The following is a 144,179-nucleotide window of genomic DNA, read 5'->3' as shown; positions in this document are numbered from 1 at the left end:
TGATCCCTAGATTCGGAATTATTTGAAACGTGTTAGCAAAAAAAAAATATAGGGTATTGTTTGTCCAAAACTTAGTTTGTATTATTTTCTGACAAGTAAGTCTCATGTGAGGCGGTCTCACGAATTTTTATCTGTGAGACGGGTCAATCCTATCGATATTCACAATAAAAAATAATACTTTTAGTATAAAAAGTAATACTTTTTCATGGATGACTCAAATAAGATATTAGACTCACGAAAATGATCCGTTATAACTAGGGCTGGGAAAATATACCGAAATATCGAAATACCGAAATACCGTACCGAAAAAATATCGAAATTACCGAAAAAATCGATATACCGAAAATTTCGGTATCGGTACGTAATTATTTTTTTTCGGTATTTCGGTATATGAAAATAATTTTTTTATTATTTTTTTTTAAAATTTAAGTTCGGTATACCGAAAAAATGTTGGTATACCGATAATATTTTCGGTATACCGACAAAATTTTCGGTGTCGGTACGGTATCCAGTATGAACTTTTTCATATCGAAAATTCGGTATACCGAAAATGCGGTATACCGAATTTCCGGTATCGGTATGGAAAAATTCTATACCGATATTTACGGTACGATATACGGTATCGTAGTTCGGTATAGTATACCGTACCGTACCACCCCTAGTTATAACTTGTAGTTTTTTATATTAAGATGTGATACTTTATATTATAGTTGGGTTTCGAATTCGAACCAAGATTTCGTCTCAAAACTGGTATCATTACGTATGATTTGTATTTTATTTTCATTATAGAAAAAGTGATACGGTTGCGGTGTAACGACAACATCCATTTAGGGGAGAACAACTTCAAAATTCTACAACTTTCAGGTAGGTAGCTTTTGAATGGCTTCCATCAAAGGATGTGGGAATTTATTTATTTATCTTGTTGGGAGTATAATAAAATAATATGATCGTGTAAATTATATATCCTCATAAAATATTGTTTTAAGAACCGAGTTTAGAAATTTGTAGACAAATAAAGTTCTCCCAACCAAAAATAAAATATGATTATTAAATTTATTTTTATTTTTAAGCTTTTATGAAATTTAATTTCAAAATTGAAACAGTTCGAACAGAAAAATTGTGATATGTATAAGACACAAAACCGTGCCAAAATTATGAAATAATCTGACTTCTACAATAAGGCGTCGTTAATCCCGATTTAGTTTTTATTTCTAACTCTTTCGGGGCCAATTCTATGCCACATCAGGTGAGTTACACCTCTTTATTTTTTCTTACACGTGTCTTTTTTTATTGTTATTATTATTGCATTTGACACTACTTTAACCGTAATCAACCAAACTAATCATTAAACTAATTTCGTTTCATGTATATAACATGTGTTATATTATTATATTATTATTATTCTCGAATTTTAAAACTTAATATTTTATATTTAAAAATTACGTAAAATTTTTATTCGATAGTAAAACTTTTACGTTTGAGATTTAAAATTTTCATTTCTATTATTCTTATTTTTGTAGTAGAATCATATAAAATGTCAAAAATCAATATTTTAAAATTTAATTATTATAACAAATTCTATGTTCTACCCATTTATAAACGCTAATAAAATTACTGTAGCTATTGTAACTGCTATATAATATAAGAGATACAATTACTTAAATCTCAAAACTACATAGCTTGTTTATATATTTATTCAATTTCTATTTTAGACATTAAAGCTTATCCTTAAATATAAAAAAAAATCTCTCTTGCTTCTTCCACTTTAACACTATAAAAATTTTAGGCATATCTAAAAAATAAATCATGTTTCTTCAATAAAGTATAAAGTATGTGTATCAAAATCACATAAAAATATGATATCATAAATGAAATACCAAAGACATTATATCTCTCTCAACAAATAATTGAAAATTGCAAAACTTTTTCGTCCCGAATTAACAAAAGACATGTTCTAGCATTGTGGTCCAAAATCTCCAAACGATGTCCCCACAACATTGAGGTTTCCAAACATCCTATAAGAAATAAATCGGATTTACAACAATTAATTACTACTTCACGTAATAAAAATATTCATGTAATCTAAATATATACAACACAAACCTGGAAAAATTATGACTTGAATTTTGCATCAGATTTTGATTGAATCCATTAAAGTTGTTATGCAATCCATGTTCCTTAATAATCAAGTTTGTGAGTATAATATCAATGAATTTATTCATGTAGAAGTTTTGGTGAAAGTTGTAATGTAAGTGATAAAAATAAGAATATTAGTGGTAGAATAACTTTTTTTTATACTTTTTAATTTATGTTAATTAGTGATATATTTTAAGAAAAAATGATCTAGTGACAAGAATAATTACTAGCGACAGGAATAAAAGACGAGAATTAGCTAATAACCAAACTAAAATTGATAATAAAATTAAAAAAATTGACACGTATGTATTATTTAATAACAAGGAGTAAATCTCCCGGATTAGGATATAATTGTCCCTCTTTCGGTAAGCCATAAACCTAAGAATTTAGACAAAGAATATGATTAAATATGCATAATAAATTCATGAACATCTAATGTAATTATGTTATTATGAATCGGAATAAAGTTTTTAAAACTAAAATTCTTGTTTGAGTTAGAGCTCAAAGCAAGGATAAAAAGACCCGGGTAAATGTATCCAGTGTAGACCCGACCGTAGATGGATTATATATATATATATATATATATAATGAACATTGGGGAAACTAAAGTGAATTCCCTAACAAGATATATATATTGTTAGGGAATTCACTTTAGTTTCCCCAATGTTCATTACCCTAAACAGATTACTCTAAGTCACCCCAAGACGAGATCTCGCCTCTCATGAATTAGGAATGAACAACCACCTCCGTCTCGTCGCAAGTAATAGTCACTAATCTATTACTTGAGGTACTCTGGATCGTCATTATACTATAATATAAAAAATAAGACGAAGTTAGGAAATGAGGTAGTAGAGAAAACGAGTTCCTAGATCAGAACTATCTTATGCATGATATTAGCTTAAGTGATAGTCGAAATCATCTACTGGATAATGTGAATGTAGGCTACACGAAGGCGGCTATTGTTAAGAGGATTAACGTCGGATCCTCAAGGACAAATTCTTTTTTTTCAAAGAAAGAAGGAGGTCGATTTAGGCTCCTTCCCTTCTACTACATAGCCACCTCTCTTTAGTAGCCTTTGGGCGCTAAATCTACTAAATTAAATAACAAAAAGATTGAGGGAAAAGCTAGAGGATGAAACAGAAATAAAATACCGAAAACATGCGACATAATTATACAACGTAATTATGCTAAAATTCATGAAATTTGCGAAAAAGCTTTTTTGTTGTGATTTTGCATTTCTCTAATGGTTTTGTTTTCTTTTTGTTCATTCATCCAAGCAGTTTAATCAACCTTTCACGTGCGCTGGTCATATATCATGGATCAACTTCATACCTCACACGCCATACATATACTCACATACTAATACAGTAATTTACAAGCGACGAACAATTCCTAAACTCAACCAGTATGTCAACATATCTTCGGTCCCGCCTAAGAAATCAGTTGCGCTTCTGAAAATAGTTTTGCTCCTCAAGTTTCTCGACTAGAGCCGCCTTCTCGGGTTCAGTCAACGCGTTGAAAATGAAAACAGATTTATCTCCAATGTCGTCCTGCGAAAGAACACTTCTTTATTTACATATCCGATGAAGCTAGTAGCTCTATAGGGAAAACAGTCCACTCTATGTACCTTGATCGGCTGAGTGAACTTTCTGCCAGCAAACACCACAAAGAGCGCCATCCAAAAGCCCAAAATGGTCAATTTTGTGCCATCGTCCATCAAACCACTCTGAAATTAAATGTCAGTTCGCCATTGAAAGTGGAATAAAAACATTGTTGGGAAACCAAAAGTATACAAATATCAAGACTCAGGTAATCTCATTTGATCATACAACTATTTATGTGTGTTGCTTATATTGCACAATGATCGCAATGTGATGCATGACGCATTGAATAGTTTAAAAGATATGAGATTTACGGTTACTGCCAGCTATAACTAATAACATAGTGGCAACCGTTTGATCTTACATATTGGCCAAAAAAAGAAAGAAAAATGTAGCAGTATGCAGTACCAAGTGCCCCAGCAGAAGCGCTGGAATAACGAAAGTGAGCACACCTGCTTCCAGCTTTCCATAGCAGAGTCCTACATAGGTTATTGATTTGTTGATAAGATAAGAAACACAACACAAAATGATTGAGATCTTAAAAAAACTGAGGAAAACAACCTTCTTTGAACACAAGACCAGTTAGCGCAGCAAAGAGTGGGCCAACAAACCATACAGCAGCTGGATTCTCCACAACATACTGTACTAAAGCCGTACCCGACGGCTGTGCCAAAAAAACATATGTTGCCACAGATCCCAAAGCACCAATCAACCACAAGGCTTGCAGTGCCTGCTTAATCTCTTTGACATATATGTGAATCAAGTACAAAGATATCCCCAATCCACAGCCTCCCAAACAATAAAACAAATCCAAATTTCTTGAAATCAAATCATGCACGGTTCCTGGATCGTGGAAAAAAGCTGTTGAAGATGCAATTACAAAAGAAGTGGCAGCTGTCACGAGTCCCGTCCTATACAAAATCACTTCTTGGATATCAGAAGACTCGACTGTCCATGGACCATAGGCACCTTGATACAAAATGTCACTCGGTGTCTCTGATGATTCGGATGAGCTCCCACCCTCTCCCACTGCTCCAAGTTCTGTCTTTGATCTGCTGCCTGAATTTTGGCAGAGGACTGCTGAAATTTTTAAGAGGGAAACCGTGAGATTTGGGAAAGAAATCGAAACTATGTTTATCATGATTATAATCACCAATCACCTAGCTACGACTAATTGTTTATCAGCAGTTGATTATATTTTCATAATCAAATTTCCATTGTTCAACTCATGGGCATTGTGCAATGCAAGATTCAGTAACAGATCCGGTGAAAGTCATTACTGCATAAATTGCTTATTTAACTTCACAAAATAGGGCAATCCGTCTGGCAATGGAAACCTCTGTCTTTTAAAGAGTTATAGCCTATTGTGCTTTCATGACTTGCTTTTCCAAAACAACAGCACATACTTTAACAAGTACCAATCTTTTAGCTTAAATAATAACACACGTTCTAAACAAAATGATCGATTTAGGCACCGCTTGGTTCAAATGATGAGACTATCAAAAATATGGATAACATAATAATTCATAAATCTAATTCTTTCGAAGAATTTGTGTCGAAGATCGGATGTCTTCGCAGCAAACAGTGGCCAAGTTTAAAAGAGCGGAAAGTACTTCCATTCATTCTGAACAAGAAAGCGAGAAAATACACATTCCACATGAAAACCTTAGGGGTAGTACGAGGAAGGAAATAACCATTACCGTCGGGATATTCAACCCTTCGGTAGCGACGAATAATCACCGGCGAGAACCCATTTGATGATATCACTTGTCTCCGTCCATTAAGCGAACTCGGCACCGGGATTCCAAATCCCAGCTTCTTCAATTAAGTAAACAAAACATTAAACTCCCAAGAAAAATCTAATAAGTAACAAGCAATCAGAACTACGATGAAGAAGATTGAAGAAATACTCTCACCAGGAAGCTTAATGGGCAGCTTCGGCAGACAGCCCGCACGCATGAAGACGTAGAAATCGGTGGCCACGGAGGTTTCCGCCCACTGGAGTTGGTCCGGAAATGTTGGCAGGGTAATCCAACAGCTGAAGTTGAAGCCATTATTCCTCGACCTGTAATGATGATAATTCAGAGGTGTATCTATGAAGGGAGATAAGACTACCGTTCACATCAAAATATCTACTTTTCGACCGAGGAAAAAGATAAAATAATTATAAAAACACTCGGATTATCAAGAACCGGATCGGTTCGGTTTATCATAAAACTTATGACTAACCTCGTATAATCCAATTGAGACATTGTCGAATAGATTAAACCTCTCTTAATGAGCAAGAAAAATTACTGTTATTATGTCTATCAACGAGATAAAATTCATTATATAAAGTATTATTATGAGAAGAAGACGAGCTACAAGAAAAATACTCGCCATTTCTACTATAGTAGCAATATGAATGAGAACCGACCATACATGAAGAGAAAATTGTGCGAATTTGACAACTACACCGATAAATAATAGAGCAGCGCGTAACTTAACAAATGAATAATTGAACCAAATTAATACTTTCAAATTAAATCAAACTATTAATAATTAAAAATCTAACCAAACAATGACATCGATTCGACTTGATTTGAATGATAAATTTTAATTTTTATCCAAATAAATTGTTTATTATTTTTTAACATAATTTAAATGTTCTATACCAGTTATTATAAATAGATAAATATCAATATACATGTAAGTAATAAAAACTTTAACCTTGTAATGTATGGCAATAACGTCACTAATTTCCTCTGAAACAATGTAATTTCTCAAAATGAAAAAGTTCAGCTTTGAAATACTTCATCTGTTATCATAATTTAAAAAAAGAAAAAGAAAAGAGAGAGAGATATTTTCATCTTCTATTTACATTCAACTTTACTTTAAATTATTAGAACTTTTAAAATTTTTAGAAGTAGCATCTATTAATAATTTTTCATGACACTTATGACATGATATAAACTAAAAATCAAACAATATATATAATTTTTTAAGTTATATAATTATAAAATTGGTTAGGATTGGATAATTTTATTCAAAATTTTGAACCAAATCAATTTTTTTGGTTTGGTTAATTTTGAAATCGATAAAAATCTTGATCGACTAAAAACATATTTAAACCAGTAGTCTGATTTAGTTATCTGGTCTGATTTGATTCAGTTTGGTCTGGTCTGGTTTTTATTCACTTCTGCTTTGATCTAGACATGATAACTGTTAGTAATTGCTGGTTAGAAGGTTCGGAAAAGCTCGACCTTTGGCTGTTAACTTACTTGACACTTTCGGTTAAGAAAAATAAAAGCATTGTTAAAAAATCGAGGAAGAAATTATACAAAGTGCTTGAATATATTTTTATCCATAGCTTAATAATAATAATAATAATAATAATAATAATAATAATAATAAACTAAATTGAATATCAAGTAATGAAATATATTTATTTGTATAGAGAGAGAAGCAGCAGAAAGTCTGCTCAATTTTACAGTCAGAATCGCACATTGAATCCGCGATTCATGTTAAATCGTCCAATGACTGTGAACTTCCGAAGTCGCAATTTTGAAGTCTAAGTTGTGAATTTTTTCTCTTTTACATTTATTACACCCAAATTATTCGATCAATCTCTTATGTTTTTTTATTTCTAAAATTTGAACACACAGTTATACATTTCTTCTTCGAAATAGATAATGTCAGAGTGCTCTTATATTTTGGTGCTCATGTTATTATCGAGAATGGTTCGATCGAATATAGTATCCTTGTATTAGACAGATACAAATATTATAATCTTATACTTTGTTGGAGTTGGTTCAAATTATGAATAAAATGTTAAACATCAATCAAATAAATATTACTAACAAATTGTAGACCAATTATTTAGTCATGGATAAATCATCTTAGAATGAAATACGAATCAACATTGTTGATGACGATGCTTTAGACTTTATAATGCATGCCTCAATATGCATATGTTACATTTATATGTGGAAACGGATCTAGTTAACTATTATATTGGTTTTGATGAACCTGAATTATACGTTTTACATGTCTCCGATCCAAGGTTCGTACGATGAAAATAGTCACTTATTATTCTTACCACATACGTTTGTGAATGAGTGTAACTAAACACATTTTTTAATGTCTATATTTGTCAATAATAATAAATAGTAAAAAAAACACATTATGTATTAAATAATCAAAATATGTTATATATATATGCATGATATATAAATGTCCAAATATTATACAATTTCCTATTCGCGTTGGATTTCATAAATCGTGATACAGTAACACTAAAACTGCATTCCCCCAACACTAAGATTTCGCTCGACTGATATCCCATATGAGTTGCAAAAATATTAGTTTAGCTGTCATTCCTTGATAATCAGGAAACATTATTACTCCATTGATCATCAATGCTACACAATGACTATATTTTACTACTTTACGTACTAACTATCATCATCAACATGTGAAGACTTGCAACGATCGTGTAAATCAGTCATAGATAAATGATCACCTTTAAAATGCGATTTGATGACATAAATCCCAAAAACTCAAGACATGCATAGTGTTGACATTGTTCAACTGTGTGTGAATCATTTACTCTGGTCACTAACTTACTATCAACTGTCACCCCAAATAATTGAAACATCTTGTAATGTGAACATTGATTCACAACATCTAAAATGAAATGTATGTGTCACATGTCTTCATTGCTCAACAAAAATATTAATCAAATGATTATCAAAAACTCAAAAGCTACGTTGTACAAATACCATATAACCTTATATAATTTAAGTTTGTTAGACCATGGTTGTGTAAATGCTTCCCAACATACAATATTTAAATAAGATTGTCTTCCGAAACTCCGAAACTATATATATATAAACGCTACTAGGTTTTGCGTACCCTGAAATTTTTTTCTTCAATTTCTATATTTCACGTCTACGCGTTTTTTTAAAATTTTAAAATTTTAAAAAAAAACCGTGAACTAAATGAAGAACCACAACCGACCGACCTAATAAATGGGTTTGTTACGATTCAGGTCCATCAAACTGGGTCATCGGGTAGTCGGCTCATTGTCTCGGTTACGGTATCGAGGCATGCTCCAATTAAAATATATCTATTTGTTNTGTAAAAAAATTACATCTCCAACCTGAATTTTAACAAGTAATAAAATAGTATAATACATGTTTTGTGTAACGTGCTCCAATGAACATGGGTGTTCAGTTATCAGTTACTATCGAAATATAGAGTCCCGTAAAAATTGTATTCAGTTCTTTATATAAAAAATAAATAAATTATGTCCATTTATTTTGGTGATATTTATATTCCAAATCATGATTTTGAACAAACTATCACATGTGCTTCTAGCAGAACACATGGACATTAATAAAAGAGTCTATATTGTCTCAGGCTTCTTAATCCACCACATCAAGAACGTCGATGTAGAACAAGTCTCGAGTTCGATACCTAATCAGAATCTCCTAAAAATAATATATAAGTAAGAAAAAGAGAAGGGTTTTTATGATTATTTCTTACATTTCAAATTATCTGATCATATAAATCTTTTTAAAAACTAAATATTTAATCTTTGGGTGATTTTTTAAAAAAATATTGAAGGAATTTTCAGATCTTTTCTTCCAATTCCATAGTAAACTAGAGATGAATTTGATGAATAATCTATTTTTTGGTATGATAACGCACTGTTAATTTCTTCAATGTTAGAGAGGTGTTTTTTTGTCTTTTATATATTTATTTCTTCGTGATTTTGGTATTTTAGATTATTAAATTTCAATCTTAGTAATATATATTTCGTTTTTGAAAATTTTAATCATTTTTTTCGAGTGTTGATGTAGCACTTCATACGTAAACATCATGTTTTCATCATATGAGCTACATGTTGGAAAAAAATTTTAAATTTGACAAAGTAGTAAACGAAAACTGAAATTTGACAACATGGAGAATCAAAATCACTAAAAACTGACCCGACCAAAAAAGATTTAATTTTTTTTTGCGATTACCTAGATCATATTTTGAAGAGAATTTAAATTATATTGATCAAATGTCTTTTTTATTTTATTTTAGTGATATATTTATTAAATTCCAAAGGTTGAAACTTGTCCTGATACAGTGCCTAATTTGGATTATATTTTCTTGTAAATCTGGTTGTTAATAAATGCCTGTTCTTTTCATATACCTTACTATTGTGGAAGAGTTGGTCTCATGTGAAACCGTCTCATGGATCTTAATATGTGAGATGGGTCAACCCTACCCATATTCACAATAAAAAATAATACTTTTAGCATAAAAAGTAATACTTTTTCATGGATGATCCAAATTAGAGATCCGTCTCACAAATACGACACGTGATACCGTCTCACACAAGTTTTTGCCATTGTTGGAATTATAGAATCTTCGAATATTGAATTTTTTTTAATAATGTCATTTTAGATTTTTACCCTTTGTTTTTTGAAATCATTTACACTTTGATGACTTTTAAAAAAAATTATTAGCTTGAGTATAATATTTTCTCTTTATACATAAAAAATGACTCATATAATTTTTTATTTATTGAGGGGGTTTGCAATTCGCCTCAATTTTCGAACATATTGGTACAAGTTGATTTCATTTACTACGCATTTCAGTTCAGATAATATGGTTTTTTTTTAAATAAAAGTTTTGGGAAAATGATTAATAAGATATAGATATTTATGTGTTAGGTTTGATATAGATATGTATGTGTTAGGTTTGTGTTTTGTAAGAACGTACGTTTGTTATTTTACCAAAAAACTATTTCTAGTTGTAACGATGCAACTCAAATATTTTAAACTGTACAACAGCTAGAGCGACATTTTTCGATCGCTCTTCCAACATAAACAATTATTGCATCCAACAACATATTTCCCAATAATAATTGTACTCCTTGCAATCAATAGGAATTGAACCCGTGACCTTAGCTATGGTACCAATTTTAGGACCAAACGTTTGACGTTTTACCAAAAGTTATAGCTGATGGTAATAGTGAAACTCAAATTTTTTAAATCGTACAACAGCTCAAACAATTACATTTCGATAGTTCTATTCAGGAGAGATAATTATTTCACCTAACGAGTTTTGTTTTGGTTAATGACAAAATATTTAAGTTGCAAATTGTACAAATTTTTCTTGTAAATAAATATTTTTTAACAAAACCTTTGGGAAGTTAACTTTCCAATGTCGGAAAAAAAATTTTAGTGTTTAATGGGAAAAAAAATTTTCTACACGATGATATTTTCGGAATTCAAATTACATATACGATCCGTAAGAAAAGTTGTCATCCCTACTCATGATGGATTATTTGTAGGGTCGATTAGGATCCAGTCAATGAACCCAAACATTAATTGAGATTCAACGTTCATATCAGAAATATATAGTTTCAGTTCCCTCGACCTTCGTCCTATGTTTTTTCCATTTAAGCTAAGTGATCTTAGAAACCCGAAATTGTTAATATTGAATAAATTTAAATAGATTTTCAAAACAAAAATTGAAAAAGTCATTATGTAAGCAGATTAACGGAGGATTCCAAAATAAATTAGAACTATATATTATTTAGGATGTACCAAGTACCCTTGTTAATTATAGGATATATAATAATATTAGTTTCAAAATAGAGTAACTCTCATGTGAGACGGTCTCACGAATTTTTATATGCGAGACGAGTCAGCCCTACCGATATTCACAATAAAAAGTAATACTCTTAGCATAAAAAGTAATACTTTTTTCATGGATGACCCAAATAAGAGATTCGACCTACGAAATTGATCCGTGAGACCGTCTCACAAGAGTTTTTGTGTTAAAAAAAATATAGGATAATTAATATTAAACAATACAGCCATTTAAGAATAAAAATGTACATTAATTATATTTCTGAAAATTGGATCCAGTATAGTTTTTATTCAAATCGGATCCAGATATATATCCTTATATTCCTACTTAATTATCATAAATTTCCAGCTCCACTTTTAATTCTTCATTCTACTATCAAATCTATGTATATTCTCTAATTCAACTTTCAAATCTTCATACGTATTAATATTGTTCTTATTTAAGAAATCATAATCTTCAATATATATTATATATTTTTCTCCAAAATCCATTGGCAAAAACTTGTGTGAGACGGTCTCACGGGTCGTATTTTGTGAGACGGATCTCTTATTTGGATCATCTATGAAAAAGTATTACTTTTTATGCCAAGAGTATTACTTTTTATTGTGAATATCGATAAGGTTGATCCGTCTCACAGATAAAGATTCATGAGACCGTCTCATTAAAGACATACTCAAATCCATTTTCTTAACATCTCTAATTACCTATAAATTCAAAAGAATTTTGAGTAACGTAATGATACTAATTCACTTATACTTTTAAACTTAATTAATAAATGGTACATAATTTCATTTAAATTCAAAAGAATTTTGAGTAACTTATCATTTAATAATTGCCTCTTATTCTTTTAAACGATTTATGAAATACGATTTAATTTTAAATAGTTTGTTTAAATAAAAAAAAACATAAAGGTTGAAATTAAGACAAATTTGACATAATGCCTACGTACTCCTTATATAAATATTTATTCAAATAAAATTCCCATTATTTGACATTCAATGTTTTCAAACAAATAAATCCATATTTCCATTTTATTTTATTTTTTTAAAAAAAAATTATATTTCCATTTTATTTTTTAAAAGAAATCATATTTCCAATTTTTAATCCCACGCGACAAATTCTATTCACCAAACAGAAGTAAATCCTTTTTTTTTTTTTTGTATTAAAAAAAACAAGAGGAAGCGAATCCAATATTGAATCAGATTATATGGGAACTGTTCTAAATTATGAGTAAATCTCTGCATTAATCTCTCTACCGTCTTGCTGGTCTTGCCACTGACACTTAATCAATCCTATTCAATTCCGAAACCACCTTTTTTTTCTCGATCTTGAACAATTCTCCACGAACTTAACCCTCTTCCCGATATAAATAACCCCAAACCCTCCGCCATTTTCACTTCTTGTATCGCCCATTTCCAATTTTCTGCTCTCAAGCCACGAAAGATTCAAGAAACCCTCGTAAGTAATGGCAGGAGCTGTTAGCCCACCTCTGAAAACCCACAAATTCTTCTTTTTGACGCAGATTTCCCTCAGAATTCTGGCTTTTGCTGCGTCCTTGGCCGCTGCATGGATGATGCTCACAAACAAGCAAAATGCTCTGGTTTACGGCATCTGGGTTACTGCCAGTTACAGCTACTCTTCCGCTTTCAAGTGAGATCTTGTTTAAGGGATTTTTTATTTACAGGAGTTTCGGTTGATTAACTTCTGTACTTTTATGGGTAATTTGATTTGATTACGTACACCACTGTTTTGTTTTCAGGTTCTTTGCGTACGCGAATCTCATAGCTTGTGCATTCTCCGTCGTGTCTCTCTTTCTCGCTTCCATCTTTCGCTACACAGCGATAAATCCGACGAGTTACTTCGCCATGTTCATTCACGATCTGGTGAATATATAATCAACTATTAACCATTTTGCGAATACTAATGATAACCCAACATTAAATTTGGTGGAACTTTTTTTTACAGATTATCACTGTTTTATTGATGGCCGGCTGCGCGGCGGCCACGGCGATCGGTTTCGTGGGGAAATACGGAGTCAGCCAGGCGGGTTGGTTGCCATTGTGTGATCATTTCCCTCCGTTCTGCAACAGAGGCTCGGCCGCAACCATGCTTTCTTATGCTAGCGTCTTTTTCTACATGGTTCTTACCATAATTTCTGCGAACAAATCGCGTCAGATACAAGTTTGATCGCAGAGGAAGACGAAGAAGAAGATGAAAACACAGAACGTGGGAATATTTTTTTTCCTTTTTTTCCTTTTATTTTTTTTGTGATGTGGAACTTGAACTTCTTGTGGTGTGTCTGGTTGTGTTAGTTGTGCACACGAGGTCGTATAATAGAGTTGATGGTTTTATGATACTGTGTGAGAGACTATACATATGGATGGGCGCCTATATGTATATGTTGTTATAAGATACTTAAAAAAAATTATGCATATTTTAGAATATATTGATATTGCCTGTGTAAATTAAGTGAGCTTGGGATGAGTGGGATGGGCCTGATGAGCTTGGGTCAGACGATTTGCACACACTCAACAAGAAAATGTTAATAGACGTCAGAAGAGTTTCTGACGTGACAACTTCGGTGCTCAAGTCAGTACATAGTTCACTAAGTAGATAGATAATTTATTGAATGCAATATCTCATGTCTCAAATGAATGTGAAAACTTGTGTATTTATTGGGGGAGAAGATCACCTCGATTATGGTGTCTGGACACTGTTCCTGGTTAGACATATGCACAAGCCATGTCCTCTAACGGCTGCTCATGCCCTGTCTTCTGACAACTGCACATGCCATGTCCTGTGTAAGTAGGCATGACGACCCATACTGTTCTGATCATGTCTTTGGCACTGATTGTTAAACCAATGATTTCGAGGCATGTTGACCCATACTGGCGGGTTCGTAGCCTTGCGATCTGCCCAAGTAGGAAGGAACCCGATCTGAAAAGATCTTTGCTGGTGATTAAGTGAGATGAACCCTTGTCGGGTGACCTGAACCTTGGTTGAGTGAGATGACTTTGGTCGGGCGAGATGAACCATAATCAAGAGAGATGAACTCTGGTCGGGTGTCTAGGGTCGGGCGAGATGAACTCTGGTCGGCTGACGTGAACCTGGTTGAGGAAGATGAACCCTGGTCAGGCGAGATAACCCGGGCGAGCGAGATGACCGTGGTCGGGTGACCTGAACCCTGGATAACTTTTACATGGGCTGTACTCAGTTTATCAAGAGCAACTTGGAATATGGTCCTGCTTTGGTCCTCCTTTCCTGCCTGAATCCAATGACTCGGGCCTTTCCAAGGCATCACCATATATGCATCAGGCTCTGAAAAGTAGTCAATTCGCTTTTTCAACGTGAAATCAACTTAACATATACGACTTTTCTCTTTCAACTAATATACATACGATGTAAGTTTTAAAAGGTGATTTTCTAAAAATCAAAATTTATCAGCACATACATAGTGTATATTGAGAAAAAACTCGATTTGATATCTATTGTTCAACAAAATCACAATTCAATTCATTTTCTTTCAACTATTCCAAATTAGTCTCTTATGTTTCAAAAAATTTGTCCAAAATGGTCCTCAAGCATAAATATTTTCAAAATATACCCAAATTATCCTTGATGATATTTTATTAAGTAATTATTTTACTGGGCCAAAAATAGTATCAGAGCCTAGATAAAAATTATTCTAAACATACAAAATTATTATTACTGTGTAATTAAATGTTTGAGGAGGAGATTTTCTCAAAAATTATAGATCTAAGCCTAGGTTCGAGATTAAATATTCACAAGACTTATTCCAATACTTTGGAATATTACAAGACTTGTTCCAATATTTTAGAGAGATCCAAAAGACGGTACAAAACTATATCAATCAGCTATATTTTGTACCAAAAAAAATTGAAGAAATCCTTGAAAAACTAGAAAAAATTCTTGGAACACTAAAGAATATTCAAATAAGAATCCAAAATTTAGAATAACAACCCAGTTTTAGTAAAAAGATATCGGAAGGAAGATTACCACAATCTTTTAGTACTGAACCTTTATTACATCAAAGAGAGAACGCCAAAGTGATACAAAAACCTTTAACTGACGACGAGAAAATAATCAATCTCATCAAACCTCATAAAAGACAATAATCTAATGACAATTATAGAGATGATTGGTCTGGATGATCTACAAGATCTTGTAGATTATTTTGCAAATCTTAAGCTTGTAGATCTGAAAATGAACACAATTGGAGTAGTGAACAACCTTTAGTTAGTAGAATACAAGAACCACCTAGAGAAAGTGTGAGATCCTATAAAACAAACACGAGAGGACCCCGAAATGATTTCCAGATTGGTGGAGAAGCATACATAGCGGGAATCAGGTCAAGGAGAAGTCAAATTCCCTTGTACCAAACACTATATGAGAAATCGGTTTTGGAATCAACACATCCTTATGGGTTATGCTTAACCTTGATGTACCGAACTTAAAAAACAGAGAAGATCTCGTAGATGATTGGACATCAGTTATGAGAATCGCAGAAAGAACACTTGATCTCAACAGAGAATGATTCATTAAAATTTTAGAAATGAGTCTTATGGGATCATTTAAAATTGGTTGAGACATGACTTCGGTAGAAACCAAAGAGTCAGCCCTAGCCGAAGAATCTTTTGGCGAGATAGCAGAAAAAATGACTACCTTATTTAAAACACAATTTATAGGAGTAGATTTTTTCAACAATCAAGATACATAGAAGAAAAAAATATATATTCAAATTGTGTATAATCTTGAATTACATGATATATGTTTAGTGGATGAATACATTATGTTATTCACTAAATATAGATAGAATTCAGGGGTCAGAAAAACATAGCAATTCAATTTTTCTTCTCTAAAATGCCAAGTTCCTGCCGAGAAATACTAATAAGAGAATACATATCTGACAATCCAAATACTCAGGTTAGTTTAGCCTTTTTTTCTTAAAAGAAAATTGATAGAATGATATCATATAATAGCATTACAAAAGAATTACAAAAGATTAAAGAGTATTAATAAGCGTACTTCTTTATGTTGTAAAGAAAATTATCTTCCAACGATCATTAGAAGTAAGTCACAAAGGCAAAAAAAAGAAAAACTTTAGATATCATCCTTATGTCATAAGTGAAAGAAGTAGAGGTGGTTCTTGGAAACCAAGGACATTATGGTCTATAAAAAAAGTCATATCTTGTAAATTTGGGCAAATAAGTATACCATCAAAAAGTAGGATGTCATCCCAATCATCGAACTCATCTCGAAGCACGAGAGATACACCAGGGAGAATCTGATGGAACATAATCAGAATCTGACTTAAGATGAAGAGTTTTGACGCGAAACATTTGAAGATTTGTCTGGTTTCTTTATCCAGACAATTATGTCTCATAAAATGACCCAAAAGATCATGAGAGAAAATCATAATCTTCAAAGATATCAAAGATTCTATGTAGGATAGGTACAAAAGTTTTTATGAAATCTTGACCTAAAAACAGAAAGCTCATCTAATATATAAGTTTCAGAAGGGAAATGACAATCTAATGGAACTTACAAAAAATCAAATGGAGATGCAATTAATTCTTTCTAAATAAACAAATTAGGAATTATAAAAACTCAATATAGAAGTAGCACAAACTATGTCTCGGATTCATATCGGTGCGATTCAAATTATAATAAAAGCTACTTTTAAAGAAGAGATAGATTCACCTATCGACATTTCTATATGCGATAAAAAGAATGTGTAATCTTCAATAATCAATGCCGGGAACTATCTCAGGAAATCCATGTGTAGGAAAAATTGTAAGAGTAATTTATCCAAGAATTGCCTACAACTTGACAGATTGAGATTTTAGCTGAGCTTTGACGTTGCATTAAAACTTCAAAGAAAATGGCTAATGAAAGAAGAGAATATAGCATATTTTATTACCTATCAATTTTATACGTTCTGTCTAGTACACAACATTCAGAATTGTTTATTAGAAATGAGTTTATTGAAATACTAGATATATTTGGAAAATTTGCTCAGACAATTTATCTGGAGATATTTGAGTTTACTTTAATACATGAAATAAATATCTGTATCCGAGACAAACCAATTCCGCAGAGAAATCAAAGTTTTAGACTAGAACCAAGAAAACTATCTTTTCAAGAAAATATAATCACAAGTCATAGGTGGGTAAAAACACATATCTATGAAGCCCAACATGTACTAAAAAGTTTTTCAACAATAAGAAACCTTAGATGTCTAGAGCGATGGAGAGACAAAGAAATAATATTTGATATTACAGAACAAATAAATCAATTTTCTTGTAATACGATATACTATTTGGAAAAATATATGATAGAGACTTACAAGGACTGATAAACATTGGGGAATTGGAAGTTTATATAAAAAGAATTTCAGGAAAGAACCAGATCAATTGATTTTTGGATTAGAGTTTTTTGAAGAATACAAACCTTGGAAACATCTAGAGAATGAAATGGATTTCATGGTAGATGATAGAATGGGGGAAATCCAATTACCACGAGCTCATTCTCGAAATACATCCCAGTGATAATGTTATATGAACAATACAAGGCAGAATATTTTGTTGCTTACATTGATTCGAGGGCTTAAATTTTTAGAGCAAAAAGATGAATTTTTCCAAAAAAATTGGAAGAAAAATTACCTCAATTTGCTGGACGAGAATTTTCCAGACTAATCTTGATATTCTCTAAAGGGATAAAAAACGAAAATTAACCGGAGGTTCTGGACAGGTACCTTGGTACAAGATGAAAATAACACCGATTTATTTTCATGACACAAGAGCTGACATTTTTTTAGGAAAAAATTTATTACAAATTTTTAAATCTTATACACAAGAAAATGAGATTAGAAGATTAGTATCACAATATCATGTTATCACAAAGTAATAATATAAAGACTAAGATTGGAATTGTACAGAAAATTTTTAGTCTATATTTGCAGCAAGCGTGGTTATAAATGAAAACTTCTAAACCCAAAAATGAAATATTTTAAACGGTTTGGAAAAACAATCCTATAATTAAGAGCATATGAAAACCTCCAACAAGAAGAAGTAGAATTTCTCAAGATAGCTTTATATCAAAAGAATGTAGAGTTTGAATCAAAAGTATCATTTGAAGATGTCAAGAAAATTATCAAAGAAAACTACAATGAAAATCTCTTGGCACGGTAGAACAGAAATCAAATCCAAGTCAGCGTTAAAATAAAAGAAGACAATGAAGATAAGTTAAACCTATCCCAATTGACATAAATGATACAATGATATGAAGATTATCATAAAATAATATTGAAACCTTGGTTTAATCAAAACAGAAATATCATCATACACAGTCCATGATTTCTGATAAGAAATTATGGTGAAATCAAAGGAACAAACCATAGTAGTTATTAATTATCAAGAGTTGATAAAGTTCTGGAGTTTGGTAGGTATTTCATACATTGTATAAATCATTTAATCAATTTATAGGTAATGTAAAAATGTTATCTAAATTTGATTGTAAGTCTGCATTTTATTAGATTTGGATGAATGAAAAAAAAAACTAAAAATTCACAGCTTTATCTACACCGTAAGATCATTATATTTGAGATGCACTACCGACGGGTTTGGCTAATGAACCCAAGATATTTCAAAGAAAAATGAATCATCTATTAAAAGATTTCAGGTATATTAACAAAACTTGTAGAAATTGAAAACGAGAATAGGTCTCAACCCATCCACAATTCGAGTTGATTTAGCGGGAAAGTTTCCAAGGGTATGGATAAAACCAAATTTTTATCCTAAGGAAGTCAATGTATCATATGAATTTGAGGCTCTAGTCTCGGTTTATAATACATTACCCAACTTCTCAGAAATATCATCATTACCAAAGTGGATCCATGAAGTTGTTCATGAAACAAGGCAAACAACGATTATTTGTACATATGAGATATTCTTGAGCTATACCTTTTCAGAAAAACACCAGAACCAGCTGTGAAAGATGCACGCGAAGTTTTCTATTTATCAAGCTAAAGAGAGCATTTATAAATATTCAAAAATTTATCAAAGACCTCCAGCAAAAGAAACACCCCTTGTTTATTCACTAAAGATAACATCTCTGCTAGAAGAGCATGTGGTCTATAGGTCTGTATTATAAAGATGAACAAAGTCAAATTTCTATTTTAGTTTTATCAAAATTCTGTAAATGGATCTTTTCTATTAATTACTATGACAAGAAAAAATACAAATTTTACAGAAGATATATTTGAGAAGAAAATAAATCTTCCGTGGAACAATAAGTTGTTAGGGAACAAAAAAAACTCGCAGAAATTTCTGTAACATGGCTAATGTGGATCTGACCAGAATGCCCAAACAAAAAAAGCCAGAATTCAGTAAAGGCTTTCGACTAAAAACTTATGGAAAGTAGCTTGCAGAGACAGGACCACAAAAAAAATTTCTCAGAGGGCTTCAAAAGCGAAAGACTCCCCGATAGAAATAAAGAAGGCAGGTGGGATGTGATTCACCATCACAAAAGACATATCCACTAATTAATATAATATTGGACCATTAACTAGTGGAAGAATAAACCACCCAACCGCTCACTACAAGACTCTGTCAGCATCAACTGGCGAAGAATAATTCAAAAGTTATACACAAGTTTTGAAATCCAGGTTTTAGATCCAGATAGACTTCTATAAATGCAAGGTATAAGGAATTTTGAAGCCATCGACAATTTCTTTAATTTTATTTCAAATAAATTTGTAATATTTTTCTTTCTAGTGTAAGTGTACGGTATTTATAACTATGATAGGTAGATAAACAAGTTTCTCATCATCTACAGTTGGTTACTATGTAATAATATTATATATATTTGAATAAATGAACCAAGACTATGCCTCTCTCATGTATTATTTTCAAAAGTAAACTTATTTGGTATACACCATGAGGTAGGAAACTATACAAGGTTGTACTAACTGCTGTTGAAGAGATCTACTTTAGGAACCATCAGTTGCGACTATGTGGTTATGCTGTGAGGAGCAGTCTATAAAACCCGGTGGATACGACACGACGACACTCCAGTCAAAGAGATAAAATGTTTAATTTATTATACAGAAGAATGGTGTGTCATAAAAGATCTATGATATATAGGCTAGAAAAACATTGTGTAATATTATGCTTTTGGACAACTCGATAAGTATAACAATTTCACTTACTCAGATCTGAAAAATAGTAAATAAAAATAGAAAACATAGGTAAAATGAGAATAAAGACTGAACATTAAAAAATTTCTAAACAAGAGAGACCGAATAAAGACATTTAAAAAAATGACTAAATTGAGAGTTGCTTAAACATCGCTAGCCAAATCGGGAATTACCTGTGTATGCCTATACTACTCTTTTATATTTGATATTTGGATTCAAATATTTTAATAGTCCTTACCGTGTTACCCATTTCAGTAATAATAAAATAAAATGAATTTATAACAGCTTTTTAATGTCACTGATTCTATAAGATTTGAGGTAAAGTCGATTAAGTATATAATCACAGTAAAAAATAGCACAGTTGATATAAAAATAGTATTTTTTTTATGAATAAATCGAGTTAAAAATCTGTTTCATAAAATTGATTTTTGATATTGTCTCATAATAATGATATTTATTTTTATGTATTTGAAATATACAATAATTATTTTGAAATTTTTTAACTATGGATTTGAAATTCAATTGAATTTAGGAATGACAATTTCATCCGACCCGATGGAGAATCCGATACCAGACCCGAATGAAGAAGAGTATGGATAATGATAGGATAAATTGTTTCCAATATTTTGTTATTTTGTATATAATGTTTAATTTGCTAATTTTCATATTTTTTTCTTATTGTTATCACCAATTTAGTAAATATTCATAACTTACTCAAAATAATTCAAAGTTGAGAAAATGCAATTATGCGTGATAATATGATATTAATATCCAATTCTCAGACGGACATGAGGAAGATGATGAAATTGAATACCCGATGAGGATGATGATGCATATAAATATAATAAATAAGGATTGAGACGAATGATTTGAAATCCTACCCAAACCCGAGCTATTGACATCCTATTGATACGTGGAAAGTAATTATTGATTAAAAATAAATCAAGATGATATTATGTAAAGGCAAAAACTTGTATGAGACGGTCTCACGGGTCGTATTTGTGAGATGGATCTCTTATTTGGGTCATCCATGAAAAAGTATTACTTTTTATGCTAAGAGTATTACTTTTTATTGTGAATATAGGTAGGGTTGACCCGTCTCACGGATTAAGATCCGTGAGACGGTCTCACATGAGACCTACTCTTATGTAAATCAAATTATTTTTGGGTATTGATTATCGTATTTTTATCTTCTCTAAATCTTTTTATTATTTCAAACACTTAAATTAAATTGACGCAAGAAAAAATAAAATAAGAATCTTTCAAGAGTAGGTCTCTTTTGAGACGGTCTCACAAATCTTTATATGTGAGACGGGTCAACCCTACCGATATTCACAATAAAAAGTAATACTATTAGCATAAAAAATAATATTTTTTCATGGAAGACCCAAATAAGAGATCTGTCTCACAAAATACGACTCGTGAGATCGTCTCACACAAGTTTTTGTCATTTTTTAATTTTGATATACAAAAAATGAATTTAATTATATTATAACAAAACATTTTTTTTATAGGATGCATTCAAATAAGTAGTAATAAATGATATTATTATCGTGGGGGCGTTGGTTCGACGATTTCGTCTGTAGTAAGCTCAATGGAGTTGGTAGTTAAAAGGAATAATAGTTGTTTACGCCACCATTTTTGTTATTTTCTACGAGAAAAACTTCGATTGATGCTTTTTAATAAAAACTAATAAAAATTTCACCAAGGAATCAGTTTTATGGGCCAAGAATAATGTTTTATAGCAATGATAAATGCATAAGATCCCCCATTTATAGTAAAAAAAAAATTGCATTTTCTTTGCTATTTATCTTTGCGATTTACTTTTTTCTAATTACATTCTTTGAAATTGCATATGTTAAATCATATAAATTCTTATGAAGCCGCCTCACGTAACAATTTAGAGTGAGATTGTCTCAGAGAACAATTTTGTCAGATGGATATTTGACTCGATCTTACCTTACGCATGAAAAGTTATTACTGTTTATATAGAGAATAGATATTCACGGTTCGTTAACCGTCCTAACTGAAAATTCGGTTTGAACCGAAAACCGAACCATTAATCTGGTTTGTTTTTCAGTTTTTATTTTTTTCAGATTTTCGGTGCGGTTTGATTTTCTTTATCTCAGTTAACCGAACTGAAAATCGATTTTTTTATTTTATAAATTGTTTTTTAGTTTTAAAATCATATTTTATTTGTGGTTATCAATAAATAAATAATTTTTTTAAAAAAATAGAAATTCAGTTAAAACAAAAAATTGAAAATATTTCAGTTTTTAAGCAAATCGAGCCATGAAATTCATTTTGGATTTTTGGTCAAATTCGGTTTGGCTCAGTTCGAATGAACACTTCTGTCAAAAACATTATTTTTTTTTACGATAGGTATGGATCGGATCGTATCGAAACATTTAATTAGTTTTCATATGATTATTTAGGATTTTTTAGGTTGTGAAAACGCTAGGAATCTTGACTATAATGATAACAAAAATTGTTATTGTATTTTTAATATATTTATTCAAGTATAAAGTTGCTACATACAGGTGGAAGTTGAAACTCGAATTTAGGAAATAACTAGACTTTTGCGAGCTGAAGTATTTCAATGATATATCATAGTTCAACGATCGAAATGAACAATGGGCAAAATGGATGGACATAAAACTCGATTTGATACAAGTCATATTTCAAGCCGTTCATGCTAGTTCGGATGTTATTTAAGCGAAATAATGGTTGCAATAACAAGCTGAAAATCACGGATTAGAAAATTACTAGACTTGAGCAGTGATGTTATTTTGGTCATATCTCTTAGTCATAGTATTGTAATTAAATGAGTCAACATGAGTTAGAAAGCTAATACAATTATCTACAAATCATCTATCAATGTCAATGTCTGAATCAGAGCTTAAGAAGCTAATAAATCGCGAGAAATTTGATGGTTCTGCAACACGGATATAGCTGCCAAATAGACATGAGCAGTGCCAGTATTTTGAGCATATCGCTTTCATATGACCTTGAAATTTAGTGATTCTCGATTCTCTGAAAATCTAAGAGAAATAATTACAACTTTCATGTTTACCACTTTGTCAAAATTCAATGAATCAAGATCTATAATCATTAGAAATACAACACAACTTCGTGCTTGATAGCGGGATGTTTTTCGAGCAGTTTTTGTATTTCAAGCATATCTCTATCATACAAACTCAAAGTTGAGTGACTCTTGATTATATTGAAAATTAAGAGAAAAGTTACAACTTTTATGTTCATCACTTTCCAAAAAATCGATGAATCAAAAGTTAATATCAAGAGAAACCAGTTGCTAGACTTTGTCGCTGGACTTTTTCTTGCTACACATGGACCGGCTTGATGAACAGTACAACGGCTTGATGAACAGTAACGACGGATCGATGAACAATAAAAAATGGCTTGATATCAAAAAGTGTCCCGAAAGTAAAAAAAATGATCATTTCAATGTCAAAAACCGTACAAATTTTTTCCAAATAGTCATATCCTTGTTTCAAATGTTCATATAATTCTTGGAGTCTAGAAATACAACATCTTGAAGATCAAATACAAGTTTTGATGGAGTTTCAAAGTGTGGGCAACCTATATGAAGAAAAAATAGCTGAAATTAGAGCAATCCCAAGAAAGGGATTCTAAATAGATATATTAGCTTGGTGAGAGCTTTTCTCCTTGTGTGAGAGGATGAATTTGATATTATATACAATGTAATGGATCACTTTTCTCACACACACAATCACTCATATAAACAAAGAGATATGAGTTTCAAAAGTTAATTGAGTGATAGTCTTCGCACAAAGACGTTAAAGATTATGTTTGTGGTCTTAACATAAGAGACGTTAAACATTAAGCGGATTGTGAGATTGATGCCAACAATCGAGAGTGTGCTAAGAGTTTTAATTAAGAAAAAGATAAGTATTAAGTTGAAATGATTTGTACAAGATGTTGTATGAATCAAATTTTTCTAATGACACCTTCCAAAGAGAATAAGATCGAGCAGTCCTAGACAAAAAATTATTGATACCTTCCGAAGTCTTCTAGTGATATCTTACAAATAAAAATAAAAACCTAGACACAATTAGATGGGGAAGAAATCACTCCAACATAATTGATAGGTTATTATGTATCTTAATTATCTGGAGTTAGGTCTACAATTAAAACTTCATCAAGGTCAAAACAGCCCCCCACAAATTTCAAGCCCACAAAGAACTCTAAGACATTCTCATTTCAGATTTAAAAGTGCTTTTTTTTTTTTACACGCAACCTGAATAATCTCTCGATTTAACGCAATAACATGCGAATCACGTTAGTAAGTTAAACTATACTGGACAAGTATTGTACAACAGACTAGCTCGAGAAGATATTGGTAGTAGAAATCGAATTCCTGATAACTGATTAAACATTCACCTAATTCATTAATGCGAACACTGTCGGAGAGTTTTTGTCCAATAACTCTCGACGTATCATACATTTTATAACCACCCACAAAAATTACTTTGGAATTGGTAGAGTGGCATTTGTCCAATCAAATATTCTCAAATTGGGTGATTTTATATATATAGTCAAAAGTTACATTTTCACGTGCGAAGATTGTCCGAGCATTTTAAAATTTAAGCTTGATCTTAGCATGAGCCATCGGCTGTAGGATGGCGGACCAGGCTGCATCATCCTTCGAACGCGGACAATAGATCCAAGGATCATAATCCACCCGCGTATGGAATTTTCATATCCTACAGTACAGCGCAGATTATTCCATCCTGGTGAGTGCCCAAGTGGAACATTGAGGTGATTGGTCAATCTGAGACCCATTCCCCTTCTCGGACCACTCTCCATACTCCTCTCTCTCCCCGCGGATCTCAGGCTTCGATCCTTTGCTCGTCCGATCGCCGCCATCGATTCGAAGATGATCACCATCCCCTACGTCACCGCTTTGACCACCTATTTCAGCTACGGCCTCCTTTTCGCTTTCGGCCAGTTGCGCGATTTTTTCCGGAAGATTGTCGATCGGTTGTCTCAAAGCAGCCTTCAGGTGACCTTTTCTTATCTAAGCGTTGTATCCACTTTCTTATGAATGGTGTATGCGTGTGTTTGAGTTGTGTTGTGAGATCATTTGTTTCATTGTCGTGGAAGGGTTATGCGCCAATCTGTTTGGGGCTTGAGGATTTCTACATTCGGCGGCTGTATTTACGGANTTCATTATCTGAAGTTGCTTTTCTTTTTAGTTGGAATGTTTCGATTAGTTTTGGCCTGATCTGTGTTTGGGGTTCCTGAATTGTCAGTTATACTTTCTTAAATATGACTAAACACCAAAAGTAATCAAGAAAATAGTTTCATGCATCTTAAATATGACTAAACACCAAGATTAATCATTTTGGGAGTTGGTGAAATTCCTCGTCCTTTTCTTTTTCAATGAAGAAACACGTGGTTCACATGATAATTGATGCAGGATTGCTTTAACAGACCAATATCAAGCCCTCCTGATGCTTGGTTTGATGTGGTGGAGCGTGTCTCCAAGGACAATAATAAAACTCTGCAGTAAGTGGCCGCTAGATATTTTGTGAATTTGCATCTTCCTGATATTTTGACATGATTAGCGTGTGTTAATTGTGGGGAAACATAATATTAATTCCTTTGAATCCCAGAACTTAAGCTTCTGGTTTTGAATGACCATGCATGCTGTTTGCATCATTCTAAAGCATATGCAATTTTTTTTCAGAAACAAAGTTTTCTCATCTTTAGAGCCATTGGAAATAAAATCCTCACTTAATGGCATTTAATGTAGGCGAACTACAAGAGCTACTAGGTGCCTAAACTTGGGGTCATATAACTATCTGGGATTTGCTGCAGCAGATGAATACTGCACACCTCGGGTAATTGAGTCCTTGAATTTTTTTTTCCCGAGCACCTGTAGTACCCGGGCTGATGGAGGTAAATGTGTTTGTTTTTCGTATCTATACCCTATTCTCGGACATGTCCTGCAAATTTTGACTATAGATTTGAGAAACTTTGTAACCAGGTACAACCAGATTGCATACTGAATTGGAGGACTGTGTAGCAAATTTCATAGGAAAGCCAGCTGCCATAGTTTTTGGCATGGGTTATGTGACTAATTCTGCCATTCTTCCTGTACTAATTGGGAAGGTATCAGCAGTTAACAGGACTGATATTGACTTTGATCCTTTTCAGCTGTGCGTTGTTCTAACTTTCAGTTGTTTGCAGGGAGGTTTGATTATCAGCGATTCATTGAACCATAACTCTATAGTTAATGGCGCACGGGGATCTGGGGCAACTGTTCGAGTCTTTCAGCATAACAGTTAGTTAAATTTTTCTTCTTCTGTATAGCTAAATATCATGATAAATGATGAAGCAGTTAATCTTAAACAGTTAAATGTTACTTTTCTGTAGCTCCATCTCATCTGGAGAAGGTTTTGAGGGAACAAATTGCAGATGGACAGCCCAGAACACACAGACCTTGGAAGAAGATAATTGTTGTGGTGGAGGGAATCTATAGCATGGAAGGGGAACTGTGCAAGCTCCCCGAAATTGTCTCCATATGTAAGAAGTACAAGGTAGATTTCATGTTATATATCATCCCTCGTATTCTTTCTTATCTTATTCTTCTGGTATATTTTGTAACTTGCATAGAAGTGATTAATACATTTTGCTTACATTAGTCTTGATGGTTGATAGTTGATAGTTGTTTGGCCTATGGTTTTGAACTAGCCTATTTATGAAAATTCTGACCTTGCATAACTCGTCAGGTGTTCCTATTTTCTTTCCCAAAAAAAAAGCGAAACGAAAAGAAAGAAATATGAGTTATGATGCAAAGTGCCAATTTATGCAATTTAATTTTATGGTTTTCAGTATTTCCTCTCTTGTGCCATCTAATTTCCCTTTCACGACAGGCATATGTTTATCTGGATGAGGCTCACAGCATTGGTGCTGTTGGGAAAACCGGTAGGGGTGTCTGTGAACTATTGGGAGTTGACACGGCAGACGTGGACATTATGATGGGAACTTTCACAAAATCATTTGGGTCATGTGGTGGTTATATAGCGGGATCTAAGGTTTGTATCATGAGTACTGTTTTTGTATGTGATTATAAATATGTCTTTATCTACAAGCAAAAAGAATATTACACCGTGATAAATTGCAGTCTGAATTAGTATTGGGAAACAACTTTTATTCATTTTATTTTGAGTTTCTATTATTATGCATGATTTATATTGAATTTGCTGAAATTATATTTTTTACTTGCGTGATTACCTTGTAAGTGTGTATGGAAGAAAAAAATTGGTCTATGACTCTAATAAGGCAACATGGAATGTGGCTCAGAATTTAGTCGGACTGTATGCTTCACATAGGGTTATTTTTAAGACAAACAACTTTCACCTAAGTTATGTGTGAACACTTTGCTCATATTGATCCATCGTTGCTAGCAATTACTCATAGTTTCTATTTTTTTTTAATCACTATGCTTGCAAGCGAAAGGTCAAAAGGTAGATCTCATTTCCAATTGATCTATTAATTGCCTTGTAGGGTTCACCCTAGAGAAAGAAATTCATGTATTGCTATAATGTGCATGCGAATTTATAAATATTTTAGTAGCTTGATAAGATTTTGTAGGAGTAAAAACCTATCCTTTCTCACATGTTTGGATTAATATTATAGAGAACTATGATTTTGCTTCACCTTTTCTCTATGGTTCACTATAACATATGATAACACTTTTTCAGGAACTTATTGATTACTTGAAATACACATGCCCTGCTCATCTTTATGCAACATCAATATCACCGCCAGCTGCACAGCAAATTATTTCTTCCATTAAAGTTATTCTTGGAGAAGATGGTTCAAGCAGAGGTGAAATTTTTTTACTGCTAAGTTACTTGTAAAACCATGCTGTGTCATTGGCATCTAGCATGTTCTTTCAAGTGTTTTTTTCTTACACCTGGTGCATTTTCTTTTTGCAGGGGCTCAGAAACTGGCAAAAATACGTGAGAACAGCAACTTTTTCAGGTCAGAGTTGCAGAAAATGGGTTTTGAAGTTCTTGGAGATAATGATTCCCCCGTAATGCCCATAATGCTCTATAACCCAGCAAAAATTCCTGCTTTTTCACGAGAGTGCCTCAAACGGAATGTAAGCATTTCTAACCCCCTCCCCTCCTCTCCCACAGTGTTGTTTATTTTCAGTTGACTAACAATCCATCATCGAGCTTAATTTTGTTTTGTTTGGTCGTTTCACACTATTTCACTATTAAGATTGCTTCAACGTGTGATTATGCTATGCAGGTGGCTGTGGTCACGGTTGCTTTTCCTGCTACTCCTTTATTGTTGGCCCGTGCACGCATTTGCATTTCTGCTGCTCATTCAAAGGAAGACCTTGTTAAAGCTTTAGAGGTCAGGGTCTTAATAAATTATCGTCAACATGCAACATATCAGATTGTTGGCCTGCCCGACTCTGCAGAGGACTAAAAACGAGAATAGCGTTGACGAAAGACTAATATATAAATAATTCTTTTTTCCCCATGAAGCACCGTTAAAACTCACTTTTCTTTTTGAATTCGTATCAGGTTATCAGCAGCGTAGGTGACCTTGTTGGCATAAAATACTTTCCTACCGAGCCTACGAAACAGCCATTGGAAGGTGGCAGGATTAAGCTGGAGTGAAATTTATGACTTCTTGGAGATTGTTGTCTCGTCTCCATAAGGAGATTCAGCGCTGTCTTCTGAAATTTTGTTTGTTTTCTGTACAGGGAGTAGAATACTGCATTTCTTGTGTAACTGCAACACATTATTTATATCTGAATCCATAAATATGTGTTTTTGTTTCTAAAATTTAATATCACCCTGCATCTGCACAAGTAACTTTTTGTTTCACAACACGGGGGTTGCATGCCTGGAATATGATCCAACTAGGGATGACAACTTTCCCACGGGTTTGGGGCCCCACGGGAAAACCCGAAACGGGGATGGGATCTCCGATTTTTTCGAGTTTGGATCCGGGTTCGAGGATTTTTTTAAATCCCCGATGTAGTTCGGAGCGGGTATGGGATTACTATCCCCATCCTCGAACTCGTCACGAAAATGGTTTCAATAATAAAATAATAGTATTATTAATATAATAATAATAATAATAATAATATTATTATTATTAATATTATCACTAATAATAATATATAATAATAAGTATTGGTTTGAGAAATCTCCGAGACGTAAACAGGGACGGAGATGAGAAGTTGATCTCCGAAGTTTCAGGTTTGAGGATCCCCCAAACCCGAAAAAGCGAAGATTGAGGTGGGTATGAGGGTGGGGATAGAATTCGGGGTCGGGGACGGGGATGGGGATGGCAAATCCGCCCCCGTCTCGTCCCATTGTCATCCCTAGATCCAACACTCATAGCTATTGACTCTGTTAAATTTTTCTTGAAAAGATAATCAAATAGTAGGTCTAAAATATATTTTGGAATTTCACACTTTTGCAACCCAAGCGTTTGTTTCCTGATGTAGTTCATGAGATCCATATGGTTCGCATGACTTGGTTTCTTCAGGTAATGTTAATTTTGAAATACATTTCAGGTGACTTATGTCCTAATTCTCCAAGTGGATGAGATCAAATTACTGGTTTTTAGTTGTTTTGAAACCAGTGATCGTCATTTGATTGACAAGAAATTAGGATGCTTGTGTAAACAAGTGATGTTAATGAATAATGTGTGTAAATCAGTCCACGCATAAACTATTACTAAACTTAACCATATATCTATCAGAATAAAAATAATAATGTATTAGACTTATACCTTCATTTTTAGCAATGGTCTCTGACCCAAAGTCAAAGAATCCAAGCAAAAGTTACGTCAAAGGAGTATTCCAACTTCCAAGTCCAAGGATTATTTTGTACTTCACGCTAAAATCATTAAATTTATTATTTCATTATTATAATTATAATTATAAACCCATTGAATATTTAGTTCTCAAATCGGATAAATCAATTGAAGAAAACGCATTTTGAATATGCGCGTATTGTACATACACCCAGAGGATTTTAGAGTCGCATAAACCTTAAATAATTTTAATTTCAAATTTTATAAAATCATAAACTCCAAATTGGGATCGGAATGCCACTTTAATGGCCATTTCAGCTGGCTTAGAATTTTCTCGTCTCCCTGTTATCCTCTCCGCTCGCCTCTCCGCCAATGTTTTCTCCAGGTATGCTCATCTAACCAAAATGTTGCCCCAATTTTCAAAGTGATATTTTTTTTTGTTTTTGAAAAAATTCAGTTTTAAGTTCTTGTAAATTAATTTCTACGCTTAAATTTGCTTTCTTTAAGGTAAGGCTGGGATATGCGGCGATAATTGAAGCATTCGATGATATAGAGAGTGAAAAAGGTGGTGATAAATTGACCTTAATTGTTTCTAATATCATTTTATTCATAGTTGTTTATTGAGTTTGGTATTGGATTTATGATTAATTATATGATTCAGTATGGCCATTGTTGCTGTTCTTAATAGTGATATTAACTTTCATGAACTACTGGAACCTTCGGAGGAACTACTAGATGACGTTATGAGCTTGGCGGTTTCTGTTAGACATGAGTATTTTGTCTCCCAGGCTATGGCTAAATATCCCAAAGCTCCATTCTCGGATCTTGTAAGGATTTTATGCCTTTGGCCCCTCATCTCAGCGCATTTTTGTTTGTTTGTTTGAACACATGCGGGAGTCTCTAATTCTTCTTTTCACAACTTTTTTATTGGTTCATGCTATTCAGATCAAATTGAATTGTGGAAGTGATGTGTTGGATATGGAAAAGACTAATTCCAATTTTAGCTATCAAGATAAATATATCAAAATACTAAGTCATTGCATGTTTCCAACTTCTCATTTACATATGATTGAAAAGCTATGCCCTGGAAAACCAACCGCATGATGCTGGACTATATAGTTGGTCACGTAGGTCTGTGCGCCTTTCATTTATTCAACTCGATGAAATTCCTCATTACCATTTTCTTTTATCTGCAGGTATTCTTTTCTCTGGCATTGTATACAAGGGTTTGCAAGATTTTTGAATGCGTCTAAGGTGGGAGGAAAAAAGTATTTGCGTCAAAACTTGGTAGTAAGATCGATTATGAGGAACTAGCATCGGGAAAGAAGTGCGACATTTGTTTGCTAGACTGATCTTTGATACCGTATACCCTATTGAGGATAGACTTCAAAATTGATTTTTTAAAACATGAAAAAGGTAATTTGAGCTTGAAAAAGACCTCACATGGTCGTTCATCCATGAATGGACCTTTAAAGCCTTTCTCGAACCATCTAGAGAACACAACTAAGCCAAATTTGGGCCACCCGCTCAAAGTCGATTATCAGCAGCCACATTGCAGCCTGGGGGGAAGCAGTTTGGGGTACTACACAGCTGAACACAAGTAGCCAATCAGTTTTTGGCGGAACATGGCCTTCTCCTATACAGTGTAAGCATGCTAGGCGGAGCCCTTTAAATGTATTATATATACTAACGACCTCATTCTATTGACGCTATTCAAATTATTTTCTAGTGGCAAACTCCTAGTTTGGTATCGGTTCCAGCAGGTCTGATTGCTTAGTTTTTGTGGTGAATTTATTTTTATCCCCAACTTGGTAATGCTTATACAGCTGCATTAAGGCAAGACAGCCCTTTTTTTTTTTTCGAAAGCAAATACAAACTTTATTCTAGGAGTTATAATTCGTTACATATATCTGTACTTGTCTTAAAATCTATCCTGCAAGCAGACAAAGATTTCTCTGACGAGGTAGGTTTTTATTAACCACCATTAACACTTTCATAATCTCCACAATCTCAAAATGGTGAAGTTCGAATCGAGCTAGCTCGTTACAATTATTGTAATAATCAAAATGAATCAACAATGTCTGCAAAATTTCCTAGAAGATTCGTAAAAATAGTACATAATCAAACCCCATCTGTTGCTCTACAGTTGAGAAAACATTTTTTGCTTTCATCTCACTTGTGTGCAGGAGCCGGACTTACACCACCAGTAGTAGGCCTGCAAGAAGAAAAGATTCCACGGTGAAAACTTTGGCCAAGATATATATCAGAGCTAATCTTCTCTAACACCAGGGGTAACCTCGCCTTTCGACATGATGTCAATCACCAATTAGTACAACAAAAGATGTAACATCGACAGCAGCATAAACTTACAGCCCAACAAAAACTTTGAATGCATCGTAAATGACCCACTGTGCTCCTGTGAGAGTGCCGATCATGACAATACGTAGAGGCAGGCCACGAGTGCATAGACCCCATAAACCGAGCTTATTCACGGCCTGGGAGATAGAGAAAAACACTGATTATGAAATTTAGCTGTCAATAACACACAATTTTTAAGTTGTCGTCGATACTTACATCGCCCACTGTTGCTCCTTTGGCATTGTTGAGGAAAGAGACGAGATTATCAGAAGGGTGTGAAACAACAGCACAGAGTACTCCGGCCAGGTACCCACCAGCGAAACTAATACCTAGTTGCAGGCTTTTGCTGCACTGATCCTTAGGAGTCGGAATGGAATATTTGTAAATAGCTTCCACAATATTCTCAAATGTCGAAAATTTCATCATTGTATCTACAATATGGATCCCAGTATGATCATTATTCAATCAAATCACTCAGCCTAAGAAGTGTTTGTTTTTAAAAAAAACTCTAAAATGGTGGAGATCATTGAACTTAACATGGAATCTGTCGTCCCCAGAGTGGAACAATCCCTTTGTAGAGCCTGCAGAAAAGAGAACCATTCATCATAATTGACTCATAATATCAGCGAGTAGAGTATCTTTGGATGGAGAAACTGTATCAAAAAAATGATTTTTCTTTAAAAACTTATGTTTGGTTGCGGTTAAACATTTAAAATCAGTAAACTTTTAATTGAAATTTTTATGGCTACTTTTCCCTGTATTCAAACACAAAGCTGCTTCTGCTTTTTACTAAAATAATAGTTGAAAATCCCCTGTTTAATATAGCACTTTCTAGCCAAGTGTTTTATGCATTCAAAATCGTCTAACAATGATAAGAGGAAAATTAGTATGAAAAAAGATTGAGTTTCATCCATACCCCAAAGGTCCTTCGGCTTTGATAAATTTTGGGAATCCATCAGATAAACCTCTAGCGAATCCGGGTTGAGTTTGAACTCGAACTTTTACTGCCTCGAAAGGACAGAGAGCAACACCAGCAATTACTTCAGCAGATGCAGATCCTGCAAGGTAGATCAAGGTCTTGTACTTGGCAGCGTATTCAGGACCAGCGATATCTGAGTAATACTTCTTGAAATATTCATAGAAACCGAACTTGCATGCTCCCTGAACGCTGTACCCGAGTAGGGTTGGTGCCCAACCCTTGAAAATACCTCTGATTCCTTGCTCCTTCAGAAGAATTCCAAAACCGGAGGAAATGCTTTTGTACTTGACCGGATCAATCTGAGGAGCAAAAGAAGACATATGAACATATAAGAAAGGATCATCTTTCGAATCACAAGCTAGAAATCTATGTATGAAAGTAGGCTCGAAAAAAAAAATAGTAGTAGCTTATAAGTTCCCATACCAAAGAAAACCATGCACGTCCCACTATAATATATCACAATATTATCTTTTGAATTCTGAATCAGAACACTGTCATTTAGATCATTGTGCTGTCCAAATTTAAAAATAATGGATTATATTTTAATATAGCAAAAATATATAATCTTCAAATTGAAATGGATCATCTATTAGAGTAGGTGTCCGACAAACCAATTTGTGACTCGAGATTTATTGACTCTAATGTAAACAATCTTTATTTTAATAATATTTTACGATTTTATTCGATTATGGCATTATCCTTTATTTGTATACCCATGCAAGCTGCATAGATAACGTCCTTGCATATACAATAGGTACCATGAGGTCTGCGTCACAACGTAAGATCATGAAACTCATTAGGAAGTGTACCGTATATTCTAAACAGGTTCCTAGTCGAATCAGCTGCCTAAAACAAGGATAAAGGTCGCTCGAGCTTGAGACTAGCATTTGTGGTGTAAACGTCATGTTTTATTAGCAAGGACATGGAGATGTCCATTCACACAGACGAGTGATCATATGATGATGCACTGAACAACCCTCCCTCGGACTGTCCAAGTGGTTCTCACTTATCGAGTGGAATAGTCCGCAATTATGGTTGTACATAATTAGTCCTTTGACCCGGGACAATGTAGGGGCTATACATACTAGCATGCACTTTGATCCGTTTACCGACTCCATCGAGGGTCATCAGGTGGCGAGGTTGGGTGTAGTTTCGAAATACGTAGGAGCAAATGCATTGTAGTCGGGGATTCACCATTCGTCTACGGGTGAAGATATCCTATGTGATCTGATAGTTAATAGTACAAGGAGTTTCTGGCCAGAGCAAGAAATGTGCTTTAGGGAAAGGTGTTTTCCTAGTTGCACATACCATGCCACTATTAGTACTCAAAGATAAATCGCATCGTTATCGAATTCATATGCAACTCTTGATATACCAATGGTTGCAGATTCGATCAGGATACATGTGTTGAAGGGATCATATTGTACGCTAACCATGACTAAAGGTTCTTGCAGGCACTATCAGTGATACCTAGGGGATCATGGGGCGATGCTACTAAATGCTCTTACCATGATCCGATGAGTGCAATCAGATATGAGTTCTGACATTCTTGATCAAGGAGTTGATGAAAAGAATGGAGTTAACTAGGGTAAACCCGAATAAGAATAAATGTTATTCTAAATCACATTGAGATGTGAACGCACGGCTAGCTGTATGCCTGAACCATTGAGGGTCACACAAGTATCGGATTCTGTTTTTCCGTTGAGATAGTCAAATTTCAAGGAGTTGGAATTTGGCGACTATAGTTTGATGGAGATCAAACAGGAAGCTTATAAAGGAGTTTATGAGCTGATTCCATAAGATGAAAGAAATGAAAGTTGGCATGATTGCTAAATAAGGAAGGAGAGTTGAACTGCCTGTTTTGTGAAGGAGTTCACTAAAACTGACAGCTACCAAATGTGGTAACTACCATATATGGTAAGTTCTAAATTTGGTATGTGAAAATTTTGATCTTCAAAATTTTCGATTTTCTTCATATGAACAATAATTGTATCATTGATAAATCGGCGCTCTCGGATCGTCGATCGGGGTTATAATGAGTTCGGAATCATTAGTGAATTTGGAATTTACTAATTAAATGGTGGTATTAGTAGTGGTGACTACTAACATGTATAAATTCCCATAAATATTTTAGAAGAGTCTAGAATTAAATTAACCAAGGAGTTAGTTTATAAATTAAATAATGATTATTTAATTTAATATACATATACATGTATATATTTTATATTGTGATATAAAATATGTGTATATGATATTATTATATCATGTATTATTAAAGATTAATAAATACATTATATATTAATTTTATGGAAGTTTAAATATAATGAAATTATTATAGTCTTTGTCGGAGAGAGACTCCTAATTAGGAGTCTCACTCTATAAATACACCATTAGGGCTCATTGTTAGATGATGAATTTTTGCACACAAAAAAAAAAAAAAATCTCCAAATTCCTTCCCAAAACCCACGGTCATGTGTGGTTGTAAGAAAATTAAGTCATGTAATTTATTTTATATTAATGACTTAATAAGCATATATAATAATTGATTAAGAATAAATTATTTCCAACCTTTGAATTGAAATTCTCGTTCAACAAAAGTTTGGTGAAGTTTCGGCCTTTTGTTTCGAAGATTACAGTCTCAACGGACAAATCGTTTGGATTTTCTAGTGCAAACCAAACGATGAAAACAGTTTTCGAATGTGGACCTAATTAGACGATCAAAGTTGAAGAGCCGTTCGTAGGAATTAATAAAAAGGACTATTTCCGTGAAAAATCGGAATAGTTTGGAGTCCAATCGTCGAGAACGCAAATGTATAATTATAAACATCCTATGAATGTTTTTAAATACACGACGACCAAGGACAAAAAATTTTTAAACTTCCGCTGCGTCTTGGGTGTGAGAATACGATGTCCCAACATCATCTTATTTTAAACCCGAAAAACCAGAACCTTAAATCATACAACCCAAATATCACATTTTGAATTAAAATGCATCACAAGCAGTTATAGGATATAGAAAAATCTCATATGCTACATTAAATGTCTAAATAAGTTTTTAAACAAACACCCTCTTAATCTATTTGATGATGATAATGATTTAAAATGAATAGAAAGGAAAAAAAAGAATTAATTCTATCCTGCTCAGATTGCATTTAAACATGAAAAAATCTCTAACTCGAATATATTTAATACAAAAGAACATTTAAATTTTGTAGAAAAATTATAATAATGCGAGGACGCCTGAATCATATACATACACATATCTATATTATATATATGTGTGTGTGTGTGTGTGTAACCTGCATATTGCACTTGACAAGATCAAGAGGGGTGACAGCCGTGTGAGTAAGGCCACAGCTCAAGATTCCTCCTGCTGTGCAAGCCGCGTAAAAAGCCGGCGAGAACATCTCTATCCTGCTCTCCTTCGGCGCCGGGATCACAAAGTTCTGCTTGATCCCAGCCATTGACGGCGGCGATGCCTCCGAATCAGACGGCCCAGATGTATACCTGACAGCGGCCGGAACCAGGGTCTGCTCCAAATTCACATATCTCTTCAATGTAATCGAAGAAGAGTAAAGGAAACCTGGGATCAAAGACTGCGTTGGTGGTTTTTCAGAGAAGCCCATTTTTCGAAACTTTTCTTGAAACGATTTGCTAAAGTTGGATGAAGAAAAGAATAGATTTTTCGCGTGATTAAAATGAATTTGGTAAGAATTGATGAGAGGACATTTAAAGGTCCGAGGAAATTGGAATTGGTCGGAAATGGCAGCGTTTTCAAACAAAATTGTTGGTTGGTCCTTCCCTCGCGTACGCTTGTTATATTTATTTGGGCTGCGCATAAACATTGTATTCGATTTCACACGTCTTTATTCACGATAATGAAAACTCATATATAATTATCGTAAGTATCAATTTTATGAAACAAATATGTACTCATTTCTTGTACTAAAAATATTACATTTCACTTATATTAAAAGTATTACATTTCATTCTAAGTATAAATCGGGTCGATCCGTCTCACGAACATAAATCTTTCATATCGTCTCGCATGAGACCAATTCATCCGTGATATGAATATTTGACACTCCAGCTCGAGCTCAGCTCGAAAAAAATTGAAATATTCGAGTTGATTTGAGTATTAATTTTTGAGCTCGAGATTGACTCGATATTCGTATCCAAATGGATTTTATAAAATCTAGAAGATTGCTTTCAGATTAATTGAATATTGGTTTTGCTGAATTATATGGTCGACAAAGCCATTTTCTTAATCTCTTGTTTAATTTCATGTGCTTTCTTTATCGACACGGATTTGAATTGAATAAATCTACATATTTCATATTTATTCGAGGTAACTTTATTATTATTATTATTATTATTATTATTATTATTATTATTATTATTGATGATTTTTTTTCCGTAGACAAACTCGATAGTTGATAGAAAATTAATAGCATTTGTGACTTCTAATTCCTTAAATTAATTCTATATAATGTGTTTTCATTTTCTATTAGGTATGTTTGGTGTGAGTGATAAATGAATGATAAATTGTTAAACCCATGTTTGTCTAATTTTTATGGGCCTAATTAATCAAGAAGCACGTGTAAAAAAAACTATACTTAGTTGAAAAGACATCATTTTCTTTTAGAATGATTCACTATCTACTTCTTAAAATATAACATAAATTACAAATTTACTCACGAAAGAATCCACAAGCTGGCCGATTGGTTCACATAATGTGCCACTACTTCGTGTAAGCCTAGGGGTGTCAATCGGGTGGGTTGGGTCGGGTTTCGGGTCAACCCGCGAATTTTTTTTTTTTCAACCCGAACCCGAAGCAACCCGAACACGAACCCGTATAACCCGACTCAACCCGTCTAACCCGCGTAACCCGAATTTTATTTATTTATTTTAAATTTTTTTAAAAAAATTAATTAAAAAAAATCAAAATAATAAATAATAATAATAATATTTTAATTTAACACATAATAACAAAATTTTCGATTTAAATTTGAAAGTTTAATCGTAGAAAATTAAAAGTATATTTACTAAATCAAATAAAAAATTGTTAAAAAAATAATAATATGCAAAATAAATATTAAATTATGAAAATTTATCATATAAATATACAATAAATTTTGTTCAAACATACAATATATAAAAATATAGGTAATATTTTGAAAAAAAAAAAGTTCGCGGGTCAACCCGCGACCCAACCCGACCCAACCCGAAACCCGCCTAACATGGCACTAACCCGAATCCACCCAACCCGAACCCGAAAAACCCCAACCCGAACCTGATTTTTTTCGTGTTGGGTCGTGTCGAGTTGACGGGTCGTGTCGCATTTTGACACCCCTATGTAAGCCCACTATATACCCATAACTTTAATTAATTATTATTTAATTTGACAAAAAAATTTATTTGATATGATATTTTTTATTTAATAGCTATTTTATTTATTTTGTATAATTACGTTTTTTTATAGTATTTGTACAAAAAACTTCGAAGTTTGATGCTAACACATATATGTATATCATAATATTAATAATATCGACACTTTTATCATGATATCATGATATTTATACAGATACTATAAAAAAACGTAATTATACAAAATAAATAAAATAGCTATTAAATAAAAAATATCATATTAAATAAATTTTTTTGTCAAATTAAATAATAATTAATTAATAGTGGGTTTAATGGCACGTTATGTGAACCAATCGTCTAGCTATATTTGTTCTATTTCTAGCGACAAATACCTTTCTACAATTAAAAAAAATTATTTTTTTAGCATTAACTTAGTTCAAGAATCTGAATTTTATCAACTAGTTGATATATAAATCGAATTGAAATTTAAGAGTTTTGAAGGTTAGAACCTACGTGATTTGAACTCTATTCTTTGATGGTTTATATTTTTTTTTATTTGCACACACACTACATAAATAATTACACGATGAAACTAAATAAAATTAAAAAATAGAGAAAAAATAACTAGAAATCAATATTAAAAATGAGATAATATGCAAAATCATATTAATTTTTATTAAAAAAATAAATTGTCAGATAAATATATAATCTATAATTTAAAATTTTATAAAATATTTATTTATTAACAGTTGAACACACGGTTTTGAAAACACTGCTACAAATATCATTTTATATACTAAATTGTCATCAATGCTAGTTTAGGGTATTTTTCTCTCAACAACACAAAATGTAAAATTTATCATACTCATTAAAATCTTACCAAACAAAACATGTTATATCACAACACATTATATATCATTACTTTGAGTTTTGTCGTCAATCCAATTAGTTATCCTATCCTACACACCTTATTAGGTGATTGAAAACTTATTTGCTTAATTTTTTAAGAGTTGTCAAACAATAGATGTTCTGTAAAATAAAAAATTGTTTGCTTTGACCTGGAAAGAATGAGAATATATTCATGCTATTTTCTTCCAATTCGCAGGCTTCCCATTGATTTTTCAACATGTTTCTCGAGTGTGGTTTGGTTTCTTGCACACATCACATCATATTGGTCTTTGATTGCTTCCTCTTCGGTCTCTTTGCTGTCCATTCCCAAGAGTTACAACGGCTGAACCCTCAAAATCAATTTTTTGATCTGTTGTTTCCTTAAGAGCACCTCCAATGGGAGGTTGATGGCATGAGGTTTATAAAATAAACCTCACCAAACAAAAAATCTTGCATGGGTACATGGTTTGTTTGTTTTAAACCATGTTTATTGTGTGGGTCCCACCACAATATAAAAATTGTGCTAAACTTTTTTTTTGTTATTTCTTTAGTTTGATATATGGCCCACACAAATTCATGTAATTGTTCATTCCTTTTTACATGCATTTCGATTCTTTTTTTTTTTTTTTTTTTTATTTTTTTTTTTTTTTTTTTTTTTTGCATAATTTTTTTTATTTCATTTAAAAAATAATAATTATTCCATTTTTGGCTATAAATAGACATAGTCTCATTCTCTGCCCAATACTATCATTTTTCTTTCAATTTACACCATTACATTTTCTTTCTTGCTATCCACATATGGATAAAAATTACCATCAATATTGGATGAATTTGTTGGGTTCTTCCAACTCACAAGATAATAAAATTTCGATGATGTTTTTATTTTATTATTTTTTTTATAAATTTTTCAAATTTCGATAATTATAAAAAAATTGTATGATTAATTAAATAATTTTGATGATGTTTTTATTTTATTATTTTTTTATAAATTTTTCAAATTTGCTAAATTATAAAAAAAAATTTATGATTAATTAAATAATTTTGAAAATTATATTGATTAGTATAAATATATATTTAGTCAAATATATAAGTGAAAGTAAAAAATAAAGGTCGTAAATTAAAATGAGTAGATGAATGAGTGATTTGATAGTGAGGTCTACAAAAATTGTGTTTTTGGGTTTATGATTGGGGTGGAAAAGTTTAAAAATAATGAGGTTTTCAACTTTTGATGTGGCACAGAATAAATCTGATGATAAGGTTTATGACTGAAGATGCCCTAAGCATCACCGATCGGCGTGCCTCTTCTCTCATAACTTCAGAAAAAGCTTCACGAATGGATGGGAGCGGCTTGTGCCCCAAAATCTTAAGATATAATATCTTAGATTTTAATTTAGAGAAAAGACAAAAATTAATTAAAAATCTCATTATTGTCTCTCAAATTAGTCTAGAAATACAAAACACTTATTTTTTTAATTTAGATAAAAGACAAAAATTAATTAAAAATAAAATATTGCTTTAAGTAATCACATATTATATGATAATTTTGTGGCAGGAAATAGACTTGTTTGAAGAAAAAACATGGGAAAATCCTAGTGCCAGCATCTGGTACTAGAAGAAGGTGGAAAGAAGTAGAGTTTTGTCTTCTTGGCAGGCCTAAATAAAGAACTCGATGAGGTTAGAGGCCGGATTAAGGCCCAAAAATAGAATAATAATTTATTCTTGCTATTTTTCTTACATGATTTGTTTTCTATATTTATCCTTAAGATATAATATCTTAGATTTGAATAGAGTCTTATTCTAATAAACTCTTATTTTCATGTTTGTAGGATTTGTTTTTTTGGAAAGATAATGAGGTCAATATATGAAGATCTATATATACGAAGTATTGGGAGAAGAACGACGATCACTTTTGCAGATACGAGAGCTGCTGGAGTTTTTCTCTGAACCTACACAAAGTTCAGAGTTGAAGATTTTTATGTTGAAGAATTTGTGTGATTGATTCACATATTCCGTGTTGCTGATTGGTGTTGACGACGCTCAAGAACAACACTGCGTAAAGTGTTCGGTGAAGAGTGACTTCGTCTCGTTTAAGTAATACGATTCTTTTTGTTTCATTCATCTAGTATTTACTTTGAGTTTTTGATGCATTTTAATTTCTTGGAGTGTCAAGGAATTTAGTTTTGTTATTCTCACTAGTATTGTTTTGATGTAAATGATTTACATATTTTTTTAGTTAATTTTTGCCATGAGGCATTGCACAAGTATTCGTACTTGTTCATAAGTTAAATTTGGTCTTTATTTATTAAAATTATACTTGTGTGTCAATAATTAATTTTCGATGCATGTTGGGTGTTGGTATTGACAACACCCAAGCACAACACTAACTTCTGATATACACAGTTTAATTTATTTCCTGTTCGTTTTTTATCAACAAGGTCCTTTCAAGTGGTATCAGAGCAAACTCTTGATATACTAAGTGATTGATTCTGGTTTACTGTTGTTTTTACAAGAAATATAACGATAGCTCGATGGAAGCATTGACTTCAAGTATTGCCTTTAGACCACCGGTCTTGGATGGATCAATTATATGTTTTGGAAAGTCAAGATGAGGATGTACATAAAATCCATCGAGGAAAGAGCTTGGCAACGAGTTCTAGACGGTTGGTCACCACCTAGAATTGTTGATGTTGATGGTGACACTCGAGTTGAAGCTGATAGTGCATGGTCTAATTATGAGGTCAGACATCAAATTTCAACTCAAAGGCACTCAATGCCATCTTTACATCTGTTGATGTCAACATGTTCAACCTTATTACCCACTGCATATCTGCCAAAGACGCTTGAGACATTCTCCAAAGATACTGTGAAGGATCAGAAAGTGTTCGTAGAACTAAACCGATGATGTTGACCTCCAAATTTGAAAGCCTTGTGATGGAAGAAAATGAGACCATTGTTGAATATGATCGAAGACTTCGGGACATAGCTAATGAGTCTTTTAGTCTCGGTGACCATTTGTCTAATGAAAGACTTGTCAGCAAGTTACTGAGATCCCTTCCGAAACTGTTTAACATCAAGATCTGTTTTATTGATGAGTCGAATGACACATTTACATTGAATCTGAAAGATTTGATAAGCTTTCTCAGGACATTTGATATGGATTTGGATCTACAAAGAAGAGATAAGGGGAAAGCCATTGCATTGCAAGCTACTGATGACTCCTTCAACAATCTAATTTAGGAAGCAAATGAATCTGATCTCGGTGAGGAGTCAATCTCCTTGATTACTAAGAAGTTCGGTGATTATTTGAAGAGGATGAGAGACAAGAAGAAAATTATGCAACCACTGAAACCTTCTTTTGGCCCTTCTGACAGAAATAAACTGTATACACCTGCTCAAGGGTATTTTAAACCTAGAAATAAAGTGATGGCTAGACCAGAAACTAAAATATTGGATTCTGTACAGTGCAGAGAATGTTCTAGATATGTGCATTATGCAAATGAGTGTGCAAATCGACTTTGCAGAAATAAAATAATGGCAGTTTCCTTGAGTGATGAAGATTCTAATGAAGAGCTTGAATCCAGTAAAAGAGATGATTTTACATCACTATCTGCCATTTTGAAAAATACATGCAAACTGTAGGTCAATTCACTTCGTGTTGCCACTGTTGCAATACCGGGCCGCGACACCATATCAAAGTCACTGTGCCTTAATGCAAAATCTCTTGGGAACTCGGGCTGTGAAGAAATTCAGGAATATGACCAAAAAGAGCTTACTATAGAGACTGTCCAGATGATGTATGAAGAGCTGTATGATGATTGACTTAAAAGAAATGAGACAAATTCGATGCTTTCAAAAGAGAATACTGAGTTAAAAAGCAATTTGTCTCGACTTGAAATCTTATTGAGTAGAAATGATCTTGAACTTTGCAAAGTCAATGATGATCTTGAGAAGGCCTCAAAAACCCTTGCAAAATTCAACTCAAGTTCATCAAAGCTTGACTCAATGTTAACAATGAGAAAGGATAGCAAAGCTGGTTTTGGATATGTTGAAAGCGTATATGAACATGGTGAATCTTCCAACTACCGATCAAAATTAACTGTATTTGTAAAGGGAAGTTTAGACAATTCGGTCCCTTTAATGGATAACGCTCATGTGAAGACTCCACCAATCTCAAAGCTAGTCTCGGAACAAAGGCCGAAACAAATCAGAGTTTGTTTTAATATTTTGAAAGTTGATCATCTAGTGAAGACGTCACAAACCAAAAGCCAGTGTCAACTTCTAAACCAAAGAAAAGAAAACGACAATTTATCTGCCACTACTGCCATAAGCCTGAGCACATCAAGCTCTTCCGCTACAAACTAAGAGATGACTACCTGAATTGACAATCAAATCGGGTGTTTGCACAAAGTGTTCCTCAACACTAAGCACATCACCACAGTCAAAAGTCGTTCCACAAGGAAAATATGGGTATCTAAGACTGTTATTCGATGTAATGTCATTTATACTTCTTTAAAAACTAACATTGCAATAACTTGGTACTTTGACAGTGTGTGCTCACTCCACATGACCGGATCTAAAGAACACCTCACAGATTATGTTGAAGTAAAAAATGGACATGTAACCTATGGTGGTGGTGCTAAAGGAAGAATTGTAGGTAGAGGAACCCTGAATGTTGATGGGTTTCCTGAACTTCACAATGTTCTACACGTTCTACACGTTGAAGGACTTAATTCTAACTTCATAAGCATAAGTCAACTTTGTGATGATGATTTGCATGTTAGGTTCAGTAAAAATAATTGTGAAGTTTTTAATGACGTCAATGTTTGTGTAATGTCAGGTGCTCGGTCTGCTGACAATTGCTATCAATTGGGAGAAGGTGATGATTTCCAAAGTACTAGGTGAGTGATTTGGACCTATGACATTAAAAATTGGGACATGTGAGCTTCAAGACCTTGAAGAATCCTTGTAAGTTTGATGTTGTGAGAGGTATGCCAAATTTAAGTTCAGGTAATGCATATGTCTGTGGTCCGTGTCAGAAAGTTAAACAAACCCGTGTTGCACACCCGGTGTTGCAACACTTTGGGACAACACGGTGACTTGAACTCTTGCACATGGATCTAATGGGTCCAATGGATGTTGACAGCTTGGGACGTAAGAAATATTCGTTTGTCTGTGTTGATGTTTTGTCGCGTTTTACTTGGGTAAGTTTCTTTAGAGAAAAATCTGATACTTTTGAAGTTTTTAAGAAATTGCATGCTAGAATAACCAATTTACATGAATTGATGGTGGTTAAAATAAGAATTGATAATGGTAAGGAGTTCAAAAAATCTCATTTTACTTCCTTGTGCGATAAGAAAGGTATCACTCATGAATTTTCAGCTCCGAAGACCCCTCAACAAAACGGTATAGCTCAAAAGAATAATCGAACCCTTCAAGAAATGGCTCGGGTCATGCTAAGTTTCAAAAATATGTCGAAACACTTATGAGCCGAAGCCTTAAATACTGCATGCCACATTTTCAACCTTGTATTTTTAAAGATTGGATCTACCATGACATACTATGGAATCATCATGAGAAAGAAACCAAACCTTAAATATTTTTACATCTTTGGTTGTGTTTGTTACGCCTTAAATGATCGAGAACACCTTGCAAAATCCGATTCCAAAAGTGATAAATGCTTATTTCTTGGATACTCAATTAATAGTCGGGCTTATCGTGTGTTTAATTTGAGAACTAGGACAACCATTGAATCGATTAATGTTGTGTTTGATTATTTTGCAGACCTAACAGGAAGAACTAAGGAGGATGATACTGAAAGACTGCTAGATGTAAGTTAACCATTGACCACAAATGGTGTTGAGTCTGGTGTTGAGACCAGTGAGACAACAAACCAAACAGAATCACTAGAGGATGATGACAATGATGATGGGTTAATAATGAAAGAATGGACAAACCAAATAGAATGCACGCCAACCTTTCTGTGCACATAAGATGTTAAAACTAATTATTTTTGGTTATTTGCACTTTGGAAACATGCATTTTGGTTACCTTGCTTATTAAGATGTCTGACTTTGGGTTTTCCCCTCATGTAAAATTGTCACAATAATATGTCCTGAACACGATTCTTCCATTTATAAACTTACATGGTGATGGAGATCATCCACTTGCATCTTTCTTACACCAGTAGAACCTATTTTCCATCTGTGTTGAATACAGAGCAAATTGATGCATCAATTTTCCTGCATTTCCAAAATTTGGCTAAGTGAATCTCCTTTTCTTATAGTTTGTGTTGCAGCAGCTTGACAATCCACCGTCAAAGAAGGTTAAAGCTATATATACTAAATGAAATAAGGCGTCAATGATGTTTGTACCCGCGGTTAGAATAATTCTTTACCGTTGCTTATCAGAAAGAATATTCTTTGGTTTGCTTCTCATTCACAATTTTTCATTCTTGCAGCTTGAAGTTGTGTAGAAAAGGTGATCCATCAGGTCAGTGCTTTTGTCATTTTCCACCGTCGAGTAAGTAAGAAGTCTGATTTCTTGACGGTGGAAAATGACTTCTTACTTGAGTAGCATTTGTTGTACAAGAGTTAAACTTGCAAATTGAGTAATCGAACTTGATCGGTATTTATACACTGTTTTAGTTGCTTGAGATAGTACTTTGAAGGCTTGAAGATATTGAAACAGACCAAAATGGCTATAGTGCTGTCAGGATTTTACAAATTTAGCTGTCAAATATGTAAATAATTAAAGAACTAAGGTCATAATAGTAGTCTAAACAATACCACAAAAATGACTAGAACTCAAACTCTGAATAGCTCGATTAGTGCTCAAGCTTTTTAAATTATATGTACTCGAACTAGACTAGATTAGCTATTCGAGTGGTTCTTACTCGAACCGAAATTGGTCAAAAGATAGAGCTTGAGTGGAAATATGATTGAACCACTGGCTAATTGCATACAAACTGCCTCTCCTTCCCTTTCTCATGGTCTGTATCCCAACTTCCATAAGACAAGTATAAGAACTGATACATGTTGTGGATCTTATAAGAGAAAAAATGTGTATATTTGTTTGATTAGCAGGGATGATGTTTTTCTCATACATGATGGAAAACTTGAATCTGGGTTCATTTTCTTACGTTGAATACCTAGCACACATCCATCAACAAATTCAAGGTAAAATGACAAATATTTGATGTTTATTTCTTATTTCCCATCACTTTTTATCATTTGTCACATTTGATTTGCAATGTATTATTGAGAATCAATCATATGTTGTATTATTTAGATTCAGAGTAGTCGGTCGTCGCGATTTTGAGGTATATATAGTTTACAATCGAAGTAGAAGTTAATAGATGTTCAAGAACTAAATTTGATTTTCGTTATAGGAAGTTCTATCTTTTATTTATTATGTTCATTTGCTATGGACTATTTTATATCTTGACTTTATTGGTTCTTGCTTAAATATTCATCATGCATGCAGAACACACGTGCATTGACGCAAATGCAGTATTTTGGTAACAAAAAGGCAGAAATATTATGATGAATTCATCTAACACGAAAGTTTCAAAATTTTAGCCTTATTTAAACTCTGATAACACCATACATTCTCTATAATTACATTTTGGATTTTATTTTGTAAGAAACAAGTCTTACAAATCCTAAGTGTGGTGACGTGAAATAAAACACAAATCCCTCCACACTTTAGATTTACACTGTCCTCAGTGTCATGTCATTTAAAAATAATATAAAATTTGGATATAGAATAGTAAGAGAACACTTCCTTGACAGTGTTGCTTTAAGTTCCGTGGAGTGGTACATGGGGATGGTAGAATTTCTCACTGCTGGAAATCTTTTATTTCAACAGTTTAGCTTTTCCAGAATCTAAATCATCTTACTTCATTCCAATATTCCCTGCACACACCAAAATCACCGAAGATTATCCTAACAACATGAAAAATAAAAAATAAAAAAATAAAATAAAACGAAATAAAATAAATCACTGGGTTGCCTCCCAGCAAGTGCTAAATTTATTGTCTATAGCTAGACTATGGAGAAGCAGCCATCAAATAGTGGCTTCCGTCCATAGTAAATATCATACAATATTACATATGGGTCTCGATTATATGTGCCCTCAAGCTTGGCATGATATTGACATTGTAAGCTCGTCGCTCTAGCAACACTCGGCATAAACTGATTATTAGGGGAAGAACAATCCAATCAATGATAAAGCTCGAAGAGGATGTAATATTCTTGAGTTTGCGTTGATAGAAATAAAGAATCTGCTGGTGGAATATGTGTTAAAACCATATTTGAGTTCAAATCCTTCGCCTTCTGTTCCTCTACATCTTCCAACTTCACTTCTGCCTCACTTTGCGCAGAGATTCCTCGAAGAATTCTTCTTCCTCCAGCTTCACTTCTGCCTCATCTTTGCATAGGGATTGCTCATAGAATTCTTCTTTCTGATTGGTCATTAATTGATCGACAAAAATCGCTTCATTCTCTTGGTGGATTTCGGACACTGGTTGCAGTAGAATCTCAATCTGTTCATCGATGAAACACAAAGAGTTGACCATCTTCTCCCACTAGGCCATGATTTCAACTAAATGTGCACTACGCTCTTCTTGTTGATCAAATGGTTGGTTTAAAAAATTGGGGCAAAATTTTGGAGGATATTGGTGACTCTAACCCTGCAGTGAAGGATCACAATGCCAGTGGTAGTCGAAATATGCCATATCATCTAACAAGTGCATCGCACTATTGTATTCTCTATTAAATAAGTGACTACCAGTTGCTAAAGCTCCATAATTTACCCAACTTCTTGTTGCCTCATCCAAACCAAAATATAAAATTTGAATAAGAGTGTAGTTTGACAAATCATGAAACCGAAAGTTGTTTACCAGATCATTGAATCTCCCCCAAGCAGCATAGAATGGTTCCGAGTATTGTTGGGCAAAATTCGTGAACACTCCCCGATGATCCATCTTGAAGTACCTCGCAATAAAACAAATAAATTAGAAAAAATAGAAAAAAAAATCGTCTAGTCTAAGCAAACAATATATTCTAATATTAAATAAATTAGTCCCCGGCAAAGGCGCCAAAAACTTGACCGACGATTTCGGTTGGGAATAAATCTAGCAAGCGGGCTAGGTCAAGTTATAGTAAATGGATGATGAGTCCAAGTATCGATCCCACAGAGACTGATATTTAATTACTAGAATTTTTATCATTTAACTTAAGCTAGACAAAATAAATAAAAAGATGATATGTGGATTATTAATCTAAAATATTAAATAAAATAATATCAATTAAAACGACGGATTCAGATATCAAGGAGGGATTCAAATTCAAATAAATAACTAAGACACACAACGGTACCAAACTCTACTATGTTGACACGTGTTAAAATCTAATTAATTATTTAATTATTGACAATCACGGTGAAATCTCCAATTTTATTTATTAAACGATTCCTCGAGTTAATAAACATATTTAAATCTAACAGTCCAACTATTTCTAATTGAATTTAATTAGATCTAAATGCATTAAATATTCATGGAATTTCAGTTTTCACCTAAAACCGCACACTGAAACTGAATATTATTTCTAGTCATTTTAACCATGTGTTGATGACGTCTTTGTTGCTATATTTAATCAATCATCTTCCGATTCATGATTAATCAACAGACTTGTAAATAGTTGATCAGGCTATTAACAAGAAATATTAAACTAACGTCAATCAATAATTAAAATCAAGATAAATAATATATTAAAAATAAACAAAACATCAAACAAAGTATTGTTTGTCCCTATCGTGGTCTTAGTCAAAATGAAATTATTCCATGAATTCAAAACAAAAGTGAAAAGTCATATTTAAGTTCATAGAAGAAAACACAATTAAGAATGAGTGAAAGGAATTCTCAGTGATTTGTGGCGTGTGATGAGGAATTCCTCCAGCTTTTGCCTTTGTTTTCCTCCCTGTTTCTTTTCTCTTCTTCTTCCCTGGTGTTGTCTTCCGTATAGTCTTCTGTTCTGCACTTCCGTCTTCTCTCCTCTGCCTCTCTCCTTTGCTGTTACGGATCTCCTCTCTTCTGTTCACTTCCGTTATCTTTCCTTTCTTCTCTCTCCTCTACCTCTCTCTTCTTTTCTCTCACTGTTCACGTCTCTGTACACTTCTGCCTCTCTCTTCCTTCTTGCTTCTCTGCATCTCTCTTCCGCGCTGATTTTTTCTCTTTTTGCGCCTCTTTTTCACGCTTCTGCCTCTTCTCCTTTTATACCTACTCAATGGGCTTAATCCTCCAATTCCTTGAATCCCATGTCAAGTTCAAAAATTGATATTATTGTAGAGATTTTATTTTTCAAGATATGCAAAGATTTTCGTACAAACTTCAATATTATCAAGGAATAAAATATAAAATATTTTATTTCCTTTCTTTTGGTATTTTGTTTCTTTTGAAATTTTGTAAAATCATTTTATCTCCCAATTTAGGCATTTTTTCCTCTTCTATTCAAATCTACACTCATTATAAAATTAATTAAGATAAGCACAAAACTAGGGATAATAGTAGGCGTGACTTTGCATTACCATTTTTTTTAAAAAAAAATTTATGTCAATTTAGTACACATAATACATCAGTTTCAATTTTATTTTAATTTAAATTTTTCTATTACAAAAATATATAATATAATAAAGCGTTCAAAATTAATAATTTTGTATTTTTGTAATTTTAAATATATATGTGTACGTTGTTTCTTTACACTGACCGAGACGTCAAGTTTTTTTTTAAATATAGAAAAACCCAAAACAAAGGAAGTAGTGGTAACTAACCAGTAAACTAGTAAAAAAAACATAAATACTAACAAGTACATGAGTCAAAGTCAAGTTCTTTATTCTAATTCTAACAAGATAAATAGACACGCTACTACTGTTCGTCTACGAAAAATTACATGTGTACAAGGCCACCCAGTAGGTTGCAGATTCACATGAAAACAAATTTTTTTAATTAATGACTTTTTTTTCCAAATATCAAAGCGTCGCCAGCCTAAAATACACTAAACAGTGAAAAAAACCCTTAATATTAACTTATTCTCATATTTAAATAATATAATTATATTTAAAATACAAACTTTGAATATTTTTTTTTAACAATCAACAATTTATATTTATTATTACTTTCTTATTAGTATTCCTATTAGTAATTTTATACTGTGATTAATATTCAAAATAAAAAATATAACAAAATTATACTTAATAGTATAATACAACCGAACAAAATTATAATTACATTAACATAATATAATTAATACAATTAAAATATAAGAAATTTTTGAAATTACCTTTTCAAATGTAGTTATACGGAATTTATAATTGAAGCAACGAACGATGTTTAATAACTGCAATAAATTACAAACATTATCAAACATATTATAAAAAAAACAATATTGAAAGAAAAAATAAGGATTTGACTGAGACTCGGCACAATTCTGCCAAATTCTGATACTAAGCACAATTCTCCAAAATCAAATTTTGAATTATTGATACTCGACGTAATTCTCTCGCATTCTGAACAAATAAAGCCACGAATCGTTGTGCGCAAATGAATCACAAGAAATGCGGAAGATGGATTTTCGGTAATGAATCAGAAGAAATATCGAAATGTTCGAAAAGAAAGCTCGGTGTATGTGTTCGAAAGGCTCGGGACAGTTTAAATAGGCAGAAGTCACGGATTATAAGAATCCGTAGCCGACTACCACGGATTCAGAATCCGTGCAGCAGTGTCACAGATTCTAAGAATCCGTGACGCACACTTTTTCTTTTTCTTTTTTTTTAAAAAAAAAAGTTGAATCCGTGAAAATTTTCAAACGGATTGTTATACTTTTAAAAAGTTTTCAGATTTGTTATATTTTAATAAATACATTTTTAATGTTTCAAAAAAAAAAAATTAAATAAATACATTTTTAATTAATATTATTTAAAAAAAAACCCCCCAAAACTGAGAGGGGTGAGTCACCACACATAGCCCAATGTTGTCATAACTTCGTGACTCGTATTTTCTGCTGAGATAAGTCAATAATTTTCGATGTCATATCAATATTTTTTTTATGATATGTTAATATTTTTCGGTGTCATATTATATTTTTTAGTGTCACATCAATAATGAAGTCAAAATAGCCAGAAATTTAAAAACTAATGTACTAAAACTAAATTTTAAAATTGATGTGGACCGACACTCAAAATTAAAGAAGTTAATGAAAAAAAAAAACATTTTTCCAATCCTAAATAAAAAAGAGAGAACATGAAAAAGTCGAAACGTATATAATAGAACACTAACCGAAAAATGAACAAACATTTATGTTGATGAACGAAAACAGTTCATTTTTTTCTATGATCAAAACCATAGTTTTTACAGAAAAAAAAAATAAAAATCATTATTTCAAACAACATACATAAAGAATAACGAAAACAGTACCAACACAAGAATTCCAAATTAATATGAAGATATATCACCGGACAAGGTTCGGCATCGCTGCCTCCAACATCAGCCGCACCGATGACTTCTTGAACGGCAGTCGCCGCCACCTGCTGCATCACCCCTTCCACCACTCCACCCATCGCATCCATCAACAAATTGCTTCCAAAACCACCTCCAATCGGCTGCTGATTGTTCTGCATCAAGTATTGATTTGACGGAACTGGTCCATTGAATCCACCCGGATTTACTGGGCCCTGGAACTGGTTAAACCCATGGTGACTGGGGATCCCAGTGGTACTGGCGCTGTGCATCAGTTGACTATGATAATGAGAAGTATTTGAACTTGGTAGCTCGTGATGGTGCTGCAGAATCTGCAGCTGAGATGCCGTACAGTCCATATGAACATCAAACTGGCATGAATCACATCGGTATAGCCACTGCTTCTCCCCGATCATGCGACAAATATCGCACGAGAATCCCTTGGAATTAGTATAAGGAGTTTGAAACGTGAGATTGAGATCGCAGGGATGGGCTCGGTGTCTGATCTTGAGTGGCTTGATAGAACAGTGGACATGGAGATCATAACTGCAGTGGCTGCAGTGGTAGCTCCAGCCGTCTCCAAAGCGGCTACAGGCGTCGCAGCTGAACAAACCTCCGGGATAGGAGGACATTGTGATGAGGGAGAGGTTGCAGCCGCCGTGGGCAGGGTGGGTGATGAGCTTCGGGAGCTGAGCACATGATTGGTGGAGGATGAAGTTGCAGGGTGGGCATGTGTACATCATCACGCTGGATGGAAGTTTGCAGGCTGAACAAAGGCCGGCGAGATTTTGTGGGTTGTTTGATCGGTAAAGAAGGTGGCGCCACCGCCGTGGTTTGGTGGGTCATTCTCCCCATTTCCAGTAAGAGGTAGAGAAAGGGTTCACTTTATACACGAATGTGCAGCTCGCAAGCAATTATGTTTCTAAATAACATCCAGCTATACCAAGTTGTATTTTTTAATTTTTTTAGAAAAACATTTTTATTAAGTCTGCCCGCAAAAAAACGTGTTTTCCATTAAATGCATTAAATGTGTGTGCAGTTAAATTTGAAGGTTAGAAGCAGAATTTGAATACGTAGTTCTATAATATTTGTTAGAAAGAGTATGTGTTCTGTTTGAAAACACGGTGAGTGGATTGTACACCATAAAATATTATACTGAAATTTTTTTCATCTTTCCCATAATTTTTAACTTAATAATTTTTAAGGGTTTTTCATGTAAATCTCTGTATCCAATTTATTTTTTATTTTCATATTTATTATCTCAAGTTGTCACACGTGATACAACAAGAATGTTTTGCAAAAATGAAGCAAGCAAACATGGGCCGGTTTCTTATCCAATAACAAACCCCTTTGACAGATACTTAGTCATGTGTTTTTATCTTTGGGTTTTTATTTTTGGGATTTTCAGTAATTTTTTATCGGAGTATTAATATTATATTACACACATAAGTGTCATGTCGGAACAGGTAGGTGTTATCTATATGCCACATCAATTCAACGTCAGAAAAATGATCATAATGGTAAAAAAAACAAGATAGCGGACCAAGACTTAAATTTGATAATATAAAAGACTAAAATTTAAAAAAGAAATATATGAGACTAATGTTGAAGTTTTTCTTAATCATTTACCATTGTGAAATTCCACAAAGCTGAGAAATAATAAGTGGAGCTACATAACGTTTGACCTCAGTAAATTAAGAAATTTCACAATATTTAGAAGTTATCAATGAAAGATTTATTCAAATATACATATTATTCTAATAACATTATCAAATTAAATATTATTACATTCATTTTATTGTTTAAACAATATAGATACAAGAGATGAAGTTACAAAAAAATAAATACAATAATGCAGTTATCAACAATCTTCCACACAAATTTGAACTAATTAATATAGCAAGAGCATGAGCTCTATATGATATGTGACAAACTTTCAAATTGCCACACTATTGGGAATCCCTTTGCCAGTAATTCCGGTTTCACTACTTGTAGGATAGAGCAAAGTGTATGGCATGTTCACAGGTCCAACCCTATTCTTCCATCTCTCATCTTCATTCATTTCTATGATTTGCTTCTCTATTTGTGTTAACTTGTTGCCGAATTTCGCGAAAGCTTCGAGAGCGCGTGCATCTTCCGTCCATTCGGGGTTGTCTCTCTGTCCAAGATAGATCTCATCCGAGGAATGCCTAGACAAAATTTCGATGATCGCGATACCGAGCAATGTCTCAAGCCGAGCCGTGACCGTTCTCAGGAATACCTTGTCAGGGTTGGAGCACAGCTCAACGTATTCGGGGCTTCCTGGCTCGGGCATGAAACGTCGACTTATGGTAGGCCGGTTAGGGAGGTAACCGGAATAAGGGTACTGACCGAAATTTGTGGCCGCATGAAGGGCGGATGCCAACCATATGATGGTGGTGCAGGAGTCTATAAGCTCCTTTCGAGTCTCCATTTTAGGCCACCAGGGCTCGCTTTTCTTGTCGCCATGTCCCTCTTCCCTCACCTCCTTCCACCATGATTGTAACTCGGTGTCTTTCCGAATAGCCTCGTCTGATTCGTAGTACAAGTTGCAGTATTCCTCAACCCATGATTCTATGGCTGACCAGATTTTGAGTCCATCCACGGCATATGGATAGTCTTCGAGTAATAAACGAATGCCGAGTGGTGAGTCTGTGTCTTCCACTGCCATTCCTCTGCAGGTAAATGCAAATGTTCATGTCATGTAAAGAATCGAAATGAAACGATTTTAAGCGTAAATTTCGTCAAGCTTAGAGATTTATTTTGAGATCGAATTTAATTCTCAAACGGCTCAAAAATGTATTAAAACCATGTTCACGCTCGATTAGAGTAGTATAATAAAATAATATTTGACACTGCGTGTTCTGTCTTAAAAAGCTGTCGATTACTTTACACTCACCTGTTCACTAGGTCAACTGGAAGGGCTTGATCGGGGAAAACCCAATCCTTGTAAAGCACAGAAGACATCTCCATAGCATACTTGGCTGGGAAAACAGTGGTTTCAACGATTCCACCGGCATTGATCAAGATTTGTCTCGCGAAAGCATTGATGTTCATGGTGTCACGGAAGTGAGGATGCAGAAGCTTGTAGATGGGATGAAGCACACTTAGCTGCCTATTTGCAGCAATAACAAATGGCTCGATCACAGCATGTGTATGTAACCTGTATATAAATATATAGGAACAAATTACTTCACATCAAAAAATATTTAAAAAATATATTTTTCATTTGTTAATTTTTCACCAAAGATTGTATATTACCAGTGGCTGATGAGCTCATGGACTCCGGAGTCATTAACTGCGACATAGGCTCTGGCCAATTGCCAAATGGAACTTTGGACACCATCTTTAGCTGGAGTGCATACTTTGCTAATGGCACCAAACTGGTCACCATCAGGATGTGGTAAGCTCAGCTCAATCGCTAACGGCCTTAAACGCCCGTCGCTTTGCAAGAAAAGTAGAGTTCTCGTGGCATACGTTTTCGTCGTGGTCATGTTGATCCGCCTTATATACGGCATGAGAGAGTCGTGGTGATTCAGGATGTATAATCTGTTTGCCTGGACGGCCTGTTTGTGAAATTACACAAAATTCATCATACCTTTTTTTTTTCCAAGAATACAAACAAATAGATTCACTAGACTCAATTTCCATCTATTTGAATATTACCTGATCGATACTGAGCCCATCTAATTGATCACGAATATGATCTGGTGTTATTTTACTCGTTTGATCCCCGTAGACTTTTGGGTCCAGCTTGCTTGTGGGAGGAAACTCCTGCAAACATCAAAAAGATTTCGTTGAAATATAGAGAGCAAAGATTAATTTATTTTTATCAATTTCATACGGACAAAATATAATTACACACTGATACGAAAATTTATTGAAAGGGAGTGATTAGTTTAAGGTAACAAATTACCGTGAGACGAGTGATTATGACAGGATTGACTCCTGCCAGCATTTCTCTTGCAAATTCTTCATCCGTCCTCCAGGCCCATTTATCCTCTGTGACAAGTTAGGTGACGAAAATTAAAAACATGACAACTTAATGACCAATTTTTCTGAGTAAATATTTGAATACCGTACCTTTGATCACCTGCGGCATTGGAAATTTAAAGAGTCCCTCGCCGTCAGTGGGCAGAAACTCCTTGAGAAACTCCAAGGGGTTGTTAGTATCATTTAGCAGAAGGTCATTTGGCAGCTTGATTCCACCTTCGTACAGGTTAAGAACATCCTCGAAGCTATCGAACTCGTTATGCACGCTGTCGGGTATATTTGTCAACTCAGGTAGAAGCACCTGTGAAATGGATTTCAGCCCATGAGCAAGAAAATCAGACATCTTCAAGTGACCGAACCGCTCGTCCCTCGGGACGTATATGCTCAAGCTAGCAAGCAATGGGATCCTGCTCTCGGAACTAGGATCTGCCATCAAGAAAAGATCTTAAATTAATGCCAACTTTCAAGAAATATTGTGTTTGTCGCTATTTCACAAACTATGTCACAGGTCAAATAAAATTTTTTTAATATCAATTAAATGATGGGTAACCTGTGTTTGCCGGAGGCCTGCCTGTTCTTCCCCTCCGAGGGTACGGATATTCGGAGGATCCCCCGAGAACCGGTCGAGCGTAATCTTGACCCCTGTCTGCATCACCCAAGTCATTGTAGTAAGCATAATCATATACCCTGTCCCATTCCTGGAGTTCACCACTTCCATCTCCCCTCAAGTTCAATAGCTCTTGTTTCCTGTAATGTTCTAGTGATGCTGGTGTTTCACCAGGAAGATAGCTCTGAACAAGAATATGTAAACTAATTAATATGCATTTACCAAATACAAGTAACACACAAAAGTATGAATCCATGGAAACTATATTATTATATATGTATATATATAATTCGAGAAATTCGATCATACAAAAAAACTGCGATTTTTGACAAACATATGATGCAAAACTGAAGCAATAATGCATGCATGTGATCCCAAAAAAAGTAATCATGGGATATACACCTGATTGGAGAAGAAGACACGGGGTGTTTTGTATTTGTGAGCTGGGTAAACCCAAGAGTTGCAAACAAAATGGATAGTTCCATGTCCAGGGACATGGTCTAGAGTAAGTGTCTTTAGATAAAACTCAGTGTGATGAAAATTGTTGATGATAAATGCCCCTGGCCTGCCAAACTCTTCTTCGTCCCAGTCGAACTTGACGTAGAATGTCGAATCCTGTGGCGTCGGAGACGTGATATTCGTGATCCAATTTTCCAAGTGCGCCGCGGCACCCAACTTCCCTTTCAATCCATGATTATGATCTGCATTGCAAGTATTTTATGTGTTCATATATAACAGATGAGAGATGAAGAATACTCGTCCATGGTATCAGTGGTGGAGCTAGCTTTTCTTTTCTACTGGGCTAAAATTTTCTAAACAATGATTGAGTTGATATTGACTAATGGAGCCCGAACTACCGAAAAATAAGACAAAATTTTATGTATAAAAAATATCGAAAAAAACAAGTTACGCGGACGGTCAACACATGGCTCCGCCCGTGCATGGTATTATGGAATGACCACAAAATGACCATATCACTAATAATCTAATTTTTTTTATATTTATAGAAAAACCATAATCATGAAATTAACCAAAAAATCATCCTAGATAAATTTTTATTCTAATTAATCATGAATTTTTTACCCAAAAAAAAATCATCTCTAAAGTTCTGAATTTAATATACTCTCTAAATTTTAGTTTCACATAAAAAAAAAATTCTCAAAAATTGGCTTTTATTGAATACTCCAGGTTGATTTTTGGAGCAAGTGTTTTATTTATTAAAAAATTGTATGACTTTGGTCGGGACCTATCTGAAATGGTCAAGGATAAAAATTATATAATAGAGAGAAAAAAACATATAATTTAATAAAAAGTAGTAAAAATATTGCAGAATACGTAATTGATAGTGAAAGCCCCGAAACTTTCTCAATATTTTTAATTTTTTTATGTATTATAATTTCCGACGTATTATATTACCGCGCACATATCGTAAAATAATTTTTATCACAGTAAAATTTCATAACTATAATATTATCATCGATTTCAAAATATAAATTAAATTAATTATAAAAATTTAATTAAAAATTAAATAATTTTAAAAAAATTATACAAGCACGCGAAATTTTTACGAGAGAGTTGTTATAACTTTATACGTCAATCTCGTTATGAAACAATAAATATTTCATTCTTCGTTTCAGTACGAGACTCGATGTTATTTTACTATTTACTTGCTGTAATCGGCCAATGAGCATTTAAGTCATTTATTATGGGTTTGGTAGGAAATTAAGAAGACTTCAAATGAAGATGGTAATATATAATTACTGTCACCAAAAATAAAAATAAATAAATAAATTATAGAGATAACTATAGGGATGTCAATGTGAGTGGGTTGGGTCGGATTGAGTATTTGTATTATTCAAAAATTGTTCAACCCGAACTCGAATCAACCTGAAAACTTTCAACCTGAACCTGAACCCGAGCCCGAACCCGAATCAACACGATTTTGAATTTTTAAAATTTTTTTAAAGAAAATTAAATTAAATTTAAAAAAAATTAATTTAAGCACATAATAACAAAATCTCCATCGTATATATGATTTAAATTTGAAAATCTAATTGTAGAAAAATAAAGTATATTTACTAAATCAAATTAAAAAAAATTAAAATTTTCGGGTCAACCGAAACCAACTCAACCAGATCATTTTTTTCGGGTCAGCTATCGGGACCAACCCGATCTAACCCGAACCCGAAAACCCCAAACACAACCCTAATTTTTTTCGGGTTGAACTGTGTCGGGTTTATGAGTCATGTCTGATTTTTACAACCCTAGAGATAAGTATAATATGTGTGCAAGCTAAGTAAGGTAAAACCGGGTCGCATTTGGATGGAAAAATTTATTTGAACGAATGAATTTGATTCAGAAAAGGAGTTGAATGATATATTTGAAGTAATATGAATCCATTATAAATTCTGAATTTAATTTAGAATAATAAATTTAAAATCAATTATCTCAAATATCTAACATAACATCATATATTTACTCATTTGGCTTCGATATCAATCTTACTGGCACCAAAATCAAATTTAGTTTTAACATACATATTCAACGTAATATTTTATCAAAAACCAAGAACATGAAATTTGAAACGAAATCTCGAGTTCAAGATCGAGTATAATTAACAAACCAAAAAATGGAAGAAGAACCAAAAGTAATGAATGAATAAATATACCTGAGTGAGTAGAACTAATGAGCTGCAGAGATACTTTTTTCCCAAGTAATTCATCAACTCTATCAACAATCGAACCACTAAAATCTACGAAATCCAACACATTCTTTTTCATCAACACTACTCTCCCTTGTATCTTCTTCTTCTCCTCGACTTCATTTTCCGCGATCAACGACAAATTTAAAATACCCATTTTTTATATATCAAAACCTAATAATTTGAGAATATTATCGATAAAATTTAGAGATATATGATTCAAGAATTTGCAGAAGAATGTGATATTGGAGTGGCTCGGGGTGCTTATATTTATATGCGTTAATCCACTCGCCAAAGAAGCGTAGGTAGCTTGGAAGCTGTCAGCATTTTACTGGGTCTTGTTCAAATTTGGCGTATCAGATTTTCACTGTTCGATATTTTGTTTTGTCAATTATTTTCACCTTGAATATTACTTGGGGGAGGAGACCGGGTTTGTTACGCATTTGGATCTTCTGATGTGGCTGAAAACACAACATCAGTGTTGTGCTCTTTTTACACGAGATCATCAACTGATCATCTCGTTTCGTCTGACAATTTTTTAAATTTATCTGATATTGTGTGAGGTCAATCAGATGATCAACTGATCATCTCGTATAAAAAGTACACAGCATTATGTGCTGTGTTTTCCACCACAGCAGAGAATCCAAATCCGTTTGTTGCTGTTCGGTTTCTAGACTAAGGTTTGAATCTTTCCTTCTCATTTGTACTTAAAAAAGAATATTACTTGGGGAACCGATGGCTTATTCGTTCACGTGGGACGACTTCTCGGGTTTCGATCAATATCGAGTTCGAGATCTAATTATAATTGTAACGAGATATTCCTCCAATTGTACATATTAGCTCATGTGTATACACGTTGTTTGCATGTCCAGTAGATTTCTTTTATATATAGCTACTCTTGTTTAAAAAAATNATTTCCCCGAAAATTACTCTTATAAAAACTTGATCAAAATAATTTAAATAAAAAAATCATAAACTAAAGTTTTTATCACGATTAAAAAAAAAAGCAATACTTATTTCTGCGACAAAACTTTCATGTCAAAAGATTAATAACTTTTTCTTAAGTGCCCTTCATTAATATTATTTTTTTAAAATCAAAATATATAAAATGTTCGTATTTATTTATGATTTTAAAAAAATTGAATTACAGAATTATCATCAGTCATAATTTTTTATGTAAATAATAATGACCGGCGTTCGATCTTATGATTATTATAAGAATCAAGATCATATGTTCGGCTCTCCTGAATAAAATTAGAATTTCACCATTATCAGCCGACGTATTATGTATATCAATATTTAATGTATTAATAATTATGTACGAAAGATAATAAATCATAAAATTTTATGAAAATGTTTGATTTTCGCGAAATTATGTCAACACGACGAATAAATCATATTATAAAATTAGTAAGTCATTAAATGTATAATATCAAAACTAAGCGTGTTAATTTTATTTAATAATTTTTTGGTAAAACATGGTCCAACTGAAAAGTACGCAGTTTGATTATGATTGGGATTAATTGACTTAAACTTGCGCAAACGATACGTGGACAAAGCTAATATAATCCGGGAATTATTTCGTAAAAATAATTATTTAAAAAAATATACAGTTGTGACATGATACTTTAACCAAATATCGTTCAGTTATCTAGTAGCTACGGTTTGATCACTCTATCGACAATAACAAATATTGCTCCTCGACAATCATATTCATAGTATTGCACTAACTTGCAACTTGTGGCAATTGAAAATATGACTTTAATCGATTTGTTGTTTTCGAAAGGAGACGATCAATGAACAAATAATATAGAGGAAAATAAGAATGATTAAATTTGAGAAAAAAAAACTAACAACAAAAGACCAAGAGGTAAAAAGATTCCTTGTTTGTGCAAGACATTTTGTCACATAAATTCTTCTGAGTCTGTTTCACGGTAAATTTTGTGATACGAATTTTCGATTCAACTCGACATATGAAAAAAAATTATATTTTATCAAAAGTATTAATTTTTACTATAGATATAAGTTGGATCAACTTGTCACATACATATAAATATATAAACGAAAACTTTTCTGAGACGGTCTTACGAGTCAATTTTGTAAAACAGATCTCTTATTTGGATCACTCATGAAAATATATATATATACACACTTAATCCAAGAGAAATAAAATTATAAAAAAAATTAGTTTATTTGGTGGTAGAGATTATATAAGTTTATTTAATTATCTATGCAACCGAAAAATTAATCATATTTAACATTGTCCAATTTTGATAAGATATCGCAAAAAAAAAAATTTATTTCGTTGACGTATCACAAATTTAAGGTCATGAATCAGAAAATACAAACTCGAAATAAATATTATATTAGATCAGAGAGCCTTTTTATTTGTTTTTTCTAATATTATATTATATTTTATTTTTGAAAAACCTTCTTATTTATGATATATATTTGGAAAATTATTAAATTTATCCATAATAATAAGTGAAATGGTCAAGTCAAAGTGCAACTTCATCTTCAACGTAAATGTGGGGTTTGACGTGGAATAGAGTCAGGTCATTCAAGTACGCGGCACGCCAAGTCTAATACAATGCAAATTGAAGGAAGAGACATTAAAAAGAAAATATATATATATAATTTGAGATTTAATATATGACACGGTTTCATGGATCTATATTTGTAACTAGTATATCCTATATATACATAGAGTGAAAAAATAATAATTTTGACATAAAAAATAATATGTTTTCGTGGGTTGAGTCGGATATGAATTTCGTCCAACTAAACTGGCATGTGACACAATCTCGTTGTAGTTTTTTAGTTTAATTTTAGCTCAATTTGTCAATAGTCATGATAGCCCAATTTTTTTTTTTAAAAAAAATTCCACCTCAACTCATAAAAAAGAGATGATTTAGAAAGTTCTAACTTAAGTAGAAATAAAAATATGATTCCGTCATTGCATCAATCATCTCGTGTTTGAGTTAAAAAAAACGACGTCCTTTATCTTTCAATTTATATATTTCATCTTCCACATTCCACAAGACAAAAGATGACTATAGAGATAATAAATCGAAATATATAGATAATACAATTATATATATATAACTCTAATAATTTATATATATATATATATAACTCTAATTATTATTAAACTGGAGTCAAATACCGAATAAAATAAATATATTTTCGATGATATATCTGGTACGAAACGGTGCCATGTATGAATTATATATTCAGCCATTTTCAAATTGAAGTGTACAAATTTTCACTTTTTATATATTATTTCGTGAACAAGGGTAAAGGTTCAATGCACGTGCATGTACAGGCTCGCCTAAATCAGTTTATGATAGTCGTTAATAACAATCAAGAGCCCTCATTATTTGATTAATAAATTCCTCGCCTAAATCTGTCAAACTATGAGGCTTCCATTAAATTAAAATAAAATAGTAAAATGTGACATCGGTTTGGGACGACTCTATCACACATGGTTTGTCTATTGCGGTTTAGCTGACTAGCATGATTTGCAGACTATTGTGTTAGTTTTTGGGGTTTATCTAATTCACATCGAAATACAATGACTTCGGGTTTAATCGTAATAAAAGTGCAATAAAATTATCTTGACGTGAACTCGATCGATAATAACAAATTATTACATATTGACTTTGTGTTTTTTTTTCCTCTATTCGAAAATATCTAGTAGCGCTTCTGGTTCATATATTATTTCTGATATTTGTCTTAATTACAAAAATAAAAATAAAAAAATTCAACTATATTTAAATATCACATATATCTCTCTCGAGGTTGTTACAAAATAAAAAATAAATTTGATGACTTCTAATATTACAAATATCCATCATGTTTGTATTTATTTTATATTTATTTATTTTATTCCAACCCCTATAAATGTAAGATAAACAACAAAATCTAAGGGTGTAAAATGTGAGATAAATATAAATATGAGAGATGGTAGGGTGTTTGTAATGTTAGAAATAATCGGAATTATTTACTACTTTTAAAATTCAACAAATGTATAATTAATTTATAAATATATTTGTATTTTTTTATAATTGTAATATGAAAAACTTCAAGAGTAATAGACAGCTATCCATGTTTGTTGTGTGTTTTAAATGCTTCAACATCATAATTGTTCGTATAGGGAAGAAATGACTTCCACTTTCCGAAGATTTATTGTTATTCTTCCCATTCAAGTTATACACCTTCTAAATAAGGGCGAACCGAGATAAGTTTAAAAAAAAAAAAACTGGGACGTATCGTCCAAATCATAGGTCTAGTACTAGATGTCGCTTTTCCATCGGATAAGATGTCTAATATTTATAACAGTCTGGTAGTTAAAAGTTGAGATATTGGTCGACCAATTAATGTGACTTGTGAGGTACAACAATTATTAAGAAATAATCGAGTTAGAGATGTAGCTATGAGTTGTTACATATGATTTGATGAGAGGAATGGAAGTGATTGATACAGGAGCTCCTCTAAGTGTTCTGATCGATGGAGCAACTTTGCGATGAATTTTCAATGTGCTTGGAGAGCCTATTGATAGTTTAGGTCCTTTATATACTCGTACAACATTTCCTACTCATTGATCTGCGTCTGTCTTTATACAGTTAGATACAAAATTATCTGTTTTTGAAACATGAATTAAAGTAGTAGATATTTTAGCCCCTTATTGTTGTGGGGAAAAATCAGCCTATTTGGGGGAGCTGGGCTTGGTAAAACGGTATTCATTATGGAATTGATTAACAACATCGTCAAAGCCCACGGGGACGTATCCGTATTTGGTCGAGTGAGTGAACGTACTCGTGAAGGAAATGATTTTTACATGGAAATTAAAGAATATGGAGTGATTAATGAAGACAATATTGCATAATCAAAAGTGGCTCTAGTTTATGGCCAGATGAATGAACTGTCGGGAACTCGTATGAGAGTTGGTTTAACTGTCCTAACGATGGCGGAATATTTATGAGATATTAATGAACAAGACGTATTTTTATTTATCGACAATATCTCCCATTTCGTACAAGTAGGATCCTAAGTATCGGTCTTATTGGGTAGAATGCTTTCCGATGTCGGTTATCAATCTACTCTGAGTACCGAAATGAGTTCTTTACAAGAAAGAATTACTTCTTCGAAAGTAGGGTCCATAACTTCTATTCAAGCAGTTTATGTATCTGCAGACGATTTGACGGATCCTGCTCTTGCTCCTGCTACGACATTTACACATTTAGATGCTACTATCGTACTCTCTCGAAATAAAATCCGCCGCTCTTTCTTGTTTCCCTAAAACACGTCGAGGGCATGGTAGGAAAAATGTCTTATTTTTCAAATCCATTGACTTTTTATTATTATCATTATTATTATTATCATTATTATTAATTATTATTGGTCTTTAGTTTCGGGGATTAGCAGATAAGACTAATAGTATTCAAAAACGGTACGAAGCCCGTAAAACTAGAATATTTGTTGATAGGAATTAACCATCTCGATTGGAAAATCATAGTTACGTACGTACAAAATATCATGCCACAGTTAAAGATAATAGATAGGGGATAACCTTATTTTATTTTATTATTTAATAGTAATCTAAATAAGTAAAATATTTTGTATTTTATTTTCAAATTTATATCACAATATTGCATTTTTTCACTATATTCAAAATTCTGACATGGTTAATTAATAATAATATTCTATTCAAACAATTTTTAATATGATATCTATTATTTGATCCACGATATCGATATGGAAACGATTAATATTATTTATAAAATAAAATTATTATTATTTTAAATGCATTAACTAAGGACAGGAGACTCATACGTCTCTTCAAAGTGGCTTCAAAAATCAAAATATATATTAATGGTGAGTTCAAAAACCACCATTCATATATACATCATGATCATAGATTAAGGAAAATGGAGATTAATTATCTAGATTTGAAAAACTGATTCATGTGGGAAATTGAGTTGTGTACCATGATATTTTGTACACAATGCGTGTCGGGTTAATATATATGTGGAGCCTAATTATTTTATATATGATATTTTAGATATTTGAAATATATTTATTACTTATATCATATGCAGTGACGGAGTCAGAAATATGATTCTACCCGGACTAGAATTTTAAACTCTATAATTTTTTAATATTTTAAATTGATCTACTCAGGCTAATATCAAATTAATCGAAAATTTACATATAATTTTTTAAAAAAAAATTGGACCATCCAAACTAAAGCCTGGATGTTATATAATGATCATATGGGTGATCCTTATTGAGTTATAAGATATACATATAGGGAGGCTAAGAGAGCAAGAAAAAAGTTTAGAGATGAGAGACATCTCTTTTGTAGTTCATGTGGGAACTTGAGCTAAGTACAACAATAGTTTGGACAAACATGATACATGATATATGTCATGACTTGTGAGTAGACCATTGCATTATGTGTACGTGTGTAAAATGTAATAATTGTCTTTATTACATATAGAGCGATCGAAACGTGACGATTGAGCTGTTGTATGACTTAAAATATTTGAGTTGTATAGTTATCATCAACTATAATTTGTGTTAATGCGATAAGCGTTTGGTCTACAATTGGTATTGAAGTCAAGATCACGCGTTCGATTCTTATTGATTGATTGCAAGGAGTACAATTATTGAGATGAACATTATTGTATTGTAATTATTATCTCTGCTGAGTAGAACAATCGAAACGTGGAGTTTGACCTGTTGTATGTTTTAAAATATTTGAGTTGCACTTTTAGGAGAATATGTACGCCATAGCTGGCTCAGGTTGGTCAGGTTTAGGCGTGGGTTGGGTGCATATCTAAGGGTGTCAATTTGGGTGGGTTGGATGGATTGGGTCGGGTTGAGCAATAGTAGTACTCAAAAATTTCTCGACCCGAACCCGAGCCAACCCGAAAACACTCAACCCGAACTCGAATCAACCCGATCAACTCGTTCAACCCGATTAACCCGATTTCGATTTTTTTTTAATTTTTTTAAAGAAAATTAAATAAAATTCAAAAAAAATATTTTAATTTAAACACATAATAACAATATCTCCATCATATATATGATTGAAATTTGAAAGTCTATTTGTAGAAAAATAATTATATTTACTAAATCAAATAAATAATTGTTTAGAAAATAAAAAAATTCAAAATAAATATTAAATTATGATAATTTATCATATAAATATACAATAAATATTTTTTCAGACATACAATATATAAAATTGTAGACAATATTTATTAATTATATTTTTTTAAAAAAAATTAAAATTTTCTGGTCAACTCAGGCCGAACCCAACCAGCCCGATCAATTTTTTCGGGTTAGATATCGAGTTCATTCCGATCTGATCCGAACCCGAAAAACCCAAAACTTGATTTTGTTTGAGTTGAATCGTATCGGGTTGGTAGATCGTGTCTGATTTTGACACCCCTGTGCATATCCATGTTTATCCATTTGAGTCAAATAAATGACATATTTACTCAAATTAATGGCCTACAAGTGCCGTACGTGGTGGGAAAACTATGTGACTGAAAGTAAAAATATTACATTGTTATCGGAAATAACGGTAAAGGTTAGTTCATAAATAATAAATATATTAAATAACAAGTATATAAACAAGAAACAATATATTACTCAATAACAAGTTAACAAATATTTGAAATAATTAAACAAACATTATTTGTCTAGTTTTTAGATGTGAAAATATTTATCAAATAATATAATTCAGTTGTCGCATCATTTCTTTCTCAACTGACAATATAATTACCTCATTAAAAATATTTGTTAATGTCTACGGCTTGGCTCTGATTTAATATCACTTTCCTTTGTTTCATTTTTCTCTTTTTATCTCCATATCCATATTTACGAATTAAATTATGTATTAAAAATAAAATAAAAACCTAAAAAATACCAACCATTCTCAATCAACAAATACAAAACAATAAAATTTACCAAAAATTCATAAATTATACCAATCAAAACAAGAAAAAAAATAATTAAATCAAACTCTTTTTTAATGAGGAAGAAAAATAATGAGAAAGAGAATGGGAGAAGATAAGTCAGATAGTCTTTTTACTCAATATTGGGATACATTTTTAACATATATTAGTGCACCGACTCACACATTGCGTGTTTGTACAATATTATTTTATAATTCTTTTGGTTTATATTTAAATGAGGATCAAAATATAATAATAAGAAATAGTGAAAGACTACACTGTAATTTTGATATATGAATTAAAAAATAAATAAATAAAAGAAATGAATAAAAAAAATACTTAAGTAAGAATAGAACCTACAACTAGATGACTAAGAAACAAACACTCTATCCGCTGATTCTAAGTGTCTCAAATTTAATAATATAGTTATTCTAAATGTCTCATATTTAATAATATAGTATAAATTAATATAAATAGTATATATATACCATACAAAAAATATTGGGCCCCTTCTTGGGCTGGGCCCAAAGACGATAACCTGCTTGGCCTTTCAGAAAGTTCGACCCTGACTATGTTGGCTAACTAATATCATTTCTTCGCGAGTTCGATAATCGAATCAGTTCATTACTTTTGATTTTGTATCTAAATATATCAATATGCACACACAGATTCCTTTGGACATGCACAGAAAAAGTCTTTATTTTTTCAAAATCAGCTTAAATTGAGTTGTGGCATTCTGTTTTTTTCTTCCACGTGTGTGTCGTTCTACGTTAAATTTTTTTTTTCAAAAAAATAGGTTGACCGTTTTCAATTAAGTTCGTTTTTATCTACTTTTTTTTAAAAAAATAGGCCAGTTAGGTTATAAAAAAAACTTGGGTTCGGTTCGATTAGTGACCGAACCATTCGAATTCTCGCATATGTATGAGATCATATCACGAGTTAATTTTATGAGATTGACTTGAACTATGAAAAAATATTATTTTTCATGCTTAAAATATTGTTTTTCACTTTATATATGAATCAGATCTATGTGTCTTGTCTCATGAATATTCAAGTGGTATCACATGTCCCAAATTTGGGAGGTCCCACCTCTTTAGTAAAAAAAATGATTTCAGATGATATTAATATCGGATGTATTTGAAATCCATCAAAATAACAATTAAAAATGCTAAACTTTGATATAAAGTTGAATCTTATTTATCCAAACAAATTAATAAATTTAAAAATGACAAAAACTAGTGTGAGACGGTCTCACATGTCGTATGCTGTTAGTCGGATCTTTTATTTGAGTCATCCATGAAAAAAGTATTACTTTTTATGCTAAGAATATTATATTTTTTGTTAATATCGGTAGGGTTGACCCGTCTCACAGAAAAAGATTCGTGAGACCGTCTCACAAGAGACCTACTCTCTAAAAAAAAATATATATTTTGCATGTTTATTTCTATCAATATCGAGATTAATTGTCATCTAAATCGGAAACAATTGCCCACACATGTTTTTTGTTCCTTTATTTATGCAAACAAATTATGTTTAAGTAGATAGATCCATGATTTCAAAATCATTGACTTGTTTATATAACTTCTAAATTGTATAATTTTTCAAATCAAATCATTTCGTCCAAATACAAACAGAAAAATATATCTTTTATGCGATCTCGTAGCCCGTAGGTGTAGATTTTACAATGGTCCGGCCTTGGATGAATGCTTACACTCGGTGGTTGTTATTATTATTATTATTATTATTATTATAATAATAATAATAAAAAATATGTATAAATTTAATTTTAACCAACCAAAAACAAATTAATAAATACAAAAAAAAAGAAATATTGGCATTTTTTTGGTCAAGATTTTCTTTGAGCCAAAGGAGGAGAAAGGGCCACAAGCAAGTGACCAACTAAAACAAGACACACAGCCTCGTTCATTGCCATTCTCTAACTAGGAAAGGTCTAGAATCTCTCCAAACATAAATATCTCAAACCTAGTTAACTCATAAAAATATTATTTTATATCTCAAAAATATTTATTTTTTTCTCTAAATATAGACCAAATTTACTCGTTTTACGAATATATATTTATGAGATCGTCTCACAAAATATATATATTCAATTTATTTGTCAATATAGTAGTGTTTCTCGTAATTTTAGTGATTAATGTTATGTTTATTATTTTGTTGACAACGATTTAAGATAAATTCATATATGGTTCTGATACGTTACATATTTACCGCACACACTTATTTATTTGATGCAATGAAATACATAAAAATTACATGTGATGAAATATATAAAAATTATATGAGAATATTATAATTAAATAATAAGTTGGAAAACACATATGTAAATAATTTAATACGTACTCGTTTTTCTAAATATTATTCTATTCTGTATTTTAAAAATAGAACTCCCAATTTTTAATTGAAATATTATTAATTTGTAATCATATATAATTAATTTTAGCTTGAATGAAATTAAAAAGTGTAGATATAAAATCTTTTATAATTATGTTAAACATTAATTGTTTTTGTATTATTTTGTTGGTCAGTTGAAAAATTAGAGAAAATGAGAGAAAAAATTATGAATAATAAATATAATAAGTTTTATTAACATATTAAAATATTTAATTGTATGATGTCAATATTTTCAATGTTCATTCGATTTATTTATTTTTTTATGCAATCATAAAAAACTAAAGTGGGCATTTCGTAAATTAAGTGAAACAAAGGGTCTTTTGCTTCGGAGATTTCTACATAATAAAAATCTTATATCAATTGCTGACTCTGTTTCGACAAACTAGATATAGAAGCCAACATTGATTCCATTAATCATCAAATTTACTGTGTTTTTCTCTGCGCGAATCCAAACACTGACTTCCCCGACTCGTGATTATTTTTGGGTCAGGTGAGAAACTGTAGCAGATAATAATTGATTATGTTCTTGTTTTTTTTGAATTTTCGTTTATTTTCTGGGGATCTTTGTTCATCTTTTGTAGGGGTTTAATTTGTTTCCTTTTTTGCTACAGTGGCGGGAGGCGGTGTTGATTGAAGATGGAAACAGTGGCGGCTTTTCAGTCTTCTTTCGCTAATGTTTCCCATTTCCCTCCTGACTGGGTTGCTCGATCTGGGTCTACTAGCACGGGTTTTATGCGGGTTGCGTTCAGATCTCCATTTTCCAACCCTTCGATCCAGGTATTGTTTTTTTTTTTTTTGGCCTTGGGTTGGTTCTATCGGGTGAGTTGATAGAGTTTTGTATTCTTGCTAAAAGATTGAGTCTTGGAATTACTTTGTGTTCTTAATTTGGTTTTTGGATTGTTTAGTTTGCCATAATTGATTGATTGGATTGTTAAATACGTGTTTTTGTGAGAACTTTGCATCTTTTTATTTATTATCGAGAGCATAGATTATATCTTGAAACTAATGTTAAAAATTATCATGACTTGTTACTTTTGGAAAACCAGTGCCAGACAACGATGTTTAGGATTCCTTGATTGCTCGTGATGGGGCATGTTTAGAATGGGTTTGGATTTTTATTATATTTTATTGTCTACAAATCGAAGTTTGACTTTGACAAGTGGGGGGCATCTCTTTTTTGTGAGCCAAAAAGGGTCGGGTAACTTGGTTTGTCATTGATGATTCTAAAATCATTTGTTGGAAATTTTATGAAGAACGTGATGTATTTTTGACTTTGTTTTGTGAGTAACGATTTTTTATGATAGATGTTATGCCGTGATATAAAAATGGTGGTTACAATTAAATTGACATTGGCAATAATGTTTCGGAGATGTAAAAGGGAACGAAAATTTGTCGTGGATGAAAGAAATGAAAATGAGTGTAATGTTTGGTTTTATTTTCATGGACGAAGAAGACATACCCTCTGGCTTTATATATATACATACATAAAATCTGAAATATTTTCAAGCTTTAGCCACACCTCTACCGGTGGTTTTTTCTTATTTTTTTCCATTATTATGTAATTTAATCATATTTGCTTTGTGTGTTGCAGCAAGGGCAGTCGATTTCTACTTCGAACTTTGGCATTAAAAAACTGGGTTTTAGCAGGAAGCGCAATGCAGTCAGGGCATCTATGAAATCAAATTCTGATAGCGATGCGTCTCCTATCGCTCCACTTCAACTCGAGTCACCAATTGGTCAATTTCTGTCACAGATTTTAATAAGTCATCTGCACCTTGTCCCTGCTGCAGTCGAACAACAGCTTGAACAGCTTCAGTCTGACCGTGATGCCGAGAAAGAGAAGGGTCATCTGCATCCGTTACAGAACTAGTTTTGCACAGGTTAGTATTTGTGCTTATGCAGTAATGAAACTACTTTAACTTATAATTTTATATCTGCTTCTGTTGAAAGCTTATGATGGGTCGAAAATTTTAAATGATCCTAATTTCAGGAGAATTGCAGAGGTCAAATCCAATGAAAGGAAAAAGGCCTTGGAAGAGATATTGTATGCGTTGGTTGTACAGAAATTTATGGATGCTAATGTGCATTTGGTTCCTGCTATAGCACCATCACCACCAAACCCTTTGACCAGCCAAGAGGAGAAGGTTGAGCATCTCCACTCCCCTGAAGCTTATGAGATGATTCAAAATCATTTGGCTCTGATTCTTGGAAATCGACCTGGTGATTCCAACTCAATGGCTCAAATTAGCAAACTAAGAGTTGGGCAGGTTTATGCTGCATCGGTTATGTATGGATATTTTCTAAAACGAGTAGACCAGAGATTTCAGCTGGAGAAAACAATTAAAATCCTACCACAGGGTATCGATGATGGAGGGACCAATATCCAACATGTCATAGCTGACGAGACGAGACCTGGTACTGGAAGCAGTGAAAAGGCTTTCAGAAATGCTGAATCCCACCCGGAAGTTTCATCATGGACTGGTGGTATTGGCGCTGGAAACTTCAATGGAGCAAAGCCATCAAGATTAAGGGCTTATGTCATGTCTTTTGATGGGGATACACTTCAGAGATATGCAACCATTAGATCTAAAGAAGCTATTAGCATCATAGAGAAACACACCGAAGCATTGTTTGGTAGACCTGAGATAGTTATCACTCCTGAAGGAACCATTGATTCTTCCAAAGATGAACAGATCAAGATTAGCTTTGGTGGTCTGAAAAGACTAGTTCTGGAGGCTGTGACCTTCGGTTCCTTCCTGTGGGACGTTGAGAGCTACGTCGATATGAGGTACCATTTTGTTGCAAACTAGGCCTTGTGTTCTCTTTGCCTGGGAATATGAGCATTCCAACGGAAATGTCATTGACAAACAAAATCCGTGATGAGGTGCTCTTTCTCCAAGTGATCTGTATATAGTGACACGGGTGTTTTGAATTCTATATAATGTTAGTGTTGATGTCATGTTAGACTCACTTGAACTATCTATATAACTGAATGACAATTAATGTAGACCGCTTTATACTGCTACCTGATATGTTTCCTCTCTATAATTTACGCGACGCCGCGCTTCCATCTCGTTTGTAGGAAAACTAGCAGTTCCTGCTCATCTTGTTTAATCTAACTTGCTCAAGCTTTAAATACAGTTAAAACTCAATGATTGAAATAATGTTAATTATATTTTTGATGGTCAATGAGATGTTATTCTTAGGACATTGTTCCTACCGTTATCAATATATACGAGGTTCGTATTTTTTCAGTGGATGTGTAAAGAAAAATGTTCGCTTTTATATACACCTTTAAATAGTGTCCTACCTTGTATAACATATTGTATAAGTATGACGAATATGCATGTCTTCGTGTCCTATAATTAATAACGATTAATAGATCGAAAAGTTAAATTAATTTCATAAATTAAGGGACATAATTTAATTTAAAGGTGGCCAATATTTGTTTATTGTGCTGAAAGAATTGGAGACATATGAGGGAAGCTGGATTTTGATCACGCACATGATGCAAAAAGATGAGAATGAATGTCTAGCTATCATCTCATCTAAGGCAAAAACTTGTGTGAGACGATCTCACAGGTCGTATTTTATGAGACGGATATCTTATTTGGGTCATCCATGAAAAAATATTATTTTTTATGCTAAGAGTATTACTTTTTATTGTGAATATCGATAGGATTGACCCGTCTCACAGATAAAAATTCGTGAAACCGTATCACAAGAGATCACTCCTCACCCAATTGTTTCTTACTTTTAATATATATTAATTAATCAATTTAACTTTAATTCTATTACTGGCCATCATTCCACTTCTTAATTAATTTAATATATTTATCTTTTAAGATTTAGATTTGTAGGATTAACTTTACATCACATTCTGCAGTTGGGATGTGAAAATATTTTGAGATATATATTTTATTGACAAAAACTTGTGTGAGACGGTCTCACGGGTCGTATTTTGTGAGACAGATATCTTATTTGGGTCATCAATGAAAAAGTATTACTTTTTATGCTAAAAGTATTACTTTTTATTGTGAATATCGGTAGGGTTGATCCGTTTCACAGATAAAGATTCGTGAGACCGTCTCACAAGACACACACACGTACACACGAGAATTTGAGAAGGAAAGTCACGAAATCTTTAAAGAAAATTCAGCAAGGTCCATCTCCGCCAACTTTCCTCGCATCGCTAATGAAACGTCCTGCCCTTTTTATTGCTTTAAAAGTACTAGAAATTTTTTTTTTAACCCTTACATATCATCGGCCGGATCATACACATTTGCATAAAAATATTTTAGAACCATTTTAAAATTAAAACAACCAACTATATATTTGAGAAATACAACCCATACTATAATTCTCTCAAAAAACACTCAAAAGCGTAAATAAAAACGTAAAAATCTTTATTCATAAACATAATTGCGGAAAGCTAGAAGCGCTGGTCCTCGTGTCGTGTGCACCTTCAGTCCAGTCAGGTCAACCATCAAGACCTCCCATAACATTTTTATCAAAAACATCTGCATCAATCACACCTAGTGAGTCTAAAGACTCAACACGTCATATTCTTGATAACAAGTAATACGTATAAAACCACACGCAACAGTGAAAAATACTTGTACTTAAAATATCGTTTTCATGAAGATGCATAAACTTCAAACATGACATTTTCGTAAACATTTTCATGATGCATAAAATTTAAATAAAAACATTTTCATGACATGCATAACATAAACCTTAACCTTTTCCTTTTTTCCTCAACATGACATAACATAAAATATTTTTCATGATCATAAACATTTTCCTTTTCCTTTTCCTTTTGTTGAATTCAGATCGTTAATTGTGACTTTCCTGACATGACATGACATGATCGATGGATCCATCTACATATAACCACAGTACTGGGCGGCGGGGACATCAACGACGCTCTCACCGGTCAACTGAGCCTTGGCCTAACATGATCGAATAGAAATACGATCGTCAGGGCTCCCTCTGGGGCCTTCTCCCATAAATAAGCTCCCTCTGGGGCCTTCTCCCCTCACGATATTCCCATTCTTACCTCAAACCTCATAACCTCATATGCGCAATAATGGAAACACGATCGTCAGGCTCCCACTGGGACCATCACCCTCACGACATCGCCATTATTAACGAATTAGTCACAATCACTTCACTTCCTTCAACATTTTTCATTCACATCACTTTATGAAAATCATGAATAACATAACATTTTTTCATTTTTTTGAAACCAAGCATGCAACATGTATTTTAAATGTCAACCTTTAAATCATAAAAAATCCATGGACATTTAAAAATCATTATTTAATCATGTAAAAACTCATAAACATTTGAAGATAATCATTTTAACCTCAAAACATTTAAAATAACATTTTGACATATTAAATCATAAACATATAAAATTCACTGAACATTTAAAATATCATTTTAACATATAAAATCTCATAAACGTTTAAAATATCATTTTAACATTTAAAATTCCATAAGCATCCATAACTATAGAAAATAATCATATTAGCACATAAAACAGCATTCAGGGCACTGCCATGACGTTTACTACTTTTTAGGTGTGAAAAGACCGTTTTACCCGTGGACGTATAATTTTACGTTTTTGACTTTTTCTTAATTTTATTGACTTTAACATGTACCAAATAGTTATTTAAGCCTACATGAATTTTCTCATATTTTTATTTAGCTTAAATCGAGGACTTTTAATTTAATCTTTAAATGTGACGTATTAATGCGTTTTAATCCCGAATTAAACCAAACCTTCATATAAAATTCCCAAATTAAAAACTTAGACTTATAATAATTATTTAAGCTTAAACCTAATTTTTATTAAATTTATAAGGCATAAAACTAAACTTTTCGATTAACTCGTTAATTAGCGTTTCGTGCGGCGATTAAATCCCGAATAAATCCAAAACTCGTTATTTTGATACCAAATTTTAAACATAACATTTTTAAGATTTATTCTACCCTTCCAAGTCATGAGCCACCCCCGTGGACCCATGGATTCAATTTTTGCCTTATAATTTTCGAAATTGACACCCTAACGAACCCACCGAGCCATCTCCCAATTTACTCGAGCCACGCCCGAGCCACCTTGAACCAAAACCTAGCCAACTCATCTAGGGACCCTACTGGCCAAGCCCAACCCATTAATCAGCCCTTAGAACCACGTTACAGCCCCTGCACCTAGGACCCGTATGCTTGTGTGCGTGTGTTAGTATCCTAGGTGTATTAGGTTCCCTAGTTGCCTAGGACTCATCAAGCCACCTAACTACTGACCACCCCTGACCCAGGACTCATCAAGCCACCTAACTACTGACCACCCCTGACCCTTACTGACCCTGGACCACGCCCAGACCCGAGCCACCCCCAGCCCGAGCCCCTGAACCAAGCAGCAAGGTGCTGTACATGGACAGCACCTGCGCGCCCCCTTATGTGCGAGAGTCCTACTTGCGTGGGACTCTTTGCAGCAGCCACCAACGAGCCCTAGCCTCCCTGACCCACTTTGGACCGTCCCAAGCCATCACCCAGACCACCTAGCCCAGCCCCAACCGAGACACAGCCCCTGGAATCTCTCGGCCACCAGAAACTCCTCAAGGAGAGTCCCATCCAGCGAGGTCTCCTCTCCAGCCCTCATGCGCGAGCCCCAGCCCCCTAGGGCTCTACTAGGCCCTCGCCCCTGACCCTACTCGAGCCCCAGCCAGCCCTGGCCAAAGCCCTAAGCCCCATGCAAGGAAATCGAACCCATGAAGACAACACAACTCTCGGCCCTTCTTTCTGATTTCAGCCCACGATTCCAGCTTGATCTAATCTTGTGTGCAGCTTATTTGTGTGATTAGGACTCTTTAAAACATGTAGAAACCACCCTTAAACCTTACCTAATCATGGCAGCCCCTTAGGATCATGTTAAACATAGATTTTGGATCAACATGCATGATTTAAAAACCCTTCTTGATGCAAAAACGAAATTATTACCAAGGTTCCCTTAATTTTCATGCAAAACACAATTAATTAAATACTATGGTGTGATAGATGAGTAAAGGAAGAATTATGGCGTGCCTTTGCGTATTTTACGCACGAATTTACGTCGACGATTGCGAAGAACGGGGACGACACACTTGGCTAGAAATCTCCCTTGAAATTACGATTTTTCTTCTCCAAATTTTGTATGTGTGTGTCGTGTGTTTGGAGGGTTTGTGAGGGTGTATGTGGCGTGAGTTTTTGTGTGGGGTTTGGGGTGGGATTAACATATTATATAGTTAATTATTTTCTTAATTAAGCTTAGGACCATTAATGCTTAATTAGAATTTAATTAAAATATAAAAATAGTTTTCTTTAAATAAGTTTGTGAATTTAATAGCCGGGTTGCCATTACGTTCGTATTTTTGTTGAAAATCCAACACCGATAAAAATTACGTCCCGGCGTATAAAATCACTTCAAAACCCCATATTTTCAAAAATACTAAAAAGCAACACTCGTATTTTAAATAATCAAAAACAATTATTTAATAAAACATTTTACGTTTTTCAGCCTTCGGTCCCCGTTCCTCGATCGCAACTCGAATAACCTTTAAAAATACATTTTAATGCAACCATGTAGAAAAATATATTTTAAACATGCAAATATGCACAATATAAGTAAATAATGCAATTAAAACAATTAATTAAAATACAACATAATTTAATAATTGCATGCATGTAGTTTACGTGGACCTTAAAATTTTCAGGGCGTTACAGCTAAGTTGATTTTCGAGCGTAATATACGCAAAAGAAAGTCATTTTTCTCATCCATCACACCATATTATGTGTTTGATACATGATTGCATGAAAAACATGATACACTTTGTATATTTTCGTTTTATGGCTATACATATGCACAAAACTAGATTTTTATTTTTTCAAAACTCTTCCTAATGATGCACAAAGGAGCTGCCATGGTAGAGGAACTTTAAGGGATGTTTTTCCACATGATTAAGGACCCTTAGGAGCATGCTTGAGGGCTGGACAAGATAGGGAAAGAATAAGAACGAAAATTCTAATTTTTGGGGACTAGGGTTCGGCTAGGAGTCCTTGAGGAGCTCGACACTTGGATGCTGTTAGGGCACATCCAGGAGACCTAAAGGGGTTGTGTGATGGTCTTAGGGTGGCTGCTTGATGGTCGAGATGATGGCTAGGGTGATCGCACGAGCATGGAGCCGCGCACATGCGTTTGGGACGGGTTGAGGGGCTGCAGGTTTTAGGCTTCTCAAGTTTGGTCTAGTAGGGTACATAGGGGTCGAGACGATGGCTAGGGTGGTCAACTGGGGGATGGTCGAGTTTCTTGAGGGTTAGGGTCGAAGCTTGCATGGCAATACAACCTATGGTTTCCGAAAATAGGTGCTGAAGTTAAGTAGGAGTCCTAGGCTTGATCATGGGTCTGGATGGGCATTGAATTTGGTTGCATATCGTTTATTTAGGTGTTATTAAGCTATGATCCAAGTTTGGTTAAGTTTCGAGTTCTTACGAGTCAAAACCGAGATGCACGTCTAAGTTTAAAAACGAATCGAGGAATTAAGCGAGAAGCTAAATTGTAAGCCTAAGAAATATTTAAGTGTGTTTTTTAAGGTGAAACGGTCTCACGGGTCGTATTTTGTGAGACAGATATCTTATTTAGGTCATCAATGAAAAATATTACTTTTTATGCTAAGAGTATTACTTTTTATTGTGAATATCGGTAGGGTTGATCCGTCTCACAGATAAAGATTCGTGAGATCATCTCCCAAGAGACCTACTCATCGATATTTAGTTTATTCCAGTAAAAAAAATGAAAATTTGTTTTTTGTACATTGTAAAAATATACAAAAAAGAACGAAACTTCCTATATATAATTATATTAATATGATTTTACATATATTTCTTTTTAAAAAATAGAGCAAATTTATTCTTATACAGTTTTGATATGTTGCATATCCACCGTGTATATTTATGTGAGTATCGCTGAAATGACACTCATCTATTAGATATAATAAAACATAGACGTGCTCATGTCTTTTTTTCATTTTGGGAAACAACAATGTCTTTTTTGTGTGAGTTATAATTTTATTTTTCCTTTTTGCTTTCTCGATATTTTGTCTTTCATATGAAATGAACCCTCTTTCATATGAAATGAACCCACCACTGGTGGAAGAGGGTGAAGGCGCACAGAGACTGAAAAGGTCTTGTTCCCATAAAAGATTAACACGAAAAAAGAAAAAAGAAAAAGGAGAAAAAAAGAAAAAAGAAAATTAACCTAGTCGGTCTATTCTGATGGATAAGTATATTTCTTTTTGGAAAAACAAAAATGTTTTTTTTTAAAAAAAAATTGGTGAATAGTTTTTTTTTTAATTAAGAAAATTGCAAACTAATTAATAGTGTTTTTTTTTTTAAAAAAAAATTAATGATCCAATAAATGTCAGAGAGACAAAATTTAGACTTCAACAAATAATTTTGTATGAAATACAAAATTTTTTTAAAATTGCATTTGGATCGGATAATTTGAAATCCATGATTGTAAATTTATTTTTATTATTAAACAAGTTAAACATATAAAACTCAAATTCATCATCTATTTATTTAAATTATAATTATATTAATCACAACAGATTTCAAATGTATCTAATATTTTATTGATTTGAAATCCATTATGATTACTCATTAGTATAATTGTAGTACAAATAAGTTGTGGGGAGATTTATTTGAATTTCTTGTGTAAGTTATCTAAAGAATGGATATAAATTTTAATCCCTAGATTTCAAATTCTTTTATCGAAACACAACCTAATGATTACGATCAACTTAATCGCGACAGAACAATTGAACTAAGAGATCACCTAGAGAGCTTTGTATGTCCTCTCGAACCAATTCCTTTAGGTTCCAATTCCTTTAGGTTTCATATCAAGCCAAAGATTTAAGTATATTTCAAATCTACATCTCAAATTCATTACATCCATTTGACATAAAATTAAAATGAAATATTTGAAATTCATTGTGTTGTCCAAATATATTTTTTGCTTTAATTTAAAATAACCTATCCAACCTAATCTCTAGAAATCTATACATCTCAAATCATTTGAAATCTTCCTTGAAATCCAAATCATTCAATCCAAAAGTTCATATAATTTTCTACATTGTTGTTTGAATGTCAAATATTAAGTTTTTTTTTAATATTTTATTTTAAAAATAATTGATTATTTGATAATGTTAGAGTAGATGCCCTGCAAGCCAACGGTTAGCTAGGGAATTTATTGACTCAAGTGAAATAAACAATCTTTATTTTAATATAATTTAACTTTTTATAGTCTTGTTATACTTTATCTGTATACCCATGCAAACAGCATAGATAAAGTCCTTGATTATGCTTTAATACAAATGAATCGTAATTCGATGTTGAAACTCATTTGTAAACACTGCATATTCTAAATTCGTTCCTAGTCGATTCAGCCGCCTAAAACAGGGATAAAGGCCGCTTGAGCTCGAGACTAGCATCTGTGATGTTGTGTACTGCGTTTCTTGGTAAGGGCATAGAGATGTCCAAACATGCAGATGGGTAGTCATATGATGATTATACCGAACAACCCTCCCTCGAACTTTCCAAGTGGTTATCATTCATCGAGAGGATAAGTCCGTGGTTATGATTGTACACCATTAGTCCTTACGACCCGGGACAACACTGAGGCTCTATATGCTANGTTGAGAGAATAAATTCAAGAAGTTGAATTTATATTATATAGTAAATTCAAGGAGTTGAATTTATGATAATTAAATTTTGAGAGAATAAATTCAAGGAGTTGAATTTATAAAATTTGAGAATTTAATTTATTAAACTCAAAAGTTGAGTTTATTAAATATTAAATTTTGGAGGTGATAAAATTCAAGGAGTTGAATTTATAATTTAAATATAAAATTCAAATGTTGAATTTATAATGTATTTAATTTATTAAGCTCAAAGGTTGAGTTTATTAAATATTAAATTAAATATAGTGAAAAGTATGTTTGATGGGCTTGTAGGAGTACAAGTCCAACATACTAAATAATTAAAGTTCTTAATGGACTTTGATTAATTAATTAAACTAGTTGGACTAGCCCAATTAATTAATCAAGCTCATTAATGTTAATTATGTGTATTAGGTTTTGGCTTCATTATAAATAGGAGTGATCAAGACAAAAACCCTAGCCTCCACAATACACTAATTTTCAATGTGTGTGATTCTCGAAAATCACAACTTTAAATCCTCCAAATATTTAGTTTACTTAATTAATGAGATTAATTAAGTCTCATTAATTAAGTAAATCATGATTAAAGAAATATTAAGATTTCTTTATTCCAATTTGCATAGATTCATTCGAGAGTTTCAAGGAATTGCTAGAATTCTTTTTCGGCTCTTACAATATGCAAAAATAATTTTGTACTCTCAAAAAGATTTTAAACCAAATTGTGTTCTATCTTTACGGAAAAATATCTTCTATTTTTCTAGTGCAATTTAGAAGAGGAATAAATATTCCAGTCGTGGACCTGATTCGGAGGTTGAAGAAAGTTCGTAAAGAATTACAACAAGAGCTATCTCCGCTAAACCCGGAATAGTTGGAGCCGTGTGATTAATTCACAAAAGGTATAATTCTAACACCCTATGAATGTTTATTTTAATTTAAGCCATACGAATGTCCAAAACAAATATTTTGATTGTCAAAATAAAATAAAAATTTTAAAACTTTCGCTGCGTTTTGGGCACGAGAAAATCGAGATCCACCAGATAAAATATATAGAAGTTACAATAATATCCAACTTGCTGTCTTAAAACTTTTCAGAGTCAAAACAAGATGTTGTGCTAATCAAGTAGAGATATAATGATGTACCGAGTTGTGATGATTGATAAGTAAAACTGTATATATGTATGTATCTATCTATCTATAAATTTTTTGGACAACTAATGAGAAACAATTAAACTGTGATTGGGTCGATGATAATGATTTGAATTTCATTTTTCAATTTTTTTAATAAAATCCATAAATCAAGTACATTTTGGAGTAGGAATAAGTCTCTTATGAGACAGTCTCACGGATCAATTTTTGACATAAAAAATAATTTTTTCATGAGTGATTCAAGTAAGATATCAGTATCACGAAATTGATCTATGTTACCGTCTCATGAGAGTTTTTATGTTTAAAAGGATTTTTTAAGCTCATCATATATATNTTTATTTTTAAATTTTGTAAATTTATCATATATTTATGTTTTTGAGAATAAAGTATTATCAATATTGATACATATGAGTGAGAAAATATATTTAATTTTTAAGATTTTTATTTTAAAAAATAATATTAAACAAAAAATGAAGGGGGTTGAAGTTATCACACAGGTCCGGTGTCTTAAATTCAAGTCAAAACCGTTCAATTCAGCCACAGCCTCCTCTCCTCCCATCAAACGAGGCGAAAAATGCTCGCAACTTTCATCCTCCGCCGTCTCGCCGCCATGCGTACCGCTTCTGCTACTGCTAACTCATTATACCACTTGCGCCACACTCCCATTTCGGGGATACTTTGAAGCACGGAGAATCTTTTCAAGTAAAGTAGGTGAAAAATGGTGTTCAAGGGGAGATTTTTTTCTTCAAAAAAATCCTACACTTCGAGCCCAGATGGATCCTCCAACGGTCCTCGATCATTGGGGTCCAACTCCAATTCCCCGATCCGAGCAGATAAGAAAAAGCCCAAATCTTTATCACCATCCGTTTCTAAAGATAGCTCACCTTCTGCAGCTGCTGGCGCCTCCTCCCGTTCTAACACTCCGACGTCAGGTAGCAAAAGCCTTCTCGAAAGAAAAGACTCTAAAGATAGAGATACGCTGAATTTAAGCAAGCCCACGACCGAGATATCGAAGAATCCATCTCTTGCTCCTTCCAATTTGAAGAAATCTAGCGAGACCATGGCCTCTGCGGCAGGACCCACCTCGGCATCTTTCTCGCCGATATTGGCTTCGTCCTTGGGGTTGAACAAGATAAAAACTCGATCGGGACCGCTGCCGCAGGATAGCTTTTTTAGTTTCGGGAGTATGGATAAGGGGGTTCATTTGGGTTCTAGTAACTTGTCGAGGCCTTTGGGTAGCCGTGGTGTCCTTGATGACGCTGATGTTGGAAAGAAGAAGAAGGAGAAACCATTTTTGGAAAATGCAGAGAATGGCAGCAATTCAGATGGTATGTCGACAGAGAGTGGGCCGTCGAGGGATCAGAGCCCTCATGTTTCCACTGCTCAGGCTAGATCCCGGCTCCAAAATGGCGAGTCTTGGTCGGGAGCTACGGGTATACATCTTTACTTTCATCTTATAAGGTCTACAGACTTCTTTAGTTTATATGTGCTTCTTTGACATTTTGTAGTTGTGTTTGTTCCGTATTATTTTTTTTCTTAAGGTATAGAGGCGGTACAGTATGAGGATATGCATATATATTGGAATTAATGGAGCATTTGCTACACGAGGTTGAGAATTTTAACATGGTATCAGAACAAGACCTACAGTTATGTGTTGTTGGCCTGCCATATGGGCCACCCGATAATATATTATAAATTTCACGCTCTAGTTGTTCATTTTTGGGCATCATATGGTGTGTTAAATGTCCAGCACTGACTGAATTAAGTTCTTGAGAGTTGTATATATAGACTTGTACTCTCTTTTTGAACTATCTTTTGGAGTTGATTTAGGTCAAACTCTCAATTTTAACACGATATCAGAGCCAAAGACCACAGTTATGTTGGACTGTTCAATGAGCCACTCGATAATGTTTTGTAAACTTCACGCTCGTGCATACCTGAGCGTGAAAAGGTGTGTTAAATGTCTCATATCGATTGAATTAAGTTCTTGAGAGTTGTATATGTGGACTTGGACAATACTATCTTGACCTAGCGGTTGGATTTAAGTTTTATCCAAGTCTCAATCTCAACAATACCATTGGGCCTTGTTTGGAATCTGATGTAGAAGGTGCTTCTGGCTTTTGTGTCAGTGAACTCGTTAAGCATTATGACGGCTGTATGTTTATTTTACCTAGTTGCGAAAGTAATTCCCATAAGTTCTAAAACTAACTAGCATAAAGCTGGTCAAAAGAATCTCAAATGGCGCTAAAACATACTAGATTTTTAGAAGTAGTAATATGCCTTCATACTCAAATTTTAGAATCATATATCTTAAATATGTGGAATATAAGGATGTGTATCAGATTGAATAGGCTTGTATGGATCCGGGCTTCGGTTGTCAAAGTTTTAAGGGCATGTGGGGCCATTACGAGGGGTGTAGACTGGTGAATTTTTTAATTGTGGGTTTATGTTAAATGTGTAAAGTGCGGTTTGGTTCAATTATTGATAAAAGTTTGAATCAAACCTATTTTATTTGTTTGTTAAATAAAAATTCAAATCAAACCAAACCATGGATTGTTGATAACCAAATAAACCTAGATTTTTTTATTTTTTTTGGTGTGGATAATCGTTTTTTTCCTGATTAAATATTTTGATTAATGTTAAATATTATCTAATATAATATTTACTCATAAACAAATGTCAATATAAAGACAAAACTCAAAGCATTTAACGATATAAAATGTGACTTTTATGTGACATTAGAAGTCTAATATAAACAATATAAATCTTCAAAATGCAAGGTTCTAAAATTCACTAGACGCTAGTCAGACGTTAGACCAGGAAATTTTTGATATTTTAGTTATTAGACGAATCATTTTAGTTAAGAAGCCCATTTGTAAGTCAATAAACTAGGCTTATTCGTAAGTCAAAGGGCTTGTCCAATTAAATGAGACACAATTGCTTATATATTAGTATTTTACCTTCTAACCCTAGATGAACCATTTGAACACCCACACTCAAAGTTCCCCTAAATTGTTCACAGAAGAATTAGAAGAAAGCAAAACGAGATGAACAACAGATACCGAAGAGAAATCGAAATAAAAAAATCATGCAGGCACTGAATCGATTTTCTTGTTCGCTCTGATGAAGACGAAGATTAGAGCGGCATGCGTCAGGGCAAGTGCAAAACAAATATGTTCTTGTTGGACAGTCCAAAGTCATATAAGGCCCAAAAATTAAAATCCCAAACAATAATCCCACAAAAAATATAAAATCAGCAGCGCCTAGACCCGCCCAGAGGTGGCTAGGCCCACCCAAGGGCGCCTAGGCTGGCCGACTAGTGCCTAAGCGGCGCAATTTAGAGCATTGTCAAAATCTTTGGGGTTGTTTTTTCCAATAAACGTTGGTTTATTTCCAAAAGAAACCGCACTATCGTCTGTTGGGAAGCTAGACCATCAGCCTAGAGTGAATTTCCTTGGAGAGGTGAACCCCCCTTTCTTTTTTAGTAGCTCTGAGCTAGATCTAGGCTGCAGGAGAGCACTTCTACTCATACTCAGAGCGGCCAAACCAACAATCTGCACGCTTAGCCACATTGTTCATCTTGACAGGGAAGGGGAAAGGAGTGAAATAAAATAAATAGGATAGGATATGATAGGCTAACAGGAAAGGGGAAAGGAGTGAAATAAAATAAATTGTTCATCTTGCAACTGCTATTTTTTTTAATGATAACCAGACATGTAATGCTATCATTTTATTGCTTTTTATAATTAATCGAATATATTCATCACTCTAAAAATACTTGTAACAAAAAATATTAGGTTGCTTTTGGATCGATATATTTCAAATCTATGGATTTCAAATATATTTTTATTGGTAAGAGAATTAATACCATAAAATTCAAATCCACCTCCTAGATGTTTATATAATATTATATTAATTAGGATACATTTCAGGTTCACCCAATAATGGTGGTATTAAAAAGTCATTCTAATTATTAACCTGTAAATAAGTAAATTGTGAATTTAAGATTTTGATATATTGTTTCATCGTAAACAATAAAACTATAATCGAAATCGACGGATTTCAAATTCATCTCCCAAATGCGCCCTTAGAGTATTTGTTTTGTGTAAGTACCTAATTAATAGGGAAAATTTTAAAAAATTATATATTATAATTATATTAATATTTAGTTTGATTTTGTTTGCTTTAGATTGTTTTTCATATGAACCTTGGACTGATTAAAAGCAGAAACAAACTTGACTGACATCCAATCAAAACCACGCAGTTTGGGTTGGTTTGGTTTTTCGATTTGGATGGATTTGGTTTGAATAAATCACATTTGCTTGTTTACCTCTTCACTTTTCACCTTGCTGAGCACTCGATTGGATTTTTTTTTACTTTCTTTCTCACACAACATTATCTTTCATTATGGGCTAGAAAAATTGATGTTGCTTGTAGAAGTTGGAACAAAAGAAAAGAATATGCTAAATGTCATGCCATTGAAAGACTCATATTACTTAGAACCTTGTGTTATGTGGTGCAGCACTCATGCCTTTCACTTGGTTAGTTCAGGGCAATTTGATTCATCATGGGGTAATTCTGCAGGTCTCATGAGTTCAGATGCATGCACTCCAGAGATTAAGGTGCTGTAATTTTTGTATGCTAAGCATGAAAGTTCAAACTTCCTTGGCCAATAAATTCAAATTTTCTTTTGTTATTTTTGTATTTACATACTTTTGATAGGCATCATATGATTGTGACAATCCAAAAGAGTCCGAATCTCCCCGGTTTCAAGCTATACTCCGTGTTACAAGTGCACCCAGGAAAAGGTTTCCTGGAGATATTAAAAGCTTCTCTCATGAGTTAAATTCGAAAGGTGTACGACCTTATCCATTTTGGAAGCCTCGAAGGTTAAATAACTTGGAGGTATTCATACTTATAAACTCAACTAAAGCAAGGATATTTAGCTATTATACTTTTGGATATTCATGATTTCTAAAACTGCAACAGGAGGTTTTATCAATGATACGCACAAAGTTTGACAAGGCAAAGGAAGAAGTGGATTCTGATCTCCATATTTTTGCAGCAGATCTGGTTGGAGTTTTAGAAAAAAATGCTGAAAGTCATCCAGAATGGCAGGAAATTATAGAGGACTTGCTAGTTCTTGCTAGGAGTTGTGCAATGACTTCTCCTGGAGAATTTTGGTTTCAATGCGAAGGCATAGTGCAAGAGTTGGATGATAGGCGGCAAGAGCTTCCTATGGGCATGTTAAAGCAGCTGCACACTCGAATGCTTTTTACACTCACTAGATGCACTAGGTTGTTGCAGTTTCATAAGGAAAGTAGGCTAGCTGAGGACGGGAATTTTTTTCAGCTCGTTCCTGCTGTCATTGGTAGCAATGGAAAGGTTGATCCAAAAGTAATGAAGGTTCCCTCCACCAGGAAATTTTATAGTCAAGAGCAATCGGAGTGGAAGAGAGAACTTGCCGCACAAGGAAAATTTCAATCTTCACATGCTGAAACCACAGAAAACATGGATTCTTCAGCTAGCAGAAATAAAATGGCATCTTGGAAGAAATTTCCATCTCCTACTGGAAAAAGCCCCAAAGAAGCTGCTTCGGTTAAGGAGCAGAATGATAGTATGATGGATGCATCAAGCATAATAGAAAATGGAAAAAGAGCTATTGATGCAGAACTTGCTACAGCTAAGATGTCCGAGGTTCCTCCTGTTAAAGATTCTTATGTTAACTCAACAAAGCCCATGCCCTCCAAGCACCAGCATAAGCTTTCCTGGGGCTATTGGGGAGATCCGCCAACCGAATCTGATGAAAGTTCAATCATTTGCCGCATTTGTGAGGAGGAGGTTCCTACTTTGCATGTGGAAGACCATTCTAGAGTATGTGCAATTGCTGATCGATGTGATCAAAAGGGTGTTAGAGCCAATGAGCGTCTTCTCAGAATTGCTGAAACTCTTGAGAAGCTTATGGAATCATTTTCGGCAAAGGACACGCAACAAGCTGCTGGGAGCCCGGAGTCGGAGCTTATTTCTCCAAAGTTCAGTGATTGGTCCCGTAGAGGCTCTGAAGACATGCTAGATTCTTTTGCTGAAGCTGAGAATACCATTGATGTAGATGATATTAAAGCTTTACCTTCCATGACATGTAGAGCACGTTTTGGTCCTAAGTCAGACCAAGGAATGGCAACATCATCAGCAGGCAGCATGACACCTAAGTCCCCGCTGATGACACCTAGGACAAGCCCAAGCCCAAGCCCAAGCCCAAGCCCAAGCCCAAGCCCAAGCCCAATCGATCTGCTTTTGTCAGGGAAAGGTGCCTTCTCCGAGCATGGTGATCTTCCTCAGGTAGACCTTAGTCTTTCTGAATTGTTTTTCGTTATTGTCCTCGTCGTTGCTATTCCATTCTTCCCAACATTTTCCATGACTTCATTGAATATACTTTCCAATTTGAGGTTAAAATCTTAAATTTATAACTATGCTGTTTTAGCACATTTGCATCCTTCTTAAAATTCACTATTTTGTGATTTTGGTTTGATTTACGAGAAATGAATTATATTCTGCAAGTTTATTTTTTAATAAGAAACGATATTTTATTAAATACTCAATAGCTTTTAATCACAATATGCGGACTAGTAATCCACTCAGTACAAAATGCTAGACAAGACCCTAACCGTATCAATAATACACAAGAGCCCAATCTCATAATAAATCTTAGATTGAGAGATTCTAAAAGTCTACATGATATCCAATCCAAATAAATATTTTATCTTGATATTTTCCCTGCACTCTTCCCTCGTATCTTCGTCGTCGTAAAAAATTCTTCTATTTCTCTCTATCCACACAGACTAACATACGTCATGAACCACCACTTTCCAAAAAATTATGCCTCTCTGGCCAAGAAACTATCCAAGATCTGTGTCGAATAAATCTTGCGTTGGTTTCGGCACCACCCCAACCAATCTCAATTCTTCTAAAGCTCTTGCCCACAACCCAGTCGTGAATGTACAATGAATCAACATATAATCATGCGTCTCCCTGTCATTCCGACACAACACACACCAATCTGGGCACAGAGCACACATGGGTCATCTCTTTTGCATCATCTCCCAGGTTGACAACTTACCCAAAATCGTCGTCCACGAGAATACTTGAATCTTTGTTAGAACTAGAGCTTTCCAAATAACATTGTAAAATGAAAAAGCGGGAAAACTACTGCTTGAAAAGAAAGACTCAAAGAAAGATTTGACTAAAAAGACACCTGACGGACCTCCACCCCACCCTCAGACACCATCTACCCCTTCAATCAACCTGATCCTATCTAAATCTCCTAATAACGCATTCAACTCACACAACTCCTCATCCCTCAAAACCCTCCGAAAATGCAAGTCTCATGATGGGAAAGAGTAAAAATTATCAAATAAAGCAAAATGAGATATAGACATATGAACTGAAGAAAGCTGAAATAAAGACGCATAAAGATCCCGAAAAAAAGAATCCCCCCACCACCTATCTTCCCAAAACCTGACCTTGGTACCTCCTCTAACCACTATCCTTACTGATTGATGAAATGTTGGGTAAGATCTAGAAATAAACTTCCATGGGCATCTGAATGTCACGTTTCTTGCTAAATCCGTATCACATACATTATCTTGTAACCGTATTTACTCACTGTAATCTTCTTCCACAACGTCTCGTCTTCTGCGTAAAACCTCCACCACCATTTCCCCAACATAGCGCTATTCCTCAAACAAATATTCCCAATATCCAACCCCCCTCTATTTTTGGGTTTGCACACCTGCTTCCGGGCAACTAGATGACTACGTGATTCACTATCAGCTCCATCCCAAATAAAATCCCAAATAATCTTCTCCATCACCTCCGCTAGGAGAAACTATGTTTTGTGAACAATGAACAGTGTATTTGGTAGAATATGGCCTCGGGGTTTTATTGAGTTTGTTCATATCTTTTTATTAGTCTAATATTATCTCAGGTTATAGTTGAACATTTAAAGGATATTGCCAATTGATGCATCAAAGTTCTGCTTTATTTCTACTTATATAGTTATCAACTCTGGTACTGAAGTAAACTCCAGTGACCTGGGCATCTACCTCGGGCAAGCATCCTTAAATATGCGAGACATATATTTCTGTTTTTGTTGATATAAGTGAAAAACCAATCAAAACAGTGAACAGTTGTAATGTATGAGGAATTGCATAGAAACATTTTTTTATGTCAGCTAATTTTTATGTAGAAACACTTTGAAAACCATAATTTTTTACCTGCTAACGAAATGCTGGGTTTCTTGACACCCTTCTTATTTTTTTCCTTTCTTTCTTTCTTTCTTTCTTTTTTTTCATGATATGAAAGCTTTACCATGTGAATCTCAGTGTGTTCTTGGTTACCGTAGCTACTCTCTCTCTCTATAGAATTCTGCTGGGTGCGTTATTTTTTATACTTTAAATTGAGTTCCCAGTTCTTTCTCCTTCTTCTTTTTCCCATTTTGGGAAACACATGTGCAGATAAATGAACTTGCTGATATCGCTCGTTGTGTGGCGCACACACCCCTTGATGATGATCGTTCTTTGCAATATTTGCTTTCTTGTCTTGAAGACTTGAAAGTTGTCATAGACCGAAGAAAATTTGAGTCTCTCACGGTGGATACATTTGGAGCACGCATAGAGAAATTAATCAGGTGAATATTGACATTTTCGTTTGCCTATGATGGAGCATTAGTGTTGACCCTTCATTCAATTATGCAGGGAAAAATATTTACAGCTATGTGAGCTAGTTGATGATGATAAGGTTGATCTAACAAGCACTGTCATTGATGAAGATGCTCCTTTAGAAGATGATGTTGTGCGTAGTTTGCGAAATAGTCCGGTGCATTCTAACAGAGACCGGACTTCTATAGATGACTTTGAGATTATAAAACCAATTAGTCGTGGGGCATTTGGTCGAGTTTTCTTGGCCAAAAAGAGAACAACAGGAGATCTTTTTGCGATAAAGGTAAATGAAGTATAAGAAGCAAGAGTAGGAAATACTTGACAAAATATATTGTATAAAACTCAATGGATAGCTAGACATTGAGAATTTGCGATCTACAGGTTCTTAAAAAAGCAGATATGATACGAAAGAATGCAGTTGAGAGTATTTTGGCAGAGCGGGATATTCTAATATCTGTTCGCAATCCTTTTGTGGTGCGACTATGTATCTTGCAATCCTTTTACTTTGTTTTCTTTTATTGATAAGTACATTCATTTGTTGTCTCATGTGTTAGGTCCGATTCTTCTATTCATTCACTTGCCGTGAAAATTTGTATCTTGTAATGGAGTACTTGAATGGGGGAGATCTTTATTCATTGTTGAGAAATCTTGGCTGCTTGGATGAAGATGTCACTCGCATATATATTGCTGAAGTTGTAAGTATTTGTTGATTTCATTTTTATATTCTATTTTTTTTATATAGAAAACAATATTATGTCATATAATTAAAACTTGTTAGTTACAAGAAGCGGACAAGTAATACGCCATGTACAAATGGAAAAACAAAAGCTCTAATCATATGAACATCATATATAACTCCAATCCCTCAATAAATCTGAATTGAGAAATTCTTAAACTCTATATGCTTTCCAATTCAGCTAGATGTCTAAATCTTAATCTTATCTCAACACTCTTCAACCGACTTTTCTAGATTGTCAAAAATCCTATTCCGCTCAAGCCAAATTGACCGGCAAATACAATGAACTTCCATTGTCCAAAAAATTCTATACCTCTTGTCAAGTTAACGCCCAAGATTTGCAGCAAATAGCTCGTCCGAAGATCTTGGAACTACCCATAACAAACCCATCTCTTCCAAAGCTCTGAACCAAAGACAGCTTGTGAAAGGACAATGAATAATTATGTCGACGTGAATCTCCACCTCTTTCCGATATAGCACACACCAATTCGAACAAAGAGCACAAGTAGGCCACTTTTTTTGCATCATCTCACAAATTGGCAGCTGTAATTTTATGAGGAAAAAGAAATGGCGGAGAAGGTGATGATATTTTATGCCATTATACAACACAAATAAAGATAACAACCTAACCTATCAAAAGATTTAAATTACAAACTAATGGATAAAAGTTATATATGAAAAGAGCTTATCCGGGTTTATCTTATCGGATCTTCAACACTCCCCCTCAAGTTGGGTTGTCTATGTTGATCATGCTCAACTTGGATACCAAGTTTTCAAATGTCAGTCGGAATAGGGCCTTAGTTAGGATGTCTGCAACTTGTTCGTGGTTTGGGACGTAACAGAATTTCAAAGTCCATTTCTCGAGTTTTTCACTTATGAAATGCCGATCGGCTTCAACATGTTTAGTTCGATCATGGTAGACTGGGTTCTAGGCAATACTTATTGCAGCTTGATTGTCACACTTTAGTTCCACTACCTGATGTCCCTCTAATTTCAGTTCTGTCAACAACCATTGTATCCATATACCTTCCCAAGTTCCATTGGCCAAGGACCGAAACTCGGCTTCTGCACTGCTTCTTGCTACCACACGTTTCTTTCTTCGCTATGTTACAAGGTTACCTCATACAAAAGAGCAATACCCAGATGTGGACCGTCTGTCAGTGTAAAATCCTGCCCATTTAGCATCATTGTATTAATGTATGTTTCTTTGGGCGGTCTCGTGGAAGACGATCCTTTGAGGTATTTCAATACCCGAAAAACAACATCCATATGTTCTTCAGTTGGATTGTTCATGAACTGGCTTACAACACTTGCAACAAATCCAATGTCAGGTCTTGTGTGGGATAGGTGTATCAGTTTGCCCACTAACCTCTGATATCTTCCTTTGTCAACTGTTAGACTCTCTTCATTCTTTCCAAGTATTATATTTGGATCCATAGGAGTATCAACAGGCTTGCATCCCAACATCCTCGTCTCTTTCAAGAGGTCCAGGACATATTTTCTCTGAGAAATAAAAATTCCATGCTTTGATCTGGCCACTTCCATTCCCAAGAAATATTTCAACTGCCCTAGGTCTTTCATCTCAAATTCTTTTGAGAGTAGTTGCTTGATGTGAGTGATATCTTCTTCATGGTTCCCAGTGATTATAATGTCGTCAACATATGCAATGATAACAGAAATCCTGTCTTGATTGGAATGTTGGACAAACATTGTGTGAACTGATTGGCACTGCAAGACTTTGGTGAACTTGTGGAACTAAGCTCTGGCGATTGCTTTAAGCCATAAAGTGATTTCTTTAACCGGCATACTTTATTGGCAGTAGTTTTGAATTCGAATTCATGTGGAATACACATGTAGATTTCCTCTTCCAGATCTCCATTTAAAAAAGCATTCTTAACGTAAGTTGATATAGAGGCCAGTCTAGATTTGCAGAAATTGATAGGAATACACGAACCGTGTTTAGCATGGCTACAGGGACAAAGGTCTCTTGGTAATCAATTCCATATGTCTGAGTAAACCTTTTTGCTACTAATCTTGCTTTATATCGTTCAATGCTTCCATCATCCTTATGTTTGATTGTGAAATCCACTTGCAACCAACAGTTCGTTTTTCAGGTGTAAATTCCGTGATCTGCCAGGTGTTGTTCTTTTCAAGAGCATGTGTTTCATCAAAGGCTGCTGCTCTCCATTGTGGATGTTGAAAAGCACCGATGATGCTTGATGAGACATGTACTTGGTCTAAATTCACAACAAATGCTCGATATGCAGGAGATAATAGATCAAGCGAGACAAAATTACTTATAAGGTGTTGAGTGCATCATCTAATCCCCTTTCTTAATGCAATTGGTCCATCATCAATATCAAGCAAGTCAGAGCTTGGCATACCTTGGTTGTTTTCCAAAGGATCTGGCATTAAGTGAGTGCTCTTGGTTTGCTGATTGTGTGTTTGATCTTGAGGAGGCTTCCTGCGTGAATAAACATGATCAAAAAGTAGAATTTGGGAGTTATCTGGTGGGATTGTGTGTATTGCATCAATATCAATATCAAGAGTAGGATGTGTATGAGGTTGGTCACTCGGCTTGTGGAGAGGATCCAGATTCTGAGGTTTATTGATCCCTTGCTTCCTGTGAACCAAGGAAGGTGGAAAGAAAAAGTCGGACTCATTGAAGGTGACATCCATGTAATTGTAGAATTTTTTTGTGGTTGAGGAATAACACTTGTACCCCGTCTGATTAGGTGAATACCCAAGGAAAATACATTTGAGTCAACGCGGATCAAGCTTGCCTCTACGTTGGGAATGGATATGCACAAAAGATGAGCAACCGAAAATACGCAATGGAATGTTGTAAAGTAAGTGTGAGTTAGGGTAGATGCTGAGGAGCGATTGGATAGGTGTTTTGTACTTAAGGACTCTAGAAGGCATTCGATTAATGAAGTAAGTGGCTGTAAGGACAGCCTCACCCCAGAAATGCTGAGGGACATTATGTGTGAACAATAGAAAACGAGCTACCTCGAGGAGATGACGATTTTTTCATTCTGCGACACTATTTTGTTGAGGTGTGTTAATGCAAGAGCTTTGATGAATTATTCCCCGAGTGGATAGGTAATCCCCAAGGACTGTACTAAAGAAATCCTGAGCCCGATCAGTGCGTAAGATTTGGATATTAGTTGAGAATTGTGTTTGTTTCATAGCGGAGAATGTTTTAAAAATTGTAGACGTCTCACTCTTGTCTTTCATGAGAAACACCAAAGTCAGACGAGTATGATCATCAATAAATAATAAGAACCATCGAGTATCCGTGATGTTTTTGACACGAGAAGATCCCCAAATATCGCTATGTTTTAGCGAAAAAGGTTTGGACAGTGTATATGGTTGTGGTTTGAACGATGTTTGAGCATGCTTTGGCACAAACATCACAATGAGGTAAATGAGAAGTTTTGTTATTCAATAAAGATGAAAATAATTTATTGCGATACAAAAAATTTGGATGACCTAGGCGATAGTGCCATGACAAAATATCGCTATCCCTAGAGGATCGAAATGCAGAAATATGATGACCGGAGAGGTTGGAAGATAGAGACTTTGATGAGGGGTTCATCTTTATAAGTAAAGGCCTGCACAACAATCAACATTGTCAACCGCCCTCCCCGATGCTAGGTCCCGAAAAACACACAAATCAGTTGAAAATATTGTAGAACAATGCAAGTCCTTGTTTAAGGCACTGACGGACAACATATTACAATGAAGTGCGGGAACGAAGAACACATTATGTAAGCATAAATCTTGGGATAACCAAATTGAACCCGAACCAAGCACTTTCGTACAAGAACCGTCTGCTACCCGAACTGATTAGGGAACCCTTAAGAAGGCTGTACGATGTAAACATTTGCAATTGGCTGGACATATGGTCTGACGCACTAGAATCGACTATCCAATAAGTCGATAAATCATTCTGTGAGATAAAAGCAAGGGGAATAACACCTGGAACTGCAGTGCTGCCTATTCCAACGATGGGATTGGAGGAGGGAGAAGCGTGCTGGCCAAACATCTTTTGGAGCACGTCCCGTTGTTCCTTGGAAAAAGGCACTGATGTTGGAGAAGGCTGATTAGAGACAGCGGAGTGTGTGCGGCGTTCTCTTGCTGGTTTCTAATCTGCTGGCTTACCATGTATCTTCAAGCAACTATCGATATTTTGAGTGTGTTTCTTGCAGAATTCGCACCAAGGACAACCCGGAATCATTTTTCCTTTATTGTTGTTTGATGATTGTCCGTGGCGAATTCCTTGAGGAGCATGGCCATCAGTAGGAGAGGAAGAAATTTGACGCTGAAGGACGAGAGCAGAGCTATCAGATGATTGTTGCAATGAGCCTAGCATTACCTTGCGTCGATTTTCCTCGTGATGTACCGCCAAGAAAGCTGCACGAAAGCTAGGCAGAGGCGTAGTGCTAAGGACTCTAGCCCGGACATCATCAAAATTATTGTATAGGCCCATGAGAAACTTGAAGACCCGTCTGTTTTCGATAAGGGATATGTACAGCTTCTCATCTTTGGAGCACTTCCAATCATGCGTCTCAGTCAAATCAAGTATTTGCCAATTGCGATTGAGGGCTGAGAAATTCTCAGTCACGGTAGACTCATCTAGTCGGAGATCGTGTATGGCCGATTCAGTTGCAAAGAGTTCAGCCGTATTGTTGCTACAAGAATAGGATTCACGCGCAGCGTCCCAAATCTCCGAGGCAGTAGGATAAAGAAAGAAATTCTCCCCAATTTCAGGGAGCATTGAGTTAATCAACCACGACATGATCTGGTTGTTTTCGGCCTTCCACGTCTTGAATCTTGGATCGGTGGATTCAGGGCGTGTTGTGGAATCCGTTAGCCAGTCCTCCTTCCCTCGACCGCAGATGTACATTAATACGGACTGCGACCAAGGCAGGAAGTTCTTGCCATTAAGTTTATGGCAGGTGATTGAGAGAGGAAATGCGTTGCCCAAGGGTGTGACGTGGGTGTCTGAGGTGCGGAGTCGGAAGCAGAGGCCATTCCGGATTTTGTCATGGATCGGCAACAAGCTCTGATACCATGTAATTTATGAGGAAAAAGAAATGGCGGGGAAGTGATAATATTTTATTCCACTTTGCTTCTGAATACAACTCTACATATCTATATATAAAGCACAAATAAAGATAACAACCTAACCTATCTAAGGTTGCAACGTGGACAACGAAGCTCACAGAGTTCAATCATTTTTCCATTTCAGATGTGGTTAGGGATTTGAAGTTTGTATTGTCTTGACGATAGTGTCCTATTTAATTTAAATCCGTGGATTACTCATCCGCTTTATCTGTAACACGATCATTATTATAATATTAAAGTATTGTTTCCTATAAAAAAAAAATAAGAGTTTGGATATGAAAAGAGCTTATCCGGGTTTATCTTATCGGATCTTCAACAGCAGCTTTCTTTGGAATGTCTGATGACTTGGTGATTGATTAATGTGTCATGTGCAATGGATGATCAGGTGCTTGCTTTGGAGTACTTACATTCACTTCGTGTGGTTCATCGTGATCTAAAACCTGATAATTTGTTGATTGCACATGATGGACATATTAAGGTAATTTCCTGTCATGGTTCAATTTCTCTTGCTTACATCGACACATTCAGATTTACTTATTTATATTATTCAACTAGGGGCAACTTTTTAGGCTCTATATTTTCTATGTTTTGACATTTCATTGAAAATATAATTGGTGCAAAGATGACCTCAAAGAAAAAATTGATATTTCGCAAATGTCAAGCCAAACTCTGTACGATAAAGCTATTTGACAATAACTCCTTCTCTTATTCACCTCCGTCAGGCGATATCTGACTTTTCCAAGAGCTTTATATGAAGTCCGCGAGTACTTGAATCTATTGTTTTCCATGTCCCTCTCCCTATCTTTATCCTTGTACTGGAAAGGTAGAAAGCCAGGGCTGCTTCAAGTGCACCATCTGCATTTTTGGTTAAATGAAATTAAGAGATGGGTTGTCTGCGATTAAGAAAGTTTTTTGTCACACATTTATTTTCTTGTTACTCTTGAATAAGGTTTGAAAACTTGATCGATCTGATGTATATTACAATCACAAGATTATGTCATACAAGGGACAATATCACTCCAGATGAACTGCCTTACCTGAATCTTAACTTGATCAAAACTTCTTTATGTGATAGACGAAGTGCATGAAACTTCATTTTCTCTGCTGTTAACTGTCTTCTCTATGTAGTTAGACCGTGTGATATAGTTTGAGTTTGAAAATACTCGTTGCCTTTGTTTTGAACAGTTAACAGATTTTGGGCTATCAAAAGTTGGTCTTATCAACAGCACTGATGATTTATCTGCTCCAGCTGTCAGTGGAACATCCCTAATGGATGAGGATGAACCCCCTTTATCTGCATCCGAGCATCAGCAAGAAAGGCGAAAGAAACGCTCTGCTGTGGGTACACCAGATTACTTGGCACCTGAGATTCTTCTGGGAACTGGGCATGGTCAGTGTGTGTGTCCTTTTCCCATTTACTTCATAGCCTGGAATGACTTATTGAATGCTTTCAATTCGTTTTGACTGGAAAAAAACTCTATTGTTGACATAATACCGATCTTGTATTTGAAAGCAAGATTATATTATAATCCTTAAACATCTTTCCAGCAGGTGTTCAGCGTAATCGCCGATAATTGAAAACGTATAGCATTTTCCATTCTCTTTCTAATTCTATAAATGCATCCTTACCTTCAGGCTGCTTCGTGTATAATCAAAATTTTCGACACTAGAAGAAAAGGTAAGATTGTGATGAATGTGAGCCTTGAAAGGTACTCACTGTAGGAATGAAACTCGGTAAGATGTTACTTATCAGGGGTAATTTCTTTTAGATGTACATGAAAGAGGTGTCAAGTTGCATGTTTGAAATGATTTTTAAGGTTTGTGATGTATACTGTATTGTCTAAGTGGTCATTTTATGGGTTACTGTCTACATACGTAATAACACCGAGTAACTGGGTAGAGTTATTGAGTAAGGGTTGTAGTTTTCTGGATGAGGATGCTTGATGCACTTTTCGTCTGTAACTTGTCAGAAATTAAGTGGTTTAATATTGTTTTGATGTTTTCTACATTTCCTCAGGCTTTACTGCAGATTGGTGGTCTGTGGGTGTTATTCTATTTGAGTTGATTGTTGGCATCCCTCCTTTCAATGCTGAGCACCCTCAGGTTACTAAAATGCTATTAATCTCTTGCATATACTTTTTATTTCTAGCATGTGGCTGATGAGCTATTTGTGCACTTAACCTCTTACTTTTTCTTCAAGATCCTTTATGGTTGTGTTCTTATTTTAATCAATTTTTTTGTAGCAAATATTTGACAACATTCTCAATCGTAAGATTCCTTGGCCTCGGGTGCCTGATGAAGTGAGTTTTGAAGCTTACGATTTGATTGATGGGTAAGATAATTCCCATAGTTTGTGATATTTTTGTTTAGGAGGTCTTCTATTCCAACCTCCACATTGTGCTCTCAGATTCGTACTTGACTTCTGGTTGTTTCTTCTGAATGTTTCATATTTCAAAATGTGGGTAATATAAAGTTTTTGGGTATGAACGTCAAAAATTCGAGTATTTGCTTATGTTTCTCTCAGATGTGATTTTAAAAGCATACAAGCCTTTTTATTTTCCTTTTATTTTATTGGACATAATTTTCCTATTTTCTTCGAATGAGATTTGGTCCATTGTCAGTGGCTGTTTCCCTCTTCCTTCTTCTGTATCATGTGAAAAAGATGTTCAGTGTTTCTGTTCCCTCGGGTTTTGCTAAATTTGAGAAATACGTAATATGAATTAATGTGATCTTAGGCATCAGCATAAGCTATAGTTGACTATGATGTTGTTATTAGCGATCCATTGAATGATATAAATTTGGTTTTGAAAAATTATTTATCCAAGTGTTTTTTTCCAGTTAGAAGATTCCTGATTTTCCTCTTCCGAAGTAAGGCACAACCATATACTGCATACCAGACTTTATATTGGGACATATAAATGCATAATCAGTGCTTGAGCCATTACTTGTATAACATGTTGAAACTGTTCTTGTTTCATTTTTATTTGCTATTCACCAAATTGGTGAATTAATAAGCTAAAATTAGTAGATCTCCCAAAGAGTCTCTTTTGTTAACCGTCAGGTTATTGACTGAAGACCCTGACCAGAGACTTGGAGCTGGTGGAGCCCCAGAGGTTATTTTACTTCATTGTCTTACCTATGATGTTAATCACCTCTTTTGCATGACTGTACCATGGATTTATTTAACAATCTGTCAGTTTTATTTTATTCGCAATGATAAAATATGTTCTAAGTATGAATCCTTCGTGAGAAATTTTATTTTTTGGAGACTTCTAGGAAAAAATTGCTGGTGTTTATCATCTGTCACATTTTATCACTCGAAAAAGCATCATTTATAGTTGATTAAAATTATCTATCATTCACACTTTTATACCAGTCTAAGAATAAGATATGCCGTGCAGGTGAAACAACATCCATTTTTCAGAGATATTAATTGGGACACACTTGCTAGACAGAAGGTTTGACTCTAAAAACAAATTGAATTGTTGTTCATGTACAAAAATTGGTGGTGTCTAAGAATCATTCTGCTACTTCTCCCAGGCAGCTTTTGTCCCTTTGGCAGACGGTGCAACAGACACTAGTTACTTTACAAGTCGTTACTCGTGGAATCCATCTGATGAACATGTTTGTGCACATAGCGAATTCGAAGATTCCACCGACAATGGAAGCATTAGTGGTAGCAGTAGTTGCCTAAGCAACAGGCATGAAGAACAGGTGCGTTGGCGAAACAGGAACAGAACTTAAAATTTTATTTTCTACTTGTGAATTTTTTCATATTAAATGATTTCGAATTTGATGGATCATAAACAGGGAGATGAATGTGGGGGTCTTCAAGAATTCGACTCCAACTGTGATATCAATTATTCCTTCAGCAATTTTTCATTCAAGGTAATAATGTAATCATTTCGTGCACAACGGTGCTGAGTTTTTTTATATTTGTGAACTGATGGTGAGTAGGGGATATTGTTAGCATAAAATTTTTATTGGGTTATCTTCCATACATTTGGCTTTGACTTTGTATTAGAGTGTGGAGGTTACATTCGCAAATTCCTTGGTTTACAAAATCCCATATTATTCCATCAGTTGGTCTTGGGCACATCTCCAGACTCCAGGTCTTTGTTGCCTAATGGCTCGCTAATATGCATATTTACGGTTTATTTAATTCGGAACATATATTTCTCAGACCTTGGGTTAGAGTTGAGGGGCATGTTGAAATATAAAACTATGGAGCCATTTTTTGTTCTCTCGAACTTTTAGAAACACGACTTCTAACAGGCATAACCCTTTGTCCTCCACCCTTGTCAGCAAAAGGGTGCTTCCCTTTTTTCCATCATTCAATTTACATGTCATGCTTTATATTATTCAAAACAGAATGAACCTATTTTCTGGTTTTCTTTCCATCATCTCACCATAATTAACACTGATATTTTAGCATAGCATCACAAGATTTTCTCTTCATACTTCTGAATATTATAAATTTGTTGCAAGCTTTCAAAGGTCTTGCTGCAAGAAATTCCATTTGTGCTGAAATACTTAACAAGGGATGTTTTCTCTATTTCTTTCTGAAAGTCAACGGCTGTAAACTGCATAACCTCATTTTTCATTTTTTGTTGTGCAACAGAATCTTTCCCAGCTTGCATCCATAAACTACGATTTGCTTACAAAAGGTTGGAAAGATGATCCTCCTGCGAACTCCAGTGCATAGTTCGGGTATGTGTGGTGCAAAATACTTACCAGTTTGTATATCCCTGTAAATGTGTGTGCTGTATTTTGCTCAAGTTTTGGTTTTTGTGTAGAGCCCTTATGTGTAATTTGTAACATCGTATAATGTAGTACTCTTGTTTTTTTTTTATTTATAGGAAACATATTTTATTAATTAGTAAATAGAGTTTACAATAAGCGGATGAGAAATCTGCTCTAAATAAAGTAGATTAAACCAGATTACAACACCAAAATCATGACATTACAATTTTCCAGTCCCTAGCTAAGTCTGCAATACTAAGGTGCCGATATTCCTTCCGTGTCGTCGACCAACTCGCAACCCTATAATGTAGTACTCTTGTTACAAAATGATCCATCTTTGAAAGCCAATTTCGGGTATATAGCTGGTTTTACTTTAGATGTTTTTTGATAGTGTGTGTGCATGCTGTGTGGTGTCAATTGCGCAATTAGAGTACAAAAAAATAAATTGAGTTGACCCGATATAGATGGGTTTTTAATATTAAAAAAGTATATTTGTCCCACTAACTAACCGAACTATAATATAGCATTGTAATGACTTAATATGATGTATTATCATGAGTAGAAAATAGTAGAGTGCTACAATTCAAAGTGTAATAAATGATAATGCAATAACAGTACTTGATCTTTATTTTAGACAGCTTAATATACCATGTACTTGTTTAGAATATACCGTACATTTTAATAATAAGTTTCATAGTTTTACGTTGCAAGACACACTTCATGATATCTATTGTTTGTTCAATGATTTTATCTATTTAATTTGCATGGATATACAGATAAATAAATGTCATAATTGGATAAAACTGTAAAATATTATTAAAATAAATATTATTTTTTGTTTTTTTTTTTTACATAAAAGTCAATAAAACTAAATCACAAGTTGAGTAGTTAGACACTTATTCTAACACGGGGAGGAGAACCATTTGGTTTGCACCCGTGAGTGGGAAAGTGAGGTTTTAGTTTAGTTCGAACTAGCGAATATGATTAAATGCAAATTAAGTATTAATTAATTTGAGAGAAAAATGGAACAATATCAGATGTCGGATAATTTTTATTTCCCCGTTATAAATTTATATTTTGACATGCCAAAGAGTAAAACAATAAATGTCTTTGTTTGTTTAAAAAATAAATATTATTACATTTATTTTCTATTTATATATATAAAAAGAGACAACGTAAGATTCCGTCTATATTTATTTGTTAAAAAGTAAAATAATAATATAATTTATGTATATGTGTAAAGTATTAGATTTTAAATAATTAATATATAATACATATGTCATTAATGTGAAATATTTTCGATATTTTTTAATTCAAATTTGAATCTAACGCTTCTTTGAAAATATAAACTATTTTAAATGTCTGCATTTATTATATACTTTCATTTAGTTTCAATTATGATTTTGATTTTTTTTATTACTTTTATATACAAAGTTCTCACTCTCTATAACATTAAATAAAATATTAAATTTTTGCATAATCTTACGTTTTACAAATTTTTAGTGAACATCGTCATCATGAATTTTCGGTATATTGATTATTCATAAAATGATATCATATATGTATCTTAATAAGAATTTTAATATAAAAAATAATATAAATATTTATTATCTTGTTTTAAAAAAATAATTAAAATTTTTAATTAAAATTTTTAATCAAAATTTATTCATATTACAAATGAGCATAATTTTTATTTTTTGAAAAATATTTATTTATTCTTTAATATTTTGATAGACAAAATAATATATCATTTTTAAATACACATTTCTATTTTCTTATTATAATAGTTACACTCAGCTAATATATCAATTACAACAGTAAGAAGTCAATTATATAAAAATAGTATTTAAAATTAAAATATATTCATTACATAATATTAATAATTTTAGGTGTTTATTCAAATGTTCATACTTTAATGTTAGGATCAATTCCTTATCCTTAGGACAAGCGTTATAGTTGTTAGTCAAAACACAACTTTATTTTTTATATCCGTGACAGCGCATAGTACATCAATTTAGGTGTTAACGGGATAGGCTGTTAGGCCCATGAATCTGGGGGTGCATATATATATATATCTGCTGGTGTTATCTCATATCCCTTAGAGATCAGTCTTACTTTTTTCCTACCGCTGACCCTATCTCCAGCAGAGATAGTATTACCGATTAAGATCTTGTGTCATTTTTTTAAGGCTCACCCAGCCAACCAGATCAAACAAGCGCAACGTCAGCAGTTTGACACACAAGAACTTCACAAGATGTCATCTATCCCAATACAACTGTAACGCATACACGCTTAACTCAACATTCCCCTCCCAAAGAAGTAAACTAATATGTTTCTCGTGAGACTTGAACTCATGACCTCGCTCTGATACCAATTGTTAGGATCAAACACTTTCAACAAGGTCGAGAGCTATACATGTTACCAAGATACAACTTTATTTCGTTATACTCAGAGTGCACCTACTTGAGTGCTAATAGATTGGATTGTTAGACCAATGAGTTTGGGGTACATGTCTATTTACCGGTGTTGTCTCATATTTCTTAGAGATCAATTTTATTATTTTTCTATCGCCAGATCTGTCCCAGCAGCGACAATATTACTCATTAAGATCCGGCTTTACTCTTTTACGGCTCACGTAGCCAATCAGATCAAGCGGCATAACATCAGCGGCTTGACGCACGAGAACTTAACTCATCCGAGTACTACCCTCACTTATACACGTTTAACTCAATATTTACTAATTTTAATAATTAATTACATAAAATAATACTCTTTATATCGCACAGATGATATACTAGTACATATATAAAGCAGAGTTGTCTGCTAAATTTAGTAAAATCCTGTTAAAAACATTTGCTAAAAAAATTATATCATGTAAGTATTCGCATGATATATTAAATATTAGCAAATAAATACGTAATTAAATGTAAAATCTTTTTATTTTTATTTTTTAAATTCAAATTTGAATATGATTTTCTTTGAAAATATAAAGTATTTTAAATTTATGTTTTGGTTATGTCTTTTCATTTAATTTTAGTTATGATTTTAGATTTTGTGTCACCTGCCTATTCTCTAAAATATTAAATAAAATATAAAATTTATATATATATTATTATATTTTCCAAAATTTAGTGGAGAATGACATTGAAAATTTTGTTATATTTACTGTCCGTAAATTTGTATTATTATTATTATTATTATATATCTTAATCATAACTTTAGTATAAATATTTTAAACATATTTTCAAAAATAATTACAAATTTTAATCAAATTTCATTTATCTAATAATGAAAAGAATTTTGACTTTTTGAAATAATTTATTTTTAAAATATTGATAGTCAAAATAATATATGATTTTAATTTTTTTATTAATAACAATTCCCTTCAACTAAGATATTGAATGCAATGAAAAGAAATCAATCAGACTGCAGAATATTGTTATCCTCATTTGAGTATTATCCAAATGATATAAATATTTTTGATATAATAATAAATAATTATTCAAAAAACACATGTATACCAATTTAATCATTAATTATATAAAACATATCATACATCGCACAAGTATGATACTAGTTTTTTCAATACAATAAATTTATATATAAAAAAACCCCTATGAATTGCCCATAAATAAAATAAATGTATTGAAATACACTTGTACTTTGATTTAAAAAATGATACGTCTGGCAATAACCCTCCGATATTTCAAATGTCTTTGTCACATATATTTTCCTATATATTTATCGATGAGTAAGTCTATTATAAGACGATCTCACGGATATATTTCCGTGAGATGAGTCAACTTGATCAATATTTAAAAAGATATGTAATAAATTTAGCATAAAATATAATACATTTTCATGAATCAGATCGTATTAGAGATATGTCGCATAAAATTAATCTATGAAACGGTCTCACGTGAGTTTTTGTATTGCTTGAGAATACTAGGAAGGCTTTATTTTAGGCAATTAAGAAAAATCATACACTACTCTCGACGATTTATTCGACCTTACCGTTAAAACACTATCCAAAATATTCAATCAATGGTTGTAAATGTGTCACATATATTTTTGTTAGCCATACTGTATCACATGAAAAAATGATACGATTCTCGTTGTATTTATTTGATCAACCTTCGAAATATTATTCCAAGGATGGGGTCGAATTTAACGATCTTCGGACAACATAAGATAAATGGTTGTAAATAATGATGAGTCTCCTAGTAACAACAATCCATCTTTCCCTACTCTTACTATATAAATAAAGATACTCGAAGTTTTATTTTTTTTATTTTTCTAGATATTATCATATAATTCAATTATTTCATTTTTGACACATTTAATCGAATAAGCGATATAAGCTTGGAACGATCGATTTAAAAAATTAAAAAATCTCAGAGTTTAAAATCCTAACACGAATAGATTAGTAATCTCGACTCCGCCATTGTATACTATTTTGTCATAATGTTTGAAAAAGAATTTATTTATTGAGTCCAAGAAAAGAAACATGTGGTATTTATAGTGGATGAATGAGTGTACAATAATATAAACAGAAGCAGCACAGTCAGGTTCCTTCCACATATGACAAGCATATCAAGTTTGAACTTGTATATGACTTTGAATAAAATAACTTTTAAAAATTAATAAATCATCAAAATTACTTTCTATTTTTATAGCAATAATATGTAAGAACAAAAAATATTTTCACAAGTTTACATCTATTAATTTATATTCAATTCATAAGAGAAAAAAAATTCCTAATTATATATTTTCTTATAAACATATCATAATAAAATATAATTATTTCAATCTCAAAATATTATGAATTAAGATTAAGGATTAAAGTGAGGATGCAAATAAACCAGGTCGCTCCTGAGCTATTCGGAGTTCGGCTTAATTCGTTTCGAACAACGTGACTGTATTGAAACAATGAATGAATCAAAGAATGAAAGGTGAGCAATTTGTACATCTTATCTTCTCTACAAACTACCCATTCATCCCACTCCTTCTATCCTATGAACTCCACAAACTATAGCGATGTTTCCGAAAATGGATATCCTAACGAAGTCTTCGAAATATTTTGTTTTGAATTAAACTAATCGAACAACAATCGACAACTTCATCCCCACTTTGAGCTCCAATGCTCAATCTTAGTTTGTTGGTTAGGCGTCACTCTAATCTACAAGATGCTAGGAGGATTTTCGTCGACTCTCAGCTGGGGCGTGAACTGGCAAACAAACGCCTCCAGAGCATCTTTCATCCACGAATGTGCGCATACTTCTCTAGCTTCATTCACCATCATCTGTAAGAAGTAATTCAATCCCACACATTAGAAATCATTAACCAAGGTATGAAAAAAAATTATTCTGAAATCAGAATTTTGATGAATGTATGATTATGATATACATTGGGTTTTTCAAATTGTTTGTAATATAAATTATTAGTAGAGTTTTGGCTTTCATGGTATCCATATAACCCATGTATATTGTTCCATTTCCCCTTCAACACACTCCTATTTTATAGAAAATGATCATGCAAGCTGATACATTGCATCAAATAGTTTCAGATATGGCAAGAAATATGGAGAAATTGATGACACATTTCGAACATACCCAAACTCGTTGGCGGACATCTTTTTCCGGCCAAATATCCAATTCCTCAGTTACAAACAAAGGAAACATTGATCCCATGTTGAATGTTTCTTGGCTATTGCTTTTGAAAATCCATTCGCCTAATTTATCCTGCAAGAAAATGACAACCAACAAATTTAGGAATGACAAAACAACACAAGAACATAAACATCAGCTAGTTTCTCCAACAGAACCAAAATACTAACCTCGAGTGATCCAATCACACCGGCTTCTTCAAGTGTCTCCCGTGAGGCTGCCAATTCGATTTCCTCGTCGAGTTCCCAACCACCCTGATGAGATTATTACGCAAAAATCAATATCAAAACCAGAGCAACAAGGATATTAAACAGTTAACAAAATAAATTGGGTCAAACATATTTTTTTAAAAAAAAAAGACGTTCTCATGTGTATCAAATACACTTGGATTAGGGTCATTTTTTAAAAATAATTTTCAACAGAGTTATTTCTCCAAATATCTCATAAAAAATCTCCCTCTCCGAAATTAGAAGGGAAAAAAAAGGATGTGCATACAGATTTAAAATACCTTAGGAAACATCATTCTTGGACTTTTTTGAGAGCTTATCAAAAGAACCTCCAAATCATCAATGGATGTCTCATGGATTTGGGGTGAGTCGTTGGCTTTTCTTATTCTGTATGGAATACATCTGCACAATTTGAAGGTGGTCTCAAATATTGAGCATAAATACAGCAAAAAATTATCATCTTCAGAACCTTAAATCACATTAAACATTTCCATTCTCCCTAAAATATCAATCCCATATCATAAATTCAACAAATAATATCTGATTATTGTACAGCCACTTGGAAATTTCTTAAGGAAACATTAACAAAACCCGAATAGCAGACAAAACAGGAAACTATACACATCAATTCATCCAAAAAACAAGGGAGGAACCAAAATGACAAAGGGCATCAAATCACGCACCCAACAACATGACGAAATCCCTCACTGTAGCGCTGCAAATGCCTTCCCGTACGCGAAGGCAAAGACACCAATTTCTTGATTTGTATCGTCATAATTATCGTGAAGAAAAAAAAAATCGAAATCCTACCGCAAATTCTCCAAGATAACAAAGACCCCCGATTTTCAGAGGCTAAATGCAGGACTAAAATCTTGAAAACAAATTTTAGGTGGTTTAAACTTTTAAAGTAACGGACGACAACGGAGAACTCTACAAGATATTGGGTGTCCCCGCGTTTTCTTATAGGGAAATGTAAGCATCTTTCAACGTTAATATCGAGACGGTTTCACCTGTTTTTTCGTATAAAATATAAAATAATATTTCAAGAAATTGGCCTTCAGTTCTCAGCCGACGTTTTTTTTTTGTTCAATCCCTGAGTACTTTTTTAGTACCACATTTCCACATGAAGTGTACCACATTTCCACATGAAGTGTACCACAATTTGTATGACATAGTACCACAATTTTGTGGATAGAGAGTGAACCCAAAGAAATGTTTTGATTGTGGATTTTTCACTCATTTCCCCGTAATATTTTTAAAATAAAACATAATTTTTTCATGAATTAAATCTGGGCCGGCCCCTCTTGGACCGAGCCAATGCTTCCCTCATGACAATCCAAGTACCTTACTCACAGAAGTCGTCATCTCTAGCAGTGGTGTACGTGTCTCTTCAGATTTCGATATATTCTATTTTATTTTATTTTATTTTTGTTTTTTATAATAGTCTAATCTGGTCTCAATTTTAGTGGCTAAATGTGTGTGACAAATGACAAATATAGTTATTATCGGATTCGTACATTGTAGAAAGTAGGTGTTTTCTTTGTCCATCCGTGACGTGTCTGCTGTCAATTTTTAGGAAATATCATTTATTTATATTTTTTGAAATAAGGAAATATCATTTATTATTCCGTGAGTATTTTATACTATTCATAGTTTAATAGCGTTGAACCACTTGAATTAGACCACAACTTTTTTTTTTTAAAAAAAAAAAAAAAAAAAAAGAGAGTGAAAAATAGACCATTTTTTCATTAATAAAACTTTTTATTGTATCATTTTCAAGTAACAAGTCTTTAATATTTTTATTGTCTTTATATAAATTATCTCGATCATTATTAGCATTTAGCACTCAAGAAAAAAACCCTCTTGATTCATATAATAATTTTTAATAATAATATCGCTATTTTTTTCATTAAGTTTGTTAACAACAAAAAAGTTCGTATAATCTTTTTTGGTTATCATTTCGTCTATAAATAAATCGAGTTTTTCAATATTATTGTTATTTTGATTTTCTCGTTTTATATATGTCAAATTACCGATTGTCACTTCTCTCGTTATTTTATTATTCTCACTAAAGTATTTTTCAATAGCTACCAGTTAATCATTCTTATCTTTGTTCTCTTTTTTTTTTTTTATACCTGGACAAATGTTTTGGTGTCATGCTAAATTTATCATACCACAAAAATAATAATAATAATAATTTTCTATCTATCATAACTACAAATTGTATAATTTGGAAATTTAGAACACATTTTCAGATTGATATGTGGATATGTATATTGCAGTTTATCATTAACACGTGGGATTTCAAAAACCCTTAATTAAAACCATTAACAAATGGATAATTCCACTTATGGCTTCTTGTGATTATTGAAAGTTGTCTTTGCTGTGTTCTAGGTAAATCTACGTGCCAACGCAGTAGTCTACAAATCACACTAACCAGATAAACTGCATCGGAAAAATCATGTGCAATAGACTCAATTGAGAAAGAGGATTCGAACATAAGACCTATCAGTAATTATATATACCCTACCAACTCACCTACCCCTTCATGCAAATTTACATGCTTTCCTTGTGGTTACAAGAGACATGAATACGATTGTGATAATTCATTTGTCAATTTAGACCAAATCCTTTATAGGAGTGACAAAAATATCGAATTTTTGATATATCGAAGGTTGTGTATAGAAAATATCAAATTTATCGAAATTTTCGGTAAGATAACAGTATGAAAATTTAAAATTTTCGGTATATACCGAAATAGCAAAATAATATATAAAAATTAAAAAATATAATATTTTAAATAAAAAGTTATTTTTTAAAAAAATAAAAGATATTTTTCGGTATAAAACGATATATATCGACATCGTACCAAAATCTCTGTATACTGCAACATTTCGTTATAATCGGTATGCTACTTATACATACCGAAAATTTCGATACACCTATTTATCAATATAAATATTTTTAATACCGTAATTTTCGGTATGATATACAATATGGATTTTTCGTTATGGTACATTATACCACCCCTAATCCTGTATATGTTAACCATGTTGCACAAATTGTAGAGAAAAAGGTATTCAATTTCTACCATTTGTTCAGCTGTTTATCACAGTTGCAAGTATTGAATCCGATATTGCCTATAAATCATGTTTTTATTACATGTCTTTGTTTAATATAACATTTGACTCAATTTTTTTTTAAAAAAAATAAAAAATTAGAGTTATAAATCATGTTGTTATCCACGTATATTGATTTATCATTTCTATATTATTAATCATTCATCACTTGTGGTCATTCATGATTGTTAATTATATATACATAATTATCACATTTTATAATCTGATACAAAAAATATTCAGAATTAAAAAAGATGATAGTAAATTCACCAAGAGTAAGTAACTTATCAGATGGTCTCACACATGCATTATACTTGTGAGACGAGTTAACTCAATCCGTATATATCATGAAATAATACTTTTAATATGAAAACAATATTTTTTCTATAAGTTGGGTCGGGTCACATATTCGTCTCACGAGACAATCAATCTCATGAGAGTTTTTGTGGTGAACCATTTTGCTAAACTCAAAAGGATGAAAAAACAAAAAATTTCTATTTATGTGTGCGCGTGGGTGCAATGAATGGAAAATGCACGAGTTTGGGAAAAAGAAGAGAAGGTTAAATAACGAGTAAATTGATTCTGTTTTATTTTTCAAAGATTTTTTTTCATTATATAATGTATAGGAAATTTCCTATCAATAAACTATGAAATAGGTGTGACTCACGAACTTTAGAATTTGTTTCGACTCAATTATTATTGTAAACAAGTCTCATATATTTTTATGTAATATAAAATATTTAAATAACTTATAAGTCGTTATTACTAAGTTTTAATATTCATTTTTTAAGAGGACGTTACAACATATAATTCGAGTGGAAAGAGGAACATGACGAATATATTGATGTTATTTTGTTTTAACTTGAATAAAATTTACATGCTATGAACCTAAGTTCCTAAAATGAAGACGATGTCTCGAGTTCGAGATTCTTGTCATAAAAATCTCACTCGAATATCAAAAAGTAAAATTTATATGATCTTAAAAAATAAACGTTGACAAGTCAATATGTTTGAGAATAAATTTAATCATGTAGACGAAAATTGAAAAAATTGTACCATTTAAAATATAGAATAAAATATGGCCAACACGTATTCGATATTATCACATGATACAAGTGAGTAGGCTTACTTATCTCCAAAATATTCAAATCCCTCTTTTCTACATTTCATGATGTTTCCAATGCATTTATTCTACAAGTTGGACATAGGCAAGCTCGTATAAATTACCCATGGTTAAATTTACCTATATAGTATGCATGCATAAATAATTCGCGAGTTTCGTAAAACTAAGTTTTTTTTTTGACTCCTCTAGAAAATACAACACGCCGTTATATATTTGACTTGATCGTCGATCGAAGTAATTTTATCTCATTTTCTGAAACAAATTTTATTTCCGGATCGGTTCGATTTTTACTCGGGGATTAGAATATTGTCCCCATTGTCTCTAGGGAGCAGTACAGCCTGCTGGATGGATCATTGGCTTCTTATTCAAATCAAGAAACTACTTGTTAATTTTGAAAGGTACTTTTTGAAATAAAGAAGTATATAATAACTTAGAAAAGGTCAAGTTATGGGGCCTTCTGCCTTCAATGTGCAATTTTTTTTTTAGGTTGCAGTGTCCAAAATGGATGCTCAACAACCGTAGGATGTAACTAGAAAAAATGATGCATCAATAATTTGCTTCCCAAGAACTTTCCTTTTATATATATATATATATATTTGTCTTTTTTGTATCATTTTCTCGATGAAGTTAAGCACAGCTTGATCTTAGAAGTATCCAGTTCAAACACAGCCAAAAAATATGCTAGTACAAGGAAAGTGTTCCCCCTTAAAATTCAATCAAGAACTTTCTTGGAAATTAACAGTTCACGTGCATGAATCATTAAGTAATTTTTGTTTACATTTAAATTTGAACATTGGCGTGGTTTCTCTTTGGCGGGCATTCAGATTTCGGTTATTTTGGTTAAAACCGATCGAACCGAACAATCCAATGAACGCTTGGTGGCTAAGGATTTGGGAGCTATCATGCCTTCTGCATGCTCGAGTCTTAGGAGTACTCATTAAGTGGCGAAAACCGTCCGTTCGTCGCTGTCGCGAAAATTTGGACGGAGGGGTTAGTCGGGATCACCTCGGGCATGTTTCGTGGCTTTTCATAATTGTGTTCGCATTGGTTCTAATATTCGAGGAATGTTCGTGGCATGATAGTTTTGACTCACGCGAAAATTTTTAAGAGACTTATAATTTAGATGTGTAAAAATGTTGGAGACACTGGCGGACCAGAAATATGGCTCTGTTCGGCTAGAATTTTAAACTCTAGAATTTTTTATTATTTTAAATTAATCTACCCGGACTAATATCATATTATTCCAAAATTATATAAAATTTACATATTTTTCAAAAAAAATTGGACCAGCTTTGGTATTTGCATATGTGGCTCCGCCTGTGGTCGGAGAACAAGATCAATCATAAATGTTCATTTAGAGAATCATTATCATGAATTAAAAAAAAAGGAAAAAATTTGCCTGACTAACGTGTTTTGCAAACTACTGCGTTAAAATGAAGGTTCACTCATTGTACATCGAAAGGTAGCGGTTTCGAATTATATCCCATTGAAAAATCAGAGAGAAAATGATAATTAATTAAATTCGCATTTAAAATTGTTTAGAAACTTGTATGGTGTTCCATAATCTTAATCTCGTGGTGATATATCATTTTCGCATTTCTAACAAAGATGTTTGATAATAAAAAAAAAGCTGATAATAATCTCATATTTAATGTTTTTTTTTATAAAAAGGCTCTATAAATTTAAATAATTTGATGCATAGTATATTTATTTACTTTAGATATATTGAACACACGTATTTTTTTAAGTAAAAAGTAATTTAGTAAATGAAGTATTGATTAAATGATAAATTAGCACACGAGTTTTTACTAATGGTCTAATTGGTAAATATTGATCAGATTCATGCCAATTTATAGTGAAATTTAATGAAAGTGTCTATTTTTCCCTTTATCACAAAAAATACACATTTACTTTTTATTTTAAATTAGGTATATTTGTATGATATATTATAGAAATAAAAAATAATTTGGTTAAAATTTTGATTTGTACATAATTTTTATTACATTATATATATATTAAATATATTATACCTTTTAAAAATATTAGTATCTAAATAGTTTTAAATAAACAAATTTATAATGATTGTGATAAAAATATTTTATTTATGCAATTTTTTTTTACTGAATTTTAGCTTGTACATGCACATTGTGATTCAGCAAGCGAATATGTTACGACTCATACGTCCAAGAGACTTGTACAGAGTTTAATGCTCATTCGGCTCGAATCGACGTCTAAGTCCCTAGCATTCGAGAACACATGTTCTTTGTTTTTTTTTTTTTTTTTTTTTTTTTTTTANAACCTACAATCTTGTTTCGTTCTTGGAGCTTTGAGACTTTTGTTTATAAGGAAAGATTATTTTTTTAGTCATTTTCCTCTGATGCGACACTAATGCAATGCTGATGTGACGCTAATGTTCGAATATTATATATGTACTCTCGATAAAAAAAAAAGACTAAAATGACCAAAAATAGGAAATTGCAGCGACGAAATTACATGATAAAAAATGCAATTTTCCCTATTTATAAATATACCTCATTCTTATGTGAGATAACAGGTCTAGATTTGTTTGCATTAGGAAGCATATCATTTGAGTTTTCCCAAGTTATTGTTTTAAGGTTTTCTAGCACCCATATAAGTAAGTCGAAAACCTGTGCAAGTCATTCGTAAATAAAGTCGCTACAACTATATTGTTTAGTTGTTTCTTTGCAAGATAAGCACACTGCACACAAGATGCAATGTTATAAAAAAAAATTCTAATCTGCTGCTAAATTTTTTATTTTATTTTTTTAGTCGGAGGACGAGATTGTTACAATTGATTTTCAAAGACGGGATATCATTTCAAACTTTGGACCTGGTTCCAAATGAAATATAAGTTCTCGACATTTGAAAGGCTATGTTTACCGACCTAATTATCATTAAGCTTTTATCTGAACTGGTCCAAGATGCCAAGATTCAGAAACTTAGAAGGTCTAGAAGAAATGAAGTAAATAAAAATGTATAGGGAGTGGAGTAGTTAAGCATTCTGTTAGTTTTTGATAGCTTAGACTAGAGAAATACTAGCATTACCTAGGATTCGTATACATAGTTTATCTATGGGAAAGATATANCTACATCTAATATTTCAAGTACTTCGGGAAAAAAAATCAAGCAAAATAATCAAGAAAATCTAACTATCTGATATTGGTGCAAATGCATTTGAATACAACTATAATATCAAGAGAGAGTTTTTTTTAGTCAGATATCAGAGTCGGTGAAGTAGGTGAACACTTGATCAATGATCAAGAGTTCGATTTCCGCTACAAATACTTTTTCGGACAAGCTTGTCGAACAAAACTTATCAAGTAAGTTTTATCTGGTTAACATAGTTTACAAACTATTTCTTTAACTCGAAAATTTACATAGTGCACATAATTGGTAGCGACTACGAGTTCTCACGTCATAAAAAACAAAGAGAAGTGTTTTTAGTGAACATAATTTTCTTGATATTCAACTATCAATATTTAAATAACATAATATTTTAATATTTATAATATAATTATAACAGCTTCATAACAAAAATGGGTCTGAACTGAGTAACAATAATTGGCAACTTTATCCAATGCGCGAGAGTGTATCAAAATTAGTGTAAGAATTTGTTGACTGAGTACCATTGTGAGATTTTCGAAATATTTAACAACTAAAATCAATTTTATTTAATTATAAAACCTTTAGAATAACTTGCTACTTAAATAAGTAATGCTCTTATCCACTTAGTACACATGTGCTGAATGGATAAATCATTGTCACTCATTCAACCATGATGTATGAATGAGTGTCCATGATTCATTAGTCTATATATTTTTTACGTGTTGAGTGGATAAAAATACTACCCAAATGAGTAGCATCTATCAAGTCCCAAGATACCAATCTCCATAATACCTTTATTTGTATAAATCTATACTAGATAATATAATGAATAAAAACTCAAGGGTAAATTGTCTATAAATTCGCAGCTACAAACTTCGAGCATTACATTTTACAAATATATATATATTTTCTACAAAATCTGAGTATATTATAAATCATACTTTATAAAAATTAAAATCATATGTATGTAATAATTTCCTAATTAATTAGAAGTGCATGTATGACAATAAATTTTTTAAAAAAATTAAAAAACCAAATATATATAATTGCGTGAAACAAATAATTTATAGTGTCGGTCAAATATGTAAATTTTATCCGATGACCAATATTTTAAATTTTTTTTATATATTTAAAAATTTATTATTCTTCAAAAACAAAATTTATTGTCAAAAATGAAAAGCCTTAATTTTCCCCCAATTATTTTTCTTAATTTTCCCCCTTTTATATTTAATAAATATATTATTTATTATATTATACTATATATATGGCCAAATCGCCACCACGCACACCGCCGCCTCCGTCCAAAGCAGTCTGATATTTATCGAACTTAACCGTTAAAACGAACTATTTACGTGAAATCCCCAACTTCATTGTAATCCCCCCTTCTCTCCAAAAACCCTCAATTATTTTACATTGTCCTATCAATTTAGGGATTTTGATTGACTCGAATTGACAAAAATTATGCAGGCCTCATCAGTTTTGTTCAATACGAAACCTCTTTTAGCTCCGATTTATGCAGGCAATCGCTATGGTAAAGATAATCGCAATTTCACTGCAAATACAACCCAGCTCAATCAGGCTCAATTAAAGAAACCAGTAGCTTGGCGCCACACGAATAGACGTCGCTGCAGCCGTGCATATCTTGTCAACAATAAGGTTTGTTCTATTGTTTCAACTGCTTTAATAAAGTTTTCAACTTTCTCCTTTTCTCAGCTCCTTCTAAAATTGGTGGTTGGGACGCGGGATTGGGGAGTTTGGTTTGTGTTAATTCTTGGTGCATAGGGAGTGAATGAATTTTTTTTCAGTATTTATATGGTTTAGCTTTAGCCGTGTGGATGTCTTGCAATCGTGTTTGGTTTCTCTGTGTTGGATGATGCCTTTTTCTCTTTGCAAGTTGCAAGTAAACTTAATTTGCCACTCGTTGTTTCCCTTTGATGCAGAATACATCGAAAATATATCATTCTGAGACCAATCATGAAAGTCGGCGAGTATCTTGCTTCCATTGTTGCAAAAGAAAGCAAATTGGAATCAACGGTTTCACCTCTGGATTCTTTGCCGACAAGTCAACTTTTCATTTGTCAAAGCTCAAACCAAACAAAGATAAAGTAAGGAACCATCCACTTTGTGGTAATCTCGTCTGTGCCTTTTCAGTACTCTGAGTGATATGTTGACCTTCTCTTGTACTTCACCAATCAGTTTACCACCATGGCCTCTTACATTCTTGTGAAATTGCGATGCTTTCCTTTGATATAATTCTCTTCTTGTCAGATTGGCCGTGAAGAGATCTACATGGTAGTTATGTTTCTTGCTAATCATATATTATGCTCTTGTAGCAGTCACTAAAGCAATAAATTTTTGTTTATGAAGTCTGATAATTCAACAACTGTCATCAATTTATTTTACAATATGCCATATTATATTGAATTTTCTCTCATTTTATCATGTCAGGTTGGTCTTCATGTCAGACAACTTCATGTTTCATGTGCCACCGTCGGCCCCAACGAGCCACATGCAGCAAGTACAACATGGCCAGATGGTGTTACTGAAAAACAGAGTTTCGATGCATTAGACTCAGAAGTAGAGAGAAGAGAATATGAACAATTTTTGCGTCTTGAGCTTCCATCCCACCCGAAATTGCATCGAGGACAACTGAAAAATGGTCTCCGCTACCTCATTTTGCCAAACAAAGTCCCTCCCAATAGGTACTATCCCACTTCAGTAACATCCAGCCCCTTTGACAATCATTCTAATGATGAATGTTGAATAATAATTCTTGATCATTATTTGGGTTTCATCCATTATGTTCATTACTAAGTCAATTTGTTATTCATTAGTTTATTTTCTTTTCCCTTTTTGTGTTGTTTTGACTGTAAAGCCTCTAGCCCTCAAGTTCCAAATATGACTACAAAAACGAGATGACAGTGATGGGGTGAGTGAGGACACTAGTCCAGATCCTTGTAAAAGCTTCTGAGTCCCTTACTGAACGGTTTGATTGATATGAACTCAGGGAAAAGCAGAAATCAATTTTGTTAATTGTAAAACCGAAGACATAGAATTAACAGATTGACATTGTGCAATCATTTTTGGTTTAGCATACACGACTTCTAATGTTGCTTCAGGGAAATATGGTTACAAATTTGAGGGTGAGAATTGGCTGACACCTTTAAATAAGATTACAACCTGGCCAAGTGAAAAATGTATGATTAGATAGAGTAAATTAAGCACTAGAGAACTCAACGCTTTTAACGCTAATCCATTTCCAAAACAGCTGCTCTACCCTCCAGAGCATGCCTATAATGCTATGTTTTAGATTGTGGTCAAAGTAGGAAAGTCCTTTATGGGAGGCATACTTTTTCAATGGGTAGGCTATACCAGCACATTATATAGTATGAGGAGTCTTATCAAATGTCCTTTCATTTATGTTGAAGGGAGGCTTTGTATGCTATTAGAAAAAGACAAGAGTGAACCATTGATGGTCCTTAGTCTTGGTATATTTACACTGTTAACAATTGCAACCATTTTAAATAGGTTCACGACTTTAGTTGTTAATAGATAATAGATACATGGACTTGAGTTGATGTTTTGCGGGGTTAAGGGATTGTACCATTTTTCAAAAGTAATGGAGCATCAACATAGATATAGATGTTTGGGCAAGGACATGGGAGGCTTATTTGCAATGACTTTGATTAAGAAAAATAGAAAGCTAATTTTGTCTTTTCTTTTCTGGATATAAGTGATACTAATTTTGAGTTGCTTTGGCTATGCTAAACATCGTGTTTTTACAGACAAGGAAAGATCTAAAATGCTATTAAAATATTTATTGTTTTGGCACATGAGTCTGAATTGCAAATCCATTGACAAGGAAAGATTTAAAACATTAATAAAACATGTATGCTTTGGTACATTAGTCAGTGTTGTGAAAATCAATAAAAAGGAAATATTCATTATTTTCAATGCCAGACAACTCAATGTTACAATGTCAAGAAAATGCTCTTGTAATTCTTATGCCCTCATGGTGCAACGCTAAACACTTTTGAACTATAGGTTTGAGGCACACATGGAAGTTCATGTCGGATCAATTGATGAGGAAGATGATGAGCAAGGAATTGCTCACATGATTGAACATGTTGCATTTCTTGGAAGTAAGAAACGTGAAAAACTTCTTGGAACTGGGGCAAGATCTAATGCGTACACTGACTTTCATCACACTGTTTTTCACATCCATTCACCAACTAGTACAAAGGTTTGTCAAATTTTATGGCCTCCTTATTAAAACTGATGTTTGTAGACATCATTTTGCCCTGATACATAATTTGTTTACTTTAGTCTCTGTCATTAAATGTTACGATATATGTAAATCAAATGTACACAAAGTAGGGGACAAATCAAGAGGCATACAATTTTGATCTTCCATAGAGTAACAAATTGCTCTGAACATGGTGAAGAAATCGTTCAGCATGAATGATTGGAATTTCAGAAATCTTTTGATAGATCAGTTATCATATAAGATGACTACGACAAACTTTCCAAATATAAATTCTAGTAGATGGTTTTTCACTTCTGCTTTTTTGTCCTTTTTTTTGCCAATTTTTTCTATCCTTACCATAGTGAAAATTTGATGTTTAGGACTCTGACGGTGATTTGATGCCTGTTGTTCTGGATGCTCTGAACGAGGTATACTTTCTATTTGTTTTCTTTATGTGTTGAATTGATTGGCATTTTTCATTAATCATATTGGGGCATTGGTTTCAAGTGAGTTCTTTGAGTTTTTCCACTTGCTTGTACTATCAATATGATTTTCCTCATTTGATGCCACATGAGTTTGAACTCTGATATATTATTTTAAAATTGCCATAGATTGCTTTTCACCCAAAATTTTTGGCTTCTCGAGTTGAAAAAGAAAGACGGGCAATTTTATCAGAACTACAAATGATGAATACCATAGAATACCGCGTTGATTGCCAGGTAACCACTACAAGAGATGGGCGTGCATGGCTTTTATATATTTTAGCTAGCCATCTTTTACCAGATTTTTTCTTTTGATTTGTATGTATTTGCTCCTCAAAATTTTCTTCCTTGGTATTGCTGGCGTAGTTGTTGCAATACTTGCATTCCGAGAACAAGCTGAGTAAAAGATTTCCTATTGGACTAGAAGAGCAGATTAAGAAATGGGATGCCGACAAAATTAGAAAATTTCATGAGCGCTGGTACTTTCCTGGAAATGCGACATTATACATTGTTGGGGACATTGATGACATTTCAAAGACGGTTGACCACATTGAAGTACGTCATAATTTATTAACTCTTCAGTTTATGATTTTGAATTTGAGCTAGTCTTCTTGTACGTTTAGCCTTTTAGCTGATTGCCAGGTCTTTTGCAGGAAGTTTTTGGACAAACTGGAACAGAAAGTGAGGTGGGTGCTGCACCTACACCAACTGCCTTTGGTGCAATGGCCAGTTTCCTTGTTCCTAAGCTTCCCATGGGATTGGCCAGTGGTTTGTCTCAAGAAAGATCTTCTCCCATCGAACAGTCTAAAATTTTTAGAAAGGAAAGACATGCCGTTCGCCCTCCTGTTCAACATAATTGGTCCATTCCTGGAATCTACACAGATGTGAAGCTACCTCATATATTTCAGCATGAATTGCTTCAGAACTTCTCAATTAATTTGTTTTGCAAGGTGACAGCACCTGATTTGGATAAATATTTGTTTCCCACGATCTGTTTTTATCTTCATTCCTTCGCTGTTGTACTAATACTTTTCCTTCGCATATCGTTTTATTAAAATTTCCCTTGAAGAGTTTTTGCCTTCCTTTCTGTTGTTTTCTTTTGTTCTACTTTCATCTTTTCTTGCAGGGTGGGCTTGATAGAGATATTAAAAAGACACCCTTTCATTCTTTTCCAAGTTTGCATCATATTTTGAACATAATTTCCAAGATAGATGACGCATCTCAATAGGCATGAAAAATGAAGCAATGATAGTCTATATTTGTGTTGTGTTCTTTTGCCATAATATAACTTCATGCCAGAAAATGGAAATACATGTACTCATTTATTGCCACTTTCCATTAAAGCAAATGATGTGGATGAGAAATTTTGAACGGTGTTGGATGCTATTACATGGAATGCCCCCAAACATTTCTGCATTGTTTGTTGCTTATTCTTTTGGATTATCGGATACTCATGATTAGCTCGATATATATCTGTACTAACCCATCTCACCCCCACAACCAAAAAAAATAAAAAAAATCACAGTTTCAGTTTCTTGTATGTTAAAACCCATTACAGATTTCAAATTTCAATTACATGCGAGTGTTGTCTTGTGACTCAGTCCGTCACATTTAAAGTTTCCCCCTTTAACTTTATCACTTTTGTTATTCATAACTACAGATCCCTGTCAGCAAGGCCCGTACATATGGTGACTTGAGGAATGTGTTGATGAAGAGGATCTTTCTTTCTGCTTTGCATTTCCGTATTAATACACGATACAAGGTTACACTACTTTCCTCTTTGTTTGATTAGTGATGAAGAGTAAACTCTAGGTCCACGTCTAACTGATTTATACTGTAAGATAGAAGCCATACTTCATCTTTTCGGAGCTGGGGTGAAAATATATTTGATGGTTGCTTTTGAAATTATGGCATTTACTTTTACTATCATTGAAGAAAAACTATACACACAATGAGAAAAAAAAGTGCCAACTTGACGCCTTCATTCATTAATTTTTTAAGTTAAGCATTCTTTCCTGTTTATTCTTGAACCTACAGCTAAAGGCAAGCATGAGCAAGAATATTCTTAATGTTCCCTGTTTTCAATTCCAGAAATTACTAATTAACTGCCATTACTTTGTTTTGCACTTCTCATAATCCATAAATTGTGATCTGTTGCTAGCCAATTAGTGATTGAAACTCTAAAGACAATGCAAAGTCAATCTGACAGTAGTTTCTCAAAGAAGCAAAGCTGAAGCTACCCACATAAGTAAAATGATTTTTATATCCCTCAGGCTCGATGGCTTATGGTTAATTTTGGCCTTTTGTGCCCTCGACGCAATATTCTGTGAATCTATATTTGAGTTGCCATAATATAAAATAGGAGAATGTAGTCGTGCCTAGGTTTGCTTGGCTTTTGGGTAGGTTATGAACTTCTGTTATTAACATTATTTTTCCAAATAATAGTTGGTCTAGTTCACATGGTTTTGGTGATATTTTCAGCTTTAACTGCTTATTTGATGTGTTTTCCAGAGTTCAAACCCCCCGTTTACCTCAGTGGAGTTGGACCATAGTGATTCCGGTAGAGAAGGCTGTACAGTTACCACTCTTACAGTGACTGCGGAACCTCGAAATTGGCAAAATGCAATCAAAGTTGCTGTGCAGGAGGTATGTTTGTTTTATATAATAAGTCCATTCACCCAAGTGAAGACACGCCACATAGTCTTCTTTACCCTCTTTGTTGTGTTATGGAACTTACATATCTCTACAATGTCTTGATATTGTCAACTTTGGGCCTACGCCCTCATGAATTTGTTTTCGGACTTTACCCAAAAGATCTCGTACCAATGAAGATATCTTTCTATCTTATAAACCAATTATCTTCCTCATATGTTTCTAACGTGGGACTTTGATTGCATCCCAAACAATCCTCCCCTCAAACAAAGAACCATTAATTTAATGATGATCTGGACCTCCCTTCAAACCCATCTGTCCATCCTCTCCACTTCGATGATAACATACTCCCATCGAAGCACCCATCTCTACTGCGTTGGGAGCATACGTCTTACGTGAATTACTTGGAGCGTCATCTTTCTCGAGAGCCCATCGCGCATTTATTGGGAGCCCTCACCTCCTTCGTTTAACTATTCAAGGATTCCATTCACATGGCTCGATCTAGACCACGACTCTGATACTTGTTGTGTAATGAAACTCACATATCTCCACAATTGTATGGTATACACTTTGGACCTATACTCTTATGGATTTGTTGTTGGACTTTACCAAAAAAACTTCATATTAATGAAGATATCTTTCTATATAAACCATCATCTTCTCCATGTATTTCCAACGTGGGATTTTGGTTATATCCCCAACACTCCTTCCACTTTGCATATAAATTTTTTGAGAAAGCTATGACCGAAAATTGCGTTAAGATGTGAATAATAGTTTGTATTTTGTTGTCTGTTGGTTTGGCTTTAATTCTATATGATATTATTCATATGGTGGTTATGTTTTTCATATCTTGCATTTCAGGTTAGAAGGCTTAAAGAGTTTGGCGTTACAAATGGCGAATTGGCCCGTTATCTAGATGCTTTATTAAAAGACAGCGAACAATTGGCAGCTATGATTGACAATGTATCATCAGTAGATAACTTAGATTTTACGATGGAAAGTGATGCACTTGGTCATACTGTAATGGATCAAAGACAAGGACATGAGAGTTTGGTTGCAATTGCTGGTACTGTAACCCTCGAGGAGGTAATTTTCCACATGTCCTTGTGCACTTCCTTTCCTCTAATTGGTCTCTTTACCATTTTGGCTTTGCATGATGATGAAGTATGATAATGTGTTCATCTTATCAGATAAAAGAGTGTGATAATGTGTCATCGACGAACTTACCATCTTTGGCATGCAATCTTTCTATCTCTAGTCGATAACAAAATAGTGTTTGTAAGTGCCAAAAGACCCATACATACACAAATATGTTTCTTCTAAAACCTATGGGAAATAATATATTTTTGGTTTCTAACTTGAATATTTATATTTTTGATCATGTTTCCGGTCAATGCGCGGTCTTAGTTCTTAATTTGCACATTTTTTTCCAACTTTAGTTTATTTTCACCAGAGTGTTGACATAGCTTCAGACACGTCAGTAGTTTCAGATGACACATCATCATTTTCTGGTGTCACGTAATCATTTTCCGGCACCACATCAGACACTCTGATTTAAAATGATTAAAATCGAAAAATTTGCAAATGAGAGGATTAAAACCATAAATTGATCGACAGCATGGGAAAAATGAAAAACACGCAAATTATAGGACAAAAAATGAAATTTTCCCACCTATGGGCGGGTGCTTCGCAATGACAACACAAACATATACATGTACCTTATGGACACTTTTTGACATCTGAACGTGATTATAGTTTGTGTACATTTATACATGTATACGTATGTGTACATACTATTTCAAAGACATACATGTATATATATGTGTATACGTTTTTATGCATGTGTGTTCGTCTACATATATGGATATATATTTGTTGTAAGAATATATTTATGCTTGCCTTCTCCAACTTACTCTATTCGGCGTCTACTAGTCTCAAAGATTCAAAACTGCCAGTTCCATTGATAACGTTGCGGATATTTTGAAAAAACTGAAACCATGGTTGAAGGATGAATACCCACTTCACTTCTAGAAAGTGAACAATCCAGAAACACAATCCTCATGAGAAAAATAAATTAAATAAATCTTCCTATGAATCTTAGGGTGCCTTTGGATAGACATAGTTGAAATGGACTAATTTCAAATTCTTAACTAAAATCCATCATGTATGTTTTGGAAAAGATTTTAGTCAGATATCTAAAATTCCATATTATCTTTGCATACATTTTTGTATGCGTTTTAAAAGGATTTCAAATGGTTACCACTGATATATCATTTTAGATCAACAGATTTTCAAATGCTTTGATTTTAAATATTTCTTCAAATTCAAATGCATTCATCGAAAAGCTTTGATTTGTCGGATTGCCAGCATCTTGAACAAGAAAAACTAAGAAACACATTCCTTTTAACAAAAGAAAATGAAATAAATTGCATGTATGTATGTGTGGTTATGCCTTCTTGCACTTACTTTGATTGCCTCTTCTTGTTCCCAACAGTACTCCCGAGAAAATAGTAGATATCTCGAAAAAACTGAAATCACCGGTAAAGGATACACTACCGTTTCAATTATTTATATAATGAAGGACGTTTATATACTACGACTATAAATCTAGACAGCAGAAAATTTGAATTCAATTCATAGAAAAGAAAATGAAATAAATTCTTTTATGAATCTGAAATGAATTTGGACCGATGAAACATGAAACTCATTTGGTTATGCTGCCAATATTTTCAAAGCATGACTGATGATTTTCTCGACCCTTGTTGGTGTGTTAGGTTAATTCCATTGGTGCAAAGGTGTTGGAATTCATCTCGGATTATGGAAAACCATCTGCACCACTCCCATCTGCAATTGTTGCTTGTGTTCCAAAGAAAGTGCATATTGATGGAAGTGGGGAAACCGAATTCAAGTTAACACCAGAAGAGATTGTGGCTGCTATAGAAGCTGGTTTGAAGGAATTCATAGAGGCTGAGCCAGAGGTTTTTATTATTAACAGTCATATAGTTGTTCTTTTGCTATGTTATGAGGGTGTGAACTTTATGAGGAATGTGGATTGTCCACTCTTCAGAAATAGATTATTTCATGTTTTAATAGACTTGAAAAGACTTCTGCTTTAAAAATAAGAGATTATATTCATCTGAGTTCTTGCCACTTTTCTGATTTCTTTTATTATCACCACTCCCGTTCCTTAACCATTTCTTTTGTTGAATACAATTAGAAGAAATTTTTTCCCCCAATTCTGTCTTAAATTTTGAGTACTAACTCGTGGCTTCATTGTCACTTTTGCAGCTTGAGATTCCAAAAGAACTGATATCAACAGAACAGTTGCAGGAATTAAGGTTTCTTCGGCATCCATCCTTTGTTCCTGTTGACCAAGAAAAGGTGTCGAAGGTATATGATGGGGAAACAGGAATAGTCCAACGGCGTCTTTCGAATGGAATTTCTGTAAATTACAAGGTGAATCAATTGGATGTTCATTTGGATTTTTCAGATGATTTTGTTCTTATCCTTACAGTCACATGGTAGATGTTGATGTTGTTGTCTTTCAAAGGTTGTTCAGAAAACAGTTACTTGGATAAATTATCATTACAGGTGTTCTTCCCCCAGCATATGGTTGTTGGACCAGTTTGTTAATGTATATGTATCTGATTTGTATTTTGAAACACCTAGTTCCATCTATCTTGTTTCTGAAATTGAAAATTGCATGCTTTATGGTGTTGCCAATCCTACTTTTTTGGCCACTTCGAGTCACAACTTTATTTGGACTGAGCAGTTTGAGCTAAATTTGTGGATATGTTTCATTTTTTTTATGCGAAAAATTTGAATGTGATTCTTCCTGTGAAGAAGTTCTCTTTTATGTCAATTTGAAATTAAAGTGCAATGACCCTGTGTTCTGAAACTCTTATGAAGTCCAGTCCATATACTGTTCTAGGCATTCACCTTTCTCTTCATTCGGTCCTATTAAATGCATTTGGTGAAATGCTTTGTCATATTTCCTAATCTATGGCTATGACGACATGTTCAGTGGAGAAAAATGTTGATACTGGTCTTAAGCTGTAGTATCCACTCTTACTTCCCATTGATGCTGGTCATGTGCTGTAGTCTCAAGTTATTTTCCAAATGACTTGTAGGACTAGCTACTATATCTTAATCACTCTTACATATTGTCGTGCTACCAGGTATCAAAAAATGAAGCTAATAGTGGTGTTATGCGCCTCATAGTTGGTGGTGGACGAGCAGCTGAAAGTTCTGAAGCCAAAGGAGCTGTTATTGTAGGTGTGCGTACACTAAGTGAGGGAGGTCGTGTGGGCAATTTTTCACGTGAACAGGTGACGTGACACACCATTTAATTTATATTTTTCTCTTTTTGTAATCTATAATTTGTTTTCCCCCTGAGTTTTTTTGTATCTCTAATGATGTTTTTCACAAATTTTACTCACATTGGAAAACAAATAACACAACATAAATTTTATTCACATTCTCTATCAGCTTGTGAAGTACTTTTCTATATATCATATTTAGGTTTTTGCCGCTTTTTGTCATGTTTTATTTTACTACATATCCAACATCTGTCCCTCATGGTCATAGTTACTGTAAGTAATTTGATATATGTTATCTATTTCCAGGTAGAACTTTTCTGTGTGAACCACTTGATCAATTGCTCTCTGGAGTCAACTGAAGAATTTATATGCATGGAGTTCCGTTTTACTTTAAGAGATGGTGGGATGCGTGCTGCTTTCCAGTTACTGCATATGGTACTTGAGGTAATCTTGAAGTTTTGTGATGTATGAATCTTAATTAAAATCAATACGTGTAGATTACATACTCTCTTGTGTTATTTGACTAGTCATGCAGCTGCGAGGTAATTATTTTTTAGTTGTCATTGATCTCACCAATTTCATTTTCTGATATCCTCCTCACTAAAAAATAAACCATCAAGAAAAAACACCATTAGGAGATTCGATTGAGGTTGTTGAGCTGTTTTTTGAACGTCAGGAGGCAGGATCTGTATTTTGCAGCTTCCTTAGTGTGTACAAGATGATTTTGTTATGCCTTTGCTTTTGAACAAGGAGATGCCGCTGTAAATTAAAACCTGGAGCATAAATTTTTCTTAAAATAACGTGGACATCTTTTTCCAAGAAAAGATTTCAGATTTATTCCTATTGCTGTCAAGTTGGATTCATAGACTGACAGTTGATCAATCTATGGACATTCTCCATCTTTTCCTGAGTTTGAAAGAACTTCATGTTTTTGCAGCATAATGTTTGGCTGGATGATGCATTTGATAGAGCGAAGCAGTTATATCTATCCTATTACCGCTCTATTCCTAAAAGCTTAGAGCGCTCAACTGCCCACAAGCTCATGCTCGCTATGCTGAATGGAGATGAACGGTTTGTTGAGCCTACACCAAATTCATTACAACAGTTAACACTTTCACGAGTGAAAGATGCAGTGATGAATCAATTTGTTTGTGACAATATGGAGGTGTATATCTTTATATCTTCCTTTGTTAATTTAATAAATTAAGTTGCATGTTATCTTCCTTTGTTAATTTAATAAATTAAGTTGCATGTCATTTTGAAATCTAGAATACCGAAGTGACTATCATCTTATCGAATTTTGACTTCTTGTTTGTTTGTTAGGTGAGTATTGTTGGGGACTTCTTAGAAGAGGATATCGAGTCTTGTATTTTGGAGTATCTAGGTACAGTAAAAGAAAAAAAAGGTCTTGAGAGAGCGCAACATTACAACCCAATCATATTCCGGCCACACACTTCAGATTGGCAGCATCAACAAGTATGGACATGACTTCATAACAGCATGGTTTTTTTAGTATTAAATTTATATTGATGTATGACCTGTTTACAACCTCTATGTCATTCTTTGTTCTGTTATCTGTAAAGATTTCGTAAATGATTTATGTTATTTGTGTTATGGAGCAGGTTATGGATAAGCTTTGTTTTTACTTCCATTAGTGATAGCAAGACTTTTGAGTTCCTGTCTCCGCTAGCTTTCATGTAGATTGTCTAGACTTTGTCCTACAAAAATGAACATGGTCATTGTGTGCGTGTGTGTTTTTCTCTCAAAAGAACATGGTCATTGTGTGTTCTGTCCCTGTTTCCTCCATCCAGATGGGATGAAATTGTCCATTGTGATAATTGATTATTATCTTCTTCTGTCAGTTGAAGAAGCATCGTGGCTGGTAAATCTTTGTCAGGGCCTTAGTTTCTGCATCTAAGTTGAACACATCAAGTTACTCCTTTATGTTTGACCTGTGGAAGAATGTTAAGATTGAAGTATTTTTCTAATCATAGTGTCACACCTATGCTATTCAGTAGAAATTTCCTTTTCATTTTCCCACTGCAATTCACCTTATGAATGAATGAAGTCTTTATTAGAGAGAAGTAAGAGAGTTGAACCCTCTGAGGCATTTGCCTTTGCATATAGCCTGAACTAAACATGGCTTTGTTTGATGTGTTCTCTCATTTATTGTCACCGGGATGAAGTACGTGCGATATACCTAGATACCAATTAGATATAAAGTAAATTAAAATTTTTTGGAGTTATACAATATCTAAATCTGATGTTATATATATAACAAATTATAATAAGCATGATATGTAGAATACATCTATAGAAACGAATATTAAAAAAAGGTTCATAAATTAAAACACAACAAATAAAGAAAAGTAACTAAAAATAAACAAAATAATAGATGTTACTAATGCATAATCCATCAGTAATGCTGCTTGAGTATTCCACTTCTTTGAGGACTTCTACAACATATTGCTCCTGTCAAGATGTAGTAGATAACTGATTTGTTAATGTTTGGTAGCACCGAGAAGAAACAAGCATCCCAGAGCCTACACACAAAACACACTGCAAAAGTTCACCTTTTCCATTCATAATTAAAATTATCAGTGGCCAACTGCAACTCTTTCATAGCAAAAATCCTTCAATATAAATATGAATTCCTCTGGTCTAATAACCTACCGATAAATCCTTTCAAGACAGATTAATGATTATTATATGCTTTAATTGCCGGACCACATTCAGTTATACGTACTCAATTGATACAATTTTTTGTTAGGAATTTATGTGGTAGGAAAAAAACTTAATAACATTTGAGGGGCAACATTAAGTTGATAAATTGTTTTCCATATATGCTACATATATAAATGAATTGACGAAAATATTCATGTGATTTATCATACTTTACACACACGAATGGTTAGTTTTTACCAATTCACAATTCGAAAACATTGCCCTCCATCCATACTTTTATAGGTAATATAGATTTGCTACCCGATCATCTAGTTTTTGTTGGTGAAATTGAGAAATTTCTCCTCAATGATGTTCTGGTTTGTGCCTGTCCTGGGTGTTTTACTAGCGCATTCTTCTCAGGTGTTTTTGAAGGACACAGATGAGCGAGCATGTGCATACATTGCAGGCCCTGCCCCGAATCGATGGGGGTTAACTTTTGATGGAAAGAATCAGCAAGATTCAGTTAGCAATTCTGCTACATTTGGTGAGTTCTTTGGGTGCATAATGGACTGTATGTGTTCCTCATTCATGTATAGCCGTGACATGGGCATCATCCAAGGCATCTGTTTCGGCATGAGTCATCCAGTGTAATATGCATTTTGGTGATGTTAATTACTAGTTGTACTTTTCTTGTTTGTGGACGCTTGTGCGTGAACACAGTCTAGCCAACCCTTTTTTGACTTGAATTTACCTTCTAACATAAAGCATATGTTCATCCATTTGTTTCCATTTTGAAAAGTCAAAACTGCAAGAGCTTTTGTCCTCTCCATTTTGTTTGATAAATGTCTCTCCATGTTCACATGTTCCTTAAAGGAAAAAAAATTCACTCTACTTGCAGATTTTGACCTTGGCTAATGTCATTCAGTTGTGACAATAACCATCTATGCTATACCGAAAACCTGGGGTGCATTAGATTTCTATATGCGCGGAAAAGATGATTTGCTTTAGAAAAAGAAATAATAGGATTTGTTGCTTTTTAAGCATGCCTTGTTGATGCTAAAAACCTTTCTTGTTTGCTTGTGAAAGGTATTCAGAGAATTTATTCACAAAAATTAAGTGGTTTCTGGGGGTGTAAAAGTTTTCTATATGTTGCTTGGTTTCTGTTTTTCAACCAGGTAATATATGTATGTCAAAGTGTCATTCACTAGAGAATTGAAATCTCAATGAAAGTGCTAATTATAAATTGGGAACTACGCCGAATTTTTTCTAATTCGATAACTCCTCTCACTATCTCTGTAACCGCAACTTTTTTTAATCTAATAATATTATAGTTTCCAATAAAAAAAAAACTCCTCTTACTAGATTTTTGCGCTTAATCAGCACTGTGATATGGTAGTTTTTTTGAAGTTTTTAACTATTCCATACTAACTGAATCTTGATTTATCATAAGGCATACACCATAATTCACTTATGGTTTCTTTTCCAGAACTTGTAAATTTTGATCAACAATCTGGAGGGTCTGAGAATGCTGAAAAGGGTGTGCAAGGGAAACTGCGGGATCACCCATTATTTTTTGCTGTTACATTGGGACTTTTGGCTGAGGTCATAAATTCGAGGTAATTTCTATGGTACCATAAATGCCAATGCCAAAAGGGCATTTGTCGTGTTTTCCATAAGAATATAAATATATACTAGGCCTTAGGTTCAGTTCTCGTATTTAATTAGTCATGGTTGTAGTTGAGTGTGAACTATTGTTGCTGTTGGTAATTTTCTGTCTTCAGGCTCTTTACAACCGTCAGGGATTCTCTTGGATTGACCTATGATGTTTCATTTGAATTAAACCTATTTGATCGGTTGAAGCTTGGGTGGTATGTGATATCTGTGACATCAACCCCTGGAAAGGTACTTATTTCTTCTGTATAATCACCCGTACAGATTTTGCATGTAAGCTGGAATTGCCCTTCTATCTTTTTTTTAACAACTTAACAACAAACACAGGTACATAAAGCTGTTGATGCTTGCAAAAGTGTTCTCAGAGGTCTGCACGGCAACCAAATTGCCCCAAGGGAATTGGATAGAGTGAGTTACTTCTTATAACGATCATGACTCGATTCTTACAATTTTCAATCTCTTACTTTTCATTAGTTGAGATTTGTAATTTTGTTGATTTTGACACCGTTGGTGCTACCATACGCTTGACGCCTATGGATTTATTAGACGGTTGCCTTTTTTTTCTGTAAGTTGTATTTATTTTCGTTAGTAACTACTTGTTCTTGAAGCTCAAGCTTATGGGAGGTGTCTAGTATTTATACTTTAGCTTACTTGCCTCATGTTAAGCTGTAAACCAGGGCAAATCTATGCTTGGAAACATCAAAGTTATAAATGTGCTTGATGATTTGATATTGGGCAACAGTTGCGGACAAACTAATGAATTATATAAGGATTTGCAAACCAGGAGTTTTGAAGCTATGACTCCCTTGCACAATTACCATGATCACTTTTCTCCAGTGTTAAGTTGAGTTTGTAGTAAGTGGCCCAACAATAGTGTTTATACTTTAACATAAGGTCGAAACTGTTGTTATCCTTGCACATGTTAAGAGTCGAGGGTCAATGACAATATATTATTTTATCTTCCAGATCCCTGGTAGTAAAGCAAATGCATCAACCAGGTGTAATTATTTGTATTCTCTGGATTTATGTATGAACGTCCTTGTGTGTGCTAGATGGCTAATTCAGTTGCATTTCCATGTATGTTCCTTTTCAAGAATGAAAAACCAATCAATTTTTTGGTGAATTGCTAACAATAGAAGGCGTTTCTTTTCTTTTGTCTCTCTCTTTTTTTTTTTGGAAATCATGACTATTTACCAGCAACTGTGAGTGGACCTTAAATTTAAAACACAATATGGCAATGATGACAATTGAAATTGTTTATTAGCAAGTGTTGATCCTGGATTTTAACAGCCCTGAACTCAAGACATGTCCATTTAGTTCTGATGATTGTTAAACTAGACCATAAATTATGGTGTAATGGTATTTTTTCCCATTATCATATTAAAAAAAAAGATATATCCTCCATTGAAAAAATTTGCTCTAAAGTTTTCTTCAAAGTAATTTTTAAAATGAGCCTCTTCGCTTGCAGTGTTAAAATATAAAGGATTTCATATTCATTTTTACCGAAGGCACTTTGAAACTGCCTATAAACACTGTAAACTGCATATTTCACTCCCATACGCCCAAGTACCTCACTTTTGACCCTGATTATTTGATAAAAAATCTTCCAGGCTTTGTGCTCCCTGTGTGAGTGGACAGCGCACCATTATTCCAAATGGATGGTTGTTTTCACTTCTTTAACTCTTATTCATTTACAGGCAAGACGGACACTGCTAATGCGGCATGAAGCTGAAATCAAGTCGAATGCTTATTGGTTAGGATTGATGGCTCACTTGCAGTCGACATCTGTCCCGATGAAGGTACAATTCATAGGAAATTAATTGCATTATTTGCACTTTTATACCATTTTCCAAGATATAGCAATTCCATGTTTTTTACCCTCTATTATAATCCACTTTTATACCATTTTCCAGGATATATCTTGCATCAAAGATCTCACTTCACTATATGATGCTGCTACTGTTGAAGATGTATATGTAGCATATGAGCAGTTGAAGATAGATGAGAATTCCCTGTACTCTTGCATTGGGATTTCTGGGTCTCAGGCTGGGGAAGATGCCACAGGTGAAGTATAATTTTGCGTTATGAGATGAAATATGTCTCCTTTTAAGTATTTATCATCTACTTTATCCAAGTTCTTTATTAAACTTCTTTTGCAGATTCCATTGTGGAGGAAGAATTGGTAGAGGGCCTCCATAACATTATCCCGGTGGGACGGGGTTCGTCCACTGTAACACGGCCAACGACATGAAAGCTTTACGTGAAGAAGTTGCAATATTTGGCATGTGAGGTTTAATCTTTTTGTAGATTGCTCATTCTGACCAGAGTTATATATCGGTATATATGTGAATAAATAAAATTAACCCAACGCCTTGCATGAAAAAGGAGAGAGAGGATTACGACAAGGGGATCCATTATCACCATTTCTATTCAATTTAGTTGTCGATGTGTTGGGGAGGATGGTGGATAAGGCAAGGGCAGTAGATGCAGTCAAGGGACTCGAAGTAGGGAAAGATAAAATCGAAATAACGCATTTACAGTTTGCGGATGACACCTTGTTCTTCGCAAAATCGAGAAACGATGTGTTGGCGATAGTTGATTTATTGAAAGTGTTTGGAACAAATTCTGGGTTGAAAATTAATTTGAGCAAAAGCGTGGTGTTGGGATTGAATTGTTTGGAGGAAGAAGTAGAGGCTATGGCAACAACTTTTGGGTGCAAAAAAGAAAGGTGGCCTATTAAGTATCTTGGGTTACCGTTGGGAGGTAATCCCACAAAGATAGATTTTTGGGAACCAGTTCTTTCAAAAATGAATAAGAAATTAGCATCTTGGAAAAAGTCTTTCCTGTCAAGGGGGAGGGGGGCGATTTACGTTGATAAAGGCCGTGATTTGTGCCATGCCATCTTATTTCATGACACTGTTCAAGGTGCCAATTAGGGAGGCAAATAAGATGGAAAAAATGATGAGGGATTTTTTGTGGGATGGTGGTGATGGGGATAATCATTGCCATGTGGTAGGATGGAAGCAGGTATGCAAACCAAAGGATAAAGGTGGCTTGGGATTGGGAAATGTTATTCTCAGGAATAAGGCTCTTCTTGGTAAATGGTGGTGGAGATGTTCAGTGGAAAGGGAGTCGTTGTGGAAAAAAATTATTAAGAGCATCTATGGGACTCAGGATAACAGGTGGGACTTGGGCTTGGCAGAGAAGGCGACATTCAGAAGTCCTTGGAAGTGTATATCTCGGTCTTATCAGGATTTTCATCAACTGTTCAGGGGAGTGCCTAAACAAGGTAATATCATTCGCTTTTGGGAAGATGTTTGGGAAGGAGAGTCTTCGTTTAAAGTCCATTTTCCATCTTTGTTTTGTATTTCCATTTCTACCAATAAACCTATACGTCATTTCGTAGAAGTCGTCATTTGTGGGAGTAGTTTTTCTTTAATTTGGGATGTGAGATTCAGGAGACATCTTACTGAGGGAGAGTTACTTGAGTTCATTAATTTGATGCGAGTTCTAGAGAAAGTCAGATTGCAGCCGGGTTTCGAGGATTGTAGAGTGTGGTTGGGGGATGCTTCAGGTTCGTTCACTGTTAGATCTTTTTACAATTCCTTCTTCCATTCTTCAAATTTCCCTTCATTCAGTTTTTTTAATAACATTTGGAAAATTAATGTCCTACAAAAGATTAGGATTTTCTCGTGGATCGTGGCCTTGGGAAAGTTGCCTACATGTGATGCGGTTCAGAGAAGGTGGAGGGAGTGTGTGTTGAGACCGCAGTGGTGTTGTTTATGCCAAAATCATGAAGAGGATCAAGATCATTTACTTTTGCATTGTTCCTTTGCGAGAGGAATTTGGTTCAAAGTGTTAGAAGAACTGGGAATTCAATGGGCTTTCCCAAGGCAAGCTAAAGACTTATTTCATGTCAACTCAGGGTGTCCCTTCGTGAACAAATTCAAAATCTTCTGGGCCATGATAATTCATTGCATATTTTGGTCCATTTGGTTGGAAAGAAATAGCAGAATTTTTCAAGATGTGTCTGAGTCTGTCGATCAAGTATGGGAGAAAATAAAATTTAGGGTCGCATCGTGGACGATCAACTTGGATCAATTCAATCATTTAAGTGTTTCAGATTTAGTGAGGAATTGGAATTTTGTATGTGCATAAGTATTGTATGTTGTTCTCTTTGAGGACTTCCTTATGTTAGTAGTCTTGTTACTGTACTGCGGAATTCACATCCGCACTTAATATGTAACCTTTATCTATTTATTCTAATGAAATTAGTTTCCTATCAAAAAAAAATATGTTGTCTCTCTTTGATTGATATTATGTATCGTATATTGATATAGGTGTATATTTGGTTTTCTTAAGTCAGGGTATTGCTAGGATTATAGTCAAGGATTTCCATTCTAAATAGTTTAGTATGTTAATAAATACCATGTAGCTATTGGAAAATAATACAATAAAATTATTCTCTGATTTTTGACATGATATCAGAGCTAGTTTTTTTCTAAATTCACGTTTTTTTCCTTCTAACCCAATAAATCGTTCTCTTCATTCCTTAATCATGTCCGATTTTGAAGTTTAAAAAAAACTTTAGTTATGAAGCAATCTCTGCCAAATCGGAGGGTGTAAATCTCAATCCAACGACCGGTGACTTGCAAAACATTTGGACAAACTTACGTTTGGATGGAAAGAACTACTTGAAATGGTCCCAGTTTGTGCGGACTTTTTTGAAGGGGAAAGGGAGAATTAGTCACCTTCTTGGGACTGGACCCAAACCAGGAAAAGAAGGCTTCGACACGTGGGATGAAGCTGAATCTATGGTCATGTCGTGGCTGTTGGAGCCTATGGATCCGAGGATTAGTGACACTGTCATGTTTTAACGTCTCCAAAGGCCATTTGGGAGTCAATCAAACGAACTTATTCGAAGGCTCGTGATACTACCCATGTCTATGAAATCAAAATAAAGGTGGGATCGGTCAAGGAAGGAAATAAATCGATTACTGAGTACGCCAACAAACTTCAAAATCTTTGACAGGAACTTGATCACTTGTCGGGTCATTGTGATGAATTGTCCAGAAGATGCCCCTACTCTAAAACAATTCATTGATAATACAGAGTTTATGATTTCTTAGCTGGATTGAACCCATAATTCTATCAAGGGTCCAAATTCTAGGAAAAGATGAGATACCATATTTGAAAGAAACAATCTCTTTGATTCAAACTGAAGAAGTCGGAGAATTGTGATGCTTGAGCCTCAAAATTCGGAGGGGTCGTTGACGGTCGCGGAGATTCCAGAATGACGTCAAGTCAAGGAGTACGGAAGGGCAGAAATATCAAAAGTTGAAGGCCGAGAGGGTAAAAAAGATTTATGGTGCACTTATTGTAGAAATACTGGACACACTAAGGACAAGTGCTGGAAATTACATGACAGAAACAAGGACTGGAATCAATGATGGAGACAGACCAGAAACTTAAACCAAGCCTACTTTACTGTTAATCAGCCTAGCCAAGAAGGTGACCCAAGACTGAATGAACTTAGTAAGGAAGAGGTTGAGACTTCAAGTTCCAGCACAGTAGCAGAGTACAGGATAATGGCTCATATAGTTTGTGAAGTGGTTTTGAAGACTTTATTGACCAAAAGGAGTATAAAATGTTAAATTCCTATGTCCATGCATTGTGACAACAAAGTGGCTATGTACTTTGGTAGTATTCAATAGTCCTAAATTCCACGTGAAAACCAAACATATAAAGGTGGAATATGACTTTCTTAGTGATGTAAGGAACAAGATAATCAAGGACCATCTTTCACGAAGGGCTTGGCGGCTGACTTTTCAATTTGATATTTCAAGCTGAACATAATTTGAGACTTGTGTTGGAAAATGTACTTGTGTTGTGGATTGGAGCATTAGATCTTAGACTCTTGTCAGTCCGTTAATATTTTTTATTTGTATGGCATCTCTTCTATATTAGAGAGAGTCCACGCAATTTTTTATTATCCGATCACTCTTTTTCTTCTCAATATTGATGAAAGACATAATTTGTTTGACAGGTTGAAAATACTTGCTTGGAGTAGATTTTTCCAATGATTTCTGAAGGGTCGTAGTGTTATCAGAAGTCCAGGTTCAGAAAATCGGTGCGGCTCTGTCGAGGAGCAGTCGGAACAATAGGCATGCAATGATGGTGGGAAATTCGTTTCAGGGGTTGCTCAAAACTGGATGTAACGCATAACCCGACCATTATTCGATACAAATAGGATATCTGGCCGGAAACATGACAACTGAACTTTGATATTTGTTGTACTCCTATTTTTCTCTTATTGTTGTAGGAGGTAAACTTGTAACGATAGGCGACTTAGAATTGTTAAATATTGAGAAGGGACGTTTTTTTTTCTTTCTTTCACGGCATTGTGAAGTATATGAAAATAATATTAACATTGATTTTTGTTCAATGGTAATATATACAAACATCTCGGTCTGTCTTGGAAACGACTAGCTTTCAAACCCAAAAAAATATACAATCCGATAAGAGAAGTATCTACATTCGACTTGTGAAAGATTTTGAATCAAGAATGAACCCAAACTATAATGAAAATGACGCAAACTAATGTATTATATCGCATCTTCTATTCTCTTGATGTAATAATTATTATTCATTATGTTATAATTTTTTATATTTTATATCAATTTTTTATATCATGATGATGAGTTATCTGAACACCAAATGGTTTTAGAAAGGCAAATAAACTCACACACATATCTGAACACCAAATGGTTTTAGTCTTTTAGAAAGGCAAATAAACTCACTCACAAGCAGCACAAATGGCACTAATCTTATGGCTTCCACACTATGGTTGTTTCCGCTATCTTACTTAGACATGACGACATAAGGGTCCATGTTCGAAGCGAGCCTCCTGTCCTCGAAATAGCCTTTTCCATCTCTCTCCAACTCTCCTCTGACCCTAACGGGCGCTCCACGATTCGCCACACCTTATCATACATGCTGGAATTCCAAGAAATGTGAACATAGTGATGCCAACATGCAACAGAAGATGCAAAATGTTGCTTAGGTGTTCTGAAATCATATAGTTTTCTTATACCTAGTAGACTGTATCAAAAACTAACACTGACAAAAATCAAAATGCAGTATGAATTGATATGTTGATGTGCCCCTTTATATAAGAATTTTTAAGCACATACCCGTGAGAAAGTGTGTATGCTGGCTGTCTCGTGCCTTCCGGTGAGGCGACGTTCATTGCCTTCTCCATGTGCGTAGATGTGTTCCTTGTGCCTTAAACTTAGCCTCCTTAATGACTTCATAACCTCCATCACCTCTCATGGAGTTTGTACTGAAGAATTACAACGACATTTGTTACACATGATGACATGAAGTACGCTAATAAGCATAGAGAATTCGAAACTAAAAACTAAAGTCTAAATGTATTGTGGATTCGAACCTATAATTCGTGTGGGCACCCGCTCCATTCCATTCTCCTCATTACATGAAAAAAGTACTTTATTACATGCTCAAAACAAAGAGGAAGGCAACTTCTCCTCTATCTTGGCTCTCCGCCACTGACAACACCATGAAAACAAACATAAAAGAACGCATAATGCATGTTATATAAAGTTCCACTGTTCGGAAAAAATGAATAAACAACATAATATTTTGTTCATGAATCTGTATTGACTGAAAAAAAAAAAAAAACTAATTCAAAGTTCCTGAATCATCATATGAAATTATTCTAAAATGAAAAAAACATAATCAAATATATCTACATTATAAGAATAATAAGAAGAAGAACATGCATTGTAGTTGCATAAAAAAAACAAATTTTTGTTGTTAAAATATCACATATTCAAATGAAATTAAATTGTGATTTTAAAAAACATTTACTGCTAATTAAGTGTTAATTAAAAATATTGTGAAATGAAGTAATATAAATCATTATAATTATAGAATTACGGTAATTGAAAAATTTGTGATAAATAACTTATTTTGAATATATTTTAATTTAAATGAGATTATATTTCAAATGACTCGAATATAAAGGATATAAGATATTGAATTCCTGAATATTTTAACAAAATACACAAATTAAAATAACAAGAAGACATATATATTAGGGATAAGTTTATTATTTGTGAAAAATATGACAATCTGATGCATACGAATGTAATTTCCTGATTCAATTTTTGTAAGAAAAAAGTTAAAACTATCAATATTAGTACAAAAATATATGTACCCAACAAATAAAATAGATGAATAAAAACTGAAAAACACGCGTTAATTATACATAGATCAATCAAAACAATACACATTCGATTACCCGTAATATGATTTCGTCCATTTTGATTGTTTTGTGAAATCGAAGTATATTAACTTATCCGACTCAAAAAAGCTCAACACCTTCATATGAGAACGAAAATAATGATCATTGCCTACAAAAAATTATTTAAGTTAAAGTTGTAATTAAAACTATACATTATTTAAATCTGATTGTTTTTTTAAACATAAACGAAGTCGAAAAATTTCAAAGTCTCCAAAGCAATAGATATAATAAAAATATTGAACCTCGAGACTCGAGATGTAATTGTAAAATTAAATCATCCAACCAAAAACAAAGAAAGAAGAAAATTCAAAGTTAAATATCCGACAAATGATAAAATTACAAATTACGATATCACAATAAAAGCAATATGTGTAAGTGGACCGACTCATAAAGTTTCTATTGAAATAGAACCCATGCAAGGAAAAACACTTGTCATTCGTTGATTTTTTTGGTATCCCAAAAACGTTCGGGTCGAAATATAACTTTCAAATTAAGTTTTGATTTAGTGAATGATGTCAAAAAGAGTGTCAATACCAAGATTGAATATCAGGATATTGCTCATAAATTAAACCTTTCAACCAAAAATAAAAAAAAGAAGAAAAGTCAAAGTTCATAGGCAAATGACAAAATAACAATCGAGATACCAAAAAACAAACATAAAGTGTACAAAATGATAAACATAAGGCATGATGATAATTTAGTTAACAAACAATGAGAAATCTATAATGCATATGAATACAACTCTCCTATTCAATTTTAGTACAAAAAAAGTTAAATCTATGTCTAGAAAGACATTAACATAAAAAATATTACTTTTTTATAGGACTGAGTCAGGTAAGAGATTCGACTCATAAAATCAAAATTAACATGTGAGATAATCATAAGAGTTCTTGTTTTCATTAATTTATTATATATCGTCAGAGAGTTTGTTACGATTGAGTCTTGTAAAAAGGCGAAAAACTCATATTTACATGCTAATTTTATTTAAATTTTAAAAACAATTGAGATAAAAATTAATCGTTTTTACGGTTTGTACGCATCTTTAATAAATTAAATTAAATTAAATAGCAATAGAGTTTACAAGGCTGTTTGTATTATTTGAAGGGGACGTTTGGACTTTGGAAGTGCTCCAGAGACGTATGCAGCAACAAAGGCCACGTTCACGTTCCACGAAATCGAGACACCGCATAAACCGACGACCAATAGACGAGTTCCACGTGGCGCCACGACCCCGGCCCTCCTATGCCGACTACGAACACCGACCTCGCATCAACGTCAAAAATACGGCGTAGCAAAGCCAAATCAAACCTCCAATAATTTGTCAGATTACCGACTGTTTTCGTTTTCGATTGCATCTGGTATTCAATTTGGTTTCATATAGGGAAAGACAATATATTGGTGAATTGGTTGATTTGATTGCGTTGATACGAACAGAATCCCAGCTGCGATGCAAAGGATCGTTGACAATGTTATTTCCGTCACGAAAGAGTGCGTTAAGATTCTGGCTTTTTGTTATTTATTATTATCGTTATTATTTCCATGGTCTGTGAAATGGCGGGAAACGAATTCTTGGGCGATTTTTTCTTGCTGTTTCAAGTGTGTTGATGTTGGTCCATCACCAACTTTTATTTACGTTTATGGTGGAAATGCAGTGGTTATTTTGGGGTCGTTAATTTGGTTTCCTCTATATTGTAACAGCGGATGATAGGGAATTTTTTTGATATATAAATTGTATGAAAATAGTTGTTGATAGGAATGGATCCTCGAGGTTTGTAGAATGACGATGTTCTAAATCCAACTATTAAGAGTATATGGCATAGATTTTGTTATGTTTAGAGGGGAAAAGGTTGGAAAATTCGGTGTGTTTGGAGCATTTTAAGATGCAAGGTAATACGACCAGATCAGATGAATGATTTAGATTTAAAACGTAAAACAAGAGCTATTGAAGTAAATTCAATAATTTTCCATGCATGCATACCTGAAATTACATTTGAAATGTTCTACTTTCCTTGTATGTTAGTTGAGGGGAAAGGAACTGAAAGCAGCATTGAAAGTCATAAAGCTTAGAAATGCTGTCTAAAACCGATTTTAGTGCTCTATTTCTTTGTAATATTTCATGTTCTTTTGTAAGATTAGCTGCTTTATTGAATAGGCTTTTGTTGATGATGTGATGTTGATATATGAGGATTATTGTCAAAATATGCCATCCTTGCTAAGCAAAGTAGAGGTTTTATAAGGTGTTGAAATATGGTGCACTGAAAAAAGGCAGAAGGGGTTGATGTTTTTAAAACCTCCTATTATAACTTAAGCCTGTGTAGATCACCTGGGACAATGATTTTCTGAACTTCCTAAACTTTTAGATGATTTCTTGTTGAGCCACTTGCTCTTCTCTGAAGCAGCTGCGCACTCTCTGTTGAAATCTTTTGCTACTGTTGCAATGTGTAAATGCATTAGATTTTTAATCTCTGTCCCTGTTAATGCACTTTCTTAGGTCTGTCAAGACATTCACTTATGAATCACTCAATAATATTGTGAGGCTGATTAATGGAATGTCAGCATTATTGTTGGCTATTCTGCCTGGAAAGACTTCGATACTTGAAGGCATTCATGGTTGGGAGCTCAGGCCAACTTTTCGCGGACCTCGACTCCCCCGTTGGATGGAGAAGTAAGTATGGACGTGATGGATTCTTTAATATATGCTTTTTTTTTACTAGTTTCGGCACATGTCTTTTGAATGCATTTGTCTCTTACTTTCTCCATGGGAAATTGTAGAAATTATTAATGAATGTGGGAAGAAATTTTAATGAAAAATTAGTATTGTATAATTTTCCTAGAATTTCTTTTTTCCACCAACGGTTTTATTTTGTGATATAGTATATTTAAAATATTTGAATACGTGTTGATAGCTAAAAGGTTTTTTATTTTCTCTGTTGAATATTTATGATAAACATCACCTGTATCTGGTATATTGCTCAGTACAGATTATGGTCTGTGAACTGTGCTGCATGACATTTTGTAATATTGTCCTGATGAATGATTGCAGTGGCGCGTCATCTTTCAATCAATTTATCCACAAACTCTCCATCGATTCTGATACTTCCTCAAGTGTAGATTATTCATCTGGGGGAGAAGATAGCGACATTATTTATCCTAGTTCTCCTTTATCGCAGAGTTCCCGATTCTCAAGGGAAAGCAGTTTCCCCAAGATTGTTGATCGGAGGAGACATTTGGTTAGACTAGTGCTCTCATGGCTTCTGCTCCCCTTGAGAATTCTTTTGGGCATTCCGCAGAATCTTTTTAATTTGGCTTCTCGACGAGCTTCTGAAACCCCTGTTAGAGCCAGAAACAACCGGCCTTTAACAGTGCGTTCTCCTAGGAGGTTTCAAAGCCTCAAGGATCATGTTGTCCAGCGGGCCACTGATCGCAGACGCAGCGTTGTTGAGGTTTGTTTCAAGCGTCTTTGTTTTACTGTTTGAGAACATGTTCTAGCTAGCTGTAGATTCCAAGAGATATAAATATCTTTTGATGTACTCTTAACCTTTTAACTGTTGTGTGAGCATTATGATTCAATGATTCTGCTAGTTAGATGCTTGTTATTGGAATGTGCATGAATAGAGAATTCACTGACCATGAACTTAAGGATGTGCGAAATCTAGAATATCCTGTGAATGAATGTGAGGACTAAGCATCATTCTCATCATGTTTCCCGAACCTAATGTTCAATGTACAAATATAAGGTACATTTGTTGCGCATGTAATTAGAATGGGTTACAACGCCTAGTTACAGGCGTTGTGTAAATGTTTAAGAGACCCCCCCACACCCCCCCACCCCCCCACCGGCGCCGAAATATGAACAAATAAAAGTTTATTTTGCCACCATGACACACCACTTGAGGAGAGAATAAAGTACATCAGAATTTCATTGTAGAGCTGCCTAGTTTCTAAATACATGAATACTGACTTCTGTGTATGTTTTTTAGGATCTCCACCTAGGTACGGAGATCTTCATTGAATCTATATTTGATAATGTTCACAAGGCAGCCCATTGCCTTCTAGCTCCTGTGGACACAATCAGAAGGGTATTTATATGGTTCTCTTCTAGAGGCAGTGGGAGTGAAGATACTTCTGATGATGGATTGGGGATCTCTGTCTCTGCAGCTGTTCTCTCAGATAATGATCCAACTCCCATAGAAAGGAGGACAACTTTTCACAACTCCCTCAATACTGATGCTCGGACATGTCGAGATGTAATAACAGAGCTTGGGTAAGAAGGTTTTGGCTTAAATTTCTTACTTTTCGAGACTCATTTCTTGGATCTGATTTCACAGAAAATAGATATCCTAACAGAACTATATTTTTTTGAATCTGTTTTTGAGTTTATGTAGAAGATTTAATTTAGGAAATTTAGGAATTTCATATGGATTAGTTTTTAGTGATTTTCTTACTTTATTCTCCAGTTAGGCAACAGAAACGCAGGGATTTTCATTGGTTTTTGCGATTCTTAACTGCATTGCCTGAGAGAATGACACAATCTAGATGAACTTGAGGTGGTTTATGAATTATCTTGATGTATGGGTTTATTTTACCCAGAGATGTTGAGAAGAAACAAATTGATCTATTGATCTAAATGTGAAGTCTTGCATCTTTTACATAGCTAAAATCAAGTTAACACAATAGGACTTGAATCTAGTGTCCTTTCTAGCTTGCCCCCCCTTTTCTTCTTAAACTTATCACATTCACTCAAGCTTATATTTCAACTTGTTTTGTGTATTTTATGTTTATCCGTGCACCTAAATAAGCTTTTGTGTGTCTGATCTGTTTCAGGTATCCATATGAAGCAATTCGTGTGGTTACTGCTGATGGTTATGTTCTTCTTTTGGAAAGGATCCCGAGGTATTTGTCGATGTATAAAAGCAGTGTTATTTCATGTTTGGTTGTTGTAATGAAAGTCATGAAGTTGTTTGGTAAAATCGCAATTTGATGCTTGAAAATGGCTGTTGCAGGAAAGATGCTCAAAAAGTAGTCTATCTGCAGCATGGAATATTAGATTCGTCTATGGGGTGAGTGTGTTTTGGATTAGTAGTCGAAAATGGGTGCAGTATGAT

At 33.7% G+C, this 144,179-nt stretch overlaps 9 protein-coding genes, 2 long non-coding RNA genes and 1 pseudogene across 23 annotated transcripts in view; 7 read left to right on the top strand and 5 right to left on the bottom strand.

Moving 5' to 3' along the window:
• Positions 1-3,416: 3,416 nt before the first annotated feature.
• LOC140960032 (uncharacterized) lies at positions 3,417-5,886 on the bottom strand. 9 transcript variants are annotated; one of them, XM_073418148.1, is made up of 6 exons: positions 5,654-5,886; positions 5,432-5,555; positions 4,299-4,817; positions 4,190-4,216; positions 3,764-3,862; positions 3,417-3,686 (listed from the first exon to the last, which is right to left on the bottom strand). In XM_073418148.1, the coding sequence occupies exons 1-6, from the start codon at positions 5,789-5,791 to the stop codon at positions 3,670-3,672; spliced, it is 924 nt and encodes a 307-aa protein (XP_073274249.1). In that variant the 5' UTR covers positions 5,792-5,886; the 3' UTR covers positions 3,417-3,669. The 9 variants fall into 9 exon arrangements, with proteins under 9 accessions (XP_073274249.1, XP_073274241.1, XP_073274242.1 ...); XM_073418140.1 differs by having other exon boundaries at positions 4,146-4,216; positions 5,654-5,885; XM_073418141.1 differs by having other exon boundaries at positions 4,146-4,216; positions 4,299-4,814; positions 5,654-5,885.
• Positions 5,887-12,704: 6,818 nt separating this feature from the next.
• LOC140960428 (CASP-like protein 1F1) lies at positions 12,705-13,813 on the top strand. Its single transcript, XM_073418691.1, has 3 exons — positions 12,705-13,019; positions 13,129-13,252; positions 13,335-13,813. The coding sequence occupies exons 1-3, from the start codon at positions 12,835-12,837 to the stop codon at positions 13,554-13,556; spliced, it is 531 nt and encodes a 176-aa protein (XP_073274792.1). The 5' UTR covers positions 12,705-12,834; the 3' UTR covers positions 13,557-13,813.
• Positions 13,814-25,206: 11,393 nt separating this feature from the next.
• LOC140959965 (long chain base biosynthesis protein 2a-like) lies at positions 25,207-29,468 on the top strand. The gene is made up of 12 exons (XM_073418043.1): positions 25,207-25,630; positions 25,732-25,794; positions 26,045-26,136; positions 26,384-26,529; positions 26,618-26,742; positions 26,821-26,914; positions 27,007-27,170; positions 27,507-27,668; positions 28,338-28,464; positions 28,575-28,741; positions 28,894-29,001; positions 29,175-29,468. Exons 1-12 carry the CDS (start codon positions 25,505-25,507, stop codon positions 29,268-29,270), a joined length of 1,470 nt encoding a protein of 489 aa, XP_073274144.1. The 5' UTR covers positions 25,207-25,504; the 3' UTR covers positions 29,271-29,468.
• Positions 29,469-30,654: 1,186 nt separating this feature from the next.
• On the top strand, positions 30,655-31,687 carry LOC140960377 (uncharacterized). Its single transcript, XR_012172157.1, has 3 exons — positions 30,655-30,805; positions 30,928-31,247; positions 31,617-31,687. It is a non-coding gene; the product is annotated as an uncharacterized lncRNA (long non-coding RNA).
• Positions 31,688-32,210: 523 nt separating this feature from the next.
• On the bottom strand, positions 32,211-37,537 carry LOC140960376 (mitochondrial phosphate carrier protein 3, mitochondrial-like). Its single transcript, XM_073418628.1, has 6 exons — positions 37,057-37,537; positions 33,695-34,056; positions 33,316-33,359; positions 32,995-33,209; positions 32,791-32,915; positions 32,211-32,635 (listed from the first exon to the last, which is right to left on the bottom strand). The coding sequence occupies exons 1-6, from the start codon at positions 37,381-37,383 to the stop codon at positions 32,593-32,595; spliced, it is 1,116 nt and encodes a 371-aa protein (XP_073274729.1). The 5' UTR covers positions 37,384-37,537; the 3' UTR covers positions 32,211-32,592.
• A 16,756-nt stretch (positions 37,538-54,293) lies between these two features.
• Positions 54,294-60,055, bottom strand: LOC140958253 (probable linoleate 9S-lipoxygenase 5). The gene is made up of 9 exons (XM_073415636.1): positions 59,810-60,055; positions 57,544-57,842; positions 57,085-57,325; positions 56,625-56,960; positions 56,458-56,543; positions 56,208-56,315; positions 55,803-56,107; positions 55,441-55,704; positions 54,294-55,216 (listed from the first exon to the last, which is right to left on the bottom strand). The coding sequence occupies exons 1-9, from the start codon at positions 59,997-59,999 to the stop codon at positions 54,460-54,462; spliced, it is 2,586 nt and encodes an 861-aa protein (XP_073271737.1). The 5' UTR covers positions 60,000-60,055; the 3' UTR covers positions 54,294-54,459.
• Positions 60,056-70,582: 10,527 nt separating this feature from the next.
• On the top strand, positions 70,583-73,228 carry LOC140959664 (UV-B-induced protein At3g17800, chloroplastic-like; annotated as a pseudogene).
• LOC140959665 (uncharacterized) lies at positions 71,185-71,471 on the bottom strand. Its single transcript, XR_012172037.1, has 2 exons — positions 71,373-71,471; positions 71,185-71,216 (listed from the first exon to the last, which is right to left on the bottom strand). It is a non-coding gene; the product is annotated as an uncharacterized lncRNA (long non-coding RNA).
• Positions 73,229-82,638: 9,410 nt separating the features above from the next.
• Positions 82,639-101,553, top strand: LOC140958288 (probable serine/threonine protein kinase IREH1). Of its 4 annotated transcripts, none has more exons than XM_073415678.1 (17): positions 82,640-83,560; positions 86,712-86,749; positions 86,850-87,032; positions 87,117-88,466; positions 90,641-90,813; positions 90,881-91,127; positions 91,226-91,318; positions 91,399-91,539; positions 97,096-97,188; positions 97,896-98,100; positions 98,728-98,813; positions 98,954-99,042; positions 99,772-99,823; positions 100,112-100,168; positions 100,251-100,424; positions 100,521-100,598; positions 101,332-101,553. In XM_073415678.1, the coding sequence occupies exons 1-17, from the start codon at positions 82,846-82,848 to the stop codon at positions 101,413-101,415; spliced, it is 3,858 nt and encodes a 1,285-aa protein (XP_073271779.1). In that variant the 5' UTR covers positions 82,640-82,845; the 3' UTR covers positions 101,416-101,553. The 4 variants fall into 4 exon arrangements, with proteins under 4 accessions (XP_073271780.1, XP_073271779.1, XP_073271778.1 ...); XM_073415677.1 differs by having other exon boundaries at positions 86,679-86,749; XM_073415680.1 differs by having other exon boundaries at positions 83,424-83,560; positions 86,650-86,749.
• Positions 101,554-106,302: 4,749 nt separating this feature from the next.
• Positions 106,303-108,299, bottom strand: LOC140959876 (nudix hydrolase 18, mitochondrial-like). Its single transcript, XM_073417908.1, has 5 exons — positions 108,030-108,299; positions 107,628-107,748; positions 107,290-107,373; positions 107,066-107,194; positions 106,303-106,755 (listed from the first exon to the last, which is right to left on the bottom strand). The coding sequence occupies exons 1-5, from the start codon at positions 108,119-108,121 to the stop codon at positions 106,633-106,635; spliced, it is 549 nt and encodes a 182-aa protein (XP_073274009.1). The 5' UTR covers positions 108,122-108,299; the 3' UTR covers positions 106,303-106,632.
• A 7,753-nt stretch (positions 108,300-116,052) lies between these two features.
• Positions 116,053-137,182, top strand: LOC140958404 (stromal processing peptidase, chloroplastic-like). The gene is made up of 25 exons (XM_073415838.1): positions 116,053-116,370; positions 116,655-116,819; positions 117,163-117,416; positions 118,759-118,957; positions 119,341-119,388; positions 119,572-119,679; positions 119,809-119,997; positions 120,096-120,392; positions 121,103-121,204; positions 121,954-122,088; positions 122,956-123,180; positions 124,869-125,072; positions 125,383-125,550; positions 126,273-126,422; positions 126,720-126,857; positions 127,351-127,578; positions 127,737-127,889; positions 129,498-129,621; positions 130,564-130,693; positions 130,859-130,979; positions 131,076-131,156; positions 132,446-132,547; positions 132,662-132,812; positions 132,908-133,033; positions 136,795-137,182. The coding sequence occupies exons 1-24, from the start codon at positions 116,176-116,178 to the stop codon at positions 132,997-132,999; spliced, it is 3,759 nt and encodes a 1,252-aa protein (XP_073271939.1). The 5' UTR covers positions 116,053-116,175; the 3' UTR covers positions 133,000-133,033; positions 136,795-137,182.
• A 2,982-nt stretch (positions 137,183-140,164) lies between these two features.
• The window catches only part of LOC140959159 (uncharacterized), a 6,993-nt gene continuing 2,978 nt past the window's right edge, over positions 140,165-144,179 (top strand). Inside the window, exons 1-7 of one of the 2 annotated variants that reach the window (XM_073416955.1) lie at positions 140,165-140,432; positions 140,509-140,562; positions 141,566-141,739; positions 142,118-142,517; positions 143,055-143,338; positions 143,899-143,967; positions 144,078-144,134. In XM_073416955.1, the coding sequence (XP_073273056.1) occupies positions 140,522-140,562; positions 141,566-141,739; positions 142,118-142,517; positions 143,055-143,338; positions 143,899-143,967; positions 144,078-144,134 (1,025 nt within the window). In that variant the 5' untranslated portion in view covers positions 140,165-140,432; positions 140,509-140,521. Of the gene's footprint in view, positions 140,563-141,565; positions 141,740-142,117; positions 142,518-143,054; positions 143,339-143,898; positions 143,968-144,077; positions 144,135-144,179 lie in introns of both variants that reach the window. The other variant, XM_073416954.1, reaches the window with a different exon arrangement.

Source organism: Primulina huaijiensis, chromosome 15 (genome assembly GCF_012295235.1).
Source record: "Primulina huaijiensis isolate GDHJ02 chromosome 15, ASM1229523v2, whole genome shotgun sequence".
Lineage (NCBI taxonomy): Eukaryota > Viridiplantae > Streptophyta > Magnoliopsida > Lamiales > Gesneriaceae > Primulina > Primulina huaijiensis.
Note: the sequence above shows the minus strand (reverse complement) of the source record. Positions and strands in the feature narration are given on the sequence as shown.

What these genes read in the sequence shown, in the direction of transcription:
- LOC140960032 (XM_073418140.1), bottom strand. Translation starts at nt 5,791, where the DNA reads ATGGCTTCAACTTCAGCTGTTGGATTACCCTGCCAACATTTCCGGACC. An exon ending in TGAATATCCCGACGGTAATG is followed by an intron (nt 4,818 to 5,431) that starts GTTATTTCCTTC and finishes TAAAAATTTCAG; the next exon opens with CAGTCCTCTGCCAAAATTCA. An exon ending in TGGTCTTGTGTTCAAAGAAG is followed by an intron (nt 4,217 to 4,298) that starts GTTGTTTTCCTC and finishes TAACCTATGTAG; the next exon opens with GACTCTGCTATGGAAAGCTG.
- LOC140960428 (XM_073418691.1), top strand. Translation starts at nt 12,835, where the DNA reads ATGGCAGGAGCTGTTAGCCCACCTCTGAAAACCCACAAATTCTTCTTT. An exon ending in AGCTACTCTTCCGCTTTCAA is followed by an intron (nt 13,020 to 13,128) that starts GTGAGATCTTGT and finishes TTTTGTTTTCAG; the next exon opens with GTTCTTTGCGTACGCGAATC. An exon ending in CCATGTTCATTCACGATCTG is followed by an intron (nt 13,253 to 13,334) that starts GTGAATATATAA and finishes TTTTTTTTACAG; the next exon opens with ATTATCACTGTTTTATTGAT.
- LOC140960376 (XM_073418628.1), bottom strand. Translation starts at nt 37,383, where the DNA reads ATGGGCTTCTCTGAAAAACCACCAACGCAGTCTTTGATCCCAGGTTTC. An exon ending in AAAGCCGAAGGACCTTTGGG is followed by an intron (nt 33,360 to 33,694) that starts GTATGGATGAAA and finishes TCTTTTCTGCAG; the next exon opens with GCTCTACAAAGGGATTGTTC. An exon ending in TTCAAAGTTTTTGTTGGGCT is followed by an intron (nt 32,636 to 32,790) that starts GTAAGTTTATGC and finishes TTCTTCTTGCAG; the next exon opens with GCCTACTACTGGTGGTGTAA.
- LOC140958253 (XM_073415636.1), bottom strand. Translation starts at nt 59,999, where the DNA reads ATGGGTATTTTAAATTTGTCGTTGATCGCGGAAAATGAAGTCGAGGAG. An exon ending in CAGGCCTCCGGCAAACACAG is followed by an intron (nt 56,961 to 57,084) that starts GTTACCCATCAT and finishes TCTTGATGGCAG; the next exon opens with ATCCTAGTTCCGAGAGCAGG. An exon ending in CCAGTTGACCTAGTGAACAG is followed by an intron (nt 55,217 to 55,440) that starts GTGAGTGTAAAG and finishes ATTTACCTGCAG; the next exon opens with AGGAATGGCAGTGGAAGACA.
- LOC140958288 (XM_073415677.1), top strand. Translation starts at nt 82,846, where the DNA reads ATGGTGTTCAAGGGGAGATTTTTTTCTTCAAAAAAATCCTACACTTCG. An exon ending in GTCTTGGTCGGGAGCTACGG is followed by an intron (nt 83,561 to 86,678) that starts GTATACATCTTT and finishes TGGTTAGTTCAG; the next exon opens with GGCAATTTGATTCATCATGG. An exon ending in GAGATCTTTTTGCGATAAAG is followed by an intron (nt 91,128 to 91,225) that starts GTAAATGAAGTA and finishes TGCGATCTACAG; the next exon opens with GTTCTTAAAAAAGCAGATAT.
- LOC140959876 (XM_073417908.1), bottom strand. Translation starts at nt 108,121, where the DNA reads ATGACGATACAAATCAAGAAATTGGTGTCTTTGCCTTCGCGTACGGGA. An exon ending in GGATTTCGTCATGTTGTTGG is followed by an intron (nt 107,749 to 108,029) that starts GTGCGTGATTTG and finishes CAAATTGTGCAG; the next exon opens with ATGTATTCCATACAGAATAA. An exon ending in CAAGAATGATGTTTCCTAAG is followed by an intron (nt 107,374 to 107,627) that starts GTATTTTAAATC and finishes TAATCTCATCAG; the next exon opens with GGTGGTTGGGAACTCGACGA.
- LOC140958404 (XM_073415838.1), top strand. Translation starts at nt 116,176, where the DNA reads ATGCAGGCCTCATCAGTTTTGTTCAATACGAAACCTCTTTTAGCTCCG. An exon ending in GTACTGTAACCCTCGAGGAG is followed by an intron (nt 123,181 to 124,868) that starts GTAATTTTCCAC and finishes TTGGTGTGTTAG; the next exon opens with GTTAATTCCATTGGTGCAAA. An exon ending in GGCTGGGGAAGATGCCACAG is followed by an intron (nt 132,813 to 132,907) that starts GTGAAGTATAAT and finishes CTTCTTTTGCAG; the next exon opens with ATTCCATTGTGGAGGAAGAA.